Source organism: Phacochoerus africanus, chromosome 11 (genome assembly GCF_016906955.1).
Source record: "Phacochoerus africanus isolate WHEZ1 chromosome 11, ROS_Pafr_v1, whole genome shotgun sequence".
NCBI classification, from domain to species: Eukaryota; Metazoa; Chordata; class Mammalia; order Artiodactyla; family Suidae; genus Phacochoerus; species Phacochoerus africanus.
This window is the reverse complement of record NC_062554.1, coordinates 106,956,134-107,086,944: the sequence shown is the minus strand read 5'-3', so window position 1 is coordinate 107,086,944 and position 130,811 is coordinate 106,956,134. Positions and strand designations below refer to the sequence as shown.

Below are 130,811 nucleotides of genomic sequence, written 5' to 3'. Positions count from 1 at the left end.
GAGCCAGATGTAGCCATGGAAGTGAGGCTAACACGGGTGGAATAAGATGGATGCAGCACGGGTCCCTGGAGCACGGGTCAGGGTCCCAGCAGGAGACAAGGCTATGAGCTGGGAGTTTTATAATGGGTTATTGACAAAGATGTGGACAGGGTGGGGAAAGCCACAAAGGACATGCAGCCTCCTAGATCTAACACCAGGCAGGGGGGCTATCATCAGCCTTGGACAGGGGTGAGGGGAGAGGGGGGAAACTACTAAGTGAAGACGGACTGTGAACGAGGGGCACTCAATTGGCCCTGTGATCTTTGCTTGAGGGCTGCAGCCAGCTGTTGGCCCGCTACAGAGGGTCTTGGGGCATAAACACGCTGCTGTCATGCTTTTCCCCAGGACCGATCTCTTGCCAGTACTTCCTATTAGCCAAACCAAGGGATCAGGTTGATGTGCCCAGGTAGGTGAGCCTCCTGGGGCACAGTGGGGGCACAAGTCACCCTGGAAAGCTCCCATGACCTTGTGGAGGAAAGCTGTCTGTGCTGAACTGCTCTGAATTACCTGCTGGCTTGAACTTGCACATGAGAGAAAAGCAAACCCCTTCTATTTATTTCACTCTGTTGGTCTCTGTTTAAACAGCTGAACCATCATCTCCATTAGTGTCTTTGGGGTGCTAAGAGGATGCCACACTCTGCCCAGACTGCTCCAGCAGTCCCCTCTCTGCCCCATGCTATGGGAAAGGGGACCCAGGGGCAGGTGTTTAGTGCAAATCCTGGTTTGTTTCCTACATGACCCTAGGCGATTCACAGCCCCTCTGAATCACAAGCCCTCATTTCCTTCAGCTGTAAAATAGCAATAAATATACCTGAGCCAGTTCACATGAAAGGGATTTAAGAAGAGTGAGGTGTTACTGAAATCCTTTAAGACACAATTAGCACGTTTTATGTGTTGCATCTGCATTTCCCCTCTGCCATTGCTCCTGGTTCCTGCAGAGTTGCCCTCCTGGCCTCTGTGAAATCCCAGTTGTTACCTCTTCACTAAATGGAACCTTCCTGAAAGGAAACCACTTTACCTGAAACCCTGCCCCACCCTCACCTGGCTCAAAGCCTTTCCTCTGAAGCTCTCTTATGTTGCCAACCATCTGATCTATCTTGTCTAACAAGATTGCAAGTTGCATGAAGACAGAGTAGGTCTTCAGCCACATCTGTGTCCCTAAGAGAACTTAGCACAGTGCAGAACAAGCTAAATATTTGTTCATTTACATACTACTTCCATAAACTGATGCCAAAGAGTTGGAAGTCAGGCAGTCCTTGGACCACTGCTAAAGTAGACAGCAATAGAAAACCAGCTCACCATATGGTTCCACTTTCTCAACACGTATTGGAGGATAATTCAAACCTTCACTCTTTGGAAGGGGAAAAAAATGTCACAGCGGAATAGGATACCTAAGATGCAAGATGTCCTCTTCCTCATCTCTCCCCTCTCTCTAACCCACTCCAGAGCAGCTGTTGAAAATCCAGTCCAGGAGTTCCCACTGTGACTCAGAAGGTTAAGAACCGAACTAGTATCCATGAGGATGTGGGTTCGATCCCTGGTCTCGCTCAGTGGGTTAAGGATCTGGGGTTGCTGTGAGCTATGGTGTAGGTTGCAGATGCAACGCAGATCCCACATTACTATGGCTGTGGTTTAGGCTGACAGCTGCAGCTCAGATGCGGAAAAAAGAAAATCCATTCTGCTGCCACTCAACTCCCCCAAGCCAAGGTCGTGACACTTAGACTCTGATCTATTCCTTCCACTGGCCTCTCAAATCTAGTCTCTTCCCTTTGCTCTTGATCACTCTTGCTTTTCCCTTGCCACATAGGTTTATTTACAAGGCTTAGATAGGTTCCAAGTCACACGGCCATAAGTGAGGGTGAGCCACTCCCAAGTGGAAGGTCATGGCCTCCCAAAGGCATGGGCTCCTGCTCGGCTTCCTAGGCGGAGCCCACAGATGCAGGGTGGAAGTCAGCCTCTCCTCTTCATTCAATTAGGCTTTATCTGGAAAAGGCAATTGCTCTAAGTGACGAAGCATAAAATGCTAGAGGACACACTTGAAAATATAACTATAAATACTGATGACTTAAAGGTTTCAATATATATACTTGAGATGTAAGCAACATTTATATAAACACAAATAGAATTTACTAGTGGGTTTCTCTTAAATCCTTAGTCATTAAACAAGTTAGTTAAATCAAACCCTCATATGGACAAATTCCCATCTCCCCACTTCTCTTCCCACCTTGCCAAGCCCCTCCCCAACCAAGCTTGAATAGAAATTTTTTCACTGACTTAATGCCTCTAACTCAGCATTCTTTCCCAGCCCTGATTCTGGTGCTTCCGAAAAGTGAAGAACTGAAAATCTTGGACCAAATTTGTCCCAGGCTCTTTCCATTATAGGCTTTAAGGCTTTCAGTAAAGAGCTGCCTGCTTATGATTTAGCAGAAGACAGTCTGGTTTCTTTCATGTTTCCTGCCCTCAGCCCTAGCACTCTGTTTGCTCTGTTAGGAGAGGATAAAAGAAGGAACGCATCTTTTTCTTTGCCTGCAGTATAAAGCAGCTGAAGCGGAACTTAACACCTGCTCATCCGTCAGCACCTAGCTTTCCTATTCTAGAGGATAACTTGAACCTCTTTAACTTGATTCATTAAATGCTCTGAGTGGCCATTCTGGAAGGCTTCTACTGCTCTAGCAACATGCCTCTGATTCAGCCTGCCAACTGAATGAACTTTGTTACACGAAGCAAGCTTAACACAATCTATAGTAAACATATTAATCAAAATGCATTGAGTTCATGAGCAGGGAAGTAAAGTGTTTTCTTCGTGGTCATGTAATTTATGATTTTTTTAAATAGTTCTGATAAGTGTTTGATTTATGGTAATATCTGACCTAATTCCATGTGCAACCATAGTTCTTGTTGATGATAAGCACCAAAGGGTAGGGGTAGTTAGTTAGCTGAACTTTCTTATATTCACTAGGTGGTAACGGATGAAGGATATTGCCTCTCAAAACTCACTGTAGTCACCCAACGTGGCATCAGAATTAAAATCTAATCTTGAATACTGGTACTTCCTTGCAGCAAAGACTTTGAAATATTTAGCCCACAAAACACAGTAGTGTAAAAAACAAAGCAAACCAAATATAAACAAACAAACAAATCCCAAACAGTAAAATCTACCAATGGCAGAGATTACCTCTGATGGGAAAAGATATAAAATGACTGTCAAAGGTACTAGATGCAGCTGGGCAAATTCTCAGAAACACATTGCAGGCATCTCTGGAGCTCTTGTACAGAATATTCTCCCTGATGCTGCCTCTTAGGAAAAAGGTTTAAGAAATGCAAAATGCAGGCACCTCGAGGTCCCATCCCCCCATTTTCTGGAGAATAAGGTTAACTTGGCCAGGGTCACACAGCAAGTTGGTAGAAATGCCAAGGCAGGTGTGAGAGGAGATAGATCCCTCTCTCTCACCCTCTCTTTCAAGATGACTTGCTCTTTTAACTGGTCTGAGTCTCTAATGGACCATCAAATCCAGCAAAACATTTAATTAAAATGAACTAACTCATTTCTTTACATTAGTGGCTTCTTTTAGGAAGTAAATTTTTTTTTTTTTTTTTTGGCCAGCATGTTCAAGTTCCTGGGCCAGGGGATCCAATTCAAACCACAGCTGTGACCTATACCACAGCTGCAGCAACATCTGATCCCACTGTGCCTGGCCAGGGATCAAACCTGTACCTCAGCAGCAACCTAACCCACTGCAGAGACAATGCTTGATCCTTAACCCACTGCACCACAGAGGGAACTCTAGAAGTTTGGTATTTTTAAAAATGTTTTCATTACAGTTGAGTTACAATGTTCTATGAATTTCTGCTATACAGCAAAGTGACATGTTATACATACATTCTTTTTCTCATAATATCTTCCATTATTTTCCACCACAAGTGATTGGATATAGTTCCCTGTGCTATACAGCAAGAACTCATTGCTTATCCACTCCAAATGCAGTAGTTTGCATCTACTAACCCCAGACTCCCAGTCCATCCCATTCCCTCCTCCTCCTGGGCAAACACAAGTCTGTTCTCTGTGATGTGATTTTGTTTCTGTTCTATAGATAGATATGCACCTTTTTGGGTGTGTGGGGGGGTGCTGCCCAGAGTGGCACATGGAGTTCCCAGCCAGGGATCAGATCGAAGACACAGTTGTAACATAAGCTGTAGCTATGACAACACTGGATCCTTAATCCACTTTGCCAGGCCAGGTATTGAGCCTGCATCCCAAGGCACCGCCAATCCCATTGCACCACAACGGAAACTCCTGTACCATATTTTAGATTCCACATATAAGTGATATTATATGGTATTTGTCTTTCTCTTTCTGACTTATTTCACTTAGTATGAGAATCTCTAATTGCATCCATGTTGCTGCAAATAGCATTATTTTGTTCATTTTTATGGAAGAATAGTTTGGCCAGTGTGTATATGTACCATATCTTCTTAATCCATTCCTCTGTCAGTGGACATTTAGGTTGCTTCCCTGTCTTGGCTATTGTGAATTGTGCTGCTATGAATATAAGGGTGCATTGTCTTTTTGAATTATAGTTTTGTCTGAAGATATGCCCAGGAAGGGGCTTGCTGGATCGTATGGTAGTTTGATACTTAGTTTTCTGAGGTACCTCCATACTGTTTTCCGTAGTGGTTGTACCAATTTACATTCCTACCAACAGTAAAGGAGGGTTCACTTTTCTCTACATCCTGTCCAGCATTTGTTCTTTGCAGACTTATTAATGATAGCCATTCTGACCAGTGTGAGGTGGTACCTCATTGCAGTTTTGATCTGCATAGGAGGTTTTTTTAACATTAGTGTCTCACAGTCTTTCTGCTTGAATGAAAAGAAAGGTCAAAGTCGCTAACCAAATAGAAATACTTTATCCTAGTGAACACAAATGTATGTGCTTTGGAGACTACTGTGTATTTTGAGAATAGCCACTACATGAGCATATCTTTGTAGTTACTAGACACATTCAACTGAATTATTTTCAGCCCTCAAAACGTTCCATGTAGCTTTTTAAAGAATAGAACTATATTGTAACTTAGAAGTAGCAAGGGACGCCAAATTTTAAATGAGAAGCCTTGTTTCACCTAAAATTTATTATCATATATATTTGATAAATTTGATTATGTAGGGGAAAGACAATAAACCTAACTGCTAAAAGAAGCAGTTTGGGAGAATGAGTTCTATATGCTGCAAAAATTTCTAGGGCTCTGTAATAATCAAACAGCCATCCAGATCCTTAGCTCTGTTAAAGAGAGTATCTAAAATTAGCACATGCTTTCTTTCCTGATGCTCCGTTAAGTTAATAAAAGTATCGCCATACTGTGAACTTTCCAGAAAGGAGTAGAAATGGAAGTTAAATGGATCCTGAACAATCCAGGCACCAAACTAGTGTTCACAGTTTCCAAGGGTTCATACCATGGGAAGAAATTCAAACCTTGGAGAAACTGTATAAACATTCCTTATCTAAAGATAAGCACTCGGGATCTTTATGGCCTTCAGGTTTGGCTTTGCTTTGGCCATTACGGCATTCTGACTCATCCAGGGAAGGCAAAATATGCATGAGAAAAAGAAATCGACCATTCGGGATTTAGGGACCGATTGCTCTTCTTGGGAAAGAGACAGTATAACATTTCTAGTGAAAAAATGTTTAAAAATCAATCTATTTAGATACATGCTTTACATTACAATTTTTCCTTTTTATTTGTTTTATTTGGCCAAGCCCAGGGCATGTGGAAGTTCCTGAGCCAGGGACTGAATCCATGCACAGCAGTGACCCAAGCTGCTACAGTGACAACACTGGATCTTTAACTGGCTATGTCACAAGAGAACTCCAATTTTTCCTTTTTAAGGTTCTAATTCTGTTCTTCGCCAATTTAAACCACCATCATACATGCTAAACAAATGCAGAAAGACATAGAAACTAAGTTTTCCCCTTAACAAACTCAGTTTTTTCAACCTATTTTGGGAGGCAAATAAAATACCCAGACAATTTTTAAAATTTTAAACTTTAACATAAACACACTTCTCTAAGAAAAATTAACATTGTTTAAAATTTTAAAATGCTCTATTGCTAAAAAAATGATGATTTGACCTTTCAGAAATGTGTAATCTTTTTGCAATAGTAACATCAAAAATCCCTGCTGTGGTGCAGTGGGTTGATTCTGACTGCAGTGGTTTGGGTTACTGCAAAGGTGTGGGTTCGATCCTGGGCCTGGTGCAGTGGGTTAAAGGATCCACCTTTGCCGCAGCTGTGGCTCAGATTCAATCCCTGGTCCGGGAACTTCCAGATGCTGCAAGGGCAGCCACACACACAAAAAAAAAAAAAAAGAAAAAAAGAAAAAGAAAAGAAAAAAATCTCTGACCACAGATTACTATTAAAAAAATATGAAAAGGTGTGATATATTGCAAGAATTACTAAAACTTGAGATAGAGACGCAAAGTGAACAAATGCTATTGGAAAAAATGTTGATAAACTTAATGCAGTGTTGACACACCTTCACTTTGCGGGGGGGAACCCCAAACAGTATCTGTGAAGCAGAATAAAACAAAGCGTAATAAATGAGGTGTGTCTGTAAATAAAAGCGTACCATTGGACGGAACTTGTATTTCAGTGTACAGTTTCTATCTATTCAAAAACAAATAGCTCTGAAAACAAAATGTAACATACCTAATGGTGTTAATAGCTTAAAATGCTTTAATATTTGAAAAAGGTAAAAAGCATATTCTAAGAGTGCTCTTTGCTCACTGAAATATTTATATCCTCGTTGATAGTTGCGTGGTCATCAACATCATGGTGTTTGTGAGTCTTATGTCCATGAATTTTTCAGAAGAAATTTCTTTATTCCAATTTCTAATCAAGACTGAAAATGCCTTCAAAAATCAATATCTCAGAGTTCCCATCGTGGCTCAGTGGTTAACGAATCCGACTAGGAACCATGAGGTTGCGGGTTTGGTCCCTGCCCTTGCTCAGTGTGTTAAGGATCCTCGGCGCTGTGGTGAGCTGTGGTGTAGGTTGCAGATGCGGCTGGGATCCCGCATTGCTGTGGCTCTGGCGTAGGCAGGTGGCTACAGTTCCAATTCGACCCCTAGCCTGGGAACCTCCATATGCCGAGGGAGCGGCCCTAGAAATGGCAAAAAAAAGAAAAAGAAAAGAAAAGAAAAAAATCAATACCTCATTTCAGTCAAATAGCAGTGGCATCTTGAGGTGTTTTCTTAACCTCCTATCAATTCTTTTCTTTTGCCTTTTTTGTTTGTTGTTTGTTTTTAGGGCTGCACCGTGGCATATGGAAGTTCCCAGGCTAGGGGTCGAATCAGAGCTATAGCTGTCGGTGTACACCACAGCCACAGCAACGCTGGTTCCTTAACCCACTGAGCGAGGCCAGGGATCGAACCTGCATCCTCATGGATACTAGTCGTATGCATTAACCGCTGAGCCATGACAGGAATTCATTCTCATATTCATTCTCACATCTGTCCCAAAGTCCAATCAAGTTCCTGGATGTGCTTTCCCCTAGCTTCAAAGTTAACATCATACAGAGGAAAGCTACTATTATGAAAACTAAGATAATTGGTACAATACTATTAACATGGGCAAAATAATATCCCCTGGATTACATTGGCAAAAAACTAATAACTAAATTACAAAATGTATGTGGATTTGACCATCTTTCCCCTATTGTCCTTTTTCATCTTCCAAGATCCAATCCAGAAACCTGCATTGTATTTTGTTGTCCTGTCTCCTTAGTTGCCTCTGGTTTGTGACTGTTACTGTCTTCAAGCTGCTTCAACAGAGACCTCAAATAACAGTGCTTTAACCAAAGAGTTTATTTGCTTTTCTCACAATAATCCAGGTATAAGCAGGTCCGTGTTAGATTGGTGACTTAATGGTGTTGGAAATTCAGTTCCTTCTCTTCTTTCACCTCCATCTCTAAGCTCTGCTTTGTCTGCATGGGTCAGTGCTCACTACCACCATAGCTGGATTCCAGCAAGAGAGAATCCAAAAAGGGAAAGGGAATTCATAGCATGAGTTAAATGTTGCACGTATATTTTGTGTATGTATTTTTCCTGTCACATACCATTGACCAGGACTTAAGCACCTGGCCACAGCTAACTACTAGGGAGTATGGGAAACCTCTAGCTATAATTTTAGGGCTTTAGGAGACCAAAACAAGGGGTCAAAATGAATCTCTAGTATATTTACTTGCCCTGTGAGTGTTAAAATATTTTCTTTAGTAACGTTATAGTCATGACCTCATGCTTTTATTCATTTTTACATAACCTTCCTCACAGGTGGGAGGTGACAGACTTAAATATAACACCAAATATATACACATGTGCTTGTGTGTTTTGGTAGGTAGGAAAAATCAACTTTTAACGGTGAACAGGGCTTACCATATTTCAATTAGAACATAAGAGCAAAGGAAGTGGTTTAACAAATGAATCGTGGCTGCTATAACAATGCATTCAAACTCAGACAAACCACAACACTTCCTGCTCTAGTTTCTGTCAAGTACCTACATATTTTAAGGGATATCCGCAAGCTTGATTTGCTTTTCCTCAGCCTCGGTGCTCAGAACACAGACCCTTTCCTTAGAGATGTGAGCAGTGTCCAATATCTCCATCTAGACTGCAGAGTTTATTCAAGTCAACTTCACTTCTAAATAGTCATGTTTATGCGCCCCTAGGAAAGCAATTACTGGAAACTAGCTGAATTTTGAATTTTTAGAACAAAGGTTATCCATGAGGGAAATGGGAAAATATCAATTAATATTTGGGCCTGTATATACGGATAATTCCTGGGTGGCCCCTCTTTTTAATCTCTTGAGAAATATAAGATACATACACTTATTTTTCATAGTTGGAGCCTGCTTTTTCCTTCCATTATATGGTGGAAATAGACCCCATCTTTTTGAGGCAACTGGTGAGTATTCCATTACAAGGGATCTAGCATAATTACCCAACTAATCCCCTAGGGGATGATCACTTAGGTTCTTTCCAGTTTTTCTCTTACAACACTGTAAATATCTTTACATGCGTAATTGGACATATTTTTCCAGAGTCAAAGTTACGTATATGTCAGATGTTAATAGAGATTGCAGACTGCCCTCCAGAAAGGCACCCTTTTACCTTCCCAACAGTCACTTACACTAGTGCCCACGTGAACTTGATTACAAGCGATGACATATGGCTCGAGGACATGAACCATCATGTCACCACCACCTTGCAGCTTCTCCCATGGTTGTGAAAGTGGAGTCATTTCTTGGCCGTCCTCATGTAAGTTTATACTCTGCACATTACAGTGCAGAGCAAGTTTATGTTGAGTGAATACTGTATCTTGATGAATCCTTCTTGTGTCTAAATCACAGCAAACTGCTGACTTCTGCATATTTCCCATGGAATAAAGTGGTACATACTATATGCTCTTTTAAAGTACTCATGTATATGGGCTATGACTCATTCTGGCTAAAGAACTACCTGGGAATGATGGCTTCCCCAGGCACAGTGGACACGTGCCAGGCATTTATTGAATGAGTGCAGGCCACACAGAACCTGCGGAGGTCTGTGCTCAGTGCTGGGGGAAATTATAGGATGCTCTCAAAACACTTGAAATTTAGCACACACAGAATACATTCATGCACTAACCACTTACTTTCTTAACACTGATTATTACACACTTCCAATGCGCTCTGTGCCATGCTGGTGTTGCGGGTAAGGCAGTGAGTGGGATGGGGGAATGTGTGGCCTCATACATGGCACATCTATTCTAGAACAATCTAGAAAAACCCTCTCCAAAGGGTGTATGTCCAAGTACTGCACCTGGGCAGCAGAATTGAGAAATTTCCACAGGTGAAGTATCATCAGAGGTGGCATTTGAACATGTAAAATCTGGCTTGACGGAAAAGAGGGAGAAGACTTTGTAGCAGAAGGAACTAGATGAGCCATAAAATGGGTTGGGCTTAGAGAATGCCAAGTATATTGAGACTAGAGCTTAATAGGGGTGGGAGGCTGATAGGATGAGAAGGCAGAGATGAGATTATATAGGGGCCAGATTACAAAGAGCCTGCAGAGCATGCTAAGGCATCTGAACTCTGTACTCTTGTTACAGATAAGGAAATTGAGGCGCACAGCTGTGCGACTTCTAAGGTCCCAATTCAAGACCCTTGTAACATCATTCAGTAAACCCGCTAGTGACTAGAAATACTGCATTTTAATTCTATTTATCTTTGACCTGATAGTTCGAGATAAAACCCCCAGTTTAGTCAACATTTATAGCATGCTTTAAAGTGTTACACTTAAGGAGTTCCCTGGTGGCCTAGCAGCTAGGGATTCAGTGTTGTCACCGAGGAGACTTGGGTTATGGCCATGGCTCAGGTTGAATCCCTGGCCAAGGGTATAGCCCCCCCCCCCAAAAAAAATTATACTTCAGAAAAGACTTTGGGTTACATCTGCTGTGTTTAATGATACCAGTTGTAGATAAATGCATTCTCCTTATTAAAAAAAGTTAAAACATTACAGATAACACAGATGGTCCCTTTAATTCCCATCCCAAATACAATCCCTGTACTTTTCCTTCCCATTACCCACTATTATCCATGTGCTCTGCCTCCTTCTAGAACTTCATCATTGTCTATTCCTGTGCATATGTTTATGGAAAGAGATGTGCCATGTTGCTTAATCTTAGACCTTGTTGATCTTTACCAATAGTGTACACCTCTAAGACAACCCCAGCCTTCTCTAAATGGAGAATATATACTATGCGTACATAGCAGTGCTCGGCACCTAGTAAATGCTCAAGAAACTTATAGAATGAGAGAGACTAAGACTTAAGGTACTCCCTTAAGGCAGAGGGAGTTGCCCGTCAGAGGTCAACCAATGAATAGAGATTATCACCATCCGGATTAAAACATCCTCTGAGTAAAGGATTCCATTGTCATCCATAGTTCACAACTTCCAATGAGGATCACTGGGGAATCATTGAGTCCCAGAGGTTGATACAGCAGCCTTTTTTGAGTCTTCTTGTAGGGCCAACGCATCCTACAACTGCTTTGTCTGGCAAACCGCCCAATAGGTGAGACAGCATCTAATCCTGGGGGGGAGACCGAGTGCTGACTTGTTCCTGATGTGATACAAATGCAGCCACTGCGCTCTGGGTGGGCTGGCCGACCTAAAACTGATTAGCAGCCTTGGTGGCAGCAGCACAACCACCATAGAGAAAGCGATGCTCTTTCCAGAGGAGCAGGTTTATTCCTTTAGCAGAACTGCAGTATTGTGTGATTGCTTCAAGACAGCCGCGGCATTGTGGCTTGGGGAGGCAGACAAGACCACAGCTCTCTGAGAGCAGCTCTTGACTATCCCTTCGAAGACAGACCTTTTCTCAGGGTAAAAATGCTAGACTGAGAACCATCATCGGCTCCCAGGACAAGCCATGAATATCAGTGGAACATTTAACTTGCTAATTAAATCCAGTTTCCAGGATCACCCTATGTAATAATTAACAATCCAGAACTATGAGGTAGATTTGCAGGCAGAAAGCAAATAAGAATACTATGTCAAGCCTCTGGTATAAAGGTACTGCCTGAACCTTGCCAGGTTCAATTATAGTTTAAATAAGAAGCGCTTTTTCATTCAAGAAGCCTTTCCTAAGGACCCACTATGAGCCCTGTAAGGGACTAGGAATGCATGGGGAAATGTAGCAAGGAAGTCAGAGGCTCACTAGAAGTTGAATTTGCCCTTTCAAATGGAGAAAGACTCTGGATTAAAAAAAAAAAAAAAAGAGTGGAGATTCCTTTATGGTGCAGCAAAAACAAATCCAACTAGGAACCATGAGGTTTTGGGTTCAATCCCTGGCCTCACTCAGTGGGTTAAGGATCCAGTGTTGCAGTGAGTTGTGGTGTAGGTCGAAGACGTGGCTCGGATCTGGTGTCGCTGCAGCTGTGGCATAGCTACAGCCCCGATTAGACCCCTAGCCTGGGAATCTCCATATGCCTTGGGCGCAGCCCTCAAAAAGACAAAAGACACACACACAAAAAAATAAAAATAGAGAGTAAAGGAGGATTTAAACAACCATTGGAATATAGAAAGTCCATTTTTCGTCCTCTGGCTTATGCTGACTTTCAGTATCCTTAAAAAGGTGAGGGAAGCAACACCACCAGCTGAAATGCGACTTGTCAAATAACCTTTAAAATACGATTTTAGGTGGATTGTGGTAAAAGATGATCTTCCTCTAATTGAGTCTTTCTAAAACTTAATAACTATCAACACTGAGTGTTAGTTGCCTACTCAATTTGACATGTGACTTTCTTTTTTTTGAAAGGTCTTTCTTCCTTTCTTTCTTTCTTCCTTGTCTTTTCTAGGGCCGCCCCTGCAGCATATGGAGGTTCCCTGGCTACAGGAAGAATCAGAGCTGTAGCTGCCGGCCTACACCACAGTCACAGCAATGCCAGATCCAAGCTGCATCTGTGACCTACACCACCACTCACAGCAATGCTGAATCCTTAACCCACTGAGTGAGGCCAGGGATCGAACCCGCAACCTCCTGGTTCCTAGTCAGATTTGTTTCCACTGAGCTCCCAGGAACTCCCATCGGTTACTCTCAATAAACATTTTTTCTTAAAGCAGTCTTAATATACATCAAATGTTAGATGCTAGTGTGTTTAGTCTAAGTATCTTATGTAAAATATCTTAAATATTTCTATAGTAAATTGTTGTGGTTATTTCTTAACCTTCCAACTATACAAATAAAAATGTTTGAATATAAACTATTAGAGGTGACAAAAGCTGACCAGAGAAACAGACCAAAACACTCTTTGCTTTTGGGGGCCATGAATCTTAGTGTGAATTGGCAAGTATTTGCATTTTTTAAACTCATAACTGTCCTCCTCTAAGTAGAGAACTCATGAATGAAAGTAAAGGTAGGATACACCAGAAAAGTGAAAATTGGGCTCAGGACTAGTCTTCAAGTCTTTAGGTGTTTAATTGACTACTTTTAAGTTAATGCTGCTATGAATCTTATTTTTTTTTTCAGTGTGCTTATTTGTTTATTTATTTATTTTGTCTTTTGTCTTTCCAGGGCCCCACAAGTGGCATATGGAGGTTCCCAGGCTAGGGGTCTAATCCGAGCTACAATTGCCAGCCTGCACCACAGCCACAGCAACGCCAGATCCGAGATGCATCTTCCACCTACAACAAAGCTCATGGCAATGCAATCCTTAACTCACTGAGCGAGGCCAGGGATCGAACCCACAACCTCATGGTTCCTAGTTGGATTCGTTTCTGCTGCACCACAACAGGATCTCCTATGAATCTTATTTAAAAAAAAAAAATTTAAGAGCACTAGCCTTACCTCAGACATTAATCTCTCTTAGTCATCTTTAAATGAGGTTAGCAACCAGATGCTAAAATCCACAAACAAAAAATAAACAGTGAACTGAGAGAGCTTGCCCCATTTAGGGTGTTTCTATGGCATCCCTATTAAATGTAGATTAGAAATTAAAAAAACAACCTTGGAATTCATGGGCATAGATAGGAGGGCACTTGTTCCTACCCATCTCCCATTGGATCTAAACGATGATCCTGCTACCTTCTTGCAGGGGTGTGAAGCCTTGCAGAAAGCCCATGAAGAGGGTTGAGGCCTTCTTCCACCTGTTTTAGTGACTGTCTTATATATTGACTTGGGTACTCTCTCACTGTGACAGTTCTTTTGAGATGTTTAAGAATAGAAAGATGAGGGAGTTCCCGTCGTGGCTCGGTGGTTAATGAATCCAACTAGGAACCATGAGGTTGCGAGTTCGATCCCTGGCCTTGCTCAGTGGATTGAGGATCTGGCGTTGCAGTGAGCTGTGGTGTAAATTGCAGATGCAGCTTGGATCCCGCATTGCTGTGGCTGTGGTGTAGGCCGGCGACTATAGCTCCAATTTGACCCCTAGCCTGGGAACCTTCATATGCCACAGGAGCGGCCCAAGAAATTGCAAAAAGACAAGACAAAAGAAAAAAGAATAGACGACTATATTTTATTGGCATATAGGTGACTTACAGTGTTGTGTTGGTTTCAGATGTGTGGCAAAGTGAATCAGCCATACCTATACATAGATAGCCATTCTTTTTCAGATTCTTTCTCCATATAGACCATCATGGAGTATTGAATAGATTTCTCTGACCTATAGAGTAGGTCCTTGTTCCTGATGGATTTTATGTATAGTAGGATGCATATGCCAGTCCCAGCCTCCCAATCTATCCTTCCCCTCAACGTTTCCCCTTTGGTAACCATAAGTTTTTCAAGTCAGTGAGTCTGTTTATGTTCTGTAAGTTCATTTTTATCTTTTTTTTTTTTTTTTAGATTCCATGTATTAGTGACCTCATGATACTTGTCTTTGACTTATTTCACTTAATACAATAATCTCTAGGTCCATCTGTGTACTGCAAATGGCATGATTTTATTCTTTTTATGGCTGAGTAATATTCCACTATAAATATGTACCACATCTTCTTCATCCATTTACTATTTTGTAAAGGGACATTGGGGTGCACGTACCCTTGTGAATGGTTTTCCCTGGCTATATGCCCAGAAGTGAGATTGCTGGGTCATAGAGTAGTTCCATATTTAGTTTTTTAAGGAACCTCCATACTGTTCTCCAGTGGTTGCACCAACCTACATTCCTACCAGCAGCGTAGGAGGGTTGCCTTTTTTCCACACCCTCTCCAGCATTTATTATTTGTAGACTTTTTGAAGATGGCCATTCTGACTGGTGTGAGGCGGTATCTCTTAGTTTTGACTTGCATTTTTCTAACAATTAGTGATATTGAATATTTTTTATGTGTTTTTCGGCCGTCTGTCTGCTTTGGAGAAATGTCTATTTAGATCTTCTACCCATTTTTTGATTGGGTTGGTTTTTTAATATATGAAGCTTATGAGATGTTTCTACATTTTGGAGATTAATCCCTTGTCAGTTGTTTCATTTGTAAAGATTTTCTCTCATTGTGTAGGTTGTCTTTTTGTTTTTTTAAACGGTTTTATTTGCTGTACAGAAGCTTTTAAGTTTAATTTGGGCCTATTTGTTTGTTTTTATTTTCATTACTCTGGGAGGTGGATCCAAAAAGACATTTTTGCAGTTTATGTCAAAGAGTGTTCTGCCTATATTTTCCCCTAAGAGTTTTATAGTTTCCGGACTTAAATTTATGTCTTCAATCATTTTGAGTTTATTTTTGTGCATGGTATAAAAGAATGTTCAAATTTCATCCTTTTGCATGTAACTGTCCAGTTTTCCCAGGAGCACTTGTTGAAGAGACTGTCTTTTCTCCATCATATGTCGTTGGCTCTTTTGTCATAGATTAATTGACCTTTGGTGTGTGAGTTTATTTCTGGGCTTTCTATCCTAGTCCATGATTTATATTTCTGCTTTTGTGCCAATACCATACTATTTGGATGACTGTAGCTTTGTAGTAAAATCTGAAGTCAGGGAGCCTGATTCCTCCAGTTTTATTTTTCTTTCTAAAGATCACTTCGGCTGTTCAAAGTCTCGGTGTGTTTCCGAACAAATTTTCAGTTTCTTTGTTCCAGTTCTGTGAAAAATGCCATTGGCAGCTTGACAGGAATTGCACCGAAGCTGAATATTGATTCTTCTAATTTAAGATCTTGTTATTTCTTTCCTTCTGTGTCATCTTCAATTTCCTTCATCAGTGTCTTATATTTTTCAGAGCACAGTCTTTTGATTCTTTAGGTAGATTTATCCCAAGGTATTTTATTCTCTTTGAATCCATGGTATTGGGTGTTGTTTCCTTAATTTCTCTTGCTGATCTTTGATTGTTAGTGTATAGGAATGCGAGAGATTTCTGTACATAAATTTTGTACCCTGAAACTTTACCGAATTTGTTGATGAGCTCTAACAGTTTTCTCATAATATCAGTAGGATTTTCTATATCTAGTATCATGTGTCTGCCAACAATAGCTGTTTTACTTCTTCTTTTCCAATTTGGATTCCTTTTATTTCTTTTCCTTCTCTGACTGCTGTGGCTGGGACTTCCGAAACCATGTTGAATAAAAGTGGTGAGAGTGGAATTCCTTGTTTCTGATCTTAGTGGAAATGCTTTCAGCTTTTCACCATTGAGAATGATGTTAGCTGTGGGTTTGTCATATATAGCCTTTATTATACAGAGCTGGGTTCCCTCTATGCACACTTTCTGAAGAGTTTTTTAGTCAAAAAGGGTGTTGAGTTTTGTCAAAAGCTTTTTCTGAATCTATTGAGATGATCATAGGGATTTTCTTCTTCCGTTTGTTAACGTGGTGTATCACACTGATTGATTTGCCGATATTGAAGAGTCCTCGCATCCCTGGGATAAATCCCACTTCATCATGGTGTACGATCCTTTTAATGTATTGTTGGATTCAGTTTGCTAATATTTTGGAATAATTTGTCCATTGCTGAAAGTGAGGTGTTAAAGTTCTCCACTATTGTGTTGTTGTTGAGTTCTCCTTTTATGACTTACATATTGAGGTACTCCTATATTGGATGTGTATGTATTTACAATTGTTATATCTTCTTCTTGGATTGATCCATTGATCATTTTTTAATGTCCTCCTTTGTCTCTTATAACCTTCTTTATTTTAAAGTCTATTTTGTCTGATATACGCATTGCTACCCCAACTTTCTCTTGATTTCCATTTCCATGGACTATCTTCTTCCATCCCTTCACTTTTAGTCTGTATGTGTCCCTAGCTCTGAAGTGGGTCTCATGTAGACAGCATGTATACTGGTCTTGTTTTCATATCCATTCAGCCAATCTATTTTTTTAATTAAAGTACAGTCGATTTACAATGTTCTGTCAATTTCTGCTGCACAGCAAAGTGACTGAGTCATACATGTATACACATTCTTTTTTATATTATTTTCCATCATGGTCTGTCTCAGGAGATGACAGACATATTTCCCTGTGTTATACAATAGTACCTTATTGTTTATCCATTCTACATGTAAGTGTTTGCATCTGCTAACCCCAAACTCTCTGTCCCTCCCACCCCCCCCCCCCTTTGGCCACCACAAGTCTGTTCTCTATGTCTGTGAGACTGTTACTGTTTTGTAGATAGGTTCGTTTACGCCACATTTTATAGATTCCACATGTAAGTGATATCATATGGTATTTGTCTTCCTCTTTCTGACTTATTTCACTTGGTATGAGAATCTCTAGTTTCATCCATGTTGCTGCAAAGAGCATTATTTCATTCTTATTAGTGGCTGAGTAGTATTCCATTATAGGTACCACATCTTCTTAATCCATTCATCTGTTGATGGAGATTTTGGTTGTTTCCATGTCTTGGGTATAGTGAATAGTGCTGCTATGAACATAGGGGTGCATTATCTTTTTGAGTTATAGTTTTGTCTGGATATATACCCAGAGAGTGGTGTATTGCTGGGTCATATGGTAGTTCTACATTTAGTTTTCTGAGGAACCTCCATACTGTTTTCCATAGTGGTTGTACAAATTTACATTCTCACTAACAGTGTAGGAGGATTCTCTTTTCTCCTCTCCCTCTCCAGCATTCATTATTTGTAGACTTATTAATGATAGACAATCTGACTTGTATGAGGTGGTACCTCATTGCAATTTTGATTTGCATTTCTCTAATAATTAGCAATGTTGAGTATCTTTTCATGTGCATACTCAGCCAGTCTATATCTTTTGGTTGGAGCATTTAATCCATTTACATTCAAGGTAGTTATCACTATATATGTGGTTATTTCCATTTTCTTAATTGTTTTGGATTTTTTTTTTTTTTAGTTGGGCTTTTTCCTTCCTCCTTTTTTCTTCTCTTTTCTTGTGATGTGAAGACTATCTTTAGAGCTGTGTTCAAGTTGCTGTTTCTCTTTTTATGAGTATGTCTATTGTAGTTTTTTGGGTTTTTTTGTTCCTATGAGTTTTTTTTTTGTTTTTTTTTTGATGTAGCATTCTACATATATACAAAATTGTTTTAAGTTGCTAGTGGTCTCTTAATTTCAAATGCATTTTCATTTTTCTGCATTCATGCTCTCTTCTTGAGATTGCTGGTTTTAGAATTCCCATTGTGACTCAGTGGATTACAAAACTGACTAGTATCCATGAGGATGCAGGTTCGATCCCTGGCCTTGCTCAGTGGGGTAAGGATCTGGCATTGCCTTGAGCTATGGGGTAGGTTGCAGATGTGGCACAGATCCCTCATTGATGTGGCTGTGGCATGGTCTGACAGCTGTAGTTTGAACCCTATCCTGGGAGCTTCCATATGCTGCAAGTGCAGCCCTAAAATTAAAAAAAAAAAAAAAGATTGCTGAGGTTTTTTGTTTTGTTTTTGTTTTTTGCTTTTTAGCGCCACACTCCCAGCATATGGAGGTTCTCAAGCAGGGGTCCATTTGGTGCTAGAGCTGCCGGCCTATGCCACAGCCACAGCAACATCAGATCTGAGCCACATCTGTGACCTACACCACCATGCCCGATCCTTAACCCACTGAGCAAGGCCAGGGATTGAACTAGCAACCTCATGGTTCCTAGTCAGATTTGTTTCTGCTGCACCACGACAGGAACTCCAAGATGGCTGTGTTGATATCATATTTGTATGTGGATAATTTCCTACTTTCATGTTTCAACCTAGTGAAGTTCCTTTGGCCTTTATTGTAAAGCTTGTTTGGTGGTGAATTTTTTTAGCTTTTGCTTGTCTGTAAACCTTTTGATGTCTCCATCAAATCTGAATGAGAGCCTCACTGGGTAGAACATTCTTGGTTAAAGATTTTTCCCTTTCATCACTTTAAATATATCTTGCCATTCCCTTCTGGCCTGTAGAGTTTCTGCTGAAAAATCAGCTGATAACTTTAAGGGGGTTCCTTTATATGTTATTTGTTGCTTTTCCCTTGTTTCTTTTAATATTTTTTCTTTGTATTTAATTTTTGTCAGTTTGGTTAATATGTGTCTTGGCATGGTCCCCTTTGGATATATCCTGTATGGAACCCTGCACTTCCTCAACTCTAGTGTTTTCCGTATTAGGAAAGTTTTCAACTATAATCTTTTCAAATATTTTCTCTGGCCCTTTCTCGCTCTCTCCTCCTTTTGGGACCCCTATGATGCAAATGTTGGTGTGTTTAATGTTGTCCCAGAGATGACAGATGACTATTTTTAAGACTATTGATAAAGAGCTGCCTGAACCAGTCAGAATCAACTAGAATTTTTTGCAGTTAAAAAGATAAAAATCTCCCAGATCTCAGGCTAAAAACAACAAAGGTTTATAACTCTCTTAAACTACATATCCAGAAAAATTGATTGGCCAAGGTAATAACTTCTGGCTTCAGGTATAGCTGGATCAAGATACTCCCAGGTGGTCCTTAGGGATCTGCCCTATTGCTTCCCTTAGTTCTGCTTTCCTCCATGTTTGTCCTGTCTCAAAAGAGCCTCTACCAGTTCCAAGCTAACATCCATATAACTTCATGTCTGGGGGGAGAGGTTTTCTTTTGTCCCATGAAAATCTCAGTAATTCCCACAAAAATCTCAAAAGTCACCCTAAATGGAAAATTTGAGTTGCATGCCCATCCTTGAACCAATTACTGAGAAGGAGGAGATGGAAATGCAAGGATTAGTCTGGAGCCCATGAAAGGATGTGCCCTATCCAATGATGTATGCTGAACATGTGAAAGAACTATTCACCTCAAACCTAGGTGCTACTACCAGATAAAGGAATGTTAATATCAGCCCAAGCAGCAGTTTCTTTTGTAAGGTCCTGGGCTGAAAATACCTGACTCAGGCCCTGATGGTTTCCATTTTATATTACTGGTGATATTAATGACATGTGCTCTCTTAATGGTTATAATTAAGGTTATTCAATTTTACGTATCCAACAAGTAGATACTGAGTATGTACAATACACCAGAAATTGCCACCTTATGGGAATACAAATCCCTTAAAATACAGTCCTTGCCCTCAAAGAGCCAAGGCAAGGACACTTAACACAGAAGTATAAATTTCTGGAGTTCCTGTCATTGTGCAGTGGTTAACGAATCCGACTAGGAGCCATGAGGTTGTGGGTTCAGTCCCTGGCCTCACTCAGTGGGTTGAGGATCCGGCATTGCCGTGAGGTGTGGTGTAGGTTGCAGACGTGGCTCAGATCCTGTGTTGCTGTGGCTCTGGCGTAGGCTGGGGCTACAGCTCTGATTCAACCCCTAGCCTGGGAACCTCCATATGCTGCAGGAGTGGCCCTAGAAAAGGCAAAAAGACAAAAAAAAAAGTATAAATTTATACCTGACATAAAAGTATCTAGATAGTGTTGTGATTTTTGTCCTGAAGTTTACTGGTCATTGAATTTTTCCAAATGGATTCTGAATCTCAAAGTATACTTCCATCTAATTTTCAAAACAACAAACACATGTCATTCATGAGAACAATGTTATGTAAAAAGCCAGGTTTTAAGACCTAACTGTCAAAGCCTAGAATGTGAGGTCCTTGTATCTCTGTCAACGCAAGATTTTAAATGAGACATACAGGTGTCATTCTAGACTTTAAAGGTGATCTTTAAAGCACTTCTTGGTTTGTTTGTTTGTTTTTTAATTTCCTCAAACGAAAATATGCCTCAGGGAGATAACTGTCACATATTCTTGGTGATGTAACAGCCAAAAGTTTGCAATCCCCTCTGCCATTCAGATGCTATAGGACTCTCCAGTGTAGACTGCCTTATGCTGAGGCCGATAATGCCAGGTAAGCACAGGTGGAGGACGAGAGACTCCTGTGGGCAGTAGTAAAGCATCCATGGGCTTCACTAATGGATTCATGCGTCCTAAACTTGTAACATCTTCAGAAGTCAGAGGGGAGTTCTCGTCGTGGCTCAGTGGTTAATGAATCCGACTAGGAACCGTGAGGTTGCAGGTTCGATCCCTGGCCTCCCTCAGTGGGTTAAAGATCTGACGTTGCTGTGGGCTGTGGTGTAGGTTGCAGACACAGCTTGGATCCCCTGTTGCTGGGGCTCTGGTGTAGGCCGGCGGTTACAGCTCTGGTTAGACCCTTAGCCTGGGAACCTCCATATGCCGCGGGTGCGGCCCTAGAAAAGGCAAAAAGACAAAAAATAAATAAAAAGTCAGAGGAATTGGTATGAAATCTAACAGAGAAAGAATTTGTTCATGGGTGAAATTTAGAAGTATTCCTACTATCAACTCAAGTCTGGTAATATAATTTTGTCTTTGGCAATTTGTTAGGTGAACGTGGACACTTAGAGGTCTTCAGATTTAAGAAAGTTTTTAAAACAGGGAGACTAGACTTTATTTACTTTGATTCCAGAAGCATTTATTGAGCACCTAAGATGTGCCCCACGTCACATCAGACAGCACTTATGCACAAAGGAATGTTACACAGCACTGGTCCTTGTCTCACTGTCTAAAGAAGGAAGATAAGGGCATAAACAAATAGTTAAACGATTATGTCACGGATGCTAAATAGTTTTACAAGGTGCTGGTAGACAGAGTTGGGGTGCAAAAGGAGGAGAGGAAGTCATGTTTAAGTGGGGGCTTCAAAGATGCTCACTAAAAATACAAAAAAAAAACCCAAAAACAAACCCAAAACCCCACAAAGACGCTAAGTTGATGAGGTCACTGCAAGTGCAGCCCCCCAACCCCCCAAAAAAGATACAAAGAAAATGTGTAGAGGGAAGAGGGAAAAGCTGGAGACAGACCCTTTGGGAGCACTAATGTGTAAGGGATCAGGGGACGGAAAGAGAAATGGAATAGGGGACGAGGCGGGGGGTATCAGTCCTGTGGGAGAGTTTTTTAGTCCCAGGGAATTGTGTCCTGGGAGCCAAGGAAAAGTCTCAAGAAGGTGGAATCATGCGAAACCCATGCCAAAAAATGTTCAAATAGAATATCCATTGCGTGCGGCAGTTTGAGGGTTGAGAGTCGTTACTGAGACCAGTGGTGGAGATGGAAGCCTTCTGACACAGAGATGGAGGAGAAACCAGGAAGAAACCGAGTGAGTGCAGACTGTCCGCTCAAGAACCTGGGCTAGGAAGTCAAAGGGAGGAAAGGAGTAGATGTGCAGAATAAAGTGTTTGGGGTTCCCCCCTTAAGTTGGGAGAAATCAGCAGGTTTGTATGTGACAGCATTGCTCCCAGGAGGTGAGAGGAGGGCACAATTTTCAGGGCAGAAGTATAAGAGAGAAGAGTAGGAATAGAGACAGATAAATTCATAGATGGAGTGCTCAGAAGGAGGGTTATTAAACCCCACCAACTGTATCCTTGAATATATACATGTAAAAACAAAACCCGGCACACCTGATTTTTCCAGCAGTGTTGTTTGCTACTGAAAGTGAAAAGGTAAGGAGAACAGGGATGTTAGAAGGGTGTTGAAGGCGCTTGTCCTCTAGGAGGAGAGGACACCAGCCAGGGACAGACAGAATTGCCAAGCAGCTGCGACAGCTCTGCTGCTGTGAGGTCAGAGGCTGGTCTCCCAGCAGAGGCAGCAGCGAACATTGCCTGCAATGTGTATGGATGAGAAACTGTAAGCAATGTTGGCTCGAGGTATCAAAAGTTCCACAGAGGGACAGACATTTGCCTGTGAATCTTTTTTAAAAAATTAAGTTCTGGAGTTCCCGTCATGGCTCAGTGGTTAACGAATGCGTCTAGGAACCATGAGGTTGCGGGTTCGATCCCTGGCCTTGCTCAGTGGGTTAAGGATCCAGCATTGCTGTGAGCTGTGGTGTAGGTTGCAGACGTGGCTCGGATCCCGCATTGCTGTGGCTCTGGTGTAGGCTGGCGGCTACAGCTGCAATAGACCCCTAGCCTGGGAACCTCCATATGCTGTGGGTGCCACCCTAGAAATGGCAAAAGGACAAAAAATAAATAAAAATAAAAAAATAAATTCTGAAGACCCTCCATCAAAATCTTGGACCCTCACAAGAGCATTCAGTGCTCAGGGCTGCTGAGCCACAGCCCCAAGGAGCCTGAGCATTGGACGGAGGCAAAAATCTCCCCAGGTTGCAGCAGGGCAAGTGCTGATTAGGTGAATAATTAATATATCACCAAGACCTGAGGCTCCCGCCTCCCTCAGTGGAAACGATGAGATAAACTCAAAAAGCAGCTTACTCTATGGTCTAATGATTAAACTTCCTGGGCCCTATCTCATTACAGCTAAGTTAAATGCCTACCAACTGGCCACTTAAACCCTTCCCCCCCCCCCACCCCCCGGATGATTAATTAGAGAACAAAATCTCCTGACTGGACTAACAACTAACTATTCTTCCTTCGCAGAGGTGGGGATTGGGGGGAGGGGGGGTACTTTTGTCCAGAGGACGAAATAGAGCTCAAGGTCTGATTCCATCCATTGCTAAGGCAGCAGAAGTGGGCTAATTCGCAGGAAGAGGGAATCACACCACCAGCCTTTCTTCCCTCTCCAGCCCCCAGGAGCTGGGTCAGAGCGTATTTACCCCTTATTTAACTAGACAGATCAACCACATTGCTGCTGGAGACCCGTCCTTAGCGGACCCATCACCCACCTCACCATCTGTACACCGCGGAGTTCCTCTGGAGGATTTGCTAGACTGTGCTTCGTGGAGGAGTACATCTCATTAGAGACCTTCAGGTGAGCGGCTGAGCCCACCCTTTCATGGTGACAAGAGAAAAAGCATCACTACCAACAGTATCATTCGAGAAATTACCTGAATTGAAGCCATCTATCTGGATTGGGGTAAAAAGTAGATTAAAAAAAAAAAAAATGGGTAATTCAATGCGTTGGCCACCTGGGTGGCAGGGGCTCCAGGCTCGTCCTAAGTTGGTGCGTAGCCGAGAGCACTTCCTTCGAATGAAGACATCAGATGTCGAGCCCAGCCTCAGCGATACCAGGCGTTTCGGGCTTCGCTTCTCAGGAACAAACCAGACAACCGGCTTTCTAAAGGGTTAACTGGCCTTACCCGAGCGCTCAGAGAGAGTTTACAGCATTGGGCACCTTTACGTGACTCACTCCTTACAAATGTAAATGCACGAGCTCGCGGTAGGTCCCGACCAGCCCCCTCGCCCGTGAGCAGACACCTACCTCCGGGACTAGCCCTGACGCCTCCCGCCCCCAGCGCACTGCTCGGGTCGCTCACCCGGAGGCAGCCTGCGCTGGGAATGGGAAGAGCCACAACCCCGTCGCGTCCGCAGATGCAGCCTTAAAACAAAAGAGGTACGGGGGAGGGTGGGATCTGGACCTCACCCACTCCCCGCCAAGTAGGGGGCACCCGCCCCCTCCGCCCCGGCTCCCGGTATGCGCATGAGCAAAAGGCGCCTCCCTAGGTTCCTCCCAGGGCGAAACTTTCTAATTCCCTTCTTTGGGCTCCGGGGCTGCCAGGCGCCGGGAGAGCGCTCGTCCTGCCGGGTGAGCAGAACAAAGTGGCGGCTCGATTTTTCTCTTCCCACTCTCCCACCCCCTGCTTCCGTGGGAGCGGCAGGAAATGCGAGGGCCGCTCTCCTCTCTCTGAACATTTGCCTTTTTTCTCTCCACCTCTCCAGAAAGGAAGACGGGGGAAACAGAGCCGGCGGCTCGGCGGCGGTGTCCTCCCCTCCTCTGCCTTGTCCCCTCGGTTGCAGGCACTGGACATGGGGCGGCTCCAGGTGTTCGCGCTGAGTTTCCTAGGTAATTCCGAGGAAGAGGTGGGGAGGGGGTGGTGGGCTTAGACGTGGGAGAAGAAAAACCAAGCGGTTGGACCCAGCTTCGTGGAAGCCAGGGGGATCAGGAGAGGGACTGGGTGGCAATTCTGCGCTGGAATTAAACAACAGCTCCCTCGGTGGTGGCCGAGGACTGCGCGCGAGGATCTCGTGCGACCGACCGCTTCCCCAGGGGCTGTGCCCAGAGCTCAGGGTGCTCCCGCGGTCACCGATCTGTGCTTTGCACCTCTGGCCCTTTCTCGGTGGGTCTCTCCATTGCTGGGATCGTTCTCCATGAGGCGGAGGGCTCTCCAGGAGCCCATTTCCCGGAAAAGTGCCCGAGCTGAGCACAGACTAAGTCCTGGGAACAGATTGGGGCCATGTGGCTTTAATTAACCATCGCCGTTTGCCCCCGGATGGCGCCAGAAACAGCTGGACGGGGAGCTTCCCTGGAATGACGAATTGTTGAAGCCGATCCAAAGCCGCAGGGACTGTCCACTCATCCCTCGAGAAAGTGGCGTCACCGGCGAGCCCCAGCATCTCTCTTCCCCCGGCGAAGTGCCTGCAACCTCTGAGCGTGCACACACACACTAGCCCCTCCACTCACAAATTTCTGTGTGCGCAATTGCGCAGACACCGAGGATGCACAGGCTGCCTACCGCGTGCAGGCGTGTGGCGTTTGGCCATCTGCCTCCCTGAGCCCAGGTGCAGGCACCTCCAAGTGGCCGGTCTGCCCCTCCACCTTGTGTGGCTGATGCTGCTTCCCGGGACAGATCAGGGTGGGCGCGAGTGTGGGCGGGTTTCCAGGGACCGGTGCTGTCCACTGCTGGGCAAACCTGATGTTCGTTTGTTCTTTTTGGTTCTGTATCCTCCTGTCCACATCCTGCCTTCCCCGGCCTCGTTCATCTCTCCATTGTGTTTCTTTTCTGTGTATTCTGCGTTTTTCTGAATCTACTCTGTCCCCGCCCCTGCCTTTCCTATGGCTGGGACTCCCGCTCTCTGCTTGTGCCCTATGCTGTTGTCTGCCCCTTCCACAGCCCTATGCGGAGCCCAAGTGAGCGCTCAAGAACCCGAGTTCAGCTACGGCTGCGCAGAGGGCAGCTGCTACCCGGCCACCGGCGACCTTCTCATCGGCCGAGCGCAGAAGCTCTCGGTGACCTCGACCTGCGGGCTTCACAAGCCGGAGCCATACTGCATCGTCAGCCACCTGCAGGTGAGGGCGGAGAGATGGCTCCAGGCTCCGCGCGCCTCCTCCAGTCCAGACCAAAGGGGAAGGCCCAAGGGACTCCGCATCCTGCCAGCTCTCCAGATAGGAAGCTCGGCAGCCAGGGAGCCCCGGGATTAGGCTGGTAGCTCGCCCTTTTGCCACATCTCAGTTTGCACAGTTGCATCCGCCAAACATTTCCTGCCGCCGCCGCCACACAGTGTGAAAAGACAGGGCTGCAGACAGAACTGGCCCCTGCCCGGTGCCCTGACCCAGAGCCTTCAAAAGCCCCGTGTCTTGTTTAGTTTTGTTTTTTAGCCTTTCCTCTTTGGAAGTGTGTATAAGAGGTGATTTATCTTCTTCTTTTTTAAATAGTGAGTTTTTCCCACGTCTTTCACTTGGTTGGAGGATACTCCAGCACTGAGAGACAGACGCTTAGCAAGGTCGCTCGAATCACTGTACCTGTTTTTCTCTCCTCCTTTGGTGGTGTTCCCATCTACCTCCATTAGATACCAGAAGCAGATGCCTGCTTTTTCAAAATGCCCTGGTTGCCATGGTACCCTGATAGAGGAGGACCAAAAATGAAATTTCAGAGTGTTATCTGTTTCTAAAAGTAGACCCAGATCTTAGATTTAAAAGGACGCATTTTAAATAAAACTAATTTCTTTTTAAAAGACACAAAGTATAAACTACCCAGAATCAGAATCCCTTTCTTTTGTTTTTAAAAGGAGACTGATATCTGGCCTTTAACGAAAGTAGAAGGGCTGTCTCCAGTGCAGGGCAAGTTCCAAGCCAGTTGCTCTAAATTTGGTCACTCCACAGACCTATATCTGCCCTTCAGGAGGAAGAGCAATGTTGTGTGGTTTGCATATAGATGCCTTAAAATGGAGTCACTTTTGCAAAGCAAAAAGAGAGCCCATTCTGTAGACCTGAAAAATTAAACCAAAGGAATGTGGTAAAGTGGATTCCACTCATTTGCTTCCAGGTTTATACAGAGATGTCTAGACTGCTTCCTCCTGATTAGAATGGAGGCTATAATTAAACTTTTTTTAAGTTCTGGTAATTGTTCTCTGGTATTAGTTTCCTTGACTACGAGTTAATGAAGGCAGTGGATGTTACCTTTTCTAATATTAGCATGTAAATTTTACCTAAAATGTTGTGCTAACATTTAGCTCAAAGGCCAGGACATCCTGTAAATGAATCACCAGATCCCGAAACCAGCCTTGACCAGACTAAGAATTCGACTATTGGTCTTAAAAGCAAGTCGAGCCAGACTCTCTATGTTCATATGATCAGCCAGGAAACCGTGGCATGCACTTCGCAAGTATCAGAGCCTAAAGAAAGGGACTTTGCTCAAGTACACTGAGAAAGTGTACTTCTCTCAAATGCTGAACAGGTATAAAAATTGGGGCAGGAAGCATAAGTGTTTTGTCCAGGGTCGTATTGCATCCCTGACTTCTGGCCTCAGTTTTCTAGTTAGAACATCTTGCCACTCTCTAGGTCCTTTAAGGAGAAAGGCGATGATTTATAGCTAGCTAAATAAATACAGATGTAAAAATATAGTGAGTTGATACTGTTCTTATAAAGAGATCAGTGTTGTTTAAATGTTGTTTGTTGGCATTCCTGTAGTGGCTCAGTGGTTAAGGAATCCGACTAGGAACCATGAGGTTGCAGGTTCGATCCCTGGCCTTGCTCGGTGGGTTAAGGATCTGGTGTTGCCGTGAGCCGTGAGCAGACGCAGCTTGGATCTGGCCTTGCTGCGGCTGTGGCGTAGGCCGGCAGCTACAGCTCCGATTAAACCCCTAGCCTGGGAATCTCCATGTGCCACGGGTGCAGCCCCGAAAAGACAAAAGACAAAAAAAAATAATAAATAAATAAATGTTGTTTGTAAATGTATGTGGGTCTTTATAGATTTCAGTCTCAGCATCATTTTCAGACTTAAGATGCATTTTAGGAGTTCCCGTCGTGGCTCAGTGGTTAACGAATCTGACTTCAGGTTTGATCCCTGGCCTTGCTCAGTAGGTTAAGGATCCGGTGTTGCCGTGAGCTGTGGTGTAGGTTGCAGATGTGGCTTGGATACCGCGTTGCTGTGGCTCTGGCATAGGCCGGTGGCTACAGCTCCGATTAGACCCCTAGTCTGGGAACCTCCACATGCTGTGGGAGCAGCCCAAGAAATGGCAGAAAGACCAAAAAAAAAAAGAAAAAAAGAAGATGCATTTTAGAAAAACCGAGAGAGGAAGTTCCCACTGTGATGTGGGTTAAGAACCTGACTGCAGCAGCTCTGGTCCCTGTGGTACAGGTTCGAGAACTTCCTGGTGCAGTAGGTTAAAAGATCCAGCATTGTCGCAGCAGTCCCTGGCCTGGGAACTTCCACGTGCTGTAGGTGAGGCCATAAAAAAAAAAGCAAAGAAGATTGAGGGAGAGAGCAGCAGTTGATGTGGCGAAGGGAACTATTAAGGGATGCGGTTTATGATTCACCATGATGGAGTGGAAAGAGGACTCTTTTAACTTTCCTGACCAACTGCCAGGGTGGCTGTGACCCCATTTTAGGGGAGAGGAAAATGAGAAGCGAGAAATTCAAAGCCACTTTAAAACTATTTTATTAAGTCTGTCTTCCTTCTGGTTTAGGTCCAATTTGGTGTTCTTTGAGTTGGTCCTCGTTTCCAGTGCTCCCAACGTGGTAGGACATGTTGGGAAGGCTCCTGGTGACCCCTTCCCAGATATTCTGAGCAGTTTGTAGGTTGGCCTGCATGCCACGAGCCTGATTCACTGCTGAGGCAGAGTAGAAGCTAAGAAATCTTGATCTGTAGTTCCCAAAGCTGCTTAAATATGTCTGCCTAATACTTGGTTTCTGTCTTCTATAGGTTTTAGAAAATCAGGCCAATTGAATTGTTCTTTTTTTCTTTCATTTTTAGCTTACTTTATGTCAGCAAAAGTTCTCTTAAGACCTCCGCTGCATTTTGCTTTAAGAGTAAGCTTCTCCAGCTATTCATTGAGATTAAGGCTTAAGCCTAGAAATTTCATTTTGATTAAATTAATAGCTTGTGGAAACAATGCCTTCTTTTACTTTTGACCTTGAATTTGCAAGAGTAGAGGAAAATTTCAGGAGTATTTCATACTCAGCAAGTTAAAAAAAATGAAAGATGTGATATGTCATTTAAGTAATTTTGGCACTTTCACTTCTCTTGAAACAAGTAGGTTTGGTTTTGGTATTGTGGGCTTGATTGTGTGTGTGTGCGCGATTGCTTCCTAGACCCATGAAACCAACTTTACTTGCAGGAGGACAAAAAATGCTTCATATGCGACTCGCAAGATCCTTATCATGAAACCCTTAATCCTGACAGTCATCTCATTGAAAATGTGGTCACCACATTTGCTCCAAACCGCCTGAAGATTTGGTGGCAATCCGAAAATGGTAAGTGGTTGGTGTGGGAATAAGCCCTGTGGAGTGTGATTGGTCACCTGGAAGGGGCTGACAGGCTCCTGGGTGTTTGTAATTACCACTGGTTTCTCTATCCTGGAATTACGGCCTTTGACAGATTTACTGCCTGAAGCCCTAACTTCTCTTGGTAAAATCAATCATTCTTCCTGAAACATGCCCTTCCTATAAGAAAGAAGTCTTTCATGCTAGACCAAAGGAGTATTTCATAGTCTTCATCCCAAGGGGGCTTGGGGAGTGTGGGCATGTGCTGGGGGCAGTCCTGGGAGGGCGTGGGAAGGCCCTGCACTGTCTCAGACCCTTCTTCCTCCATGAGACATAGTATCTTCCATTTTGATCTATCCCAAAGCCAAGGGCAGAATCAGTGCCTACCACCTTCCTTCCATCTAGAGGACACTTAATTATAGTACTAAGAACATGTGTTAATTTTTTTTTGACTCTCAACATGGATAATGGCCCCAAGTCAATGTTTCCAGTGAGTGTGTAAATACAATCCTTTTTCCTTTGATTGCCTTTTGGGTTTTGGTCTAATAAATCCGTCAAATATCATGATACTATGAGTGGTGAAACTCAGCCCAAATTAGTTTTGCATTTATTTGTTTCAAACTTGAACGCTGAAATTTGGGGATGAAAGGGAGAGTTACGGTGTTTGTTAATGACCAGTGAATGTACCGTTAGATCTTTTTTTTCTTTTTTTTTTTTTAAATAGTATTCTTGAGAAATATCTCAAAGCAGCGAATCTAAGTCTGGCTGGGGAAAGCATGGCCACTGCTAGATGCCTTTATTAGATGCCCTATAAAGCTTTGGGATGTTTTGCAGTCATTTATTATTCTGTAAAGAGGAACTCCCTTAAAAGACGTCTTTGTCATTGATTATGAAATTGCACATGCTTTCGAAAAAACGATTGGTTTCTGGAAACTTGGAGCCTTGGGACCCCATTGGTTATCAACTTGATGGAGATGGACTAGACCTCAGAAAATATAGCCATTAGTGCCTTGTTAATTCTTAGAGGAGGACCTCTTAGTTGATAATTGAGTGTGAAAGGGCAATTTCTCTACATCTGCACTTGAACCATGGGGGACTTCTGCAATAGCAGAGAGCTTATTGCAAACGTGGCATGTTTCCGACTGTCCATGTTCTTGCGGTGACATGGGAAGACAGTTAGAAGGACACCCCAGAGTTCGCTGGTGGCTCAGCAGGTTAGCCATCTGGCGTTGTCGCTGCTGCAGTGCGGGTTCCATCCCTGACCTGGGAATTTCTGTAGTGCCTCAACATTAGTATTGGGTTGATAGACAGTCAAATAGTTCATCATGGGCAATGGTTCTAGAGGAGGGTTTTTCTTGGTGACACGAGGAGCTAATCAGTGTCTACAGCTTTGCGTTCGTGGGGCAGGGGAAGCCAAATGCCAGAAAGGAGATTTTCAAATAGAGGGGCTTGAGGGCTCTGTCACTCTGTCACAAGAGATTAGATGAGATTAGACTGATGGAACTTAGTCTTTAGAAAGCCAGACCAACTGTTACTGTCCCCTGTCATCTCTATGTCGTCTGATAGTTCACAATGGGAGACTTTCTTTATGAATGCGATTTTATCTATTTTCTGCGTGCTGTCCACGTGCAGCTTTGCGTGACGCATTAAATTATTGATGCTCAAGCTCAGAAATGGGCTGGGCATGTGCAGCTACTTTTAACTTCGCATTTATGATGCTTTTTTCCTGGGTCTGACAAAAATCAAATACACCGTAGAGGAATGATCTCGTTTCTTGACTCCATGGATTTTTCTTCCCATATTTAAAAAACCCCCCAAAATCCCTGCAGTACTTTATCAGGTTAGACATCTACAATGGAATGTTCTTTCAAAGCTCACATGGCCACATATGTTCTTCTGTTACAGAACAGGCCCCAGTCTTTCTCCTACTTTACATTATTTCATTATCTCTTCATTTTAAGCAAATAGCGCAGGTTTTTCAGAGCCTGGGAAAGGAGAGGCAGCGTTGCTCCACTAACATTTCGCTCAAAAAGATACGCTGAGAGTAAGTTTGCAATACGGCTCTTTTTAATAAGTGAGATAAGGTTAGTTCGTGTGATGATAATGTTTTTCTTTAACATTCCAACTAACTCATATCCGTTCCAGGGACCACTTCCCCCCTCCCCCACCCCCACCCCCAATTGGCTTGGCAGTTTTCCAGTGGGAGAGTTTATTTCAAAAGTCCTACTGATTTCCTGAAAACACACCAGCCTGTGACATGATTCATTCTGACACATTCCTGTCTTCCTGCATTTAAGACTTCTTTTGCTCCAATAGATGGACCCCCAAAAGCTCTCACGAGCACGGGAAGCATGCAAAGGTGTCCTTTTCCAAATGGGCAGGCTTGAGGGCCCAAGGGATTGGGGAGGAGGTGTTTTCTGTCTCAGGAATTCCAGTGGCCTTTTTCGCCAGTTAACGTAGGACGGGTCGACCCCCAGGGCATAGTGCAAAGGCCCATTTGTTTGTTCAGGCTCTCCCCTGAAAGGGGAGATATTAGTATTTGTTCTGGGCCAGTTTATTTATTTGACCCAGTCTTTGTCTCTTTGGCATTGTTTTTCAATGGTGGAAATGCATCCAAAGGCTTCTCCATTGGGGATAGGTTTTTCTAAACTGGAGTGGAGCTAACATATGTGGTGGACTTGTATTTGTTTTCTTTGCTGCTGCGTAGAAAAAAGCGAGTATTTGTGTTTCTGCTGGAAGAGGACTGTGACTCTGTGCCTTGGACCCCAAGCCGAACCCCTCCTGTGCACAGGAAATGCCCCTTCTTGTTTCCCCTTTGAGAGTCCTTTGGCTTAGAGGGTTGGGAAGACTTCTTTTTTTTTTTTTTTTCCCTGACCAAAAGAGTCTTTCATGATAGCAACTAAAGGCATTCTGGTTCAGGTAGCAGATTGAGTATGTTGCACGATGTTCAGGCAACTGAAGAATCATTCTGACATGTGCTTTATCACCTAAGTAGAGCCAGAGGTTTATCACTCTGTTATCATCAGCTGACGATGGACTACAGAAAGAATTTCTATGAGGAGCATAAAGATAGTTTAAGAAAATCATCTCAATTGTTCACAGATGTTCCTGTTTACCTTGCTGTTTCCTTTTGTCTCTTTTTTTAAAAAAAAAATCTTCTTAGGTGTGGAAAATGTAACGATCCAGTTGGATTTGGAAGCAGAATTCCATTTTACTCATCTCATAATGACCTTCAAGGTAAGGAATCCATGGCTTTCCTACCAATGAGAGCCCTGTGTAATTCCTCTTTCTAAATGGATGGCTGGGAGTTCCTGTCATGGCGCAGTGGTTAACAAATCCAACAAGCAACCATGAGGTTGCGGGTTCGATCCCTGGCCTTGTTCAGTGGGTTAAGGATCCGGCGTTGCCATGAGCTGTGGTGTAGGTTGCAGACACGGCTTGGATCCCACGTTGCTGTGGCTGTGGTGTAGGCCGGTGGCTACAGTTCCAATTAGACCCCTAGCCTGGGAATCTCCATATGCCGCAGGAGTGGCCCTAGAAATGGCGAAAAAGACAAAAAATAATAATAATAATAAAAGTGGATGGCTGTTGAAAGTTGGTCTCAGTAGGAACTTAAACATTATTGTTGCTGTAAATTGGGATAAATCAAGCCACTTTTAAAGAAGGGTATGAATAACTACGCTTAATAGACACTCTGTCTTGATGGCAATAAGAGAGCCACTTTTCTAAGATGATTTGACTCGGAGTTCCCATCATGGCTCAGTGGTTAGCAAACCTGACTAAGAATTCATTGCAGGTTTGATCCTTGGCCTCACTCAGTGGGTTAAGGATCTGGCATTGCCGTGAGCTGTGGTGTAGGTCGCAGACACGGCTCGGATCTGGCATTGCTGTGTCTCTGGCATAGGCTGGTGGCTATGGCTCCGATAGACCCCTAGCCTGGCAACCTCCATATGCCATGAGTGTGGCCCTAGAAAAGAGACAAAAAGACAAAAAATAAAATAAGATGATTGACTGGAGACTTTTTATTAGCTATCTTTTTACTTCCCCATGGAGAGAGGCAGCTCTGACTTGCTCCCAAAACCACAATAAAACATCTGGAGGGTAAATCCCTGCTTCCTTGTGTTGATGTTTTAGTGCCGAGTTTGGAAACTGAAAAGGAAGTGTGTTATCTTTAGTTTTCAAGGTTTTGCACAATTTGTGGGAACGGCCTTACAGTTCCTTAAGAAATGTGCACGCCTCCTTCACTGTGGCGTTTTCCCATCCTTTCTCTTTTGGAGATGTAAAATGACTCCAGGACTAGGGAATGTCTCGGTACAAAGTCCCTTTGTTTCGTCCTAAGCAGCTGCCTGGAAATGACAGGCCTCACATGGCTTAAAGTACATGTTGGCGCACACGAAACCCATGATTTACTTATTGCTTCTCAGATGAAGATCACATTTGAATCGTTTTCAGTTGGAGGTGGGGGCCTTATCTACACCCTCTCAGGTTTGGAAAAAGTGCCAGGGGTAGATTTCCCCAGTGGGTGGGTAGCCTCGAACGTCTCTCTGCTATCCTCTGCCCAAGCCCGGAAGGCCAAGGGGCAGGGGTAGATGTGGCAGCGGGAACGTGACTAGGAGGGATGCTGGGTGGCCAGTCCCAGGCCTGAGTGCTTCATCCCCTTGCTTCTCTCCAAGGAACCTGCTCTTGCTGCTTGTGTGTGTGTGTGTGTGTGTGTGTGTGTGTGTGAGGGGGGGGAGGGGAGGGGGCGGTTACTTTGACACTTGAGAGGACTTTCTCTAAACCACTCCTTGGCCCATCTCTGGCCATGCCCTCAGCCTGGCAGAGTTGAGACTCAACCCTGGGATGTTGCCTTCATGTTTTGTGATAGCCAACCATTGGTGCTCAAGTAGGAGGGAGCCACCTCCTGTATCCCAGGGTCCTGGCTGGCAGTGTGACTCAGAGAGGTTTTCCTAACCACATCTCTCCCCTTGCTGCCAACTGTGCCACCTTCTGACGCTGCTGCCTGAGAGAGTCCGTGCTGAGACGAGGAGTTCTCTCTTCCAAAGGGCATCATCTGGACTCTTTAGAATCAAAGGTTCAGCCATGAATTAGAAAAAGATTAGAAGCAGAAAAGCACAGTGAGGTCTTGCTGTATAGCACAGGGAACTATAGCCAATCACTCATGATAGAACATGTTAGAAGATAATATGAGAAAAAGAATGTGTGTGTGTGTGTGTCTATGCCTGGGTCACTCTGCTCTACAGAGTAAATTGTAAATCAACTATAATAATTTTTTTTAATGAAAAAAAGCTCTCTTGGGAATTAGGATGCCCACATTTAAAAAAAAAAAAAAAAGCAGAACAGTAGAAGACAGGGTAAGGAAAGGGATGCATCAACACTTAATGAGATGGGGGAAAAAAAGGGAGTTCCCGTCGAGGCACAGCAGAAACGAATCAGACTAGGAACCACGAGGTTGCAGATTCGATCCCTGGCCTCCCTCAATGGGTTAAAGATCCAGTGTTGCTGTCAGCTGTGGTGTAGGTCACAGACATGCCTCGATCTGGCATTGCTGTGGCATAGGCCGGCAGCTGGAGCTCCAATTAGACCCCTTGGCCTGGGAGCCTCCATATGCTACGGGTGTGGCCCTAAAAAGGAAAAATAAATAAAAATTTTTAAATTTATTTATTTATTTATTATTTATTTATTTATTTAGGTCTTTTTGCCATTTCTTGGGCCGCTCCCACGGCATATGGAGGTTCCCAGGCTAGGGGTCTAATCGGAGCTGTAGCTGCCAGCCTGCACCAGAGCCACAGCAACATAAGATCCGAGCTGCGTCTGCAACCTACACCACAGCTCACGGCAACACCGGATCGTTAACCTACTGAGCAAGGCCAGGGATCGAACCCGCAACCTCATGGTTCCTAGTCGGATTCGTTAACCACTGAGCCACGACGGGAACTCCAAAATTTAAAAATTTAAAAAAGCTAACTGAGATGGCTATACTTCAATTAGAAAACAAATAACAAGGAACTCGTGTATAGCACAGGAAATTCTAGTCAATATTCTGTAATAACCTATGGGAAAAGAATCTGAAAAGGAATATATATATATATATATATTCAGTATATATATATACTGAATCACTGTGCTGTACACCTGAAACTAACAGTGTTGTAAGTCAGCTATACTCCAAATAAGTAAATAATTTTAAAACACATAAAAGTAAAAAGTAAAAATAGCAAAAAAAAATCAGTGGGAAGCAATGAATAGGTGAAGCACAAAAGATGTTTAGAGCAGTTAAACTTCTCTCTATAATACTGTAATTGTGGATTTGTGACACTTTGCACTTGTCAAAAGCCACAGAACGTGCAACACAAAGGGTAAACCCTAATGTGAACTGTGGACTTGGGTTAGTAATAGCACATTAGTATTATTACAATCAATATTGTTGGAATCAATCATAACAAATTAAGCACACTGATGCCAGATATTGATAACAAGGGAAGCTGGAGGTGGAATGGTCGTAAGCTCTCTATTTTCTGCTTAATATTCCTGTAAACCTAAAACATCTCTAAAAATAAAGTCTGTTGATAAATAAAATTGAAAATAAAAACATACAAATTTCAGTACTGCAATGTCAACCCAGATGACAAAATATGTCCCCCCCAAAAAAAAAAATCACTGAGATGTACAAGCTAGGGAATTGGAAGATGACACCGCTGAGAGTGGTGGGAACAGGAAGAGGACGAGGAAGAGGGGTGTGTTTGCAGGGAGATGGCTGATTCCTGCGTGGGTTGGATTTTCTTAGACTCGCAAAGTCCAGTTAGCACATCCACAGTCTGTTTTTACACATCACCAGATGTTTCCAAACTCGGAGTTCTTTTATTTAGTAGTAGTTCAGAGGTGGCCCTGCGGCCATGTGAGGCCTGAGAAGGTTCATGACTCAGCAGAGAGTGTGGAAAGCCTTCTGTCGTGTAGGTATAATATGTTGTCCCGGTTTGTAGCAGCTTCTTGACTCCACAGGAAATTGGGTAACTCACCAATGGCTCTTTGGGATTCAGAAGGTCCCAGAAGGGAGGGAGAAGGAAGCACAGCCAGGAATGGCTGTAGGGCTTTTTCCTTCTGCCCCCTTGCGACACAGAGATACTAGCTCATCTAAGTGTCACCACCCAGGAGGCAAGTCCTATGGTGAGTTTGCCCTGGTTCATTTTGTTAATGGGTTTTTTCCCCTCTTAGTTTAAAATTCTTAGTCTAATGCCCTCTTGGGTTTTATAAAGTATCATTTTGTGTTTCTGAATTGGCAACAAAATCAAACCTGAGCAACTAGTAAATGTAGGAGTCAAAGAATCTATCAAAATGTGACCTTCCATTTTCTTAACCTTGTCTCCTTTTATCCATGAGCAAAGCTATCAGGATTATTAAAGTGCAAGGACACGTGGGCGTGTACTAGTTTTCACCATTTTGCTATCACCCAAATTTCTGTTGAACATTTGTTTTATTTTTACATATTTTCTCAGTCCTGTTCAAATACTTGTATTGGCCACCATGGCCCCTTACATTTGATCTCAAATTATTTTTAGGGGTTTCCTTTTTGGCTCAGTGGGTTAAGAACCTGATGTAGTCTCCATAACGATGCAGGTTCAATCCCTGGCCTCCCTGCCATGTAGGTCGCAGATGCGGCTCAGATCTGGCATTGCCATTGGCTGCGGCGTAGGCCTCAGCTGCAGCTCCGACTCAACCCCTAGCCTGGGCACTGGCGTATGCCACAGGTATGGCCATAAAAAAGAAAAAAATGTATTTTTATACAGTTTTTAAAGATTACTTTCCATTTAGAGTTATTACAAAATATCAGCAGTATGCCCCATGAATACCTCCTTGAGCCTGTCTTACACCCAATAGATGGTACCTCCCAGTCCCTCCCCTGCTCCCCACTGGCAATCACCAGCTTGTTCTCTATACGTGTGAGTCCAGCATAGGTGTGAATTCAGAAGTGAGTGTCTGCGTTCAGATTCTGTTTGCTAGGTCACCTTAGCTTTCTTGATGTTCCTCCACTGCCATCTGACTGCACTTCACAGAATACACCTGCTCATTGCTGTGGAAGTGCTGCCTATTTCTAGTGCTCATTCTGCTTCACATCTTATTTCCAGTGGTCCTGCTTACCACACCCTCCTAAATCTCCATCCTGCGTCTATTTCCAGGATTCTTGCCTCTGTCCTCCTTCCACTCTGCCATCTATTTTTCAGGCTTCTCTGATGCCATTAGCCAGCGAGGCAGAAAGATCTTGGGCTTAGCCTGGGTTTGAAATCTCTCTGCCAACAGCTGGCAAGTTAGTTAACGTCTCCCAGCCTCAATTTCCTCGTCTGTCGGAAAAATGGGTTGCAAAGATGTATTGGTTTCCTGAGGAGCTGCCATAACAAAGTACCACGGACTTGGGTGGCTTAAACAAGACAAATGTATTTTCTTAGCATTCTGGAAGCATGAAGTCTGAGATCAAGGTGTTGGCAGGGTTGGTTTCTCCTGGGGCCTCTTTCTCTCCTTGGTAGCAGATGACTGTGTTCTCCCTGTGTCTTTGCCTGGTCTTCCTCTGTACTTGTCTGTGTCCTGATATTATCTTATAAGGATACCAGTCATACAGGATTAGGGCCTACTGTAATGACCCATTAATGACCCTTTAAAGACTCTGTCTCCAGATACATTTAGATCCTGCGCTACTGGGGATTAGGTCTTCAACATCAGAATTTGGGGAGGGACATTCCTGCCTGGGTACAGTGGGTTAAGAATCCAATGCAGAGAGTTCCTGTTGTGGTGCAGCCGAAGCAAATCCAACTAGGAACCATGAGGTTGTGGGTTCGATCCCTGGCGTTGCCGTGAGCTGTGGTGTAGGTCACAGACATGGCTCAGATCTGGCGTTGCTGTGGCTCTGGCAAAGGCCGGTGGTCACAGCTCCTATTAGACCCCTAGCCTGGGAATCTCCATATGCCGCGGGAGCGGCCCCAGAAAAGACAAAAAGACAAAAAAAGAAAGAAAGAAAGAAAAAAAGAATCCAACTGCAGCAGCTTGGATCACCCCAGAGATGCGAGTTCCATCCTCAGCCTGGGGCAGTGGGTTAAGGAAGGATCCAACATTCCCGAGGTTGCAGCATAGGTCACATCTATGGCTTGGATTCATTCCCTGGCCTGGGAACTTCCATATGCCACAGGTAGAGCCGTAGAATTAAAAAAAAAAAAAAAAAAATTAAGTATTTGGGGAGGATACCATTCAGCCCGTAACAGAAGGTTAAATGAAATAATGTGGTTGCAGTTCCCAACATTGCTCTTTTGTCTTCATCTAGCCTTTTATTGATGCAGTTTCCCAGAGCACCAACTTTGGCTTTCTTTTATCTTGCCCTTTTCTTTTTTTGGGGAAAAGTGCATATTTGGAAGTTTCCACATTGTATGTTTGTAGCAATTCCCAAATCCATAGTGCAAGCTCCATTTTCGAAGCTGTGTCCAGACCGCTGTTGCCAGCTGTCCGGTGGACGTCTCCATGTGGAGAACTTACCTGTAACTAGACCAAACCCATTGCCTTTGCTTCTCTTCTGTGTCTGTTAGTAGCAGCACCCTGCCCCAGCTACCCAAGCCCTAAGGTTCCTGTTTCTTTCCTCTCCTTCCCTTTCTACTGGAATCTAATTGATCACCAAGAGTAATTCAATATGTTTTACTTTCACTTTCAGAGTGGTCGGTTCCATCCCTCTCTCGCTATCCCCACTGTAATGCTTGAGTTAAGACCTTCATCTTTCTCCTGTCACTTGGTTCCCTTGTTTCTTGTTCTGTCTGTGTCCAATAACCCTGATAGAGTTATTTTGCTCAAGTGCGACCTGATCATTGCATTCTGTTCACTTAAATGTTCCCTTTCATTGCGTAAAGATAAAGTGACACCCCAGCTGCCAAAAAAAGATAAAGTAAACCCCTTAGCAAGGCGACAAATTCCTTTCTACCCTGCCCCAACCAACCCCTATTGCCACCTGCAACCACTTTCACCCACTGCCTGGAAAACACCTAGTTACCCTTTCACCATTTAGTTTGATGCTATCTTTGCTTTAAAGCATTCCGTACCTCTGGAATTCCCATTGTGGCTCAGCAGTTCACCACCGCTACTAGTGTCCATGAGGATGTGGTTCGATCCCTGGTCTGCCTCAGTGGGTTAAGGATCTGGCGTTGCCATGAGCTGTGGTGAAAGTCATGGATGAGGCTCAGATACCATGTGGCTGTGGCTGTGGTGTAGGCTGGTGGCTACAGCTCCGATGGACCCCTAGCCTGGGAACTTCCATATGCTTCGGATGCGGCCCTAAAAACACAAAAAATAAATAAATAAATAAGCATTCCGTAGCTCTGTATGTGTGTGTATGCACGCATGCATGCTCACGTGCATGCTAAAATATATCTAACATAAAATCTGCCTTTTAAGCCATTTTTTATGTGTGCAGTTCCAGTGACAGTTGGTTTATTCACAATGTTATGCAACCATCACCACAACCTATTTCCAGAACTTGGTTGTCACCCCAAATACAAACTCTGTACCCATTAAGCAATAGTTCCCCATCACCCCCTCCCCCCAGCCCCAGTAACCCCTGATCTGCTTTCTGTCGCTGCATACTTGCCTCTTTGAGACATTTCTTATACGTGGAATCATTTATTATTCTTTTGTGTCTGACTTGTTTGACTTAGACTCATGTTTTCAGGATTCATGTATGTTGTAGGAAATACCAGAATTCCATTCCTTTTTATTGCCGGATAATAGTCTGTGGCGTGTATCCAACCACCATTTGTTTATCCAGTCATCCATCGATGGGTGCTTGAGTGATTTTACTTTTTGGCGATTTTGAATGATGCTGCGGTGAAGGTTCACATTCAAGTGTTGATCTGAGTCCCTCTCTGCCGTCCTTGGGAGGACTACAGGGTTCTCCAGCTTCTTGAGTTAGTATTCCCTTCGTCTTGTTTTCCCATAGCCCACTGCATATGATTTTACTATGGGGTCTGACAAATTGTATTATAAATGATTTCCACCCATGCCTGTACCTCATTGGACAAGGTCCAGCACTCAGACCCCTGTCAGGTACTGCGTCACAGTCATTACACATCTGCTGAATGATTAAATGAACAAATGAAAGCAAGAGCACTCAAACCAAGGAATCACATTATGGGCATGGTGGCTAAACATGCCCATTCTCAAGGCCTGTTTATAATCAGCTTCTAAAGAGAAACAGCTTAAGTCGTCTCTGGTAGGGTGGAAGAAAGTGCAAAATTTAGAGGCAAGCCACTTTCCCTGCAAAAGAGGCTCCACAGAACAGCTTGAGGTATTTGAAATCTGGCCCCAGTCTGAAATACCAACCGCATGCAGTCAGGGTTTGGGTCTCACTGTTGAGGGATATTTTCCTCGGAGACTTTTTTTCAAATGCAGATTATCAATAAAAAAACATCTAATGCGTCTCTTCTTCCCTGCCTTTAGACATTCCGTCCAGCCGCTATGCTGATAGAACGATCGTCCGACTTTGGAAGAACCTGGGGTGTGTACAGATACTTTGCCTATGACTGTGAGAGCTCATTTCCCGGCATCCCCACCGGCCCCATGAAGAAAGTCGATGATATCATTTGTGATTCCCGATATTCTGACATTGAACCCTCGACGGAAGGAGAGGTTTGTTGGCCCATTTTGTTTGCCATTCTATCTACTGAAAAATCTAGTGTTTGATCGTTGCAAACATACCCATTACTCTGCTGTCTATTTTTAGGTGATATTTCGTGCTTTAGATCCTGCTTTCAGAATAGAAGACCCTTACAGTCCAAGGATACAGAGTAAGCTTGTTTTCAAATGAAACTTTGTTGGAAAACAGCAATCATGGAAGAATGCTTACCCAGAATCTAAATATTCAGTACTAAATATTTCCCCTGTTCCTGTCGTGGCACAGGGGAAATGAATCCGACTAGGAACCATGAGGTTGCGAATTCGAACCCTGGGCTCTCTCAGTGAGTTCAGGATCTGGCGTTGCCATGAGCTGTGATGTAGGTCGCAGACGCAGCTCGGATCCCGAGTTGCTGTGGCTGTGGCGTAGGCCAGTAGCTACAGCTCCGATTAGACCCCTAGCCTGGGAACCTCCATATGCCGCAGCTACAGCCCTAAATATTCAGTACTACCTCTACCCTCTTGGTTTCCTTCTTTCTCTGCCACATTGTACCAGAAGCTCTTGAAATGGACAGTAATCAAAGTCCTCACTGATGGGGAACATGTTTGGATAAGAGTGAAAGACTCGTGTCATAAGTCCTCAAGCAATTAGGCTGGTCATAGTATCTTATCACTCTGTATCATATGAGTATATTGTATGTATACATATATGTATAGTATATGTATGTATAAAGTAACATCACCCGAAAAGTGCTGTTTCCCCACTTAAATTCATTTTACACATGGCCAGACTGTCTCTGGCCTGCCATTTACCCTTTCATTCGGGCCTGTGCCATTTCAGAGTGAGCTCTGTGAGGCTTGCCCTCCTGGCTCTCAAAATCCAGTTGCGAGAAGTGTCCACTTAGGTTCTGTGACCAACACCTCCTGGGTCCCCCAAAGGACTCATGGTCTCCTTCTTTGAGGTGAAATTTTCGGGACTTGGAGAATGTTGCTGCCATTTTCATTCTATTGTCTTTGGCTGTTAAATGATAGCAGAAAATCGATTTCTATCCTAAGGAGGCACCCACTGTTAACTGCTCATGCTTTGGATGTACTTTTATAATCAAGGGAACAATATCTCTTTAGCTGTCCTTATTGTTAAGGCCTCTGGGACTCACTTCAAAAGTGATTGTGCCTCTTGGAATCACAGTCAATACGAGGCTTAGATGTTAAATATGGCAGGGGAATGAGGAGGGAGCATATTTGCTCTTTTGAGGGCTTCCACAGAGATCAGCTCAAGGGTTTCTAAATACTCCAGCTGCTCTTCAAGTTTGTTGTTGGGGCTCTTGTCAATAGGCACTTGTGCTCATTCTATGCAGCAGCGTTTGTGCAGGAGGAAATGTTGGCATTCATAAATTCCATTCAGCTAAGTCGTACCACAGTGTCTCTGTTTAGTTTTCGCTTTTACAAAGAGCCTAAGTTTAATGCATGGACTCATGGACTTTCTCTTTCAACCTACGGCTATTTCTATAGTGTCCATTGTAAGCTATGCATATAAATGCTTAAAACTGTATCTGGGCTTTGAAAGTATCCAGTGCATTTGGACCAATGCCCCCATTGTCCTGTGTTATAGTTTATAAGACTCCATCAGCAGAGATGAAAGTAAAGCTTAGGAGCAATTTTAGCCACAGAGCTAAAGGGAGGCGGGGTGGACTAATCAGTTTTGGGGGTTCACTTCAGCAAGAGCAATGTAGTAATTCTAGAAAACACTGGTGAAGAAGGTTGGATGATTCTAGGTTTATCAAGTAATTAAAAATATATTGACAGCCCCACTCCATAATAACCATAGACCTATAGACCCAAGAAAAGGATGAAAAGAAAATAAGAGACATTGGTCTGGGGGGAAAAAAAAAAAAAAGCTAAAACGGAGTTCCTGTTGTGGTACAGTGGAAATGAATCCGACTAGGAACCATGAGGTTGCAGGTTCGATCCCTGGCCTTGCTCAGGGGGTTAAGGATCCAGTGTTGCGGTAAGCTGTGGTGTAGGTCCCAGATGTGGCTCGGATCTGGTGTTGCTGTGGCTGTGGCCTAGGCCGGCAGCAACAGCTCCGATTAGACCCCTAGCCTGGGAACCTCCATGTGCTGCAGGTGCGACACTATAAAGCAAAAAAAAAAAAAAGAGAGAGACATTGCTCTATAAGCAACTTCTATTTAGGAAAAAAAATTAATTTGCCCCAACATCCCAATACTAAGCTCCTTTATCCTTATGCCACTATATGTTACTAGCAATTATATTGGTAGATTGTGTTGTAAAATTAGGACCAAAAAAGTTTTGATTGTAATGGTGCTTCAAAACTTGGTTGAGATATTCAGTCTCTGGGTTGTGGTTATTCTGGAGTGCTAAATCTATTTTAGTAACTTGGATTTTATCTAAATGGTGGGAAATTTCAGATAGTATTTTCCTCTCCAAAAATAAGCACACGAGTTCTCATCATGGCTCAGTGGAAATGAATCTGACTAATATCCATGAGGATGCAGGTTTGATTCCTGGTCTTGCTCGGTGGATTAAGGATCTGGCATTGCCACAAGCAGTGGTGTAGGTCGCAGACACAGCTTGGATCTGGTGTTGCTATGGTGGAGGCCAGCAGCTGCAACTCTGATTAGACCCCTTAGCCTGGAACTTCCATATGCCATGGGTGTGGCCCTAAAAAGGAAAAAAAATTAAAAATAAATACAAAAATATTTCTATCTTTAATAATAATGAGAATTGGAGTGCTTTGATATATTCTTTCCCACCTGAAAGGAATTTTTGTTTTTTTGTTTTTTTTCCTGTCTTTTTACCTTCTCTAGGGCCACTCCCACAGCATATGGAAGTTCCCAGGTTAGAGCTCTAATCGGAGCTAGAGCCGCTGGCCTACACCAGAGCCACAACAATGCAGGATCCTAGCCACGTCTGCAAACCACACCACAGCTCACGTCAATGCTGGATCCTTAACCCCCTGAGCGAGGCCAGGGATCGAACCCGCAACCTCATGGTTCCTAGTCGGATTCGTTAACCACTGAGCCACGACGGGAACTCCATGAAAGGAATTTTATGACTTGGGGACTGATACTAATTGCTGTGGAAACCAGATGGTATGGCAATAGTCTAGATTATTATGTGCCCACGGGTTCTGGCCATCATGCAGCTGTACTCAAATTTCTCTGCATTCGCCCTTCCTCCTGAAACATCAGTCTGCCAACAGATCCAGCACAGAAAAGGCCTTCTCATGAAACTGAACTTTCTTCCAGAGACTGTCCCATTAGGTTAAATTTTACTATGACGTGCATGTAGGTCATGCAAAGGGGGGGTAAGCTTGACTTAAGCCATTTTTATTCACCATGCCTTTCTCGAAAGAGAAGAGTTGTGGTCTCATTGGAAAAGAATTCCTGCTTCTTTGATCAAACTTTTCATCTTCTTGATGACCTCTGTAGATCTCTTAAAAATCACCAATTTGAGAATCAAGTTTGTGAAACTACATACTTTGGGAGATAACCTTTTGGATTCCAGAATGGAAATCAGAGAAAAATACTATTATGCGGTTTACGATATGGTGGTTCGAGGAAACTGCTTCTGCTATGGCCATGCCAGTGAGTGTGCCCCTGTGGATGGATTCAACGAAGAAGTAGAGGGAATGGTAAGTGCATGCTCGGGGGCGCCTTCTCCTTTGTACAGGTGATTCTGAAAAGTAGACTGAGGAGTTCCCGCTGTGATGCAGAAGGTTAAGAATCCAGCATTACTGCAGCTTGGATTCGATCCCTGGCCCTAGGAACTTCTATATGCTATGTATGGATGCAGCCAAAAAATAAAATAAGATAAAAAGCAGACCAAAGCTAGTATTTCCTTAAGCCTTTTTGTTTGGGGTTTTATTTTTCCAGACTTCCATTTGGCCCCTTGTGTCATTCTGGTGGTTGATTTTTTTGTTTGCTATTCGCTGACTTTCTTGAACTGGGAGCTGTAAAGACTACACATTTCACAGACACTGAATTAATATTGGGAAATCGTGGCTGCAGGCTTCTGCTAGTGGATATTTTAATCAACAATGATTAAAAAGTTTTCTGAATAACAATCACGTTTTCCTTTACTTGAGGGAAAATTAAAACCCACAAGCATTCCAGCCTTCACGCTAGGAAGCATACATTGCTCCCAGCCCAGAGAAACTAGATATCTGAGCCTGGAATCACTGGATATCATTTAAGAATCAAATGGATTTTGGTTTTTGCTGTTGTTGTTTGCCTTTTAGAGCTGCACCTGCGGCACATGGAGGTTCCCAGGCTAGGGATCGAATCAGAGGTATAGCCGCCAGCCTATACCACAGCCACAGCAAAACGGGATCTGAGCAGAGTCTGCAACCTACACCACAGCTCACGGCAACAACTGGATCCTTAACCCACTGAGCGAGGCCAGAGATCAAACCTGCAACGTCATGGTTGCTAGTCAGATTTGTTTCCCCTGCACCACGACAGGAACTCCTGGACTTTGTTTTGATATCTTCTAACTTCATTCTTTTCCCACTTTTATGCTGTGTTTTCAAATTATGGAATTTTAGGTGATTCTCCACATGGTTAATGTGAGGCTACTTTACCAGTGTCTACGTGAGTTGGTAATTGTTATTAGGGGAGACCCGAGTTTAAGTAATTTGCCAGAGGGCCCCTAAGTGGGTACATGGCAGATGAGTATTCAAATGTCCATCTCCTTACTCTGCACTGGGGCCTCCACTGGACTGTGGGCCTTGAGTCTTGATAAAAGATGGGCCTTGCTTAGCTGCTGTTTGCCTCATCTAAGAAGGCGAAGGTGTAGGACCGAGTGTATTCCACTGTTTAAAACTTCTGCCTGGAGTTCCCGTCGTGGTGCAGTGGTTAATGCATCCGACTAGGAACCATGAGGTTGTGGGTTCGATCCCTGCCCTCGCTCGGTGGGTTAAGGATCCGGCGTTGCCATGAGCTGTGGTGTAGGTTGCAGACTCGGCTCGGATCCCGCGTTGCTGTGGCTCTGGCGTGGGCCGGTGGCTGCAGCTCTGATTCGACCCCTAGCCTGGGAACCTCCATATGCCTCGGGAGTAGCTGAAGAAATGGCAAAAAGACAAAAAAAAAAAAAAGTTCTGCCTTCCCTTTACTCCAGTTAGAACATGTATGGCGCAGACACGGTTGAGTTTTTAACAGAGGTGGAGGGAAAATATGTACCTCTAATCTTTTTGCCCCATCTTTCCGAGAGTGTGGTGAGATGTTACTTACTTTGCAGTGTGACAAATCCTGTGTGTAGCCAACCTCAGGTAGTCATGTCACTACTGCACGTCTGTACTGTTGATTTAGACACGACAGAGTCGTGCAGGGTAGGCTTCAGGACTGTTTTTCAGTCTGTGTGAAACGACTGTCTCATGAGAGGATTTTAGTCTCCTGCCAGCTGTACTCCGGTCGAGGTGGGTCCAGGGTGGACCTGTCTGTCCTGTTTCTGAATTCCAGTCTGTAGAAACTCCAGTCGAGGTGACCCATGTACATGCATATTTGCGGGAAGGATTGATGTATCATTTATGTGCCTCAGGGGCTTCCGTGTGACAGGCACACAATGTGAAAGAGCCCCTCATAGGTCCTTCATAAAGCAAGATAATCTGTATCTTTTTCTGAGACTTTCTATTTCTTTAAAAAAAAAAAAAAAGGTACGTGATTAATTTTTAAAATCTCATTTTTGGTTGAAAAAAAAAATTGTTAAGTGCTGAGCCTGAGGTCAAAAACCAAACAAAGCATGCAGACAGAAACCTTTCTTTGATACAGTGTGCTGGTAAAAGTTGCGATAATGTGAGTTGATTCCCGGGTGGTGTGCACTCGTTTAGTTCTCCATTATGACCCTTGTTAATTTCTATCAGAATAGATTTTTTTTTAGCTCTGAAATAACTAGTTTTTTTTAAAAAAAATTCTTGAGTGACTAATTTTGTTGTTTCTTTGATTGATACTTTCATTAAATTTTTTTTTTTTTTTTTTTTGCTTTTTTAGGGCTGCACTCGCGGCACATGGAGGTTCCCAGGCTAGGGGTCGAACCGGAGCTACAGCCACAGCAACTCCAGATCCCAGCTGCATCTGCGACCTACACCACAGGTCATGGCAACGCTGGATCCATAACCCACTGAGCGAGGCCAGGAATCGAACCCTCAGCCTCATGGGTCCTAGTCGGTTTCGTTTCTGCTGTGCCATGACAGGAACTCTATTAAACATTTACTGAGTATCCATTAGATAATAGGAACTCTTCCCAGAGATGAGAGTTAAAAGCCATCAACAAGACAGGACTCATGGGGGGAAGGGACAAGGAAAAACAACCCCTCATTGTGGCGAGCTAGAGATTAGGATTAGTATGAAGAGGGGTTTGTGTTTTGGGGTTTGTGTTTTCCATTGATGATGGGGAAAGTCTGGCCACTAATATATCTCTTACTTTTCTCTTTCCTGTTTTTATAACTTTCAAGGTTCATGGCCACTGCATGTGCAGGCATAATACCAAGGGCTTAAACTGTGAACTCTGCATGGATTTCTACCATGATTTACCTTGGAGGCCTGCTGAAGGTCGAAACAGCAACGCATGTAAAAGTAAGTCTCAACCAAAGAGATGCTTTGTTTTTTGTTTGTTTGTTTTGTCTTTTGGGGGCTGCACTTGCGGCATATGGAGGTTCCCAGGCCAGGGGTCTAATAGGAGTTGTAGCTGCCGGCCTATGCCAGAGCCACAGCAACGCCAGATTTGAGCCGTGTCTGCAACCTACACCACAGCTCATGGCAACGCCAGATCCTTAACCCCCTGAGCAAGGCCAGGGATTGAACCCGCAACCTCATGGTTCCTAGTTGGATTCATTTCTGCTATGCCACGATGGGAACTTCCCTAAAGGGGTGTTTTGAATCAATTCAGACTCCAGTATCCATTTTCCAGGTAGAGGTTCTATAATCCAATACTTTTAAAAAAGAGGGAAAGTGACTCTCCTTTTCCTAACCTCCTAATACTCCTAGGAAGCCACTCTCCCCTCAACTGAATTAATCAGCTAGTCTTTATGGAGCGGCACCTATGGACTTGGCAGATTCAGTAGAAGATGGAGAGGCCACCCCTGATATTATACCTGACATGTTTGTTTGTTTGTTTTGTCTTTTCAGGGCCGCACTTGCAGCCTTTGGAAGTTTCCAGGCTAGGGGTTGAATCGGAGCTGCGCAGCTGCTGGCCCACGCCACAGCCACAGCAATGCCAGACCAAATTGCTTCTGCAACTTACACCCCAGCTCACAGCAACGCCATATTGTGAACCCACTGAGCGAGGCCAGGGATCAAACCTGCATCCTCATGAATTCTGGATGGATTCTGGTTGGGTTTGTTACCGCTGAGCCACAATGGGAACTCCATAGCTGACATTTTTGAGACAAGATGGATGACCAGGAGAGAAAAATGAATGAAAATGATAGCATGGGGGAGTTCCCGTCGTGGCGCAGTGGTTAAGAATCCGACTAGGAACCATGAGGTTGCGGGTTCGGTCCCTGCCCTTGCTCAGTGGGTTAACGATCCGGCGTTGCCGTGAGCTGTGGTGTAGGCTGCAGACGCGGCTCGGATCCCGCGTTGCTGTGGTTCTGGCGTAGGCCTGTGGCTACAACTCCGATTAGACCCCTAGCCTGGGAACCTCCATATGCCGCGGGAGCGGCCCAAGAAATAGCAAAAAGACAAAAAACAAACAAACAAACAAACAAACAAAAAATGATAGCATGGCACGTGAGTAAGGGCTGAGAGAGATGGCGTACTTCTCAGCCTTGTTTCTGTGTCAGCCCAGCTGCTGCTGCGGTACCCTTCTGTCTGTCCTTTCTCCCTCCCGGTGCTATTCTCTGGGCAGAGAGGTCGTTTGAAATATCACCACCCTCCCTACCCCACACAGTGATTCTGGCAGGTTGTCATCCGTTCGAGGTGTGCCTGCCTCTGTCCCCAGTGAGGATTATTCTACGAACTCAGAAATCAGGGAGGGCTGCAGTGGCCAAGGTTTTGTTTGTAAGGACAGCCAGCTGGCCCTTAACGAATAGTTAGGATGGTTTAGGTAAAGAGAAGAAACAGGGATGGGAGGGAGTTTAGATAAGGAAAACATAAACCACAAGGCTCCAAGGACATTCTTGAGACACTGCAGCGTCTGTGCTGGGAAGCGATTCCAGGATGTAATTCAACCACCGTATCCAGGGCAGTGCTTTGCTAGGCAGCGAGGAGAGGATACAGTCCCCTGTACAGGGCACTGTGGGGGCAGTGGGGAGACAGATAAGTCTGGTGTGAACCCCGTGAGGGCCCAGCTGAGTTAAGTTTCATTGGGAGACGATGTGGCTGGTGGAGCATGAGCAGGAGGTGGCGAAAGCTGGGTTGCAAAAAGAGGATTCTGCTGAATAGACTGCAGGAGGGACAGACCCAAGAAGGCTGGCTCAATGGTTGGTAAGATCTGCTCAGCTGAGCCTGGCCTGTGTGGTGGTGGGAATGGGGACAGGAGGATTCCGGCCTGCAGACCCCGTTCTCACAGCCGGTAGCCCAGATCGGCGTCCCCAGGAACACCTTGCCCAGAAGATGCTGTGCAGTGACCCATTCCCCACCACCCCAGGCATGACCCAAACGCAGGGCAGCCATCCTGTGTGTAAGCCATCAAGGGGGCTTCCGCCCAAGGTTTTCAGCTTTTTACAGCCCAGTCTCTTGCAAAGAGGGCAGGCGACGGAGGTGATTTCATAAAGGTCCCACTTGGAAGGTTGCCATGGTGACGTAGGGTCTAAACCGATGTCATAAGCAGAGGTGGTCGTTGTCACCGCCCGCGCCTTCTTGTTAACTGCCACTTTGCCTGACCTTCATCCCCGGTTTCCAAGATGCGCTTCTTTCCTGGCAACCTCATCCTCCATCCGTAAGTAGGTTGAAGAGGCCTTTTCTTGATGCTGGTCTCGTCCCGCAGAGTGCAACTGCAACGAACATTCCAGCTCGTGCCACTTCGACATGGCGGTTTACTTGGCCACCGGCAATGTCAGCGGAGGGGTGTGTGACGACTGTCAGCACAACACCATGGGGCGCAACTGTGAGCGCTGCAAACCGTTCTACTACCAGCACCCGGAGAGGGACGTTCGGGATCCTAACCTCTGTGAACGTACGTGGGGGCATGGTCACCAGGGGGCACCCCCATTGAGGTCACCTTTCCGCTTGAATCATCGGCGAGGCACCCTCTTTCTCTCAGGGCTCAGACCCAACCTTATTGTAGCTGCTTGATGGGAGGCTGGGGGTGGAATTGACTCGGGGCTCCAGCCTTTTTTCAGTCTATTTGTGTGACATTTGGAAGAATGAAGGGAACCTTCCACACACACACACACACATTGGGTGACCTGTGTGCTTCTCATTCTTAGCATGTACCTGTGACCCCGCTGGCTCTCAGAATGGGGGCATCTGTGACGGTTACACGGACTTTTCTGCCGGTCTCATTGCCGGCCAGTGTCGATGTAAATTACACGTGGAAGGGGAACATTGTGACATCTGCAAAGAAGGCTTCTATGGTTTAACCGCTGAAGATCCATTTGGCTGTAAATGTAAGTACGTGTGTTAAAAAGTTGGGGGTAGAGTTTCCGCAGCGGCTCAGTGGGTTAAGAACCCAATTAGTATCCATGAGGATGTGGGTTCCATCCCCAGCCTCACTCAGTGGGTTGAGGATCGGGCATCGCCACAAAGTAGGTTACAGACGCAGCTTGGATCTGGCATTGCTGCTGTGACATAGGCCGGCTGCTGCAGCTCTGATTTGACCCCTAGCCTGGGAACTTCTGCATGCCTCAAGTGTGGCTGTAAAAGGAAAAAAAATATATATATGTAGTTGGGGAGTTTTCCTGTGCACATAATTTCCGTTTTACCTTGCAATTCTTAATCCAGCCGGACTCACTTGGTTTGTTTCTTTACTTCATTTTATCTTCAATGAAGCTTGCGCTTGCAATCCTCTGGGAACAATCCCAGGTGGGAATCCTTGTGATTCTGAGACCGGTTACTGCTACTGTAAGCGTCTGGTGACAGGACAGCATTGTGACCAGTGTCTGGTAGGTAAATCCAAATGACTGGGGGGTGAGTGCTCGAGGAATGACGTTTTAATAGAGAATGATTTCCACTGTTGTAGGTTCTGGCATCAACCTTTTAGGTAAATATTTAAAACCACGAGTAGACATTTCACAAAAGAGGCATTACTCATGAATTATGGTGGCAAGATAAAAATCATTGCTGTTAGAATTATAAAATAAAACTACAGTGCAGTACCATCTTTACAGACAAAACCAACACAAGTTTTTAAAAATGGGACCGTTATCTATTAAGTGAGGACAGAATTGAGGGCTGGTACTCGTGTGCTGCTGGTGGAAATGCAGATGGCTTCATACCTTGCAAAAAAAAGTATTGGAGATGGGTTTCCTTAGCCTGTGGAAGTGTGTATACCCTTTGACCCAGTAATCCCACTTCTGAGAATTTATCCTGATGAAATAATGAGAAAACTAGACAGAGTCATAGTCAGCAGAAGACTCACTGTATTTTTTAATAATCATAGCAAAAAAAACCTCGGAAGCAACAGTGGGGAAATATGTTCAGTAAATGTAGGGGCTTCTCTACATAGGATATTCGGTTGCCATTGAAAATGACAATAATATGAGGAAATGCTTATGCTGGTGTGGAAAACACACACACGCACAGGATGTGGGTAGTATCTTGATTATGGAGAGAAAAAAATTCATCGAGAAAACCAAAATCTGAAAAGAAATACACCAAAAAATTCACTATAGTGATTCTAGGCGGAGTAGTTGTGAGAGTAATTTTTAAAAATTATTTTATGTCTTTTATAACATTCTTGTGATTGCCTTTATAATTTGGGAGTGGGGGGGGTCCACTGACCCCAAGTTATGTTTACTACCAGTAACTGTGTACCTTTATGTATATCCTGATAGACTCTTCAAGGACATTTCTATACGTCTGGATTTAAATCAGTGAACCTGGTTTTTATCTGCTTGTCAGGAAATACGTTTAGGGAATTTGTTGGGAGCCAGAAAGACCTTCTCCCCTTTGTTGGTTTTGGCCCATTTTTAAAAATGTCTGGAATGTCCTTTGTGGCTCAGAACCTGAGCCTCAGAACCTGTAAAAACCTGAAACCTGACTAGTATCCATGAGGATGCAGGTTCAATCCCTGGCCTTGCTTAGGGGGTTAAGGATCCAGCATTGCCACGAGCTGTGGTGTAGGTGGCAGAGGCAGCTCAGATCCAGTGTTGCTGTGGCTACGGTGTAGGCCAGCAGCTGCAGCTCTGATTCAACCCCTAGCCTGGAACCTTCCATACGCTGCAGGTGCAGCCCTAAAAAGAAGAAAAAAAAAAAAGAAAAAGCCCATTTCCAGTGCTCTGGGCCTCAGTGATCTCGACAGCTTTCAGTTGTGAGAATCACCCTTGCTTTGCGCTGTGTTTCCGCGTGGCCAGATCCTTGGGGAGCTTTTGTGGTGTTGATGACAGGGACTGAACTTGGGGAAAAGGTCAAGGCCTGCCAAATGTTTGCCAAAACTCTCCCTACCAGAATCATTCTAAATGAAGAAAGTTGGCGTGCTTGCTACTCACTCATGTTAATTCTTGCACGAGGGCTACTCGCAAGGCAAAGAAACCGCTCCAAGCTGGGGTAACCATGTGGTTATGTGCAGCCTTCTCTGCCCACAGTGACCCACAGCTTGGGTTCCTGATTCCGGAATACTCACACTTAAGCCTTTTGTGGGCTTTCTGCTTTCATGATGCCAGTGAACGTTTGCTGGAACGTCCCAAACACGCCATAACTTGCTTCTTGCTGAATCTATTGTGTAATTACAGGAACCCCCCCTTTAGATGTTGAATCTTTTGTTCTGCAGCCAGAGCACTGGGGCTTAAGCAACGATCTGGATGGATGTCGACCTTGTGACTGTGACCTTGGGGGAGCCTTAAACAATAGGTGAGTGGAGCCGCGCTGACACTCTCACACTCAGTGACCTCTGTGACAAGGGAGACGTTGAACGTCTCTTAAGAAGACAGGCAGAGTGCATTCACCTTTGCTTTGATGCCTGACAGTCATTTTTACCTGTGCTGTGCAGGTTTGCAAAGATGTAATCATTCCCCAGGTTAGCTTTGAAGCCTTCTCCAGTCTGTTTATGTTTCTTGGTTTTTATCCGTGTTACTTGTTTTGTATTTTACCTTTCAATATATTTTAAATTATGGGAACAATGTATGCCCATGGTTTTTTAAAACATTCAAATGGTTCAGGAAGGTGTCCTGCCTTCTTTCCCTGAGCTGCACTGCCTTGAAGTGCCACTGTTAACAATTTCTAGTATCTCTCTAGAAATTAATGATAGCGTTTATGGGAGTTCCCACTGTGGCTCAGCAGTAATGAACCCAATTAGAATCCATCAGGACACAGGTTTGATCCCTGGCCTCTCAGTGGGTTAAGGATCTGGCATTGCTGCGAGCTATGGTGGCTCAGATCTGACATTGCTGTGACCATGGCATAGGCCGGCGGCAACAGCTCCAATTAGACCCCTAGCCTAGAAACTTCCATATGCCAAGGGTGCAGCCTGCAGAAGACAAAAATAATAATAGTGATAATTAAAAGAAAAGAAAAATAATAGTGTTCAGAATACCTGTTAAAATTAGCACCTTTTTTCCTCTCATTTCTTTTTAAATAACATGTTAGATTTTATTAAAAAAAAAATACAAAAAATAAAAATGATTTCCTGCTTAGTTTTATGGACATTTTCCTTTTTTTTTTTTTTTTTTTGGTCTTTTTGCCATTTCTTGGGCTGTTCCCGCAGCACATGGAGTTTCCCAGGCTAGGGGTCTAATTGAAGCTACAGCTGCCGGCCTATGCCAGAGCCACAGCAACGCGGGATCCAAGCCACGTCTGCAACCTACACCACAGCTCACAGCAACGCCGGATCCTTAACCCACTGAGCAAGGGCAGGGATCGAACCCGCAACCTCATGGTTCCCAGTCTGATTCGTTAACCACTGCACCACAACGGGACCTCCCGGACATTTTCTATAAGTCAAAGTAATCTGTGTATGAACACTACTCTGCATCTTGCTTTTTTTATCAAGAGATCTTTTTTCACCTCAGCATGTGTTCATCTATTCATCTACCTCTTTTTTTCCTATCATGTGAGAATGCCATTCTTTATTTATTTCTTTTTTCCCCTTGCCTTTTAAAAATGTTGCAGTGAATTTATTTGTAGAAGTATCTTGAATATTCGTAGATCAGTCTATAGATTGAGTTCCTGGTGATGGAACCTCTGAGTCCAAGTACATGTGCATTTTCTCTTTTCCTGGAGGATGCCAGACTGTGCTCCAGACAGATGCTGCTGGTCTATTTTCCTCCCAACCGGCTGTAAAGTACCTTTTCCCCCATCCCCTCCAGCAGCTGGTACCGCCAAACATTGTATTTTTTCACCAAGCTTAAAGACAGAAAATGGAGTCCCCTTTGGATTTGTGCAAAGAATCTTCTCATTTTCTTCTTCTTTATGCAACTTCCAAGTACGTTAATGAAAACAGCCTATACTAATTTTAGTTACTTAAATATGTTGGCATTCCTTGACAAGATGAGACATGACACTCTCTCCCAATGGTCAAAATACAGCTTTTGGCAAGATGTGACATTTGTGGGAGTTTGATTAATGGCCTTTGCGTTAGAGAGAATTGGAGCCTCTATTTGTTACTGGATCTGATTCAGAACATCTGGTAAAAATAGTGTAAGTGACTGTTGGGAGAATAGGCAGATGTTTCCTTGTGGTCCTGAATTGTCCCGGGAGAGCATGCTGAATCCATTGAGCAAGCTTCATGGACCCAAAAACTGACTCCCTCACCAGAAGGTTTCCCAGCAGCTCAGGAGTCTGCTTGAGAAGGGATGAGATTTTAGGCAGCAAAGAACATGTTCTGTCTGGCATCTGCATTCAGATTTGTTCTCTTCCACATCATGCAGTTAACTCAGGGCAGCCTGGAGCCTCTGAAACGCCAGGCTGAATTCCTGTTCTTAGAAAACCTCCAGAGGGGAGGAAGCGAGGCTCATTCCCTAAAAGCAGGAAGAGAGACAAACTGCTCTCGGCTTAAGGAATCGCTTGTCTGACTTTTCCTTTGTGACTCCCAGAGCACATGCTGATCGCTTGAGCAAGGGATTCCTCAATTCAGAGCTGTCACCACTCTGAAAATCCTTCTTGATGAGAGGAAGGCAGCATACGTAATTCTCCAAATTACATCATAAATGGAGGAATGTCCTATGTTCCCTTTACCCTAAATGGTTTCTGTTACTCCAGCTGCCTTTCTGTCTCTCTCTCCCACACATGCTTCCTGTTTCTAAATCCACCCCCACACAACCCCTGGCCTGCCCTTCGTCTCTCCTGCAAAAATGTATAAAAACCAGAATATCCTCATCAAGAGGGTTTGTGGAGCCCACTGTTTTCATGAGGATTTTAAAAGCAAGTAATTGGATCTTTGTAGCATGATGGTTGGCATGCCTGATTTTGGGGGATCGCTGACGGGGAAAAAACAAACTTTAGGATGCCTCTGGTCTTGCGATTCTGCAGTGTTTTGCAATGATCCTTTTCAAGGGGGGGTTTCCCCTATAGGGACTTGCAGAGTCCCAAAGGGGTGATAGGGACCTTGTCTTTTAAAGCTTTGATGCTACCAGGATGCTTGGTGCAGAGCAGGCACTCGGGGTCATACTTACTCAATGATCGATTTGTTGCAGACACTCGTAAATATCTTCCACCCAACAGTATTACTTTGCTTTACTTTAGACACATGTCGCGTGAACATTGATTGAGTAAAAATGTGAGAAAATTGAGTAAGAGTTTGAGAAACCAAAGATTTTTACGATCTGAAAATGTGACCTGCACTTCTTGGGATGGGCAGTCTGTAAATCTATCCCAAACATTCCTTAGTTACTTTGGCCAGGACCAGAAGAAGTATAAAATCATGAAGTGGAAAAAGTTATAAAATGTTTTGTTTAATGAGCCGAATGGCTTTTCGTAGAACTAGAAAAGTATAGTAATCCATGTCTATTATGTTGACAGCTAATCTGGACTTTGGAATATCTTTTTTTTTTCTTTTTTTAGGGCTGCACTTGCGGCATATGGAAATTCCCAGGCTAGCGGTCAAATCAGAGCTATAGCCACTGGCCTACGCCAGAGCCACAGCCATGCGGGATCCGAGCTGCGTCTGCGACCTACACCACAGCTCATGGCAACGCCAGATCCTTAACCCACTGAGCGAGGCCAGGGATCGAACCTGCATCCTCATGGGTGCGAGTCAGATTCGTTTTGGACTTTGGAATATCTTCAAGGAAGACCTAATTGATGTAAATAATGTGGCTCAAGCCAGGCTAATCAAGTTTTGCCTAGCAGATAATCCACCTTCATGAATAAATAAGCATGGTTGCTAAGTAAACAGCACTGGCAAATGTTTAAAAACATCGAAAAATAGAAACAACTTTACAGCATCCTTGGAAATGATTTTATCGGCTAAATTTAGGACTTTCATAGCTGGCTTGAAGCCCACCACTTTTGTGAAGACTTCTCCTTCCTGGACTGAAGTCCCCCTCCCTCCTTTCTGTGACAACAAATTACTTCTGCACCTCTGCCAGCATGGATTATAGCTGTTTGTTTTTGCTTTTTTTAGGACCACACCTGCAGCATATGGAAGCTCCCAGGCTAGAGGTGGAATTGGAGCTGTAGCTGCTGATCCACGCCACAGCCACGCCAGATCCGAGCCGCATCTTCGACCTACACCACAGCTCATGGCGACACTGGATCCTTAACCCACTGAGTGAGGCCAGGGATCGAACCTGTGTCCTCATGGATGCTAGTCAGATTCATTTCCGCTGAGCCATGATGGGGACTCCTGAAACCCTACTCTTACTTGTAATCAGAACTGTGGAGGATATATTGGCATTGAACGGAGTAGGAGTCCTTAGGAATGATGCTTTTTATCCTTTGATATTTTTATTTTGATTAATTTCTTAGTACTAGGGAAAAAATTGAGATTGTACAGTATTTTTCCTGCTTATCACTGTTTAAATGAAAGAGTTTTCCTTTCAATAGTTCCTAATTTCTGTATGTATGAGAATTCTATGTTTTTGAGAAATGACCTTGGCCTTCATCCATACAAATTGCCATGACACAGTGGCTCAAAAAGATGTAAGTTTATTATCTTACTGTTCTGTATGTCACACTCAATCTCAGAGTACTGTCTCCTCAGTCAGAGGGGCGGAGTCTGCCTCTCACCCATAATTCTTTGCCCTTAGCTCCAAGTGGGCACTTCTTGCATTTTCGTCTGTTGCATTGGTCATTGCTTTATTGTTTATCCTGCCCCCAATTAGATCAGAAGTTCTTTAGGGCAGGAACTATTTTTTCTTCCATCATTCTTTCTCTGTATCACTGAGCTGGAAATCAGGGACTTGACAAGGAAGTAAGGGTCAGTTCAGAAGAAAGCTGATGATGGACTAAAATGCGAGAATACTGACACCAGGAAGCACAGCTGTCGGGGCCAATGTTTGCTCAGTAAATATTTGTGGAAGGGTATGACAGGCATGGGTCTAGGCTAAAGCCAAGGTGGGTACAAGAAGAAGGAACAGCTGTTTTCAAAGGACAGGTCATAGGGGGCTCCTGGAAACCAGGCAGAGGCACCTTGACTTAATAGAAGAAGAAACCATTGTGGGTTTTTGTGATGCGAGGAAGGCAATACTCTGGGAATGTTGGTTTGCCAGTGTAGACCTATGGACTAGGCAGGGGTGAGAGAGGAGCTGGAGAGGTCAGGCTGGGGGGTAGCTAGAGTAGCAGGTGTGGGATGATGACATACAGGACTAACTAAGGTAGTGGTCATAATAGTTAGAAGAAACAGCTGAGCTGAGAAAAATCTTGAAATAAGATATGGATGATGAGGATAAAAGAAAGGGAAGATGATGTCTTACCTTTTAAATCTGACAGAAATAGCAGAGCTGAAGATCAGTCAGTGTGTGAGGTGATGAACCATTTGGGAAGAGATGAATTAGATGTGGCAGTCATGGGAATGTCCCATTCCTGGAAATGTCCCACCAGAGCAGGGTTCTGAATAAGAACTGAGAGCTCTAGGCGAGGCCAACATGGGAGCAGGTAAAAAGCCCCAAGAAGGAGTTCACCAAAGGGTAGTGAAGTGTTGAATGGGACCCATGCCTTTTATGACAGCAGTTCAGGGGTGTGGACACCGGTGTGTGGCTGCCGGGCTGACAGGAGGGGAATTTACACGATCAGGTTCTCACGGGTTGTTCCTTCTTGAGAATCGTGCTGCGGGTCAAAGCGTGTCAGGAGTCTGCCCACTGTCTTCACCCTCACCTTCATTTGCTTGTTCTCTGGTGATGGATGGCTTGAGAAGAATCTGAGTATTTTCTTCTTTGGTGATTCGTGTTTTGGGACATTGGTTTCCTCAGTCAACGCCTGCTGGGGAGGCAAGAAAGTTTTTCTTTTGTCCATATGATGTCATGTCTGATGCCTGAATTATGGCCAGTGGCTTTTGCTGGTGGATTGTGTCATAAGAGGGATAGGTCCTAATTGGAAACAAGCTTTCCTTCTCTGGGAATTGGCTACACAATGTTGAGTATTCTTATCCCTGAAGGATAAAAATTATTTACGTGACCTACAGGAAGAAGACCTCAGCTGGCCCATGACAGAGCTGCTTGGGGGTGTTTTTAATAAACCTCTGAGTGTTCCGTCTTCCTGTGAGTTGTAACTTGCCTTAGGTACTTGGTTGAAAATGAACTTTGGGATGAAAAAAGAAAAAAAAAAAAGAATGGGTTTAAAATAGCAATTCTAAACCATATCTTGATTTTAATGAAGTCAAAATGAATGCCTGTAATTCCACTTTTGTTTTCTTTTTTCTTTCTTTTTTTTGTTTTGTTTTGTTTTTGGAGTTGTAGCTGATTTGCAGTGTTTCAGGTATACAGCACAGTGATTCCATTATACACACATATTCTTTTTCAGATTCTTTTAAATTAGAGGTTATTACAAGACACTGAATATAGTTCCCTGTGCTATACAATAGGTGCAACCCTAAAAAGAAAAGAAAAATATATCAAAGCAGGGTATATGTAGAATCTACAGAAAACCCCAACATGGCATGGGTGGAGCATGGTAAAGAGAGAGCAAGGGAAATAAAGCTGAAAGATGAGATCAAAGAGAGCTTTTTCCCTCAGGAGTTTGGGATTCATTCACAGGCAGTATTTTTTCCGTGTACTTTTGTGAAGGAAGTTAAAATAACTATATCTAGGTATTTCACTTACCTGGATATTTCACCCCCTGTACCGTTGAATGGGAAGCATGGATCTGCATCCAGTAAGCGCAGCTGACCAGGCTCTGCTTCCTCTCCAGTTGCTCTGCAGAGTCAGGCCAGTGCCTGTGCCGACCCCACATGATCGGACGTCAGTGCAACGAGGTGGAATCCGGGTTCTACTTCACCACCTTGGACCACTACATCTATGAAGCCGAAGAAGCCAACTTTGGACCTGTAAGTAGGGAGGTGCTTGCCGAGTGGGTACAAGAGTGTTTGGTAGGGGCGCGGGGAGAGGGAAGTAGTGGTATGTGCACATTTTGCAAAGAGACCATTTAAGAAGCATCTTGTCAGTGAGCACAAAATAAGGACCGTGCCTTCTTAAAAACAGTCATATTTGAAACGATGCATAGGAGGTCCCATCATGGCTCAGTGGTTAATGAATCCAACTAGGAATCAAGAGGTGGTGGGTTCGATCCCTGGCCTCGCTCAGTGGGTTAAGGATCCGGCGTTGCCATGAACTGTGGTGTGGGTTGCAGACGCAGCTTGGATCCCGAGTTGCTGTGGCTCTGGCATGGGCCGGTGGCTGCAGCTCTGATTGGACCCCTAGCCTGGGAACCTCCACATGCCATGGGTATGGCCCTAGAAAAGACAAAATAAATAAATACAACTAAGCATAGTTCACAAAGAGACTTTAGATCATCCACTAACAAGGCTTTTGGTGTTTTTAGGCGAGGCAATTGTTTTTCTTCCTCAGTTCTTCTCTCTACTGATGCTCCAAATTGACTAAACTAGTGTAGTAGAGTGGATAGTGTTTCAGTTTTCTATTGCTGTGTAACAAACCATCCTAGGAGTGGCTTCAAATATTTGTCTGGGAGTTCCCGTCGTGGCGCAGTGGTTAACGAATCCAACTGGGAACCATGAGGTTGCGGGTTCGGTCCCCGCCCTTGCTCAGTGGGTTAACGATCCGGCGTTGCCGTGAGCTGTGGTGTAGGTTGCAGACGTGGCTTGGATCCCATGTTGCTGTGGCTCTGGCATAGGTCGGTGGCTACAGCTCCGATTCGACCCCTAGCCTGGGAACCTCCATATGCCATGGGAGTGGCCCAAAGAAATAGCAAAAAAAAAAAAAATATTTGTCTGGCACTTCAGCTGGGATGGCTAAAGCAGCTGGAAGCTGGCTGGGCCCTTTTCTCCAAGCAGCTTCTTGAGCTTCCTCACAGCATGGAGGAGTCAGGATGGTGAGATTTCTTTTTTTCTTTTTGTCTTTTTACTATTTCTTGGGCCGCTCCCACGGCAGATGGAGGTTCCCAGGCCAGGGGTTGAATCGGAGCTGTAGCCACCAGCCTACACCAGAGCCACAGCAATGCGGGATCCGAGCCGCGTCTGCAACCTACACCACAGCTCACGGCAACACCGGATCGTTAACTCACTGAGCAAGGGCAGGGACCGAACCCTCAACCTCATGGTTCCTAGTCGGATTCTTTAACCACTGCGCCATGACGGGAACTCCAGGATGGTGAGATTTCTTACATAGCATCTAGCTTCCAAGACAGAGAAAACAGAAATTGCCAGGTGTCTTAATATCTGGGCTGAGAAGTCCCAGAATATCGCTTTCTCAGATTTTACTGGTCACAAGGCCAAGCCATATTTGAGGGCAGGGGATCATAGCTCCTTCCTCCCCTGGATGGGTAAAGCTGTACACACATATTACAGGGAATGAAGGACTTTGTTTTGGGAATGACTAATGCCAGGTATTACATATAATCCCACCAGAGTTAAGCAACTCAAATTGATCCATTCTCGGAGTTCCCGCTGTGGATGAGAACAACAGAGTACAGAAACACATCCACTGAGTAGCAGGCTAGCCTTGCAGAAACCTGGGACGTACCTGGTCACTCCTCAGCTTGCTCGTAACAGCATTTGGAATGTTTTCTTTCCTTCCTTCATGCTCATTTCCCTGGTTAGGTCAGAGAAGGTATATCCCAAGCCTTACATCCCATCTCCAATGTCCAAGACTAACCTCAATCCAAAGACTGAAACGAAACCAATTTTCTGTTTATATATCAGAAACTTGTTACAGTCTACTAAGAAAATGTGACTGCAACAAATAGGTGTACTATCTACAGTTTGGGACCTTGGGGTGACTTCTTTGACTGTTACATGAATTGAACTCCATTGCAAGTAAAGCAATACCCCTGTCCCTTTGTCCCCAGGGGGTCAGCATTGTGGAACGGCAGTATGTCCAGGACCGGATTCCCTCCTGGACTGGTGCGGGTTTCGTCCGAGTGCCTGAAGGGGCGTATTTGGAATTCTTCATTGATAACATACCGTATTCCATGGAGTACGACATCCTCATTCGCTATGAGCCACAGGTAACTGCTCAGTGGCCTCATGGAGGTGGGGGATATTGGTGGCAAAGTCTTTCTTCTAAGGGACATGATGTCTTCATGAAATGTGGAGTCTATGCTGGAAGAGAGGAACCTCTCTGATTTTCTCTATCCCTCATTGAAGTGAAATGTCCATTTCTCTTGAATTCATTTCACAAACATTTAATGATCTCCTTGTCAGGCACTTGGCCTTGCAGAGAACTGAGGTGGTGAAAAGAACATGCCAGGTCCCCTCCTTGCTCCCATGGGCTACACTGTCCATGAATGGACACATGTTCTACCTGCTGTCAGGGGTCAAAAGTGGGAAGTGACAGAGCAGAGCCATAAACAGTGCTGGGAGATAAGAGGTTTGTACCAGCAGAGCTGAGTCAGGGGCTGCCAAAATGTTTCCTGAAGAGTCACTTGTATATAAATGTAATACATTCATTGAGTAATAAAAAAAAATTAAAAAAAAAAAGAGTCAGTTGTAGACCTTAAAACAGAGATGGAATTTTGACACAAGAGGAAGAAAGAGCGTGAGCAGCCAAAGGGGGAGGTGAAGGGTATACCCTTCATAGCCAGGTGAAGGGTATGGTTGCAGATGCCGTTAGGAGAAATTCTGGGATCAGTAAATGCACTTGGACTCTATATTAATAAGGAGCTTTCACAGGGTTTGGGGCAAGGGGACTGTTATCCTCTAAGTTGTATTTGGGGTTTTTTTGGTTTTTTAATCTTTATCTTTTTGTTGTTTTTTGTTTTTAAGTCAGACAAAGACAAATAAGGTAGGATGTCACTTATATATGGAATCTCAAATATGATAAGTGAACTTATTTATAAAACAGACTTATAGACGTAGAAGACAAACTTATGGTTACCAAAGGAGAATGTGGAGGGAGGGATAAATTGGCAATTTGGGGGGATAAATGGGGAATTTGGGATACACAGATACACACTACTATATATAAAATAGATAAACAAGAACCTACTGTATAGCCCTGGGAAATAGATGCTCAATATCTTGTAATAACCTATAATGGAAACAAATCTGAAAAAGAGTCACTTGGTTGTACACCTGAAACTAACACAACATTGTAAGTCAACTATACTTCAATAAAAGATAATAATAAGCTGTGTTTTAAGATGGATGGAAAGGAACATTGAGAGAGGCAGAGAGAATGGTGGGGAGGCTGTTTCAGTGTCCAGATGCAAAGGGGTTCAGGCTAGAACTGGGGTAATAGCGGAAGAAATGCTAAAGAGGAAGGGAAACTCCAGCGAGTGTTTCCCATTTAAACTTGGCAAATGATGCATCTGGAGAGGTCTTCACAAACAAGCAGGCAGCAGCAGGTCCTTCTGATCATCTGTTTTTCACTCTAGCTCCCTGACCACTGGGAGAAAGCTGTCATCACGGTGCAGCGACCTGGGAAGATTCCAACCAGCAGCCGGTGTGGAAACACTGTTCCCGATGATGACAACCAGGTTGTGTCCCTATCGCCTGGCTCCAGGTCAGTGTGGCAGTGCTTTGTGGCTCAATGGAACCAACATGCAAATTCATTCCTTTCCTGGTGGCTCGCCTCATGAGTTGGGCAGTTACCATTTTCAGAGCCAGAGCTGAACGTGGACTGCTGATTTCCTTCCTTTGGGATGATCTACCTAGAGCTTTGGTTGGGTACTTAAAGGGGGACCTTTGTGGTTACAGTTCCTCTTTTGTTTGGGGGCAGGTATGTGGTCCTCCCCCGCCCGGTGTGCTTCGAGAAGGGTGTGAACTACACAGTGCGGTTAGAACTGCCCCAGTATACTTCCTCCGACAGCAGTGTGGACAGTCCCTACACGCTGATCGATTCTGTAAGTAGAGGGCTGGGCAAAAAGCATGCATCTGCTTCCCCAGACGGTTTTGTGGAGGGTAATGCTGAGAGGTGAGGCGGAGTCATTCTTTCCTGCCTCTGAGGCCATGAGGCCACTATGTTAATAAAATTCCACCCTCTGGCAGGGATCTACTCAAGCTGATTCTTTATGAAAACATGAAGTACCTTAACAATGACATTTTATTTTATTTTATTATTTATATATTTATTTTGTCTTTTTGCCTTTTCTTGAGCCACTCCCATGGCATACAGGGGTTCCCAGGCTAGGGATCTAATCGGAGCTGTAGCTGCCTGTCTACACCAGAGCCACAGCAGTGCTGGATCCGAGCCGTGTCTGCGACCCACACCATGGCTCATGGCATCGCAGGATCCTTAACCCCCTGAGCGAGGCCAGGGATCGAACCCACAACCTCATGGTTCCTGGTTGGATTTGTTAACCACTGCGCCACGACGGGAACTCCAACAATGACATTTTAAAAACCATCAAACTAAGTCTGGGATAGCTAAATAATTTTTTTTTCTGGCAGGAATATTTATGAATGGGAAGGTTTTCACTGGGGTCAATGAGTCCTGTTTTGTTTCGTTTTTTTTCAAGAGTCGAAGAAGCATTTGGGGGTGTTATGTGTTTACTTGTGTTAATTGACAACTGAGGACACCTCTTGTAAGAACAGTGTGTTTCTTCTGGTTTCTTCCCAGCTTGTTCTCATGCCGTTCTGTAAGTCACTGGACATCTTCACCGTGGGCAGCTCAGGAGATGGGGTGGTCACCAACAGTGCCTGGGAAATGTTTCAGAGATACCGATGTCTGGAGAACAGTAGAAGCGTCGTGAAGACACCAATGACCGACGTTTGCCGAAACATCATCTTTAGCATTTCCGCCCTGTTACACCAGACAGGCCTGGGTAGGTGTGACCACTGCTGCTCCTGCCCTTTGTTTCTCAAGAACCACAAGTAACACTTGGCCTCTCGAGGTACTTTGGCGGGTATGTGCCCTGCAGGTCTGAGTTAGGCAGTTGGCACAAAGGAAATCATGTCTCAGCTACAGTTGGCCTTTATTTTTTTAAGAGTCTATTAGTGGAGTTCCCGTTGGGGCTCAGTGGTAGCCAACCCAGCTAGAATCCATGAGGACTCGGGTTCGATCCCTGACTCCACTCAGTGAGTTAAGGATCTGGCATTGCCATGAGTTGTGGTGTAGGTCGCAGACACAGCTTGGATCTGGTGATGCTCTGGTTGTGGCATAGGCCTACAGCTGTGACTCCTATTTAACCCCTAGCCTGTGGGTGTGGCCCTAATAGGACAAAATAAATAAATAATAAAGCTTTCCCTAAAAAAAAAAAAAGAGTATTTTAGTGACGGAGCACTGCTGACATTGGACTGTTGTCAAGAAATACACAAAGAACAGGGGACCAGAGAGAGGTCCCTGAGACTTTGCATACGCCGGGCCGGGAGTTGGAACGGAATCAAAGGAGCCACCCACACCTGAAATTGATGTTGTTTCTCTTTTAAGGGTCACTGGGCTTGTGTTGAAAGTCTTGTGAGAGTTGAGCTTTGAAGGAGAGAGAAAACCTTAATGACATCCCTTCTAGAGAAACTGATTTCATCTGTCACTTCTGGTCCAGGCTGTTTCCCTTGCACCCATCCGGGGGAGGATGGGGCTTTAAATGGGAAAGGGGAGTTTTGACTGAGCCAAGGTCACAGCAGAGGGATGGGGAGAGCCTACACAGACCTGGGTGGGACAAGCTGTGCTCATTCCTGGGACCAGGAGCGTGGGGAGTAGGGGGGAGGCTGCAGGGGGCTGGGGGTGCTGCCCAGGGTCACAGGCTCTCACCTCTCTCCTTGCAGCTTGTGAATGCGACCCTCAGGGCTCACTGAGTTCCGTCTGTGACCCCAATGGAGGCCAGTGCCAGTGCCGGCCGAACGTTGTTGGAAGAAGGTGCGACCGGTGTGCCCCGGGCACCTTTGGCTTCGGCCCCAACGGATGCAAACGTAGGTTGATGAGAAGAACTGTGACATGTTCATTCAGGTTATCTGATTCATACTAGCCTGGGTTCCATAGCTTCAGAAGGTATGCTGCACCCTGGCAATTGATTCCCGGGGCTCCGGAGCATGCTGCCCTGGGCAGGGGGCTGCTGGGCTGGATAGGGGGTGTGTTTGTGTTTAATGAGTTTCTCACCACAGTCCCTTGGTTGCCTGCTTCTGCAGCCTGTGAGTGCCATCTGCAAGGATCTGTCAATGCTTTCTGCGATCCCGTCACTGGCCAGTGCCACTGTTTCCAGGGGGTGTATGCACGGCAGTGTGACCGGTGTTTACCCGGGTACTGGGGCTTTCCAAGTTGCCAGCCCTGCCAGTGCAATGGCCACGCGGAGGACTGTGACTCGGTGACAGGGGAATGCTCGAGCTGCCAGGACTACACCACGGGTCATAACTGTGAAAGGTACGTGGACGAGGCCTCTGGAAAGTAAAGGGAACGAGATTGGTTTTGGCTGAGCAAACAGCATCGTGGACAAACCACAGGCTGCATCTCTCCCAGGCTCCAGACGGCGCCTTCATTTCCAGCTACCTTGGGACGTTCTAGGAACTCACTCGTTGACCCAGTACCTGTTTAGTTCGCAGCTGCTGTGTGCCAGGCACTGTTCTGGTGCTGGGGATATGGCCGAGGACAAAACCGATGTGAATTGCCCTCTTGGCGAGGTCCCCTTAGAGGTCCCCTTAAGGCTGTGCAGAAATCATCGGTCTCAGCACATTCTGGCTGAGAATGAGAGTTGTGCAATGGTAGTGCTTAATTCAGGTCAAAGTGGAAACCAAATCCAAATGGGGATTAGTCATTTTTAAATGACTTTGTTTTTCAAAACGTTTTTTGCAAGGATAGTTTCCAGGAGCCCACATAAAATGTGCTAACATAGATCTGTTCTCCAGTTAGCAAATGTTAATCGAGTAATTATTGTGCATGTAGGATGCTGCGCCAGGGATGGTAAGAACGGGACATAGAATGTGCCCCTAATAACATTACAGCCCAGCTCAGGAGATAAGAAATAGGCTGTATAAAAAATTTACATACTGGAGTTCCCATCATGATGCAGTGGTTAACGAATCCGACTAGGAACCATGAGTTTGCAGGTTTGACCCCTCTCCTTGCTCAGTGGGTTAAGGATCTGGCGTTGCCAGGAGCTGTGGTGTAGGCTGCAGATGTGGCTCGGATCCGGCATTGCTGTGGCTCTGGTGTAGGCCAGCAGAAGCAGCTCCGATTGGACCCCTAGCCTGGGAACCTCCATATGCTGCGGGAGCAACCCTAGGAAAGGCAGAAAGACAAAAAAAAAAAAAAATTACATACTGATTTACACCATCCATTATTAATTAAGACAGACGTGCTGTTAAACCTGCTTGTTTGGGAGTGTTTGTCTCCACCTTTCACATCAGTAAATCTTCTCTCTTTTAATATACTTCTGTGCTTTGAGAGATTTTTTTTAAAAATTTTCAATAGATGCTTTAGCCAATGCAAAAGTTGCTCATCAGTTGAAGGAAAAATTGTTAGTGAAAATTGAATGTGTGACCACCTATGGCATGAAGATATGCGTGGCAGCAAATATGTCCCACTTGGCTCTATTGCTAGATGGTAATCAAGAGTTGGGAGTTCTCTTGTGGCACACTAAGTTAAGGACCCAGTGCTGTCACTGCAGCTGAGCTCAGGTTGCTGCTGTGGCACAGGTTTTGATCCTTGGTCTGAGACTTTACACATGCCATGGACATGGAGGGGGGGAAGGGGAGAGGGTGGCAAGGTGGGTGGGGGGGAGAGGGAGAGAGGGAGAAGAGGAAACATAATTTAAAAAAAGAATCTGGAGAGTCCAGGGAGCTATTTCTTGGAGTAGAAGTCAGTCCTTCCAACCACAAAATTGGGTTGTATTAAGATAAAAGGAAACAATTATACAAGATCGAGAAGGAGAAATTAATATATTCCTATCATCTGCTGTTTTCTGCATTGTTTTTCATTACTGTTCTTTCGATGGGAGATGGACAATGAATTTGAGAGAGAGAGACAGGCGATGAGAAAATCAGCTGAAAAAGGGAAAGAGGTGGCTGGGGAACACAGGTAAATGGTGGTTGTCCCCAAGGCCAATTTGAAATCAGGCACACTGTAAATTTTATTTGTAAAACAGCTTGGTTTCTCTCAGGAGAACTTGGAAGGGTATAGGAAGAGAAAAGTCTTTTCGCCTGAGTATGGATGACAAAATATCATTAACGTGTTTGAGATGCTGCTGTTGCGTTTGAGCTGATTTCTCATCATTCTTTTCCTCGTTCCGAGATAATCAGTTTCAATTCCATGAATTTCAAAAAAAGTTGTAGGCTCAGATTTTTCTCCATGTGTGTAGCAGGGAAGGAGGAAGTAAATGAGGGCTGCTTTTCTATTGTGATGTATGTGGATTTATTTCACCTAGAAAGCCCTTATAAATAACTTTCTCAGAAACTGTTGCACAAAATTGCTTCATCACTGCCAGTTCCCACAGCATGAAATTGGGGCACATGTTCTTGTATTGTGTCTGGGTCGAATTAGTTAATTTCCTCTGAACAACTTTCCCCTCCTATTTCTTCATTCTTTCCCCCTCTCCATTTGAAAAATACCACCTCTAAAAGAAAAGCAAAAGAGAAAAGCAAACTGAATTGCAAGTTCCAGGCCAGGTCTGCTTCTAAACTGCTCTGTAACCGTGGGTGAGTTGGCTCACCTCCCTAAGGATCCGGCTTTCTGGTAGTAGAATAATTAGGTTGAACTAGAGGATATACAAAGTTCCTTCAAGCTCTTATGTTACAGGAAGTTCCCACTGTGGCTCAGTGGTAATGAACCTGACTAGTATCCATGAGGACACGGTTCGATTCCTGGCCTTGCTCAGGCTCAGTGGGTTAAAGGATCCGGCGTTGCCATGGGCTGTGTTGTAGGTCACAGTTGTGGCTTGGATCCCGAGTTGCTGTGGCTGTGGCATAGACTGACAGCTACAGCTCTGAGCTCTGATTCAACCCCGAGCCTGGGAACTTCCAAATGCCTCAGGTGTGGCCCTTAAAAAAAAAAAAGAAAGAAAGAAAGAAATCTAATTACCAGTCATGTTGAGAAGCAGCATGACATTGTAAAAGAATTCCTGGCTAAAAGTCAGGAGGCTGAATTCAGATCCTGGCTCATTACCAATTATTTGTGTAAGCTTTGGAAATCATTGAAGCTCCACGGATGCCTTATCTGGAAAGAGAGGAGATGGGACCTGTTGGGTTTGGAAACTAATAAATAATACCTCTCATCCCGGAGAGACAGACACAAGGGTCATGCAGGAGAGTACCCTTAACAGCTTTATTACTGGTAGAGGCTGGATTGCAGAATATGCCACCATGGGCTTGCTGACACACCGCCCTTCCCAGGCATATGCAGAGAGAGACCACCGTAAGCTCTCTTTCCCCTGTGCCCCTCCCCATACTCCTTAAAGCAAGGAAGGAACTGGCCAGAATGCCGGGGCAGGCAGCTGACAGGGTGATAGGGTACCTGTAGGGAAATGTGTGTCTTCCTCTGCAGAGGAGGGAATGAGGGTCCAGGTGAGGCCAGGGGTGTTACCCTAAGTCTGTGGTCCTGCAAGTGGGATTCCTGGACTAGGAGCATCAGCATCACCTCCTAAATCAGCAGTGGGGGGAGGGGCCCAGTAATCTGGGTTCTAACAAGCCCCCCAGGGAATTCTGTTTGGAGCCAGCGCTGGAGCCACTGCTCTCCTGGAAAGTTCTCCATGTAGAAACATGAGGGTTGGGGAATGGCGTTCCCAAACAGAGAGTGGGGTTTCTTAGATTTTTTTTTTTTTTTCCTTGTGATAGATTTCTTACTGCTGTGGTCCATGATCTTCTCTCTTCTATGACTGATATAGGTGCTTGGCCGGTTACTATGGAGATGCTATCATTGGGTCAGGAGATCACTGCCGCCCTTGTCCTTGCCCAGATGGTCCCGAGAGCGGACGCCAGTTTGCCAGTAGCTGTTACCAAGACCCTGTTACTTTGCAGCTTGCCTGCGTCTGTAATCCTGGATATATTGGTAAGTAATGTGCAGACTTGCAGAGGACAAGAGGTGTCTTTATGAGGTTAGTTGGTACAGGGAGAGAAGAGATGAGGAGTGAGCCAATTTAGTTGCATTTTTAGGATCCTTAATTAAAAATGAAGCAAATCTGAAATATAGAAGATGCTCTTTTCCTGTTTGCCATGTGGGTAGAGTCAGTTCTTGTGTCTCTGTGATAATCATGTTATAACACGGAGCCGGATAGTAAGTTCATTTACTGTGTAAGTCTCAGTTAACGTTTTTCTGTTCTTAGCCAGTAGAAAGATTCATTTACATTTGATTTCTCCCTTCCCTTAGCCAGCAGCTAGTGGAAGAGTCTCAAAGTAGGGAGGTGGCCAAAGTGTGGGTAGAAGAAAGAAAAGACTATCCTCTGGGAGTCCCCAGACAACAGCGCTGGTCAAAGCTGGATTTATCCTTCACTGTTTATTATACTCGCATTACCGTCAACATTCATGGATTGTAGCTCGTTGGGAATACAAACTCCGTTTGATTTCATCCTTGATGCCACTGTTTGAAATCTTCATTATTCTTAGCCATGACTCAATTTGCATGTAGTTTCAGGATTCCCTTCTGTTTTTCTTTTTTTTATAAGATCAAATACCGTGTTTGTTCTTCTTTTGATGTTTTAAACATGGTTCCTTTTTACACCGTTTTAAAGGTTACTTTTCATTTGTAATGATCACAAAATATCGGCTGTATTCCCTGGGTTGTACAATCCATCCTTGAGCCTGTCTTACACCCAGTAGTTTGTACCTCCCTCCCCACCGCACCCCCCGCACTGGTAACCACGTGTTCTCTTGTATCTGTGAGCCTGTTTCTGCTTTGTTATATTCATTTGCTTTATTTTTTAGGTTTCACATACAAGTGATAACACAGTGTTTTTCTTGGTCTGATTTATTTCACTAAGCGTAATACTTTCCAGGTCCATACATAGTGGTGCAATGGTCAATTTCATTCTTTTTATGGCTGAGTAGTAGTTCATTGTGTGTGTGTGTGGTATATATATGTGGTATGTGTGTATATATCTATATATACGGTATATATGTGTGTCTATACCATATCCTCTTTATCCATTCATCTGTTGATGGGCACTTAGGTTGTTTCCATCTCTTAGCCTTTCATAGATGGGGCTTCTGTGAACACTGGTGCGTGCATCTTTTCGAATTAATGTTTTCAGGATTTCTTTTTTTTTTTTTGTCTTTTTGCTATTTCTTCGGGCTGCTCCTGCGGCATATGGAGGTTCCCAGGCTAGGGGTTGAATTGGAGCTGTAGCCGCCGGCCTACGCCAGAGCCACAGCAACGTGGGATCCGAGCCGCGTCTGCAATCTACACCACAGCTCACAGCAACGCCGGATCGTTAACCCACTGAGCAAGTGCAGGGATCGAACCCGCAACCTCATGGTTCCCAGTCAGCTTCGTTAACCACTGCGCCACGATGGGAACGCCCAGGATTTCTTAAGGGAAATTGGGAGTTGTCTTGTGGCACAGCAGGTTAAGGATGCAGCATTGCCACTTCAGTGGCTTGGGTCACTGCTGTGGTGTGGGTTCCTTCCCTGGCCTAGGAACTTCCAAATGCCATGGACGCTGCCCTCAAAACGGCGAGGCAGAGGGGAGGAGGATGGGTCATCATGAGGGGCTCCATTTTTCAGGTTGCTCATGGAGGAGCAGAGATCTTTCAGTTAATATAACCCTCGGATTACGATTTAACATGAAGCTAATCTTTACCCTGTGAGATTGTTATTTCGCTCCTGGTCTCTCGCCATCCCTGTGTCATGAAGAGCTCAAGTCACATGTGCCAAAACTCTCAGGACTGTCCATGCCCCACCCTGGCATCGGACCCGGGCTGCAGCAGTATCACTACAAAGATAGTGCTTCCCTTACGACAAAAACCAGTTCCCCCCGCCCCCCGAAACTGTGGTCATCCTTGGCTCTGTGACTAGTGCGCTGGGGGCCTCGGCAGCACCTGGGCTGTCTCTCTGGGTGGCAGGAGCTTTGGGGACCGGACCTTTCAGTGGGCAAGCTAAAGGTCCCCTGCTGGTTTCATTGGCCAACAGGCTCCAGATGCGAGGACTGTGCTGCAGGCTTCTTCGGCAATCCCTCAGAGGTGGGGGGGACGTGTCAGCCTTGTCAGTGTCACCACAACATTGACACGACGGACCCGGAAGCCTGTGACAAGGAGACTGGGAGGTGCCTCAAGTGCCTGTACCACACCGAGGGGGTGCACTGCCAGCTCTGCCGATTTGGTTACTATGGCGACGCTCTCCAGCAGGACTGTCGAAGTAAGACATGCATCCCCTTTGCCGGCTCCTGATTTGTTGGAATGACTTCCATTCTCTTCCTCCTCCTCCTCTTTCTTCTCCTCTTCCTCTTTCTCCTCCTCCTCCTCATTGGGGGATTTTATTCTTCAGGGGTTTATTTCATCAGGGAAAATGCGTGTTCAAAGAGATCAAATTTCACTGGCTTCCAAAGAAAGATGAGGCTGGTTTCTTTTTTCCTTTAAATCTTCATTTCCTGGGAGGACTGAAGCACTGACTGTGGCCCAGAACCTGAGGGGGAACCAAAAGCTATGCGGCTGTCATCATGACAAATGCCACCCGGTAGAGCCTATTGATTTTACGTGCTGGCCCTTGAACTTGCTGATGGGCTGGGACTTCGCCTCCTACTCTGCATACCCACCTTGGTGCTTTGCTTATGTCATCGATAGGTAGCGCCTTGCAGCTTAAGGAAAAGAAAGAGATGACATCTCTGAAGCTTCACTTTCCAAACTCGTCATTGCTCTCTTATCGAGAGATCAGCCAGCATACCCTGCCGCCCACCCCACCCCTCTACCCCCCACCCCAGGCCCCTGTCTATGTTGTTGCAAACATGTGTGGAATGTTGAAGACCAGCAGGACTGGATTCCTTAAAGCCTTCCTTTGCTTAAAGGCTTCTACCTGCTGCATCTCACACATCCATTACTGCCCTTACGGCCATGTTCCTGGCCAGGAGTCTGAAATCATTAGGTAGCTCCACCCCCCAGTTTTAGCACCGGTTCAATCCTCCGTTTTACAGTGATTCACTAACAACTTATTAAATCAGCGATTTTGAAAACACTGCCGGGCAGAACATGTCGGTGTGCACGTCTGCCTGGGAAATGCCAGAACTGTGTAGAACGTGGTAAGAAGAGGAAGAGCTACAGTATTAGATTTTTTTCAGAAATTGCCTCCATTCCTTTCCCAACGCATTTGCATTTCCAGATCAGAATCTGGAGCGGGAAGATGGTAGTGGTTTGGTGTAGCTAACTTCTGCATTGTCTGTATATTTTCCAAATGTGACTCTGTAAATAAATCTGGCCATGTCGTTCTTTCTCAGAGTGTGTCTGCAATTACCTGGGCACCGTGCAGGAGCATTGTAACGGCTCTGACTGCCAGTGTGATAAAACCACCGGGCAGTGCTTGTGTCTCCCTAACGTGATCGGCCAGAACTGTGACCGCTGTGCGCCCAACACCTGGCAGCTGGCCAGCGGGACAGGATGTGAGCCATGCAACTGCGATGCTGCTCATTCCTTTGGGCCTTCTTGTAATGAGGTGAGTGAGGCACTGTGGCTGGGGTATGGGGGTGGGGGGCTTAAGGAACTAGGACTTGGAATCCAGGTGACAGCTCTTTGGTGGCTTGGCCCCAGTTAGAGAAGGGCAGGCCTCTGTGTGGTCACCGCTCTGCACCAGGGCACATAGCTTGGCAGACACAGCCCAGACTGGATGTCCTCCCTCAGCTGGGACCATGTAACCATACCCAGAGGGCCCAGCGGGAACGCCTGCAGCGCTGCAGCCTAGTTGCCCCAGCTGCAGGTGCAGACTCGCTTTTGCTGGGACAAAGGAGGCCACTTCTCTTCAATACCTGCCTGCTGAATCAGGCTTTTCCCCCTCAGCCACACAGCCTGAAAAGCACCACCTGAGCGTAACCAGCGTTATAGACAGCGCTCTTGTTCGCTGACACACAAAACGGCAGGCGAGTTGCAGGTTGGTCCAGGCTTGTGAGCGATGTGTGAGGACACAATCGAGGACACAGGTGGATCAAGGGTGACGTGCTCCGGGCCTTCCCAGCCCCAGTTGTGGGAGAGAAGTTAGGAGATGCCAGCCTGGGGCCCTTGGCGCCAGGGATGGAAGTGAGTCCCTTTTCCTCGTCGGGCTATGAGGCCTTCTCAGGCAGATGGTTCAGTCCCACTCCCCTTCACTGGCCCCTGAAAAGGGCCATGCAGCCCTGCTGCTGCCCTGCAGCTCATCTGACCAGGTCTGTGTTCTGGCTGCAGTTCACAGGGCAGTGCCAGTGCATGCCTGGCTTCGGAGGCCGCACCTGCAGCGAGTGCCAGGAGCTCTTCTGGGGAGACCCCAGCGTGGAGTGCCGAGGTGAGGCGCCGGTGCTGGGTCTTGGGTCAAGCGGAGGGGGTGGTGTCTGCAGGGCTTTTTGTCAGCTCTCCAGTACAGTACAGGTGAATTTGTCTGTAAAAACTCTGTTTCATTATTTAAAAAATTCATGCTCATTGTTTAAAAACAAAAACACAACCCATCTAGCCCTGTAGGTGGTAAAAATGGACCTGCAGGCTTCCAGCTTCAGTCCCCAAGGTCAGCATGGGCAAGCATGCATACACACCCCAGATACACACAGAATGGCTTTATTTTTAAATTACGTTTTTAATTGAAGTATAATTGATTAACAGTATTTTAGGCGTACATCAAAGTGATCTGGTTATGTATCTTTTTCAGATTCTTTTCCCTTCGAAATTATTCCTAAATATTGAGCAGCATTCCCTGTGCTGTACAATAGCTCCTTGCTGGTCACCTATTTTATATATAGTAGTGTTTGTGTGAATCCCAAATTCCCAATTTATTCCTCTCCTTCATCCTTCCCCGTTGGTAACCATAAGTTTGTCTTCTATGTCTGTGAGTTTATTTCTGTTTTATAAATAAGTTCGTTTGTGTCCTTTTTTTAGATTCCACATATAAATGATATCATATTATCCTTGTCTTTGACTTAGTGTGATAATCCCTAGGTCCATCTGTATTGCTACAATGGCATAATTTCACTCTTTTTTATGGCTGAGTAATCAGAAGGGCTTTTTAAACACGCTTTTAACCAGGAGTTCCCTTGGTGGCGCAGTGGTTAACGAATCCAACTAGGAACCATGAGGTTGTGGGTTCGATCCCTGGCCTTGCTCATGGGTTAAGGATGCGGCATTGCCGTGAGCTGTGGTCTAGTTCGCAGATGCGGCTCGGAACCCGAGTTGCTCTGGCTCTGGCGTAGGCTGGTGGCTACAGCTCTGATTCGACCCCTAGCCTGGGAACCTCCATAAGGTGCAGAAGCAGTCCTAGAAAAGACCAAAAAAAAAAAAAATGCTTTTAACCAAAATGGGCTCATATTCACCATAGAGTCCTGCAAATTGATTTTCCCCGCTTTGAACAGTATTTTGAGGCCAGCTTCCTTGTCCGCACATATAAAGCTAAATGTTCTGGTGAGATGATTGCTCCCAGTGAATCAAGCAAGTGCTCCTGACCATTCAAGCCCTCGGCCTGTAGCGTTTCCATCAGCGGGAACTGGAGGTAACATCCCAGAGCCTTTGTACACAACAAGCGATAGGCGACAGGGGCTTCAGGTCTGTTAAACCCCAGATTCCCGCCTAGGCTTATGATTAACTAGGACGCAGAGGGGAAACCTACTCTTCTCTTCTAACAAAAACCTCTTACGATCATGTGAATCAGAAGGATTGCTTAATTTTTAGGCTGTTGCAATTCTTTTTTTGACCTGCTAGGTGATTTTTCTGATCATAAAGCATTTATGCAGATGAATTTAATAGACTGTTTCTCTTCTGTTTTCTGCTTCTTTTTTTTCCCTCCTGGGGTTTTCTTCCCTATGTTTTACGTTCATAACTATGGATAAATATCTTCTGTAGTTTATTTGCTCTTTGATATATTTTCTTCATGACATATCTGAAATTTTAGGTCCCTGTTGGACTCTACAATAAAAAAAAAAAAAAAAATCTTTCCTTTTTGGATTCAACTGTAGCAAGAAATAATAGCATGGATCTTCAAGTTAGTGGCTCATGCATGATCTCCTACCAAAATTCAGAAGCCTAAATACTGTGTGTTCCTTCAGAGTCAGCCTGTCTCTTCATTAATAGCCAGAAAACTCAAGACAGTGGTCATGACCAGAACCAATGGCCTATGATTTGTTTTTTCATGCACAGTGTAGCTGGAAGGGTCTCTGTCAACATCTCAGAGATTAATGTTCCAACAGAGATGATAAGTGTACTTTCCTTCCTCATCCTTCAGTCCAGATGTTGGTTCGGAATGGATTCTGATGTCCTAACTTCTGCTAGAATGTCTGTGACGTGCAATGGATCACTTGCTCCAAGATGGTTTTTCTCTTCCAAGTAAAATCCTGCTTAAAACTTGGTTTCAGAATTCCCGTCATGGTGCAGTGGAAATGAATCTGACTAGGAACCATGAGGTTGTGGGTTTGATCCCTGGCCTCGCTCAGTGGGTTGAGGATCTGGCGTTGCCATGAGCTGTGGTGTAGGTCGCACACACAGCACAGATCTGGCGTGGCTGTAGCTCTGGCGTAGGCTGGCAGCTACAGTTCCGATTAGACCCCCCTAGCCTAGGAACCTCCATGTGCCGCCTGTGCAGCCGTCAAAAAATAAAGGCAAAAAAACCCAAACCTAGTTTTCCCCCCGGGGCTCTACCCACTACTCTGTTCAATTCCTCAATCTTGTGCTGCTCTGAGGGCTTGATTTTCTCCAGATAATTGTTCTATCATTGCTGATAGCCTGATTCTGTCAGCATGTGTCATTGGCAGAATCGCTTTGGCTGCCAAAGCTTCCTGACCTTTTGCTGCCTCTAAGCTCTGTGAGCATGAAAAGCCTGTTACCCGGAGTCAGAGTCAATCAGAGGATTGTTCATTTAATACTTAGAACTTTGCCCTCACCCTTTTATCTTTAAACTCTTGCCTCTACGTCTGCCAGAGGAATCGTGGCTCCTAGGAAAAGTATCAACTGGCTCAGGTCAAAAGTTAGATCATGTTTTAGAAGCGAGGAAAGAAATCTCTGGCCATCGTCTTGGTGCGTTTTCTCCAAAAGAAAGGTCTGCCTGTTCTATCAGAAACTGTGGGGACCCAAGTACTTTGGACACCCTGTGGAGGAAGCTTGAAACTTAGAGAGTGCCCAGAGAGGGTGAGGACTGGCTTGAGTTGGCAGGAGGCTTGGCCAGCTGCAGGCCTTGTGTACCCCGGGTGGCCTTTAGAGCAGGACCGTGTGATCTGATGTGGGCAGGGATAAAAATGCAGGAGTGGATGGATTTCAGGGCTCATGGTACTAGAAGGCAGTGACCAGGGGAAACGGGAGGACAAGAACTTAAGGGACATGGTCCATGGACCAGCAGGGACAAGAATAGGGGTCATCTGAAATTAGGTGGAACTATGGGGAGAAAAAACATGACCACTTTTCTCAAATTACATCATTCCTTGCCCAAGAGTCTTTATTTCACATCTTGCAGTTGAGCAGGGCCCACATTTAGGCTTCCGGGGACCACCTCACTAGCAGTGCGCTTATAGAAAGACGTAGGTCATTGCTAAGTAGCCTCCTTATGGAAAATGCAGTTATGTGAAAGACCAGCCTCGGGGACTCCTGAATTGTTGAATGTTGCTATTGTCCAGGCGGGTTGGGGCCCTTGGCCGACGGTGCCAAGTCTGAACAGGCCCACCACTGTGTTGGTTGGAGAGGCGCTCACCCACCCACCCCTCGTGCCCGAGGGAGCCTTGGCCTGGAGCTCTGCCCTGTGCCCCGAGGAGTCGGAGGGTCACTGGAGGAATCCTGTGTTGATGCACAGATAACAGAGGCAGGGCCTCTGGCTCTTGGGAAAGGCCAGTGTCTCTTAAAGCCAAGGCGGATTGAAAATGTGGGCTGTAGGTGAGAGGTTCTAGGGAGTGGCTGGTTTTTTTCATCCTTTTTGTTTCATCCTGCTTGTTTTCCTGCTTATTTCTCATTTCACATTGGTTTTGGTAGAAAACTTAAGTATATTCTTAGAATTTTTCTTTTTTTTTTTAATGCTTGTCATCTTTTCTCAGTCTGGGATGCACTGACAATCACCCACCTTTTTCTTTATTTCCAGCGTGGCTCAGGAAGTCAGATTTAATTGGATTCTGTAGAGAACCACAGGTACTCTTTTAGTGTGGGAAGGCTTATCTTCGGCCATGTGCTGAATCCAGCTTGCTGCCTGTGGCGGTAAAGAAAGTTTTAGTGGAGCCCAGCCACCCACCTGTTTGCATATCATCTGGGGCTGCCTTCGTGCTGTGATCCCAGAGTAGTTGAGACTGAGCCCATGTGGCCTGCAATGCCTGAATATTTACTATCTTTGATAGAAGATGTTTGCCAACTCCTGGGCCAGACAGCCGGCTCCTTTCTGCAGGTTGAAATCATTCATATTCATTCTCCAATTTTTTTTTTCTTTTTCTTTTTAAGACTGCACCTTTGGCATATGGAAGTTCCTGGGCCAGGGGTTGTATCAGAGCTACAGCTATGTATGGTCTACGCCACAGCCACAGCAACAAAGGATCCGAGCCTCATCTGCAACCTATGCCACAGCTTGGAGCAACTGGATCCTTCACCCACTGAGTGAGGCCAGGGAACAAACCTGCATCCTCATGGACACTATGTTGGGTTCTTAACCTGCTGAGCCACACCTGGAACTCCCATTATCCAACTGTCCTTTCAAAACTGAAGTTATGTTACTGAGCTCTCCCCCTGCCCCCCTGGCCCCCACCCCCCAAAATATGTAGGACTGGAGAAGGTAGTGAATTTAAAGAAAAAGACAATCATATTTAAGAAATGAAAAAGCATTTGTTTCCCTTAGAATAAAACCAAAATGCCCAGGTAAAATAAGAGTCGGCCTTGGGCATGAGAGCACAGGCTGGGTTCCCTTGCTGCTTTGAGGCGAGGTCCATGGCAAGAGCCCATACACCCTGTCACCTGATTTCAGCATGGGACCAACACAAGCCTGAATGACCACCCCCTGGTGGCTAGTGAGGTGCGGATGCAGCAGAGGAGAGCGGAGCAGGAGGCCATGCGGGGCTGCTATGTGCGGAATCTGCATGCAAGCAGTGGGAGGGCGGGAGACAAGAGGTGCTGACCTTTCAGCCTCAGAACCGGGAAGCTGGTAGGAACAGGAGTCATTGGCTGGTGTCATGGAAATGGTCCTTGGGGACCAGGAGATTTGGGTTCACTGGATGGTTGAAAAGCCCTGAGGATGGACTGACTTTGCCTCAACAGGCAGAGAAGGCCACAGCCAGGGAGGGAAGGACACCAAGAGAGCAGAAGAGGCACACCTGTGGATAAAGAGGACATAGGCAGGTGTTGTCCATCCTGGCATTGACTCACCAGTGTTCTCCTCTAGGTCTCCGTATCTGTAGAATGGGTACAATATTCTTCATCTACCTACCTCTTAGCGATCATGTCTTATTTTTTTTGTATTGAAGCGTAGTTGTGTACATTATTATATAAGTTCCAGGTGTCCATATGGTGATTCACATTATTTAAAGGTTAGACTCCATTTATAATTATTGTAAAATGTTGGCTGTATTCTCCAGGTTGTTCAGTATATCCTTGTAGTTTCTTTCATACCTATTAGTTTGTACCTCTTGTTTTAAAGGATGAGAAAACAGTAAAAATCGAACCCACTGCCCACATAAACAAGAATATTTTTGCAGATGAAAGTGGGCTTCTCATGGCTCATTAAAATGATGACAGTCTCATTTGTAGAATGTGGTTCCTCATGATTTGTTCCTCTTAAAAATCAGGCAACAGGAGTTCCCATCGTGGCTCAGTGGTTAACGAATCCAACTAGGAACCATGAGGTTGCGGGTTCGATCCCTGGCCTTGCTCAGTGGGTTAAGGATCCGGCGTTGCTGTGAGCTATGGTGTAGGTCGCAGACTCGGCTCGGATCCCGCGTTGCTGTGGCTGTGGCTGTGGCTGGCGGCTACAGCTCCGTTTCGACCCCTAGCCTGGGAACCTCCATATGCCGAGGGAGTAGCCCTAGAAAAGGCAAAAAGATGAGGGGGGAAAAAAAAAGGTCAAGTGAGAACTAACCTTTCTGCTGAAGCAGAAAAGAACCTACTCTTGGGACGGGGGCGGGGGGTGTCTTTACACAAGATTGTAAGTGCAGGCCTCCTCATGCCTGCCTCCGAGGTGACCCTGTTAGAAAAGCACTCCTGGAAACTCAATAGACAGAAAGAAGCACATGTCCACTGGTGTTTAGCCGTTTTCTGGCTCCACTTTGAAATGAAAACCTGATGTATTTTAGAGTAGGCACCTAGTCTCCTTCCAGAGAAAGGTCAGGGTCACTGGACCCAGCCATCTGTGCACGTTGACTCCACTCGGGAAAGAGAGGGAAGGATTGACTCTGTCACCTGAATGGATCCTGGTCTCTGGAGAGCGCCGAAGCTCTGCCCACCCTTGGGGGTGCCGGTCTTGAGGGGCCCATAGATCAGCTGGGGCAGGAACAGGTGCCGTCCGAAATTAGGTGGAAAATGGGGGGAACAAATGACCACTTTTCTCAGATTATGTACTTAATTGCCCGATATGTCTTCTGTTGCCAGTCTTTCAGTTAAGTGACTTGTTGGAGGGCACAGTTTTAGACTTTCTGTTACCTCCACCTTAACCATATGTGTCTAGAGGGACTTAAGTCCGAGTTAAGTATTCTTGCTGTGAGGGGGAAAAAAAAAAGTAGCTGTGAGAAAGACAAATGAGGAAAGCCTTCATGGGAGGGCACTTGCCTTTTAAATCCCACAGTTTGGGGCACGTGTTTTCCCCCTAAAAGATGCCCATGATGGCAAGACATGCCCTTACCTGTGAAATAAATGAAAAATTGTTAAGAGAAACTAAGAGTAAATTCAACACATGCACACATGCCTTGCCTCAAGCATGAATCCAATAAACACCTCCTTAGGACTGATCTAAAGTCTACCTTTGCATTATCTAGGGAAAATAAAAAATCTGAGCAAACTAAAAGCATGTGCAGCACCTGCCTCCACTGTCCTAAGCCCGAGGGAGAGACCGTGGAGTAGGACAGACACGCTGGGCCACTGAGGTCCCTCACAGGGCTACCTGCTGGGGCCTGCAGGGCAGAAGTGACTGACAGTCTCATGCATCCCACGTGGCATCGTGAAGGCCCTCTACCAAAGCTCCCGGGGCCTGTGCATCAGCTTACATCGGTAAACTTGAAAATCAGGACTGCTCCACGCCACATACACTGGCCACACACGCTCTCACCTAACACACACATTTAATGTGCAAAGGAAGGTGAACAGCTGAGAACATAAGTTAGTGTTCCTCCAAATGGGGTGTAGTGACCCTCAACATCAGCATCCCCTGGAAACTGCTAGAAATGAAAATTCTCAGGTCCTACTAATTCCAGATCTGGGAGATGGGAGAGTAGGTGAGGGAAAGGTGGTGTTCATGAGTCCTGTAGGTGATTCTGATGCATGCCTAAGATTGAAAGGCTAGGACCTGGGTGGCCCAGGTAACTTAGAGCGTTTTGGAAGATGATCACATGTATGTCTGTCTCTGTCTGACTGACTTGACTGAGTAAGATAATCTCTGAGTCCATCCGTGGTCCTGTGCATGGCTGTGTAGTATTCCACTGTGTGTCTATCTTCTTTACCCAGGCCTCTGTTGTGGGGCCTCCTCTTAAAGAGTCCAAAGATCAGCGTATTTAAGACTCACAGGGTTCTACTGGAAAAACCCTGGTTCACATTTTTTTAACCCAATCATATCCCATACTCATTGGACTGTAGAATCTTTTTCTAGTGAAATACCTAATGACACCCCAAAAAATGGAAAAGGCCCTGGGAAAACCACTGCCTTCATCAGTTTCTACAATCAGGAGAACGGGAAGAACGCAGCTAATGCTTATATCAGAAGGTCTACACTGAGTCAACTTTAGGGAGGGATTTCCGTATCATCTGGCAAAATTGTGTTGTTTCAGGTGTACAGCAAAGTGATTCAGTTTATATATATTGTGTATATATATATTATGTGTGTATATATATAATGTGTATATATATATTATGTATATATATAATGTGTGTATATATATTATGTATATATATTGTGTGTATACATATATTGTGTGTATATATATATTATGTGTATATATATATTATGTATATACACACACACACACACTTTGTTTCCAGAAATTCTTTTTCAAGTTCTTTTCCCTTATGGGTTATTTCAAAGTATTACAAAATATTGAGTATAGTTCCCTGTACTACACAGAAGGTCCTTGTTGTTATTTCATATTTTAGTTATTTTATTTTGCCTTTTGTCTTTTTCGGGCTGCACCTGTGGCATATGGAGTTTCCCAGGTTAGGGCTCTAATTGGAGCTGTAGCCACTGGCCTACACCACAACCACAGCAACATGGGATCTGAGCCGCATCTGCACCCTACACCACAGCTCACGGCAATGCCAGACCCTTAACCCACTGAGCAAGGCCAGGGGTCGAACCCACAACCTCATGGTTCCTAGTCGGATTCGTTTCTGCTGAGCCACAACAGGAACCCTGTTGTTTATTTTATATATAGAAGTGTATATGTGTTAATCCCTAACTACCAATTTATTCCCCCTCTTTCCCCATTGGTAACCACAAGTTTGTTTTCTATGTCTGTGGGTCTATTTCTGTTTTATAAGTTCAGTTGTATCCTTTTTTTAGATTCCACATATAAGTGATACCACATGATATTTGGCTTTCTCTGACTTTACTTAGTATGGTAGTCTGTTGGTCCATCCATGTTACTGCAAGTGACATTATTTCATTCTTTTTTATGGCTGAGTAGTATTCCATTCTACGTATGAACCACATCTTCTTTTATCTACTTATCTGTTGATGGACATTTAGATTGCTTCCTTGTCTTGACTATTATAACTAGTGCAGCACTGTACTGTGGGGTGCAAAGCTACCTGACAGTATGATTCTGTTGGGTGTTGACATTACATTTTAGGAGGATTGTTTTCTTTTGTAGGGTGTGTACCTGTACCAAAAGTTGAGGATAGAGCCTCATTTGGTAAAGACAGCGGAACTGTTTGCAAGTTAACCCTGTGTTCAGAGCTGAGAATAGAAAAAAAACAGTTTAAGATGTACCTCTGCCCTTGGAGTCCTCAATCTAGTTAGGAAAATAAGATACTTGGTTTTATTTTTATCCCCACCTTTTCCCAGAAGGGATTTAAGGCCAGAGATAAGATGTGTGTACAGCCCTTTTGTCATTCACACACTGTACAAATACTGTGAAATGTGAAGTGTTGATACAAAGTTGGGCTAGTCACCAGAGCTTTGGGGCTGTGAGCCAGGGTTCAAGGGCACAGGTATTGCATCAGTTATCTCAGCTGCATCTGCTGGCTAACACCACCCTGTACTATTTGGTTCCTTTTAAGATGCCAAGCCTCTTAGGCCAGTGAGAGGTTTGGGCCTGAAAGGCTCCCAAGGCTCTTTGCACCACTGCTGATAGAAAGTTTTATGAAACCATGCTTAGTGCTGGGGGCTGTTATAATGGCAAACACCCATCACACTTAATTGAGAGCCTTGTAACCAGATACTTGGAATTCCTGAGACTTCTGATTTAGTTTTCTTTTTATGCAGTTTATTGCATTTCACTAAGCCTTCACTGTTCTGCTCTGTGACCAGGTAGAGGATGGGGGGTGGCTGCTCCCCATCCATATTGGGAGCTGCTCATTAGTACTTTATCTTAGGCCAGAGGCCTCAGTCATCAGGCTGTTACTTGATTTCTCTGTCCTGATAGGATTCACAGGCAGGTCAAACAAAGTAAGAGGCAGGACAGAGCTTAAGAGCATAGCCTTGGGAGCTGCAGAGCGCTGAATTAGAATCCTGGCTTGGCCAGGTCCTTCCTGGAAGATTTGGGGAAGTTGTGGAATTTCTCTAAACCTCAGTTTCCACATCTATAAAGCTGATTCTTGGCGTTCCCATTGTGGTTCTTTGGGTTAAGAATCCGACATAGTGTCTATGAGGATGCGGGTTCAATCCCTGGCCTTGATCGGTGAGTTAAGGACCTGGTATTGCTGTGGCTGTGGTGTAGGCAGGCAGCTGCAGCTCTGATTCCACCCCTAGCCTGGGTACTTCCCTGGGCCCAACAGATGTGACCCAACGAAACAAACCCGATTCTTGTGACACTAGATCCCGTCTGGTTATTGTGAGGATTAAATGAGATGATGCATGTAAACCATTTGTATAATGACAGGCACAGAAAGTGCTCACTTAAAATTTATTATCACTGTTACTGTTGAGAAGTGGTTAGCCAGGGTTGAGAGGATGTGTGTTCTGGAAGAAGCAGCTGCGGTGTCTGGGGGCTGTTGGTAAACTGTCCTGGACCACATGCAAACCTTCCCATTGCAGCAGTGGCTGAAGATTCTTAAGTGCCAAATCGCTGAGGTATGTCATCTAGGTGATCAGCCAGCACTGCTGTCTCCCTTCTAGCCTGTGACTGCGACCCCAGGGGCATCGAGACGCCGCAGTGTAACCAGTCCACCGGCCAGTGTGTCTGCGTCGAGGGTGTGGAGGGTCCCCGCTGCGACAAGTGCACTCGAGGGTACTCGGGGGTCTTCCCCGACTGCACGCCCTGCCACCAGTGCTTTGCCCTTTGGGATGTGATCATCGCTGAGCTGACCAACAGGACCCAGAAGTTCCTGGAGAAGGCCAAGGCCTTGAAGATCAGTGGTGTGATCGGGCCTTACCGGGAGACTGTGGACTCAGTGGAGAAGAAAGTCAACGAGATCAGAGACATCCTGGCCCAGAGCCCGGCCGCAGAGCCGCTGAAGAACATCGGGAATCTCTTTGAGGAAGCGGAGTAAGTAGTTGATGAGCCAGAGGAACAGCTCACGGTATTGTATCAACTTAATGAATCTGAACTGCGGCGCCTCCATCAGGGGGCAGGGTTAGTGCTGTGAGTGAAAACAGACGCTGGGCCATTCATGGTCCTGCAGTCGCCCCTCTGGACATATGGGTGAGCGAACACAGGCACATCATTGGGGACCCCAGTTGTGGGGACTGGGGTGCAGATGTGTGCATGTTATAGTCAGCACTCTTGTCTGCGAACAGTGCTCTCGAGCAGGAGCGGGGCAAGGATGCTGAGTTTGGAGACCAAGGGTCCATAACAGAGTCGCAACTCCATACTTGCTAGGCTCGTGAACTTGAATGGCTCATTCCTGAGCCCCTCTCTTCTCTCCCGTGGAGAAGGGGAGGATGATATTTGCCTTTCCCTTAAAAAGTAACAAAAGGATTCATCTATAAAATGACAGTACAACTGCAAAAAAAACATAAATTGTTACCATATGTTTTGCTACCACCAAGGAAATTCCATTACCACAAATGGGATCCCTATTTCTAGGTTGTTTCCACTGCTCAGCTGTTGGTCCACTAGAGCAGTGCTTCATTCACCAAATTATAACAAATTCTCTATAACGAAAACTCCTCTTTTTAGCCCTTCCCTATAATCATCGCTCTGACTTGACAGTGTGTATTTTGCCAGTGGAAAGAGGGAGAATTGAGCTGAGTGACAATGGTTTCTCAAGGGTCAATTGTTATAGCTTCTCCAAGCCTTCTTTCTCCTGCTCTCACACATTCCAAGCTCCTTTGCCAAAAAGGACATCCCCCAAAACAGCATAATAAGATCTAGACTAAAGCACAAAACAGGAAAGGTATGAAGCATGTGTGTTCCCTCAAATGCTAGGGGTTTTTACTGTAGACTCAGTATTTGGCGTGACCAAGGGGTTGGCTTCATAGCTAAATCCTGTACATTGAGGCAATCGTACATCATGGCAGAACCATGGTAACATTTTTGTATGATCGGACTTGAATCAGCATCTCTAAGAAGCCAGATGGACTCTTTATTTAAACACTATGCATGAAAAGCAAGAAGCTGAGAGCCGACAGCTCCAGTACCTTGTAGGAGGTCCTTCCTAGACCTTCTAGATTTAAAGTAACTGGCTGGTCTCTTGATTTCAAGCCTCAGATCTTGTGCCCAAGATCATGTGGTCAACCAGGGTTTTAGAACATGTCTGATGTGGGGCGATAATGCATTTAATGAGGAATTTTACCTCATTAAAAAGACCATGGCAGCTCAGTCTCCTTACATGTAGCGATAACAAGCTTTGGAAGGCCATGGTCTGAGAACAAGCCCATTTAGGAAATGATTTCTTGGCTTTGGTGTCATGCACCTAAGGGAGAACAAAAAAAAAAAAAAAACTGGTATCCTTCAAGAGTTTGCCAGAAGAGCGATTACATTCCTCAAACAGCTCTGTTTCTACCTTCACTATTCATCTGATCAGACAAGACTGTAAATCAGCTCAGGAAAACTAGTTTCATTAATCTTTTCTCAACACAGTATCCAAGGACACTGCATGTTTTAGGATCCAAGATGGTATGATTTAAAAATATACCACATTAGATTTGATTTTTAGAAATTAATAACATTGTATGAGGCCTGAGAAGAAACCAAAAGCCCTCTGTGAATCAACACATTAATAAAAGCAAAGCACTGCAAAAAGAGACTAGCCTCAGGAAAAAAGGCATTTAGGTTTATAACGTGTAATTTAACCCACAAATCCTTTTAAGTATTTTTTTTTTTAAGTACTTTTTCTTTGAGCTGGGTCATGGTATTATCTCAGCCTTCAATATCATTTTTCAAATGGCCCCAACCTTTCAGCATTGCTACATTTTCCCAGTTTTTTCTACAATTATATCCCTGAGAACACTATTCAATTAGGTCATACCCAGAGCTAAGTTCTTCTTGAATATTTCTTTGTGACACAAGTACACATGTACACCTTATATATGAGTAATAGGCAAGTAGATGCCTGCAGTACAGCTTTGGAGATGTGAAGATACAGATAATGCAGTTGGGTTTAGATTGCCAATGAATTATTGTGAAAGCTACACGGTTATCATATTCCACTCAGCAGGTAAATGAGGAAAATGAAAGGGTTGCTTTTGTTGGCATTAAGAGGAAGGTTCCTTGGGTGGGACTCTGCTCAATGGAGGCATGTGTGAAAAGCTCCCTTGGGCTACTGCTCCCACTGTCTTCCCTGGTGACTGGGGGGCTTCCTTTAAGCATGTCCCATCTTGAAGGAGATCCCTAAGATTCAGATCAGAGCATGTTTGGCAGGTCGCTGGTAGGCATACTTCTAGACTGGAGTCGGTTATGTATTCTGAGTTTGTGGGATCGTGTGGGCTGCTTATGTGCAGAGCTGGGACTCCATGCTCTAGACCTGAGGTTACACCCGATATTCAGAATCCCTCCCAGAGCCCATCCGCTATGACACAGCTGAGTGGTGCTGCTGTGTGTTTCTTCAGCGCCTTGGAAGAAAGAAAAGTTATTAGCTTCCGTATAGTCTCTTGATGATAAGAAGTACACAACCAGTACTTAAAGATGAACTATTGCAAACTACTGAATTGGTTTGAAATTACAGAGCCATAGGTACAATATTAGCAGAAAACATAAAAACGAGATCTCATGTTTTCCCTTTGTTTTCCTTAAGTAAATTTATCCTTCTCTTTACAGGAAACTGACCAAAGATGTTACAGAAAAGATGGCTCAAGTAGAAGGAAAATTATCTGACGCAGCTTTGCAAAGCAACAGCACAGCAAGAGAACTGGATTCTCTACAGGCAGAAGCTGAAAGCCTAGAAAACACAGTGAAAGAGCTTGCTGAACAACTGGAATTTATCAAAAACTCAGATATTCGGGGTGAGCATTTTTTTTTGTGCAAACGCTTAATCCTAGACAATGGATTTTACCATCTGTGCTTTTAATGAAGGGTGTTTTGTTTTTTGTCTTTTTTTAGGGCTGCATATGAGACATATGGAGATTCCCAAGCTATGGGTCAAATCGGAGCTGTAGCTGCTGGGCTACACCACAACCACAGTAAGACGGGATCCAAGCCCCGTCTGCGACCTATACCACAGCTAACGGCAACACCAGATCCTTACCCCACTCAATGAGGCTGGGGATCGAACCTGTGTCCTCATGGATGCTAGTCAGATTTGTTTCTGCTGAGCCACGATGGTAAATCCCTAGTGAAGATGCTTTTAATAGAGCACTTTCAGAAAAAAAAAAAAATTAAGTGCTTTGTAGTAACGTTAAAGCTTTTTCCCGAGTCTTTGGCGCAAATAAGGATTAAAATCTCTACCGTACAAATGTGGGACACAGGGCGTAGAGAGACTGACACAAAAGGGGGTCACATGGAGTAAGCAATGGTTGTTGCATTAGAATGGCTTCTGTTTCTTGATCATTTTTCAGTTAGTAGTTTAACTTCTTGCCTTCTCTTAGAAAGGGGCTCTTATAATAGTTAAGAATTAAATTGATACTTCTGCAAATCCTTTTATATTCAAGAGTATGATTTGGTCAGGAAATTCTGTTTGCAAATCCTTCATGTATTGATATCACAGGCCACATTATAGGAACCTTCCCCTCTCCCCCGCCACAAAAAAAAAAAAAAAAAGTGCAAATATGTCAGATCATCCTACCCATCCTGTTTTATGCATGACTGCTTGTTTGGGGGTTTAGATCCTTAAAGCTAAAACATGTCAGGATGCTTTATGTTTATAATATTAGTCATTTGAGTAGATCTAAATAGTTAAATGACTGAGAAAAGGGAAAAATCATCTGGCTATGTACTCTACAGTCTGCCTAATACCAATTACTTAGAAAGAACTGGGAGTTCCCGTTGTGGCTCAGTGGTTAATGAACCCGACTAGGAACCATGAGGTTGCGGGTTCGGTCCCTGCCCTTGCTCAGTGGGTTAATGATCCGGCGTTGCCGTGAGCTGTGGTGTAGGTTGCAGACGCGGCTCGGATCCCGAGTTGCTATGGCTCTGGCGTAGGCCGGTGGCTACAGCTCCGATTCGACCCCTAGCCTGGGAACCTCCATATGCCGCGGGAGCGGCCCAAGAAATGGCAAAAAGACAAAAAAAAAAAAAAGAACTGGATGCTTACCTGCGTGTAGAAACAACAGCTACATGATGGACTGAATCTTCTAATCCAGATGTTCGGCATCCTCCGGAGCCAGAGTTAGGCGCTAACGGGACCCAGCATATTCACTGATCATGAAAGGAGTTATACTTCTTCTTCAATATTTTATTCCTTGAATTTTAAAACAAAACCATACGGTCAATTTAGGGCTGGAAGACGCGAAATACAGCTGCTACTTGATGGGGAGATTGGGTCCAGGAGGATTAACGGTGGTTAATTTCATTCCATGCCCTAGGCGCCTTGGACAGCATTACCAAGTATTTCCAGATGTCTCTGGAGGCAGAGGAGAGGGTGAATGCTTCCACCACGGATTCCAACAGCACTGTGGAGCAGTCGGCCCTCATTCGAGACAGAGTGGAAGACTTGATGTTGGAGCAAGAGTCCCAGTTCAGGGACAAACAGGAGGAGCAGGCCCGCCTTCTGGATGAACTGGCAGGCAAACTACAGAGTCTGGACCTTTCAACTGCTGCTGAGCTGGTAAGGTTTGAGGGTTTTGCCTCAAGGGTTTTCATCCTGCAGGAGAAAAAACACCCTGCATTGTCTTTAACACTGTCCACTTTGCAAATGAGTCCACAAGAGGGAAAATACCCAGCTCTGGTCTCTGGCCCAGTCTGGGATTATCTGTGACCAAGCTGGAGTAAAAACAGCAGCATGCGCATCTCCAGCCTTCCTCTCTTCTGGTGGTTTCTCTGTGGTTCAACCAAAGAGTCAAGCCTACTTTCCCATGCTGCTGAACTGACTCAGGGACTTACTTAAACTGGATCCTTTTTATATTGTGGACATTTCTTTTTTTACTTTGTTCTGATTTGAAGTACAAACTCCACCTCATTGTTGAGCAATTGGGAATCATTCTGGGAGAGACTTTCTAAAAAAGTTAAAGGGACCTAGAGAATTTTTTTTCATGGGTAGGTTAGTTAAAATATCCCTTTGTCCCAGTAACTTTTCCTGGTGAAGATTAACCTTGAGACCAGCCTAGAAGGTATATTCATTTCCCAGAAGCTTTTAAAAAGTAACTCTGGAGCCAAAAGACATTGAGCAGTGAGTGAGTTTAATGAAAATCAGGCAGAAAGCCCCCCCCCCCAAAAAAAAGCCAAACTAAGCCTATTTCTTCCTCTTGCTCCCTTTATTATTGTTTTTCATGGAAGAGTTCCTATCTTAAAGAATCTGGAGCACAGTTTTAATACATTTTTACTTTATAAGGCTTAGAAACACAGAGGAATAATAAAGGGAGGAAGGTGGGTGCATAGCAGGTGGTGTAAATTGCAATTTTGTCTTAGTGACAGTCCCCCCTCCCTCTCTGCCTTCTTCCCTCTCCCCCCTTCTGTGTATTGCGGCAAATTCGATTGACCACCTACAAGGTTATGTATTGATTATCTTAGGAACCTTGATGGCATCTGGTAGAAATAGGGAGTCAGGAGATCTTCTGTCACTGTTTCTTTAATAGAGAAATGGAGAGCTGGAGCAATGTGTAACTGCACCCAGGGTGAGACAAAGCCACTATATGTAGGCAAGAAATGCCAACGCTCTCAGTCTTCCTTCTGTCCCGTATTGATGCTTTCCTTACAAATTCTAAGAAAAACTAGTCATCACAAAGAAAATCTTTAAAATGAAACTGAAATGAAAAACAGCTAAGCCTGCCGAAGGATGTTTGCTTGGCAGCAGAGGGCATCCTAGGAGCCGGGGGCCCGAGGACAGGTTCCTCCAGCCATAGGCGTGGGAGCCTGCCGTGGGCTTGTCTTCGCATCCCTGCAGGGAACTGCCCTGGAACTCAGCTTCTTTCCTTCTCAACCTGTGCCTTTGTTAACAATCCTGCAAGAGGAATTCCCTGGCAGCCGTGTGGTTAAGGATCCTGCCTGGTCACTGCTGTGGCTCCAGTTTGATCCCTGGCCATGGGAACTTACACATGCCATGGGTGTGGCCAAAGGGGGGGGGGGAACCCTCTGAGAACTCCCTTTATCTGTTCCATACTGCCACTTGTGTAGAAAGACTTTTGCCCCTTTGTGATTTTCAAGTACCTTCAGTGCTTTGTGTATATTTAGTTAGACCCATACTGTTTTTTTCAAGCCTGCCAGGCTGCTGAAATAAAACAGATCTTCTAGTGTTGCCAGGTTGTTTTTAGAAAACATCCCTAAGGTCTCAACGCTTCTCTTCTTGATTAAGGCTCTTGTTCTTGTGTAACATGTAGAATAAACTTTGCTTTCTGAAGCTATGTGCTATAAGCCAGATACATGAAATGCTATTATTTATTATTTCCCCAGCTCTGGTCTCTGGCCCAGAGGCATGTATTGTTAAACATATAATGGGATTATAAATTATCACAAAATTACTAGGTTAAAGAATCGAGTGTATTTCTTTTAAAACCACTCTTATTTCTTAAAAGGAATTCCTGTTTGGGAATATTCTGTTAGCCAGTTTTCACTGCAGTGTATCTTACCTCTTCAACATGAGCATTTTCCAAAAGGATAGCTCTAAACACAATTGTTCTTCCTGCTCAGCCTTTTCCATCATATAGCAAACTTGCAATTTATCAGTGACCATGTATGTGCTACAACCAAGTCCTGGTCTCTCTCTAAGTTTCTGGTAGAGAAGAGAGGAGGAGTCTGGTGGGAGTTTGGAGGCTATTTGGGCAAAGTTATACTCACCTTTGTTTTCTCTCTTCTTCTCCCATCTGGGATGTCCCCTGACTCCCCCTGATCAAATCCCACCAGCCAGCACTCCTCCAATTATACCAATCCTCAGTGGTCTCTCCTTTGCCTTCCTTTTTTTTTTGGCAGCACCTGTAGCGTATGGACATTTTCAAGCCAGGAATCTTATCTGAGTCCACACTACAACCCACTACCAGGCATCAAACCGATGCCTCCACAGAGACAAGCCAGATCATTAACCCACTTTGCCACAGCAGGAACTCCTGCTTCATACTTTCCTGCTGTTTTACGTAAAGTGATCCTAAAACACCCATTAATGGACCTTTTATGTCACCCTTTTCACCAACCAAAACAGTTAACATGGTGGCAAGTCTGAAGAAGAGTCCCAATACCTTTTTTTTTTTGGTAAACCCAACCAGTTAGGTTAAAGGGGAAGTATTCTTTGGCTTTCAAATCAGCAGACTTGAGGTTGATAGAACAGATAATGCTTGTGCCCTGCACAGGGACCATATGGTATTCCAGTTCACTAGACAGCTGATTATTGCGGGGTTGGAATGTATCACTGTATCTTTGGAAATACAGCAGGTTAGCGTATGTCTAAGCTCTGTGGGTCCTCTCCATCCTGAACACCGCTTTCAAGCACCCTCGCTGAGGACCACCTACACACTCTCTGGGGCCACCCAGGCCCGGCACAGCTGTCAGGGACTCACTCAGCAGACTCACTCTGCACCCTGCGCTTGCTCCCTGGTTCGTTGCAGACGTGTGGAACGCCTCCAGGGGCCTCCTGTTCCGAGACAGAGTGTGGCGGCCCCAACTGCAGAACTGACGAAGGACAGAAGAAGTGTGGGGGGCCTGGCTGTGGTGGGCTGGTCACCGTCGCACACAGCGCCTGGCAGAAAGCCATGGACTTTGACCAAGATGTCCTGAGTGCCTTGGCTGAGGTGGAACAGCTCTCCAAGATGGTAATTCAGTGCCTGACCTGTTTTTGCTGTTTGTTTGCTTTCAGTTAAGACTGGATGATCTGGAAGGCAGAAACCAATTCCAAGTGCTGACTAAAGTAAAAACGCCTAAGTTTTTGACAGGTCAGGGAACGAGATAAGGTTTTTATTCACAGATGGCTTAAGAATCTGCTTCTTTCTCATGACGATGATTTGAGAGAAAACCATGTTACCAACCATGGGTCCAGGGTTATGAATACATCTAGGTGAATTTCAAAAGTTCTCTCCTTTCTTCTGAAATGACACATGACAAATTATTAACTATGTTAACTGAAGTATTTATGTTGATACCTGAGAAAAAGACAAAGGAACCTTTTACAGGCCAAATGTTTTGGAGGAGTTAAAACTAGAAAAAAAATTGATATGCTAGCCCTAGCTCTGTAAGAAGACTGTATAGGAATCTGTATAGTGAATATTTTCAGTCTACACAGGAACATGGTTGAACAGAGACATTTATGTCTAAAAGCCATGATTCCAGATGCTTAGTTTTCAAATATCGTTTTCTGAACCATTTATAATCTACTTTAGAAAGAGTGACACTGTTCCATGGGTAATTTATCCCTCATACATAGGTCTCTGAAGCAAAACTGAGAGCAGATGAAGCAAAACAGAATGCTCAAGATGTTCTGTTGAAAGCCAATGCTACCAAAGAAAAAGTGGACAAGAGCAATGAGGACTTGAGAAATCTGATCAAGCAAATCAGGGACTTTTTGACCCGTAAGAAATTTTTTCACCTTACTTTTAGACATTTTTTCCTATCTTGCAATATAAAACAATTTTATAAGAGTCTGTAAGAGGCCGTAATTCAAATCTGCATTTTAAATAAAGCCAACTTCTGGCGGGGAAGAGACTATTCCCCCCAAAAAGAAATTTCCATGTTAAAACCATTTCTTACAAGGTTTATGTATCTATACATAAATGACCTGTGATTTATGCAGATATACATACACTTGATGTGATACCCAAGTAGCAAATCAGGAAGTCAAACATACTGTGAGAACTGAATTTGGAATTTGTGTTAGATTATATATTGATATTAGAACCGTAACTTGAACCGCCTTTCGGCTAAGATCAAGTGAAGAACCTTAACTGAAAGTACAGCTAATTATGGCTTTGCCCCCAAAACTTTGTAACTGTACTGCTTACAGGATATTTATTAAACCTTTGGTTTATGTTCTATACAAAAACAGAAAATCTCTAGGATTTGTGGTCCAGCTTATAAGTGTTGCTGGTCAGTTTGAGTGTTATCAGTAAGGATGGTTTTGGCCAAAAGGTAAAAAAACTCTCAACTGAAATGGACTTAAAAAAAAAAAAAAAAAAGGAGTTCCAGTCGTGGCTCAGTGGTTAACGAATCCAACTAGGAACCATGAGGTTTTGGGTTCCATCCTTGGCCTTGCTCAGTGGGTTAAGGATTCAGTGTTGCTGTGAGCTATGGTGTAGGTCGCAGACTCGGCTCAGATTCCGAGCTGCGGTGGCTCTGGCGTAGGCCGGCAGCTACAGCTTTGATTGGACCCCTAGCCTGGGAACCTCCATATGCCGTGGGTGCAGCCCTGGAAAAGACAAAAAGAGCAAAAAAAAAAAATGTATTTTATAACACACAAGTTCAGTAGTAGCATAGAGCCATGGTTCAGGGATCCAGGCATTTCTTATTTTTCTGCTCTATCATTTTTAAGCCTATCAGCTTTGTTGTTAGGCTAGTTCCTCCTTGGTTGTAAGGTGGCTACCAAAGTTCCAACCTTCACATAAAGACATAATAATATCTAATAGAAGAGACCACCTATTATTTTTTTTTGCTTTTGCTTTTTAGGGCCGCACCCATGGCATATGGAGGTTCCCAAGCTAGGGGTCTAATCGGAGCTACAGCTGCTGGCCTACGCCACAACTACAGCAACGCTAGATCCGAGTCTCGTCTGCGACCTACACCACAGCGCATAGCAACACTGGATCCTTAACCCACTGAGCGAGGCCAGGGATTGAACATGGAACCTCATGGTTCCTAGCTGGATTCATGTCTGCTGCGCCATGACGGGAACTCCTGTTGCATCATTTTTAAAGAGAGGAAATCTTTCCCAGAAGCCTTTGAGACGTCATCTCCACAAATCTCATTGGCCATGCCCATGCATAGATGTCAATAACAAATGGAATGGGATTAGTCTAACTGCAAGGTACTCAGTATTTATGTCTCAGTTGATAAGGTTACCTTACCCTAGAGGTAGCACCCAAACAAAATCACTATTCTGTTGGCAAGGAAAAAGGTGGAATGGTTAAATAAGTAAGGAGCCAACTGTATTTGCTAAGGATATTTTATGGAATCAATATTCTGTGGAAGCCATCATTCAGTCATCTTTTCTTTGGGGCTCCATTTTTACCTACTTTCACAGCTTAAAAACAAAAGCTAAAAATTAATGACAATTTTAAAGCTTAAACTCTTTGGTATTTTTTTGTTTCCACATTGGATATTTGAAACTCCTTGCTTGACCTTCTTTGATAAGATACTACCCTGATTCTCTTGCTTCTGACTGGATTTTCTCCCTTTATGTAATTTTCTGAATCCAAATAATTTATGAAGAATTTCAGCACTTACATTTGCACTTAACAGTCGGTTCCTTCTGAATCTTTCAACCTCAACTGAAAGTCTTCATTGCCTTTTAGGATCAAGTCCCAGCTTTATACCCTGGCCTCTATTGTTTGCTAGAGTCTGTACCATTTGCTTCACTCACTTCCACGTAACTTCTCTGCTCATCCTTTCTCTCTGTCCAGAGACACCCTCTCTTCTCTCAAATCCTGTTGTCCTTCAGACCCTGACCAGTCCCTCACCCTCCAGTCTTCCCTGAAGACCCAGCCTACAGCCAATGCCAGTACACTGTCTGCATTACTTTCTCCTGTGTGTAGTTCTCATCTCCCGAGCTCAGCATAAAAACTCTTAAATAGAAAGGGCCTCTGTCTTGGTGTAACTCCACCAGGCTGATCACATAGTAGGTGACCAATAAGTGGTTGAACTGAGTGAGCCATCTATGACTTTCACCTTTTCATGGGAACATCTTTGCTTTTAACAGAGGACAGTGCTGATCTGGACAGTATTGAAGCAGTTGCTAACGAAGTATTGAAAATGGAAATGCCTAGCACCCCACAGCAGTTACAGAACTTGACAGAAGATATTCGTGAACGAGTTGAAAGCCTTTCTCAAGTAGAGGTTATTCTACAGCAAAGTGCTGCTGACATTGCCAGAGCTGAGCTGCTGTTAGAAGAAGCTCAAAGAGCCAGGTATCTGAAGAACATGGCATTCAGGGGGCTTATTTCGTGTATCTGGCATGGGAGTAAAAAAGCGTGTAACCAGTGAAAGTTCTCAGAGTGACCCACGTGAAATTCTCTGGGTCATTTCAAAGAACGTTTTTTTCTTAGAGGAAATACTTTTTTTATGAATACATCTAATACTGTCTCATTTTTTACACAGCAAAAGTGCGACAGATGTTAAAGTCACTGCAGACATGGTAAAGGAAGCTCTGGAAGAAGCAGAAAAGGCCCAGATTGCCGCAGAAAAGGCCATTAAACAGGCAGATGAAGACATCCAAGGAACCCAAAACCTGTTAACATCGGTAAGCTACTACAATCATTATAATTTGTGGCAGAAATCACTCACATAAACTCTCATCAGAAAAGAAATTCATTTGACAGTTACGTATGAAAATTCCTACAATTAAACACTAAAGGATTCCATTAATTAAATCTGAACATCTCCCTTAGCACAGATGCTAGAAGTTTTGTTTTCAAAGAGAAAGGACTCTGAAGACACTAACCCCGCTTTCATTTTCTTTCTTTTTTTAATGGCTGCAAACATGGCACATAGGAGTTTCTGGGCCAAGGATTTAATCTGAGCCACAGCTGCAACCTATGCTGAAGCTGCGGCAACACCAGATCCTTTAACCCAATGTACCAGGACGGGGAATCAAACCCACACCTCCACAGCAACATAAGCCACTGAAGTTGGATTCTTAACTCACTACACCAGGACAGGAACTCCAACCTCCTTCCATTTTCATCTTCCCAAAAAGCCTACGAAAGATAAAAACACAGTTTTCTAATTCTTCAAGGAATCCCCTAGGTTCTACAGTCTGTTTTGTTCAGAATGCCTGGAAAACTTAATTTATAAGTAAAATACTCTTAAAGCCTACCAAGTATTATATTCACTAAGATGGAGTTCTCTTGTGGCTCAGCAAGTTAAAGATCCAACATTGACAATGCAGTGGCTTGGGTTCAATCGCTGGCCTAGGAACTTCCACATGCCACATTTAGCCAAAAAAAAAAAAAGAAGAAAAATTTCCACATGGATTTAGTGCTTTATTCTGAAAATCTTCTCTTAAAAGGAATGCAAGCAATTTTACTCTTTCACAAATTTTTCTTTCTAATCTTCGTGAGGTTCATTTGCTATGACTCATTTAACCCCCATCTTCTCAAATATACTTTATAATCTATTATTTAGTGCTGTCCCTTTCTCAGGCCAACAACTTCCAATGTTTAAAGCCTGGGAGATGGTTTTTCAGCCTGCTTTACCTTCCCTTGGTTGATACAAACCCATATTCCCCGATTCTGTCTATTACTCTCAGCAAAACGAAGCCAGACACTTCCTCAGCCGCCTCTCTTTGTTAAATTCTGAGCATACATAAGGTCCTTTCTTCGGGCTGCTTGTTAAAAGTTTAGAAAAACTTTTCCTACCAGACTATTTAAAGTACTGTTTTTTTCTGGCTTTAAGTTTTTTTTTTTCATTAACATGCTGTTAACATGTTAATGAACTTGATTTAGGTGACTTTTAAAAAATGTTTTAAAAAGCAAAATGGAAATTATTAATCAAATTATAGGTGAGATATTTGGCTTGATGATGTAAGTTAACAATGGTGGGGACCCTGGAGGGCAGCAAGCATTTCAACAGGAATAAAGAGAACCTTTACCTAAATCATGCAAGTAAAAGCTTGTAAGAAACTATCCACTTACTTGAAACTAAAAAGGTTATCTTCTAAGAGTATTTTCTAAGTTAATTAATGGGTAAACTCTCAGATCAAGAATCATTTTTTGGCGTTCCCGGCGTGGCGCAGTGGGTTAAGAATCTGACTGCAGCAGCCTGTGTCACTGTGGAGGTACGGATCTGATCCCTGGCCCAGCTCAGAGGGTTAAAGGGTCTGGTATTGTCACAGCTGTGGTGTAGATCGAAGCTGTGGCTCAGATTCAATTCCTGGCCTTGGAGCTTCCATATGCCCTGGGTGCAGCCATAAAATTACTGGAAAAAAAAATTATATATAGTTTGAAATACTTAATTTCAGCATATGTGTATACTAACCCACTAGTTCAGTTATGGCAGAGTAATTCTATGGAACAGACCCACTCTTGAAGATCATCTTTAAGAAAAATTAGGTACTCAGTCAAACTGCTACTTTCGCCATGGGTCAGACTGCTTACTTTGGCTAGCTTTAAAAAAAAAAGAAAGAAAATACTGATGACACTTGGAAGACAGATCAAACGTGGACCCTCACCAGTCACACAGATGAGATACTTTTCCCCTAAATAATTTTGAGTGTTCATAGCTTCCAGCTATAACTTTCCCAGACCATACACTACTTTACAATTCTATAATAAGTTTTTGGAGTTTAACATTCCCAGACTCCACTATCTTCATTAATTAGCTGAAAACACTCAAATTAACTTTCCAAGTACTTTGTGAAGTGCTGTAACCTCCCTTACTAGAGTTTAACATTTAGAGTTGATAGAAAAAAATGAAAGGTGATTCAAAAGTTATCATTTCTGCACCCATGTTAATTTAGAAATTGATGTGGAAATCCCTCTTCTCACATCTGCTTATTTGGGAACACTATTTAGCCAAAGTTTGCAGGTGTCCTTAAAATACTTTCTCAACACAACAAGCTGCCTGGAAGTGGTTCAATAAGGGAAAAATTTAATATATCAACTACTTCAAGTCGAGCACTTTATATCAGCTTCCTTGAAATTCTATTTTCTTTTTAGTTATTATTTTTGTTCTAGAACAACAGAATGGCAGCATTTTTAATCTTCCTCTAAACCTGTATTCATAATACTTCCTACCAGTTCTTGAATTCATGTCTTACTGAAAGACTGACATTGTACTTCTAGATTGAATCTGAAACAGCAGCTTCTGAGGAAACCTTGTTTAACGCCTCCCAACGCATCAGCGAGCTAGAGAGGAATGTGGAAGAACTTAAGCGGAAGGCTGCCCAAAACTCTGGGGAGGCAGAATATATTGAAAAAGTAGTATATGCTGTGAAACAAAGTGCAGATGATGTTAAGAAGGTAAGTACATCTTTGTAACTTCACAGCTTTGTGGATAAAGGAGCAACTAGTCTCCTTGACTTTATTGCAATTATTCAGGGACACTGACCTACCACAGTTACTCATCAGAAAGATCCCAAGTGACCTGTTTTGAAATAGCAGTCTTCAGAGACACAGATGCAAAGGATGGATGTGAACATGATCCACAAGCGTGACACAGGCCCTCAAATCCAAACTTGGATAAGGGTTTAGAAGGGGTAGAAGTCTTAAAACAAGCATAGTGAGCTTGTATTTCAATTAGGAAGATCTTTTTTTTTTTTTTTTGGTCTTTTTTGCCATTTCTTGGGCCGCTCCCGCAGCATATGGAGGCTACCAGGCTAGTGGTCCAATTGGAGCTGTAGCCACCAGCCTACGCCTGAGCCACAGCAACATGGGATCTGAGCCGCGTCTGCAACCTACAACCACAGCTCACAGCAAAGCCGGATCCTTAACCCACTGAGCAAGACCAGGGATCGAACCCACAACCTCATGGTTCCTCCTAGTCAGAGTCGTTAACCACTGAGCCATGACGGGAACTCCAGGAAGATCTTTATAACAGTAATTACATGGCCCTTTAAGAAATTTTTAAAAGTGGCAGGGTAGAAAATGCTTAAAGAATTCCTAACAGAGAAGAGCTAGCAGGAAACCATATCTCAACCTCTTCTGTGCTCATTTGGAATTAACCACCCCTTCACAAATTATCTGCAAAATAAAGCACCTTACAAATTTTTTGCTAGAAACCAAGCAATCACTGAAACACTCTCTTAAATTTGTTTTAGCAATTATTTATCCCTCAACAAACCTTTTTCAACATTCCAGGGGCGTGCTCAAACTGTTCAATAGTTGTAAGGGATATGAAGTCAAGATTTTGTCCTGGAGGTTACTGTGCCTTTTTGGCATTAGGTACAGGTGACTTCCCTTACACTTTTGAGTTGAGGAAAAGAACAGAACAATAAGAATAGTTAAAACTGCCACATCTGTCTTTTTCACTGTGATCTGTAGTTTCTTGCAGGTCTGAGAGCATAAATCTCCCATAGTCTTCTTACAGAGGCATTCTGCGTAAATATGAAATTTGATTCCAGTAAAGAGGAACAAAACCCCATGACATGAAATTCCTATGTCAATGGCTATTGTTTGAATGGTATTTTGCAAAAGAGTTACTCAAAACCATCTCTCCAACCCCACATGCTATAATCTTGCCCTTTCTTTTGTTAAATCTGCCTTTTCCCTGATTTCCTAATATTAAGTCTCTATCAACCCTAAATTAATCAAGATCCAGGTGGTCCTCTCATTTTTTTTCAAAACTGGCTTTTTTCTTGCATATGGAGTTCCTGAGATCAGATCTGAGCCACCATTACGACCTATGCCAGATCCTTTAACCCACTGTGCTGGGCTAGGGATCAAACCTGTGTCCTGGCACTGCAGAGACATGAACAATCCTGCTGCACCACAGCAAAAAAGGCCCCAAACTGGCCTTTTTTGATGTCTAACTACCTGGATCTTAGCATACCTCCCTTTGAGAAAACCTACTTCTCTAATTCCCCCTCCATGCAATTCTCCTACAGTATCTCCACAGAAAGGACTAATCCCCAGAGACCTACACAAGTCCATCATGTCTTGGGGGTTTTTGTGTGTGTATGTCTGTTTAGGGTCGCACCCATGGCATATGGAGGTTCCCAGGCTAGGAGATGAATTGGAGCTGTAGCTGCTGGCCTTTGCCACAGCAAGACAGGAACCAAGCTGCATCTGCGACCTGCATCGCAGCTTATGGCAACACTGGAACCTTAACCCACTGAGCAAGGCCAGGGATGGAACCTGCATGCTCATGGATCCTAGTCAGATTCGTTTCCGCTGAGTCAAAACAGGAACTCCTAATTCCACCATTTCAAGTTAGTGTTTTCAATTATTTATTTACTACTGAATAGCTGGAAGCCTGAGTACCCCTGGTTGGTGGCCTTTCATTCAGACTGCTTTCCACGCAAGTTATTATCACTGATCCAAGCTTGCCACAACTATACTATTGGTCTTAAATGTAATTACAGCACTAACATTATTAACTCTTTCTGCCTCAATGTGGAACTGCAGACTCTGGATGGTGAACTTGATGAAAAGTATAAGAAAGTAGAAAATTTAATAGCCCAAAAAACAGAAGAGTCAGCTGATGCCAGAAGGAAAGCTGAAATGCTGCAAAACGAAGCAAAAACACTTCTGGCTCAAGCAAACAGCAAGCTGCAACTCCTGAAAGGTAAGTTTTTTTCACTTAGGTTCATGAAGTATTTTAAAATTAAGACATTCATGGAGTTTACTTAAAAGGTAAAAATCTATATACTGTCTTAGGCACTTAAACAGAGCCTTATAGGCAAAGAAAGATCAGTATTTGATTTTGAGATCATAGTATAACTGCTCAGACCTTTTCTTTTTATCTCCCACAGATTTAGAAAGAAAATATGAGGACAATCAAAAATATTTAGAAGATAAAGCTCAAGAATTAGTAAGATTGGAAGGAGAAGTCCGTTCACTCCTAAAGGATATAAGCCAGAAAGTTGCTGTTTACAGCACCTGCTTGTAACAAAGGAGGAGAGGCTGTAAGTAAGACAGCTGAGGTGACCAAAGCAAAAAATCACTACATTTTAAAAACTGACTTAATGATCTTGAAAATAAAACTCATTATCTATTTAATGTTTTTAATCACAACCTTTTGTATGGAGTTAAATAAAGTACAGTGCTTTTATATAAACAGAGTATAATTCTTAAATTGTCACTTTTTCTAATTTAATATTCATGAATGCCTTTAACAAAGAATATTATGGGGAGTTCCCATCGTAGCACAGCAGAAACGAATCCTACTAGGAACCATAAGGTTGTGGGTTCGATCCCTGGCCTCGATCAGTGGGTTAAGGATCTACCTAGTGTTGCCCTGAGCTGTGATGTAGGTAGCAGACTCGGCTCGGATCCTGCAGAGCAGTGGTGTAGGCCGGCAGCTGTAGCTCCGATTCAACCTCTAGTCTGGGAACCTCCATATGCCACAAGTGTGACCCTAAAAAGCAAAAAAAAAAAAAAATTATTTTTCACTGAAAAGATGGATTTATAAGCAAGTTGATGACTTTTGTGGAGATGCTAATTTCTGTTAGGTCTGTAAACAAACTATAACTCATCTGTTTGGCAGGTCAATATCCTCTGCAAATCCACCTCCAAAAATCACCTTCCAGGTGGAGATTAAGGAGGAAGGATGTAGCCTGAGCTACTAACTTCACTATTTCAGTGGCTATGCAGTTGCTCTAATCTCTACCAACTCCTCTAAGTATTCCTTGCTCTAAGAAAGAAAACAAAACAACTTTTAGGAAAGTGTGACTTTTAAGTATTAGCATCTAGAATAGGGCTAGGGTTGCTGAGGGGAATGTTTAAATTGAGCTTAAGTTTAGGGACACTGCTTGTGTCACATGAGCAGTGCTACTCCAATTACAGAAGAATGCTATAATTTCTCAGATTTGGTATTTTACTTGATTTCACAATCATAGAACAATCACTTAGGCCACTGGATGAAAAAAATGGCTGGAATACTACTGCCAAGCCTGTGTCAACTTGATAGCTGAGATAGCTGGCTAACAGGCTAGGCCCTAAGAGGTTTTTCCACACATCCTTCTTCGAGCAAGGCTATTCTGTGTACCATTTAACAACCACCCACACATCCAACACAGCTGCACAAAAGTTATGTAAACAGCTGTAATCTCAACAATAAAGGCAACTTCTATCTGGTTCAAGGCAATTATCTGTCGCTTTTATATAGAAATCCTAATAACTAGTAAAATAGTTGTACGGCAACTAAGTCTTTTTTTTTTCTTCTTGATTATAATAAGTATTTTACTTACAATTAAATAGAAGTAGAAACCTTTATGACTCTCATTCCTTTTTCAGCTAAACTACACATCTCACTTTGAAACTAGATCAGCTCAATGAAAGGGCCAATTAACATCCTCGTCCTTTACAAGCCAAGAGAATACTTAGAACTTACCAACATTGCAAAATTTTTTTAGACTCAGGACTTCATTCCCAACCAGATATATTTTCATTCACATACTGGTAAAGTTGCATTAAAATGCTATTTTGCATCTATGTCTAGGATTTTGTACCAAATTATATTTCACTATTCCCTAATCAGAAACTTTCTCCCTAGAGTAGGGGGCATGGTTGAGATTTAAACCAACTAGCACTTCACATTCATATTGAGATTTCCAATTCTAAAAAGATGTGGAGTTCATTACGAATAATGACAGACAGCATATCTCAGACCAACACTCCTATAGAAAATAACTGAAAATTCTGAATAAAATATACTTTGTAAAAGTAAAGGTACAAGAAGGCAGGGAGGAGGTGCCCTCAAAGAACAGCACTGGGTTAAATTCCCATTTTTAATAGCTTTTCACTTGAGGGGAGGTCCCAGTAGGTGGCAAGTTGGGCAGAAGCAAAGCTTTACTGGTTAAGCAGTATGAGGACAGAACTAGGGGCAACCAAAAGCAACACAAATACAAGGGGCTCCCCCAGAGGAGGCATTAAATTCTGTATATTCCTTGTCCAATCTCTGACTGACCCATGAACTACACCGTGCACGACCAAACTTTAGGGAGTCCACGTAAATCTCAAAGAATTGTGTCCCTCCCCCCCACAGAAAGACAGCAAGGGTTTGGAGTCTAACCAAATGAACTACCCATTAAAGAAACAGTATTTTTCAGAGCTACATAATAGAATCCAGAGCCTTTACACTGGATCCATTTATAATGACCATAATACAATTCAAGACGACTGGACAGGGGAAGAAAAAGGAAAATGAAAAAAACCTAAGTATAAATCAGTTAAAACCTGAAGATAATCTATGATCAAGTGATGCTATCTTATTCCAGATTTCTGCTAATAAATTACATTCGCCAAACATTCCTTAAGACTACATATAACCTTTAAATTGTAATCAAGTGAATATCTGTGTATTTCCATACTTTAAAATAGCATAACGAACTCAAACTGAAGAACTATTTAATGAATCTAAAATGATTTTTAAACTAAGTTACAAATGCAAAAGCCTACTTAGTATTTAATGTTTTAAGTGTTTTAAGAAACAGCCATTTTAAGTACTTAATTAATATAATTTTATACCACTTTATTTAAAGAAAATCACTTACCCAGCCAGGATACACTGGAAATCCGCTTAGGAAAAAACATCAGAATAAAGATTCCCTTATGTTGTTTGTTGTTTCTCCCAAAGTATATGCTAAACATTTAATACTGTCCTACAACGTGGAAAAAAGATATACCCAGGCTACAAAAGCAATAATAAAGATTAATAAGTAAGAATATACAATAGGGATAGGGACAAAAAAACTAGGACCACCTTGATATCCACTCAGAATAACCAGTAAATGAGTATTTAAGACATGTTTATTTCCATATCTTCATTTCCCACCGTTAATACACTGATTCTCCATTTAATATTTGCATTTTGTAAATATACAGCCTTAATTTGGTTAACTGTATAACTATACTTCAGACTGTAGACTTCAATGGAACCTTAAAAATCTAAACACAAATTCTACCTCTAAACTCCAAGATTTGGGGGGTTAAATACAACTGAGGGACAATCCTTTTTTATTTACATCAGTTTATACATGTTTTCAACTTATTCTAACGACTGTTACCAATGTGAAAACCAAGTTTAAAATAACTTGACCACTTTGCTTCAAACACAGCTGTTCACATGCCGTACTCCAGCTCCATCCATGTAGGTAAATCCCACTTTACTGTATCACAGACAAAAGCTACTTAACATAAATTCAGTGAAGTTGAACTTTTCATAAACAGCATGAAAATATGGGTCGAAAAAAATTTTCCAGGATGCTACTATAAACGTAGCTTTTTTCTGCAATATTAATGCAATAAAACAAAATAGTAAATTTATTTAAAATATAGATATGAGATTATTCCCTTCTGTCCAAACCTATTAAATATCTTCCAAAAGTTTCATGATTCAGTCCTAGAAATTCCTGGAGCTATGAGCATTTCCTGTTCAGAAATATGACCGCTACAAAAGCTCCCAGGAAATTTCAGAAAAATATAATCTTCTAATTTAAAAGTTGATTGCTTTGCCAAATGATGCAGCCAGGTTTGCTTCTCTAAAAGCTTCTGATAAGGTCTACAAGGAAAAAAATTTAGAATTAAAAACAAAGTAACTGTGGGTCAGAAGAAAATTTAGATAGCCATTCACTGTGTATGTTATTAACAATTACCGGATGTGCATGACAGACTCTTGCTATATCTTCACAGGATGCTCCGTATTCCAGTGCGAGAGCAGCTTCATTTATCATTTCACCAGCACCCTTTAAAATAAACCAAGATGTCATTTTGTTTCCATGACAAAAATCAACTATCTTCTAATAGGAGAGATTAGTACAGCTAACTGCCTCCAGTCAGGAAAAGCTTAACAGAAAAAAGCAAAGTGAAGAGCTTAGGCTCTGGAGTCAGATGAGCTGGATTCAAATGCTACTACCTTAACCTCTCAGTGACTGTGTGCTTCATTCCATTCATTCACCTCAAAAATGGGAATAGCAACACCTACCTCACAAGGTTGTGAAAATTAAAGTTAATGCATGTACTTAGGAAAAATTATTACAGAGTAAGCACTTAAATGTTCTATTACCATTACTGATACATCAGATACCTAAGGCAGGGCATACTTCAAGATCAGTTAGAAGGTAACAGCTGAACCAAGATCTGACTAATAGGCCAACAGATCTGGAGGCAGAGGATTCTACACAAAGGGTACTATAAGCACAAGGTTCTAGAAAGGGAACACATTTGGCCTATTATGAAATAAAGGAAGGCCTATGAGACAAAGAATTAATGAGCAAAAGGGACAAGTGGAAAAGATGAGGTCAGAAAGGTAGTCAGGACCACATTTAGAAGGTCCTTGTCTGTAAGTCTAAAGTTGAAAGGACCACAAGAGAGCTTTAAGCAGGCAAACAGTCCAGTCTATGTTTAAAGGGATGATTTTAGTTGCAGCATGGAAAGTCGATGATATGGTGGGCAAGACTGTGACTGCTGTTGGTACCTTGCTAGAAACAATGCACAGAGGCCAGATTCAAACTTTTGCTAATAAATAATAACCTCAGAATGTAAACACCAAGTGGTTATAAATTAATCTACTAAACAGCTATGTTTTCCAGAGATCCTGATGGGATTACCGATTTTACAATACTCACTGGTCCTATAATATGTGCTCCCAATACTCTGTCTGTTGACTTCTGCCCCAGAATCTTAACCATGCCATCTGTGTCAGCATTGGTCTTAGCTCTGCTGTTAGCAGCAAACGGGAACTTTCCAACTTTGTACTCAATACCCTGTCGAAGACAGAAAACGAGAAGTTACATAAACACTGAAAAAGCACATTCCCTTTCGGTGAAATCATCTACCATTTGTTCAGAAAATAAATCCCAAGAAGGCAATTCTTCATAAGGCATATAGAAGTAAAGACCAAAAAGGCTTGTTACTGAAATATATTTTGGGTGAAACCTAAGTAAATGCAAATGTCAGTCCACCTGGACACATTCCAAATCCAAATGTAAGAGCTTTATTACTCGTTTTTTGAATACAGGCAAGCACATGGTCTCCTTTATGACACTAGTGAAGTAAAATATACACAAACCAACTAATAATGTCCTACGCAGTTATTAAAATGCATTAATAACGCAATAATAAATGACTTCTCAACCCCCACCCAGTGTCATTAACTCAACACACACATTGGAGTAAACCCCTCACTGAGGATTACCTCTTCTTTCAACTGCTCTTCTGATTTGCCAACCCAAGCAACTTCAGGGTGTGTGTAAATCACTGATGGTACACAGTTGTAGTCAATGTGCACTGCGCCACCAGCCATCCCTTCCACACAGATAATGCCTTCATCCTCTGCTTTGTGAGCCAGCATTGGACCAGCAACCACATCACCAATTGCATAGATACTGCCACAGAGATTAAAAGAACAATGAACTTCTGGAATCACAGACACTTTTTCACTTAATGCCATGGAAAAAAGTAAAGGTTTCTAGATATTAAGCCACCAAAAAGTAAATGAAATGCAGGTCTTTAAATATCTTGAACGTGGGTTCTAATCTTGGGATAATGAAAAAATTCTATTATTTCTGCTTTTCCATGTTTTAAGTTTACTATTCTTCCCCAAAGTTAATGCATTTTTTAAGCATGACAAATGTCTTATTTTCAAAATAGTGTTTGTTTAAAATAATTGCAAATGCAGAAGCGTATTCAACTTACTTCGGAATTTTAGTTTGGAATCTGGTATTCACTGGAATTCTACCTCTAGGATCTAGTTCAATTCCAAGCTCTTCTAGTCCCAAATTCTGAGTAAAGGGTCGTCGGCCGATGCAAACCAGGAGTACATCACAAGTGATAACTTCAGCTTTACCACCAGAAGCAGCTTCAATACTAGACAATGAACAGTGTATAACTGTTAAACACACATTTACCGGAACAGCTGACAGACTTGGAAATTTAAGATCAGACATTTCTCAAGTACTGATGACACTTCTAACAGTGTAAGTTTATTTTTTTATAAAAGAAACATAAGGGTCAGGCAATAACAAATGTATACATACTCTAGAAATCTACCATTAAAATCTCAAACAATAGGCCGTATAACACAGTTTAAGAACATAGGTCTTTGGAGTTCCCATTGTGGCTCAGAGGGTTAAGAACCCAACACAGTGTCCTTGAGGATGTGGGTTCAATCCTTGGCTTCCCTCAGTGGGTTAAGGATCCAGCACTGCCACAAGCTGCAAGGTCACAGATGCAGCTCAGATCCCGTGTTGCTGTGATGTAGGCTGGCAGCTGCAGCTCCGACTCGACCCCTAGCCAGGAACTTCCATATGCTGCAGGTGAGGTCGTGAAAAGAAAGAAAAAACTACATTACAAATGAGAATAGTGAATTTTTCTAGCATCAATGCAATCATGAAATTCAGCAGACTGATTTGATATGCAATACTGAGTTATGCTATACAATAAAATGGTATTAAGTTATAAAAAAACTCAATGTTTTTCTTAAACATATAGAAGGGTATCATATCAAATGCAAATATGGCATACTTACGAAACATCAATGTTTCCATCTGACTTCTTAGTAGCACCAATAACTTTTGTATTCAATTTAAATTTAAATCCTTGTTTTTGAAGGATGCGTTGAAAGTTTTTAGATACCTCCATATCAATTCCAATTCCACCAACATGACCCAAAAACTCAACTGCTGTCACATCTGCACCAAGTCTCTGCCACACTGAACCCTGAAAATAATAATTTCTTTACAAAAATCATAGTGTTCTGGAGCAAATTTTTTTTTTTAAATCCATTTAAAAAAGTTAAAAAAAATTTTTTTCTTGTGTTAATATGCTATTAAATGCTCTGAGGTTTAAAATTAACACTGAGACAAATAGCTCTAACTTCATATATTTCCTCACTCACTGAGACTGAACAACTACTACCTGCTAAGCAAAACACTGCCCTCAGGGACTTTAAATTGTGACAGGGAGACAAGTAAGTAAAATTCATGTCAAAGATAGAAAAATGCTATGAGAAAAATAAAGCAGGAAGTAGAACCAGGGCTACTGAAAGGAGAGGGGTTGTAATTTTAAGTAGTGTGGTCACAGGAAGGCCTCACTGAGGGTGACATTTGCACAGACTTGAAGAAGAGAGGTAATGAACTACACAGTAACTGGTCCAGAAAGAGGAGCAAGTGAGAAGGAGGGTCTTAAAGGGGAAGAAGTAACCTCTTATTACTAATTACTGATGTCTACAAAAATATTAAACTGGCTTCATATTTTGTTTGCTCAATAGAGAAATGTTACCTTTTCATTCAAATTATAATTTAAACTGAATGCTGGCTTTTTAACTTTTTAACAATTATAATTTGCAAAAGTGGCAATATGAACATAATATTATGGTGTTAAATAACCTATGAAAAGCTACGAATATATCCTTTCCAAGAATTTATATTAAAACCACCTGGTAATTTAAAATTCACCTTATGAGTTTATCTTTCCAATTAAATTCATACATTCATTTGAAGAATTTCATGAATTTTGGGGTGAGAACTGAGTTAACTGGAGGCCACAAAGTGACACTAATTAATCCAAAAACAAGCATACACAGTAATTAACTCAAAATGGTCATGGACCTAAATGTAAAATTCACGACTGTAAAACTTCTGGAAGAAAACACAGGAAAGAATCTCTGTGACCTTAAGTTAGGTAAAGATTTCCTAGCTACAACACGAAAAGCACAATCCTTAAGAGAAAATAGTGAGACTTCATCAATATTAAAAACGTCTCCTCAAATGACAGTATTATAAACATAAAAAGAAAGAAACCACAAGCTGGGAAGAAGTGTTTGCAAAACATCTATTTGATGAAGGATTTCTATCTAGATTATATAAAGAACTCTCAAAACTCAACAAAACAAACAAACCCAATAAAAAAAACATACAAAATATTTACACAGGCATTTCACCAAAGAAAGTTGGCAAAAAGCACATGAAAATGTGCCCAACAATACAAGCCACTAGAGAAATGCCTATTAAAACAACAAAATACTACCACACACCCATTACCATAGCTCAAATCAAAAAAACCAACAATACCAACTACTAGTGAACAAAAAGAGCAACTAAAACTTACACTGCAGGGAGAGGGTGTTATAAAATGATGCAGCCCCTTTGGAAAACAAGAATTCCTTCAAAGGTTCAATACAGAATTACTCCTAGGTATATAGTCAAGAGAAAAAACAAACAAAAAAACCGAGATGTCTACACAAAAACTTGTACACAAATGTTCCTCGCAGTACTAATCATACTAGTTCCAAACCAGGTGTTCATCAACTGATGAATTTTAAAAATGTGCTATATCCATAGAATGAAATATTACTTGGTCATGAAGACAAATGAAGTACACATGAACCCTGAGAACATTATGTTAGGTGAAAGAAGCCAGACACATAATGCCACGTATTGCATGAACTCCATTTATATGACATGTCCACAACAGGCATATCCATAGGCAAAGGAAGTAGATTAGTGGTTTCCAAGGGCTGGGAGAAGGGAGGAATGTAGAATGACTATTAATGGGCATAGGGTTTCTTTCTGGTATGATGAAAATGTTTTGGAATTAGATACTGATAAGACATAACTTTGTAAGCACACTAAAATCACTGAATTGTACACTCTATGTGGATGAAACATACGATATGTGAATTATATCTCAATAAACATTTTTTAAAAAAAGAACTGTTCCTCTGAACCTAATCAGAATAGTAAGAAATACTAAGACTGGAAATAAGATACATCATCTCAATGTCTATAATTCAAAGCAAGGAGCAAGGAGCATAGCAAGATAAGTGCCTACTCTTTAGGAAAGATGATTTTAAAGAGATAGAAAAACCCAAAAATATCTATCATTTATTTATAGCTTATTAGATGTCAGGCACTGTTAATTGTCTTAAATGTATTAACAAATCCCAACAAAATCTTACAAAGGGCAGCTATTCTTATCCCCCTTAACGAATCAACTAGCTCAGAAGGTTGTGAATTTAACAAGAACATAAAGTCATTAAGAGTAAGAGCTGAAATTCAAATTTAAATATGATCCTAAAACCTATGTTCTTGAAAGCACTACATTAAACTATAATGGAAGAAGGAACATAAACTATAAAAAATAAAGGTCACAGAATAATAATCTTTTTAAGAAAGAAATATGTATGACTACACAATAAATTCTCTAATAAGCCTACATTTTTAAAAAGACATGTAAAAACTAATTCAATATAGTAACAGACACCTAAAACACAGTATCAAGATGTCTGAAATGACACCATGTTGTAAATAACCTGATGCAGAAGTGCAGAGATGGAAGAAATAAAATTACTGCTTGAGGATATTATTATGACCAACAAAAGAAAGTAAATCTATGTTATTCTTTTTTTCTTGCTTGTTTTATCCATCTATGAGAAAAATTTTCAAAGTAGAGTGAAGAGAAGAAATACCAAGCAAAAAGTGAAGCCCAAGGTAACTCCCAAATCTAACAAATTAGATCAGCATTTGGATAACAGTCACTCAGTGAACATTTACCATCAGAGAACTGCCAAAGGGCGGCAGAAAGGCAGATACTGCCCAGATTTTCAAAACGGAAAAGAATGGAGTCTGAATCGAGAAAAGATTCTGAAATGTGGAGCAACGGTCAATCTCTGCTAAATAACTAGAAAAGATTTTTTTAACGCCAGTTTGACAATCATTAGACACTACCGTAAGTGCTTCAAACAGGTCATGAAAACGACCCTTATTTTCTTTTCTGAAGGTTTTCTGGACTGGTTAATGTAGTATAACTCGGTATCAGTAAGATATTCAAAAAAAGGGGGAGGGAGAAAATCTCATGATACACTTGTAGATGTGATGGATCAATGGAGATTTCAAATATGTTTATAAACTGGTTAAAAACTGTAGTATCAGATGGCTTTCAATACTTTGTACCGACAACCTGAATGACACCAGAGAAAGCTTGATTAACTAATTGTTGATAACATCAGATGATGGACCACATGCTTTAGTTAGCATGCTTCTTCAACATATGAATTAAAGCAAGAAACAGCTTTAAGTGCAAGAATGACAGAATCAAGACAAAGAAATAGATTGGAACAATGAGTGCAAGTGACCAAGATTAAATTAAAAGCAAGAATAGGAGTTTCCATTGTGGCTCAGCAGAAACGAACCTAACTGGTATCCAAGAGGATACAGGTGAGATCCCTGGCCTTGCTCAGTGGGTGGGATCCCGCTTTGCTATGGCTGTGGCGTAGGCCAGCAGCTGTAGCTCTGATTGGACCCCTAGTCTGGGAACCTCCATGTGCCACGGGTGCAGCCCTAAATAGACCAAAAAAAAAAAAAAAAAGGCAAAAATAAAGGTTCAGGGAGTTCCCGTCATGGCTCAGTGGTTAACGAATCCATGAGGTTGTGGGTTCGATCCTTGGCCTGGCTCAGTGGGTTAAGGATCCCACGTTGCTGTGAGCTGTGGTGTAGGTCGCAGAAGTGGCTTGGATCTGGTGTGGCTGTGGGTGAAGCTGTGGCCAGTGGATACAGCTCCAATTAGACCCCTAGCCTGGGAACCTCCATATGCTGCAGGAGTGGCCCTAAGAAATGTTAAAAAAAAAAAAAAAAAAAGACCAAATAAATAAATAAATAAATAAAGGTTCAAAGTCCTTTATTTAAAGGTTTGAAAAAAAATCAGAATTCCTAGAGCAAGATGGATACTGAGCTGCCCACAAGCTCAGTATGTGCTAAAAGCAAACAAGAAACAAAATACCCTGATCTTAAAAGGATTACATTAAAACAAGTATATTATGCATATCAAAAGGCAAAAAGATATTCTCTCCAAAATCCACACTATTATGCTTAGTTTGGAAGACCATTTACAAGTGATCCTGACAGGAGTTCCCGTCGTGGCACAGTGGTTAACAAATCCGACTAGGAACCATGAGGTTGTGGGTTCAATCCCTGGCCTTGCTCAGTGGGTTAAGGATCCGGCATTGTCGTGAGCTGTGGTGTAGGTCACAGACGCGGCTTGGATCCCGCGTTGCTGTGGCTCTGGCGTAGGCCGGTGGCTACAGCTCTGATTAGACCCCTAGCCTGGGAACTCCATATGCTGCGAGAGCGGCCCAATAAATGGCAAAAAAGACAAACAAACAAACAAACAAACAAACAAAAAAAACAAGTGATCTTGACAGACAGGACTGAATCAAAAGGATGATGACAAAATAATGGATCTGGTATCTACAAGACCTAAGTAAGAAAAGCAATGGAGATCTAAACACAATAAAATCCAGTCTCTGCCTTCAAAAAAATTTATGGTCCTATAAAAAAGACAAATATAAATAAATAAATGTGATATATTGTTATTAGATGACACAAAGATGCAGACAAACCAAAGACTCAGAAAAAAAGACTCCACTAAAAACGTAACTTCTGACATTTGAGAGTTATACAAATGTTTACAGAGCAATAATAATAAAAGTTAGTATGTGAGTTCTTATTATAGATCAGCCATTATGTTAGATGCCAAAGACACACACAGTTAATGAAAAAGCCAGCATCTCCACCCTCATGGAGTTTATGATTTAATGAAAAAGAGAGACAACTGAACAAGTATTATCAAGAAGGCCCAATAAATGCTGGAACAAGTACAGGGTGCAGGGGAACACTCAGCAAGAGTACCTAAGGACACCTAGGGGAGGCAGGAAAAGGCTCACACAGTGCAGACTTGTGGAGGGAAGAAAGTTCCACACAAAAGGCAGGCCTGCCTATGGACAAAACAAAGAGTGCACTTGTTCAGGAACTGACATTTCAACATGCCTTGAACATGTTTGAGAGGGTTAGAAGTGAAGCTAGAGATTTGAGCCAGCACCCAACAACTTATCTTGACAGCTACCATGAGTCTCTGAAGGGTTTTCAGCAGGGAAGAAATTATTACATTTGTATTACAGAAAAATCACTCCAGCCATTCTGGGGAAAATAGATCAGAAAAAGTTACTGAGGTCAGAGAAACCAAGGGCGAGACATGATCTTGGCATGAACTGGGCCCTAAGGAGATACATGAAAAGAAGAGGATATATTCATGAGCTACCTAACAGGCAACGACTGACTCAATATGGGGCATGAAGGCACAGGGGCAGTCACATATAATTCTGAAACTTCTCGTTTAGTTCGCCAGATGGATGGCAGTACCACTAAGTGAGATGGGAAATGTTAGAAAAGAAACAGGATTTGGAGTTCCCATTATGGCGCAGTGGAAATGAATCTGACTAGGAGCCATGAGGTTGCAGGTTTGATCCCCAGCCTCGCTCAGTGGCATTGCCAAGAGCTGTGGTGTAGGTCACAGATGCGGCTCGGATCTGGCATTGCTGTGGCTCTGGTGTAGCCTGGCAGCAACAGATCTGATTAGACTCCTAGCCTGGGAACCTCCACGTGCCGTGGGTGTGGCCCTAGAGAAGGACAAAAGACCAAAAAAAAAAAGAAACAGGATTTGTTTTCTATGTTGAGGAGTGAAGGAGGGAGGAAATGGTTAAATTATACTCTTAGTGAACAGATACAAATAAAGATGCTGGTAAGTGTTCTGATATAAAAGTTCAGAGGCGAGGAGAAAGGATTAGGCTGCAAATATTTATGAGTCTTTGGGTAATTGAGATAAGAGTGGAAGAGTATTCTGTAAGAAGACACAAAGGGTCTGGGATAGAACCCTGAGACAGAATCCAGAGTAACAATAACAACTAAAGGAAAGGCTGCATGAAAATAGAGAAGCTGGCCCAAAGGCTAGATAGAAAACCCGAGTGGGTTTGATCAGAGAAATTAAGAGAAAAGTTTCAAAGGCAAAAAAAATCAGCAATGCTGTCAGCTACCAAGTAAAACAATAAAGAAAACAGCCCATGAGACTGAGCAATAAATCCATTCACGTCCTGTCAAGAGCAATTCGATGGCACAAGAAACCATGAACCAAGAAGTGAATGGGAGGTGATGAAACAGAGTATGGGCATCTCTTTCAGGAAGTCTGGTTGTGAAGAGAAGGTAAGTGGAAAATTAGCAACTGAAGGAAGACACAGGGGCCCTGCTGTATAGCACAGGGAACTCTACCTAATATTCTCTGATAATCTACATGGGAAAATAATCTGAAAGAGAATGGATGTGTGTACATGTATAACTGAATCATTTTGTTGTACAGCAAAAATTATCACAACATTGTAAATCAACTCTACTTCAATAAAACTTTAAAAAAATGAAGGGATAAGGAATTTACACAGGCACTAATCTGCAGGGTATATTCTTCTGTGTAGTCAACACCCTAGCTACAGCATAAAAAAGACCGGCAGGTGAATTCAACCAAGATCCAAGTTTTGCCTAGTGGGCGGGATGGAAGAGCAAGGCTAGGGACTCAAGAACATCTCTAAGAAGATGGTCAAACTGATGGACTATGGAATCCAAGCTGATTGGGAAAGCAGTCAAGACAGGAAAGGGCAGGCAGCAAAAACGCAGAGGATAAAGAGCTTGTGTACCAGGAATAAGCAAGTAAGAGAGGAAAGGAGGTTATGCTTAGAGGATAAAACATCTGGATTTGTGATTTTAGAAGCAGAGCAATTCTTGGCGATTACAAGGTAAAATGGCTCTGGGAAAGGATACCTAAAAAGGAGGGAAGAGGTCACTGGACAAACAGGGAAGTCGCCAGATGGACAAGAAGGGAGAACGAGGCAGGGAGAAGGTAAGAAATAGCACAGTATTCAGAGAACAAGTAATTAGACATTTCCAAAACTTCAGAGGGATCGAGATGAGGATGCAGACAGGGAAGAACCAGCTCATGTAAGTCACGTCTTTATCTGAAACACAATCTACTCAGAATGAGTCGTCTGCTGAAGGGGCTGGCAGGTTTTTTTTAAATCAGTCCAGTTCTAGGAGAGCAAAGAGGTGAAGATACAGGAAAGCAAATTTCAAAACATAAGAGAATGTACTAATAACTACATAAATAGGTTGTCTTGAAAACTCTTTAATATTAGAACTGTTTAAGCAAAACTCAATGCTGATCTACCTGCGATGTTACATAAAGAATCACACAGAGGACCACTCAGTCCTTTCCAACTCCATGTCAATAATGAGAGAATATACGAGGCAGAAAAAAAACAGCACTCACCAATTCTACACCTATCACTCCTGCACCAATGACAACCATCTTTTCCGGAACTTTTTTTAAAGATAAAGCACCTGTAGATGACACTACTGTATCTTCATCAATCTATAATAAAAGAAAAAAGATACGATTGAAATTATTTGGAAGAACCTACTGATTTATAAACCGATCTCAGTATAATCTCTAATAATACTAAACCATTTATTTGACTCCTACTCAGACTCAATTTTAATCAAAACCCATTAAAAGTGCACACTTTAAAATTTTATCATTCACCATTTCAAATCAAAATGGTCAATTTTAACTTAATATTGAATTCGAATAATCTTAATATAAAGTGTTCTATTTCTGGTCGCCATCACTGCAAAATAAAGACAGGCAACTTCCCAGAGCTGAATGACTCTCAACATATAGTACTTCAGTTAGAGATCTCTTTTAAAGTTCATAAAGAGCATAAAGTAAGAGTTCCTGTTTTGGCGCAATGGGTTAAGAATCCAACTGCAGCAGCTCAGGTGGCTGCAGAGGCAGAGGTTCAATCCCCAGACCCATGCAGTGGGTTAAAGCATTTGGCAGTGCTGGCCTGAGAACTTCCACATGCTTCGAGAGCAGTCACTTAAAAAATAAAATAAAATACTTTAAAAAATACATTTCTGTAGGAAGGCTGTGATAGTTGTAAAATGTGTACATACCGTAATTCCAGGAAAAGGAGTAACTTCTGAACCCGTGGCTATAAGAATGTTCTTTGTATTGATAACTTCAGTGCTGCCATCAGCTTTTGTAGCAGTGACCTGATTTTTCCCAGTAATCTTTCCATATCCATTTACACGAACAACCTTTAAAAAATAACGTTCATAAATTCGAAAAGTTTAAAATGGTTTTTTTGGATAAACAAGTATGACTAGTAAAACAAACTATTAAAAAAATTCATCCAACCCAAAAATGCTTCTCTTAGTAATGCTACATATGGCACAACAAAAATTTTGTTATCAGGGCAATCTACTTCAGGTTAACGTTTCGCTTTAAATTGAATAAATATCCTCCAGCAGCCAAGTTCTAATAGCACCGCGGTCAGCATAAAGCAAAGTTTATACGGTGTATATAGAAGAAAGCAAAAATGTGAACATTCAACACACTGACCTTATTCTGTTTGAATAAGTGGGCAATTCCACCCGTTAAGGCTTTTACAGCATTACTCTTCTGCTCCATCATCTTCTCCAAATTCAAGCGAACCTCAGACACTGTAATTTGTTAAATAAATCTTTAGCTCTTAATTAAATTCCTAAAGCAACAGGTGATGTTTCTCACTAATCAAGGTCTGAAAAACTTCAGCCTAATGCTTACTGAATTGTATAAAAGGCAGTATTAAAATTTTTAATTTAATAATGGATACAATAATCATGGCTGGCAAAAAGCCAAGAGCATCCCATTACAATAACATAACCTACCACACACTGTAAAACATCTACCTTCAGGAAAAACGAAGTCCAAAATAAAACATTATACTCCGCTGTGACAATATATTCTCCAAATAGCTTATGATGATTTTAAGTCTGGGAGAGATTTAAGTAAAAATGACAAAAGAAAACATCACTCGAACATTTTTTAAAAGGAAACGCTACATTAAAAAAAACCTACTACAAACAGACATAAACTTCAAATACAGAAGCCTAAGAGTTTAATCAACTAGATTTTAATCATTCGTTTAACTCAGAGGAAAACTCTGAAGCAACAAAATAAGAAAATAAAGCTCAACTCAATAGAACTTTGGCAGTAAAAAGAATCTCATAAATCATCTCATGCAACCAACAGAGCTCAGAATTGAGGAAACTGAGGCCCTGAGATTTGATTTACCCAAGGTCAGAGAGCTAGAACATAAAGTTTTACCTAAGGTGCTGGTCTCTGACTAACCTGGTCTCTTCTTTCCTTAGTGGGTATGGATAGTGGGTTTTGATTCTATGTTTCATCTCTTTTTCTTTAATGTATATTCATTAATGTATATTCATTACATTTTCATTACATTTTAATGTATATTCATTCTTTAATGTATATTCATTATTTTCTTTAATGTCTATACATCACCCCTACACCTATCGATCTGCCTACACTACAGCACAATCTTTCAGAAACCTACTGCTAGAAAGAAAGAAATGAAGGAAAATTAATATCCCCCTGCCAAGGTGTGTTTTGGTCCTTCCTGGAAGAGACTACCCTCCTGGATATATCTGTCAACAACAATAACTGGAGAGAAAGGATGAAATGAAAACAGTCCAAAAAGAACAGCAGGAGATATAACATACCAAAATGAAAATTTTATGAAATGCCCTTTTCCACTATGCTGCATCCCTCCCTCTCTCCTCCCCTCTCTTCCCGCTACCAACAACACAGGTAGATCTTCCTTCCTTCACCATTACCCACCGACTGCACTCAGGGATCCAGCGGAATCCAGCGCCCCCTAGTGATCTCCTAGGTTTCAGGGAAATGAAAACTGCCTCCCCCACACACACACACAAAGGAACAAAAGATATCACAGTAGAAATATGGATTAAATCCTTCTTTCTTAAAAAAAATCTCATTTTAAAGATCTTCTTCTTATTATTTTTCTCCCACTGAACATATATTACACACTCACTGGACACACAAAAGTCCTTAGCCAGAAGAATCAAATGAAAACACTGCTCAATATAAAAGGTATACATACTTTCAATTCCCCTAGATGCAAAATCTTTTCCATGGGCCATATGGTAATAATGAGAGTTATTTAATAAAGCCTAAAGGAAATAAAAAAGACTAAATTATCAAATTTCATAAACACACTATATATAATCAAAAACTTATGAAAAATGTACTTATGAAATGATATTCTCTACATGAAATAGCACATAGGAAAACACCAATTCAGTTTCTGTTCTTATGTATTTAAGAAAAACAATAACGATTTAAACATTCAACAAACAAGAATGAAAAACATTTTTACTTTCATTAAAAGCAAAGGTTATCTATTCCATTGTAAAGGAAAGCAGAAGAGAAAAAAATACTAGAGTCTGTTTGAATGGAAAGGCTAGGCATTTTGTGACAAGTTATTTCAGGAACAGACGGCAGACTGGTCACAGTACTCAGTTTTTCCAAGGAAAAATGTGTTTTTTACCATCCATGGGTTATTTTTTGATAATTATATTAGTTTAATATTCTGATCTCAATATATCCCATTTCTAGTTGTGGCTAATGAAAAAATATCTGCACTGTACAAAACATATGCTCACCTTAGAAGGAATACAACCAACATTCAAGCATGTTCCACCAAGTGTTTCATTTTTCTCAATGCAGACTGTCTACAACCAAAAAAATATTATTTACTGCACATAATCTGCAATGTTTCAGTTCACTAAAATTCCAAATATGTCTTAATTCTTCTACAAAACACACTACTCAAGCTGTGTCTGTGAGAGTAAAAGATTCCTTTATAATTTATTACTTAAATAATAATGACTCAAATGTAAACTATTCTAAAAAAAAATTTTTTTTTAACAACCAGATACAAATAGAGCTTTTAGATCTATCACTGTATCTTCCTAAGTATGATTATAAGCCAAAACAGAAAGTATTAGGGGGAGAGGAAAAATGACTTCACTTTTCCATTTCATAAAAATACTACAACTAAATAAACCTTCTCTATTAGTCTTAGGACAAAATATAACTTATAGATTTAATAATTCACCATTATTAATTATCTGCGAAGTATTTTGTGAATATGATCAACTCTTCCCAAATGAAAATGAATTAACACCTAGTCTGAGCCTAAACCTTACCTTGAAACCTAACTGGGCAGCTTTAATAGCAGCAACATATCCTCCAGGACCAGAACCTATCACTGTTACATCAGCATCAACTGCAATAAAAGCAAATTGACATAAAACAGTAAATTGCTTAATACTGCCTAAAAACAATACATTAAAAAAAAAAAACTTAGCCTCTAACAAAGTGAAAACAACCAGCATTTTCTACACAATACTATTTATTCCTAGGTATCTGACACTCTTGGATGTAACTGAAAATGGCACAGATTTTTAAATTTCGTTTTCTACTTATTCATTGTGGTATGTGGATATATACCTGAGTTCTGTACCCACTGTATCCACTGCCCTTGCTAAACCCTACAGTTTTATTTCATGATAATGGACAGGCATTTAGTGACACATCTGTATGAAGGAAAGAGTCTGAGTTTTGGAATCTGACACACCTGGCTTCAAATCTCAGCTCTTGGCACTTAAAGTTGTATGATTCAACTTAGAATAGATTTACAAGGAGATCCTGCTGAATAGCATTGAGAACTTTGTCTAGATACTCATGTTGCAACAGAAGAAAGGCTGGGGAAAAATGTAATTGTAGTTTTATACATGTAAGGATAACCTGACCCCCTTGCTGTACAGTGGGAAAAAAAAAAAAAAGTTGTGTGATTAAGTGACTAAATTTTTCTGCCATTTATTGACTCAAATGATTGATGTTAGGATCAAATAAGCTAATTTCATGTAATACCTTGATGTTCTCAATAAATTTAAGACTAATTACACTCTTTTCAGGTACTTAAATTTTAAGATACTAAAACTCAGCAGGACCCTGTGGGGCTCCTGGGCAGATGAGCCTTTCTGTGTCTCGACTTCCAGTTTTTAGGGAATAAGCTTCAGCCGCCATGACCTTCCCTAAGCTCTAAAGGACAGGTTCCAACAGCTGCTAATCAGAGAAGGGAAGGGATGCAGAGACCAGGGAGGAGCTGTCAAGAGATACTACTACAGCCTTGGGGGCAGTGTCCTGGTTCCCCCTCAAGGAATACACATAATAATATCTTTGAGCTCTTCTGCAGAACTAAACCCCCAACAAATGGAAGAAGTTAACTACTTGATGAAGCATTCTTCATTCCAGATAGAAGGTGGACGTCCAGAACCAGTCCTGGGGCCCCCAAACACCAGCTCTGAAAACCAATGCAAGCCTGCCTCTACCCTGATCGTTATCTGTAGCCCTATTTTCCACTTCCAAAACTATAAAACCACTTCCTAATCTTTCCCAAAGGAGGACACATTCTTTAAGGCATTAACCTGCTATGGCCTCCCTTGCCTGGCAAAACAATAAAGGTATCTTTTTCTCCTTCACCCAAACTGTGTTTCTATTAGGCACCAGCAGACAGAGGCCGAATTTCAACTACAACATGGGGGGAGAGAGGGGGGTGGGATGATTCCACTTCCCTAGTAATACAAAGCAGATAGATACATTTTGAACTTAATTTGAATAATGATAAATTTTGCATAGCTTAAGATAACAGGCTAAAGAGAACATTCAATAAGCTTTTCTAGACATTTATCATATACAGAAACTGAAAATTTATCAGTAGTAGCAGTAGGACTACAGAAATGTAAACATAAATCCAAGTATTCTCCTCAATCCAACATCAAATAATGCAACAATAACTGCTAAAAGAGTCAGAGAGTCTCCTTCTCCCCCCTCCACTGTCCTTACAACTCAATTACTGGAGCATTTAGCAGTTTATAAAACACTTTTACATATACTATGTCTGATTCTCAGAACCTCCTACGAGGAAGGTATAAAACACTGCGTTCAGAGAAGTCAATTAACTTGCCCAAGGTCATCTAGCAAGCTGTGGGAAAAAGACAAATGAAGCATTTTGTCTCTCCCTCCAGGGGTCTTCCCATTATTCAGTACTACATTTCTCAATCTCAATTATCCCTGAGAGCAATAATCAAGCTTTCTAATTACTCTGGCTATCTGACATCAGGTGAGTAATTTAACCAGCTTCACCTTCGGTTCCTCATCTGGTAAATAAAAGGCATACAAAAATCTACCTCTTAGGGTCATAATATAGAACAAAAAATCTATGTAAGTAACTTAGCACAGTACCTGGAACATACACAAGTATTCACTATATAACACCTTTGTTCTCACCAGACTTTTGTTTGTTTTTTTTTTTTTGCTTTCTTATCATCTCCTTCCCCACAAAACACAAATGGCCTCAGGGGATGGGAGTGTAAAGACCTTGGCTGGCCCCATCGAATCACAGAACCTCTGTGTTGGAAGACTACAAGTTATTAAACTCAGTTATCCACAAAATCTAAAAATCTTCCTACTTGAATAAGTATTGACTCTCCTTGGTTATATCGATGACAACTGGGATTACCCAATACAGGAAAAAAAAAAATGTAGCTAATCCAACACACGACAAAAGCATTGCTTCGATTTTTACTGATTTGCGTTTTTTGGCCACACTGCTTGGTTCACTCATTCATATTCAGAATTAAGTGTATACTAAAATGTACTTCTATTTTTCAAGTCTTGAACCAAATGATGACCTAAACAATATCCCTTAGATGGGTACTAATTCTTTAAATTTCACAGTAACATAAATAGAAGTTACGAAATAGATTTCTTTGCTGAATTTTTAACATACAGGTTTACTGAATAAATTTAAACACAGAAAAGCAAAAAAACACTTGTTTTATTTCCCAACTTACTGTGATCTCAGGTCTTTTTAAAAACTGTGGAAAATAGGAAAAACATTTCACCTTGCACTGAAGATGTACCATACCATCAAAATCCCACTGAAGTGCTAGGAAGCACAAAGATGAAGTAAAAAAGAAAAGTCTTCCTCTAAGGACTTGTCAGCTGAAGAATAGGAGGGTATGATTCAATGCAAAGTTTCAAAAATAAGCCATTATTTAAGGGAAGTATACTAATATCTGTAATTTACTTTGAAATGCATCAAAAAAGATGAATGGATAGACTGTATATGGATGAACATATATGTGACAATACAAGTAGAGTAAAATGTAAATAATCTATAGGTGTTCAATGTAAAAGTCTCGCATTTTTTTCTAAGTGTTTACAATTTTTCATGATAAAATACTGGAAAAACAAACAGCTAGCTCTCACCTTCACCAAAGGCTGCTTTGCATGTGAAAGTTTACAAGCACATGATTTCTGACTCATCATCTCCTTGCCAAGAAGCATCTCTCAATCTGGTTCCCATACAGTTTTAAAAATTAGGAGATAGGAAAGTAGTTAAACAAAACACATTAATTTAGGGAACACCTGATGGAAGACTTTACAAAATTAGCATCAGCCTTTAAAAGTGAAAAGGAAATACTGAAAAGGGAGTTCCCATGGTGGCACAAAAGAAACAAATCAGACTAGTATCCTTGAGGATGCGAGTTTGATCCCTGGTCTCAATCAGTGGGTCAGGGATCTGGTGTTGCCATGAGCTGTGGCATAGGTCACAGATGTGGCTCGGATCCCACATGGCTGTGGCTCTGGCAAAGGCCAGCAGCTGTTGCTCCAATTTGACCCTTAGCCTGGGAACTTCCATGTGCCTTGCGTGTGGCCCTAAAAAAAACCAAAAAAAATTGAAAATGATATACCCAATAACAGCATAAGAGAGAGGTAACTACGTCAGCAAAATGGCAAAAGGCAACTGAATACCAGTATTCATTTCAGGTGGCAATAAAATACCAGGAGAAATCTGAAAGGTTGATACTTATATTGGTCAATACCATGAAATGAAAAGACAAAAAGCAGGAAAAGTGCTCTACAAGTTACTCTATAAACATTACCTACATCAGTATGAGAAAAATAAGGAAAGCATATGATCAAGTCTACTGCTGAAATAAAGGTATCAAGAGTTCCCGTTGTGGCTCAGTGATAACAAACCCTACTAGTATCCATGAGGACACGGGATCCCTGGCCTCGCTCAGTGGGTTAAGAATCCAGCATTGCTGTGAGCTGTGTCTAAGTGGCAGACATGGCTCAGATCTGGCGTTGCTGTGGCACAGGATTCAACCCCTAGCCTGGGAACTTCTATATGCCACAGCCCTAAAAAGACAAAACAAACAAAACAAAACAAAAAAAACAAGATGTCAGGTTACAAATCAATTATAATCATCAACAAACTGTACTGAGGTATTAAGAAGTCAGTGTGCAATATCATCTGCCACTTGGGTAATTCACTACATGCCAGGCAGTGAGCTAAATGCTTCCTACTGTCTCATCTAAGTCTCACTCAGGACATCTCTTAACATAGTTATTACTGCCATTTAACAAGGAGAAAATAAGGCTGAGAATAACTAAATAAATGCATAAGGTTGCACAGCTAGTAAACAATTCAGCCATGATTCAAGCCAAGTTCTTTAGATTCTGAAGCCTGTGCTCCTCCACCATTATGCCTTCCAAACCCTAAGATGATCCTGTAACCTCCAAGGCAATCAGGGACTCTAAAATGACATGAAGTTCTTCATTATCAGAATGAAATCAAATTTCAGGAATGTCTACCCTATGAGAAATTCATCACTATCTTCAAAAACCTTACATCATAGTTATGGAAAATATGCACATACCAAAATGTAGATAAATCGAAGATTTTTCTTTTAAAAAAAGGAACAGGAAAAGAAGCATCATAAGGCAATAATCATTAATTACCAAATTCACTAAACGAGTGTAAGAGCTACTTCTGTAAGGTTTATTTGTTGTTGTTTTGCTGGGAGGGTGGGGACAGCTGTTTTAAAATTATCAATAGCCTTATTTTTCAATCTTATTTCCACTGTCACACCCTAACCCGTGATCACCCAAAGGTGCAAGGCTTCCAAAATCTTGAATTCTAATACTTCACTTTCTGATCACCTCCTAGTTCATAAGGAAAGAGACACATATTTTAAAAGGAAGGAAGGAAGGAAGGAAGAAAGAGAAGGAAGGAAGGAAGGAAGGAAGGAAGGAAGGAAGGAAGGAAAGAAAGAAAGAAAGAAAGAAAGAAAGAAAGAAAAAGAAAGAAAGAAAGAAAAAGAAAGAAAGAAAGAAAGAAAGAAAGAAAGAAAGAAAGAAAGAAAGAAAGAAAGAAAGAAAAAAGGGATTTGAAGTAAAACAAACCTTCTTGGGCAAATTACTTCAACCTTTCTGGGCTCTGATGCAACACAGGGATAATAGAAATGGTAACACCTGCATCCCAGGGTTGAGAGGTCAGAGATAAGGTCTATCAAGACCTTAGGAGGATGCCAGGTGCATTATTAGTCAATCAATGTTTCTTCCCTTCCCAGCTCCACCTCCCAACTTTAGTTTTGCAGCCTCCAGTCTCACTCCCACCCTCCATAACAACTTACAGTTACCGCAATGTTACCCCTGCCAAAACCCAACTCTGACCACATTCTTGTGCTCCTCACTGGTTTCTCTATCTCTTGTTAGATAAAGTTCAAGATCCTAAATATAGCATCCAAATCTCTCCAGTAACTTTCTCCAGCCTCATCTCCCACCACGTTTTGGTCATCCACCAATACCAGGCAGTTTAAGCTTCAGCAATGATGATTTACTGTTACCTTACACTCACAGAACTGTGCTGGCCTACCCACGTACATTCTATCCCATCCTCCTAGAAGTAAATGCTGACAGCAGGCATTTCACATTACCGGCACTATTCTAAGCTCTTGGGCTACCTATAAAATGACAGAGCCCTGGTTCTCACACTCTAAGGAGAAAGAAAAAAAAAACATTAGAATAAAAACTCCAATCTGCACCAAAATGAGCTTTAAAAACAAATACTGATCATCTCATGCTCCTGCTTAAAACACTTCAATGACCTCCAACTGCCCTTAAAATGAAGAGTTAGGGTCTTCCATAATCAGGATCTTCAACACATTTCAGTCACACTGGCCCTTTTCAAGCTCCTCAAATGCACTATGTTTCTTTTCACATCAAAATGTTCCCATGCACCGTTCTTTCTACCTGGAACATATCTCTCACCCAACCCCACCCCAACTCTTTTCAGATATCCACATCATTTCCTTAAGCAAGTAACCGTAACCATTCCTGATCCATATACAGATATTATAGCTCCCTATGCTTAGCATGTGGAGTCTTTATCACAATAATTTACTGGATGTTTGTCTTCCCCAAAAGACTGTAAACTATAAAGCTGCATCCTATCTGTCTTGTTCTCTCCTGTATCCCAACAAATAGTCTAATAACTGGCACATAGTAGATACTATCTGTTGAAATAATAAATTTATAAATGAATGAATGGAAGCAAATATGACTGATTAAGTGTGACAAGTCTATTCCTGCCATGGAATGGGTCATATCAACAATAATACACAATACTTTTCAAATCTTGATGAGCTTGGTTCATGTTCAAACATTTCCCAGGTGCTCTAACAGGGAGATCATAAGCTTTCAATTTCTCAAGCTGGTCAGCCAATAGTCATCTAAACAGGCCAGGAAGTTCCAATGGCACAGTGGGTTAAGGATTCAGCATAGGTCTCAGCTGCAGATCGGATTCAATCCCTCGCCTGGGAACTTCCATAGGCCATGGTGCAGCAATTAAAAACAAAATCAGGAGTTCCCGTCGTGGCTCAGTGGTTAACGAATCCGACTAGGAACCATGAGGTTGCGGGTTCGGTCCCTGCCCTTGCTCAGTGGGTTAACGATCCGGTGTTGCCGTGAGCTGTGGTGTAGGTTGCAGACGCGGCTCGGATCCCGCGTTGCTGTGGCTCTGGCGTAGGCCAGTGGCTACAGCTCCAATTGGACCCCTAGCATGGGAACCTCCATATGCCGTGGGAGTGGTCCAAAGAAATAGCAAAAAGACAAAAAAAAAAAAAAAACACAGAGTGCAAACTCTAGGAGTTCCTGGGTGGCTCAGGACGTTAAGGACCCAGTGTTGTCACTGATGTGGCTCTGATTACAGCAGTGGCACTGGTTTGACAGCCTGGCCCAGGAACTCCCATGTGCCACAGATAGAGTCACAAAAAAAAAAAAGACTGTAAGCTCTATAGTCAGAAGAATTTTTCCAGCTCTGTCATTTTCTAGCTAACCTCTTCTTTTTTTTTTTTTTTCTTTTTAGGACCACATCCATGGCATATGAAAGTTCCTAGGCCAGGGGTCGAATCAGAGCTGCAGTTGCTTGCCTACACCACAGCCACAGCAATGCTAGATCCAAGCCGAGGCTTCAACCTATGCCACAGCTTGCAGCAACACCAAATCCTTCACCCACTGAGCGAGGTCAAGGATTGAATCCGTATTCTCATGGATACTAGTCGGATTCATTACGGCTCAGCCACAACGGAAACTCCTCCTAGACAGCCTCTCTTAACTCAGCTCCTCCATTTACTAAATGCAGAAAACAGCAGCACATACCTGGGAGGACAGCCTCAAGGATTAAAGACTGTGCCTGAGATAAGGTAAGCCCTCAATGAGTCAGTTAATATTACTGTTGCTACTGCCAGGTACTTCCTACGTACCAGGCACCATACTGGATGCTTGTGATGGAGCGAAGCTGAAACAGTCATGGCCCTAGGGTCCATTTATTTAATAAATACGTACTGAATACCTACTGTGCCATTTTCAATGCTACACAGTCACAGTCATGGCCCTAATATTGTATGTGCACTTGAGGAAAACACAGCCACTAAATAAACACCTCAGATGAATACAAATATGTACATGAAATGCTTGTTAACTTCATCCAACCAGATTTTATACAGTTATCTACATGGATACAAAAGGATTTATAATTTACAAAAGGGATAATTAAATTATTGGATTCATGAGTGCTCAGTTATACTCCTTTCATTACAAATCTAAGTTCCCGCTCAGGAACTGCTTGGCAAATAGAAGATACCAAATAAATCTCTGTTGAATATGTAATAACAAATATGTAGAACGAGCCATGAGGTCTTTCACTGCATGCTTTGGAAATGAAAATCTGTCAAGTTGAAAATATAACATTCCTATTTAACGAAAGAGAAAAAGGGTATATGCCAATTACATTTCAATAAAACCAAAAATGGAAAAAAAGCGACAAAGGGTATAATGGGTCCAACTCTCCCCCAACCCCATCAAATTCCTATTTCTTAAAGGATCTCTTGACCTGTTCAAAACCAGGATAGATCATTCACTGTTGGTCGTTAGTGACCAGAATTCTCCTTCTATCCTTTCTTCTAAGAGTAAAACATAGGAAAAATTATAATAGTTTGACAACAGTCTAAGGATACAGGACAAAATTATTTTACAGGATACATGGAAAATGATGGTCATAGTTCCCCTTCAGCTAATGGTTTCTGTAATGAAGCTTTAAGACATCACAAGTGACTTTACTCATGATTAAAGGAGTGATTCCAATAAATGTCAAAACACATAATTTCAAATAATCAATAGCCTTAGTAGTGAGAGACCAAAGTATCTTACTATAAACCCATTAACTTGCTGCTTTAAATACTCTAAAAAATAAAGTACATATCCTTTATAGAAACTTCAAAAATACAGGAAAGTATAAAGAAGAAAATATCAATAATCCACAGCTTCCTTCTAGTCTTTAAAATGTGCCTTTGGAATTCCTTTCTGGTGCAGAGGGTTAAAGACCTGGTTTTGTCACTGCAGTGGCTTGGGTCACTGCTGTGGTGTGGGTTCAATCCCTGGCCTGGGAACTTTCACATGCTGTGGGCAAGGCCAAAAAATAAAATAAAATAAAATAAAATAAAATGTGCCTTTGATAAGCCCATCAAGATTTATTTTCATTCAGCATGCAAAAAAGTCATCTCACCTTCTAAATATTGTTATAAACATTGTTAAACAACTAACACTCAACCTTACCTTTTTTTTTAGTTTTTTGGCTGTCCCACAGCACCTGGAGTTCCCAGGCCAGGGATCAGACCCAACCCACAATTGCAGTCTACACTGCAGCTGTGGCAACCCTGGATCTTTTAACCCATTATGCCAGGCCAGGGATCGAACCTGTGTCCCTGGCGCTGCAGAGACCCCCACCACCACTCCTGTTGTGCCACAGTGGGAACTCCCAGAATTAACTTTTTAATGTAAACATATAGAATTGCCCCCCTGCTCAAAACCCTTCAGTGGTTTCCCATCACTCTTGGGAGTAAAATCCTGGCCTGGCTCATAAAACCCTCCACAATCTGATCTCTGCCTGCTTCTCTGATTTTACACTCTACTGGTCTCTGCTCCAGCTACAATGGCCTTCCTGTAATTCCTTAAACCTCACAAAATAATTCACTTCAGAACCTTCCCACTGCTGTTTCCCTCTGCCTGAAACAACCTTCTTACTCTCTCACTTCCTCAGGCGCTTGCACAGAAAAGTCCTGACAAAACAGTCACCTTTCCTCATAATCACCAACTACGTGATTTTCAATCCCTTCCCCAAATTTTTCCCTATGTGTGTACTGTTCATCTTTTATCACCAGACCATAAACTGCATAATACCAGGGCTTTGCCTAGTTTACTACCTGGAACACAGTAGGTGCTCAATAAACATTTAAGTTAATAAATATAAGAACAAATGAGTCCTATGACTGATTATTATTACTTGAATATTCACTTGCTTTTACACTGAAACACAAAGGAAATATGAACTAATTTGAGGAAAACCTATTTTTCTAAGTACTTACTTGGTTGATCTGCGTAAGTTCGCAGCGGCACTGCAGAAACTCCTTGCAGACCATGAGCTATTCGATTAAAATGGCCCCTCTGAAAGAAAGAAATTGTTCCTATTGTGTAAAACAGGAATTTAAAACAGAAACTACGGAAGGTCCGTGAAAACAATGAATTTGGGCAAATGTATCAAGCAACGATTACTAATTTATCTTCCACTGCCACACAGAAATTACATATCAATTTCTCCCCTTCTGTAACAACAATCAGCTTGCCACACTTTTTACTATGAATATTCAACAAACTGTGTCACATTTAACCTAATTCAAATATGTTACCCAATGGTGTTACACTTTATTGAATTCTCAGAAAGCATGGCTAATTTTTAGTGCCACGAATCATTTTAATGTCATAATTAAAGTTTTTAAAGTTGCAGCTTAAGTACTTGAATAATCTGCATTACGACAATCCTTTTATATGTAACTATCGTTTACTAACTCAAATCTACCATGTAAAGTCTATGAAGATATTCCTGAACTGCCCACCAGGAATAGAAAATGAGACAAGATGCCTTAGGAAAATGCACTAATGTACTCATATTCAAGAGCTATTACAGTTCTCCAAACTGGATCTCAATCTCCACAACAATCTCTAAATACGGATGGCTACTATCTCCTAAGAATGATGAGGCACAAAGAAACCCAGCAAATGGCTCCTACGACAGCACGTAGATAGGAGGCAGTGACAAAACCTACACCGATCTAGTAACGTCGTCTATTCCAAGGCAATTCTTGCACCTGAGGTCCCTACAGAGGACAAAGAACAAGTGACTAAATAGCAATCCTGAGTTTTAGCCCCAGCTCTGCCTCTCAAAGTATAAACTCTGACACGTTACATTAACTTTGGGGCACACATGCTACTCATCTTTGAAACAAAGACAAAGGAGTCTGATCTCTGCATAACTTTTAAAGTCTCCATCAATATAGTATTCGGCCACGATTCCACATATGTACAGTCTGGCTGTATTTGGTACACAGATGAAAAGGGAAAGCTATATTGACCATAACTCCTATAATGAAATATAAATGCTTCTACAAAAAGAGCCAATAGACGTTAGCTTAAAGCAGCAGGCACTGAAGGTAACTTTGAGGAATTCCTAGGGCTACCCGCTGGGGGCTGACCCGGTCTAGTTCTTTCAAGCGGTAGCCCCAAAGTTACCGGCCCACTGCACAAAAGCCACTCAAGAGCCAGGATTAGGAAAAGGTACTAAGAGTTAGCCAAAAGGTGCTAAGGCGACTCATACTCCCCGCAGTCCCAAGATCCCATAGGCCAGCTGGGGGCTTGGGAGGTGACCATGTGCAACTGCTGACCACCACACAACTGGAAGGGCCTCCCCACAGCCCGGGCCTTTGCTTCCCAACCTCTGTCCGTACTATGCCGGTTGAGGGGCGGAGCCGCTGGTGGTCTCGGCCTGGCCGCCTGCCGCTCCCACACCCACCACTTAGGCAGCGTTCGGGACCGCGTCACCGGGCCTCTCTGCACCTCTGGCTCATCACGAACCTACCCAGTCGGTCCTCACCTTGGCCAAGGTACAGTATACACGACTCCAGCTTTGCATCTTGCCGCTGTATTGGCCTTTGCGCCAACACCTTCACCTCCGCTAAGCACCTCCGCCGACTCGCCAAGGTCTCCCCGGCCTGCGCATGCACGAGCGCGGCTACGTTATCGGTCCGGAGCAGCGCGATTGGCCCGCGAGGTGGGGGCCTTCCGGCTCAGCGTCGTACACTGTCGTAAGGCGCATAGTGCTTTGTGGCAGCAGGGAGTGCGGGACCATTTTAGGGATAAAAGAGTGCAGGGGGTCACAGAGTGCGTTTGTTTTTGGAAAGTGGAATAAATAAAGCTAAGGTTTGCTTAATGCACGCTGCAGAAAGTAAAGCTTCACAGGTTCTTTGTTGTGCTAGGCTGAGGAATCTCAACACTGTCCGGGCCTTATCTCACTTTTGTCCTTAACTACATGAAGGTTTACTAG

The 130,811-nt window shown here is 42.9% G+C and overlaps 2 protein-coding genes and 1 long non-coding RNA gene across 5 annotated transcripts; 1 reads left to right on the top strand and 2 right to left on the bottom strand.

Annotated features, from left to right (window-relative positions):
• Positions 1-24,099: 24,099 nt before the first annotated feature.
• LAMB1 (laminin subunit beta 1) lies at positions 24,100-101,336 on the top strand. 2 transcript variants are annotated; one of them, XM_047751749.1, is made up of 34 exons: positions 24,100-24,225; positions 24,552-24,675; positions 25,724-25,899; positions 29,170-29,305; positions 32,478-32,551; positions 40,781-40,969; positions 41,064-41,127; positions 44,407-44,609; positions 47,427-47,547; positions 49,901-50,089; positions 50,343-50,522; positions 50,905-51,017; positions 52,844-52,923; positions 59,356-59,491; positions 61,468-61,626; positions 62,995-63,122; positions 63,339-63,462; positions 64,179-64,383; positions 65,324-65,467; positions 65,684-65,915; positions 69,370-69,533; positions 71,609-71,833; positions 72,906-73,120; positions 73,843-73,939; positions 84,071-84,440; positions 87,153-87,337; positions 88,856-89,097; positions 92,024-92,227; positions 92,836-92,980; positions 95,320-95,527; positions 95,718-95,859; positions 98,402-98,578; positions 100,682-100,841; positions 101,029-101,336. In XM_047751749.1, exons 2-34 carry the CDS (start codon positions 24,639-24,641, stop codon positions 101,163-101,165), a joined length of 5,361 nt encoding a protein of 1,786 aa, XP_047607705.1. In that variant the 5' UTR covers positions 24,100-24,225; positions 24,552-24,638; the 3' UTR covers positions 101,166-101,336. The 2 variants fall into 2 exon arrangements, with proteins under 2 accessions (XP_047607705.1, XP_047607704.1); XM_047751748.1 differs by lacking the exon at positions 24,100-24,225 and adding an exon at positions 24,332-24,417.
• LOC125110489 (uncharacterized) lies at positions 77,045-88,861 on the bottom strand. Of its 2 annotated transcripts, XR_007130656.1 has the most exons (3): positions 88,585-88,861; positions 78,714-78,908; positions 77,045-77,800 (listed from the first exon to the last, which is right to left on the bottom strand). It is a non-coding gene; the product is annotated as an uncharacterized LOC125110489 (long non-coding RNA). The 2 variants fall into 2 exon arrangements; XR_007130655.1 differs by lacking the exons at positions 77,045-77,800; positions 78,714-78,908 and adding an exon at positions 83,827-84,852 and having other exon boundaries at positions 88,585-88,857.
• A 2,672-nt stretch (positions 101,337-104,008) lies between the features above and the next one.
• On the bottom strand, positions 104,009-130,500 carry DLD (dihydrolipoamide dehydrogenase). Its single transcript, XM_047752714.1, has 14 exons — positions 130,362-130,500; positions 128,800-128,878; positions 119,167-119,246; positions 118,621-118,689; positions 118,059-118,128; positions 116,498-116,598; positions 116,050-116,193; positions 115,364-115,465; positions 107,745-107,935; positions 106,913-107,083; positions 106,413-106,602; positions 105,844-105,981; positions 104,872-104,961; positions 104,009-104,777 (listed from the first exon to the last, which is right to left on the bottom strand). The coding sequence occupies exons 1-14, from the start codon at positions 130,398-130,400 to the stop codon at positions 104,712-104,714; spliced, it is 1,530 nt and encodes a 509-aa protein (XP_047608670.1). The 5' UTR covers positions 130,401-130,500; the 3' UTR covers positions 104,009-104,711.
• Between the last annotated feature and the right edge of the window lie 311 nt (positions 130,501-130,811).

Excerpts from the sequence above, each read along its gene's own strand:
- DLD (XM_047752714.1), bottom strand. The coding sequence starts at position 130,400 with ATGCAAAGCTGGAGTCGTGTATACTGTACCTTGGCCAAG. Across the intron at positions 116,194-116,497 it reads ACTTATTCAAACAGAATAAG|GTTGTTCGTGTAAATGGATA; the intron begins GTCAGTGTGTTG and ends TATTTTTTAAAG. Across the intron at positions 105,982-106,412 it reads AAGAGCAGTTGAAAGAAGAG|GGTATTGAGTACAAAGTTGG; the intron begins GTAATCCTCAGT and ends TGTCTTCGACAG.
- LAMB1 (XM_047751749.1), top strand. The coding sequence starts at position 24,639 with ATGGGGCGGCTCCAGGTGTTCGCGCTGAGTTTCCTAG. Across the intron at positions 92,228-92,835 it reads TGGAACAGCTCTCCAAGATG|GTCTCTGAAGCAAAACTGAG; the intron begins GTAATTCAGTGC and ends CCTCATACATAG. Across the intron at positions 95,860-98,401 it reads CCCAAAACCTGTTAACATCG|ATTGAATCTGAAACAGCAGC; the intron begins GTAAGCTACTAC and ends TTGTACTTCTAG.